This window comes from Phoenix dactylifera, unplaced genomic scaffold, assembly GCF_009389715.1.
Source record: "Phoenix dactylifera cultivar Barhee BC4 unplaced genomic scaffold, palm_55x_up_171113_PBpolish2nd_filt_p 000346F, whole genome shotgun sequence".
Taxonomy (NCBI): Eukaryota; Viridiplantae; Streptophyta; class Magnoliopsida; order Arecales; family Arecaceae; genus Phoenix; species Phoenix dactylifera.
The window spans coordinates 117,687-261,865 of record NW_024067805.1 but is presented as its reverse complement, the minus strand read 5'-3'; the positions used below and the strand labels follow the sequence as shown (position 1 = coordinate 261,865).

At 40.3% G+C, this 144,179-nt stretch overlaps 2 protein-coding genes and 1 long non-coding RNA gene across 5 annotated transcripts; 2 read left to right on the top strand and 1 right to left on the bottom strand.

Moving 5' to 3' along the window:
* Nucleotides 1-29,837: 29,837 nt before the first annotated feature.
* LOC103715404 (midasin) lies at nt 29,838-107,046 on the top strand. Its single transcript, XM_039118420.1, is given in 87 exon segments — nt 29,838-30,072; nt 30,173-30,477; nt 34,115-34,199; nt 35,962-36,224; nt 36,315-36,521; nt 36,632-36,795; nt 38,603-38,712; nt 38,797-38,916; nt 49,666-49,747; nt 53,364-53,486; nt 53,566-53,665; nt 53,737-53,833; nt 53,942-54,067; nt 54,145-54,201; nt 54,288-54,464; nt 54,554-54,679; nt 54,796-56,571; nt 57,411-57,478; nt 57,567-57,762; nt 57,922-58,026; nt 58,126-58,431; nt 62,680-62,873; nt 63,228-63,282; nt 63,869-64,019; nt 65,888-65,961; nt 67,766-67,916; nt 72,844-72,942; nt 73,052-73,152; nt 73,230-73,319; nt 73,409-73,474; nt 73,568-73,621; nt 73,623-73,733; nt 73,880-73,943; nt 73,946-74,023; nt 74,026-74,085; nt 74,244-74,352; nt 74,354-74,432; nt 74,434-74,703; nt 74,705-75,065; nt 75,068-75,138; nt 75,277-75,414; nt 75,416-75,576; nt 75,578-76,780; nt 76,896-77,083; nt 77,171-77,236; nt 81,317-81,399; nt 81,486-81,746; nt 85,724-85,859; nt 85,961-86,046; nt 86,131-86,207; nt 87,855-87,996; nt 88,076-88,165; nt 88,640-88,763; nt 88,943-89,097; nt 91,242-91,355; nt 92,696-92,848; nt 92,969-93,148; nt 93,479-93,667; nt 93,814-93,915; nt 94,006-94,233; nt 94,319-94,441; nt 96,390-96,471; nt 96,563-96,693; nt 96,772-96,936; nt 97,050-97,125; nt 97,196-97,308; nt 97,393-97,472; nt 97,555-97,668; nt 98,771-98,839; nt 98,941-99,097; nt 99,800-99,957; nt 100,045-100,142; nt 100,274-100,506; nt 100,954-101,211; nt 101,302-101,428; nt 101,507-101,574; nt 101,698-101,856; nt 101,929-102,150; nt 102,649-102,957; nt 103,093-103,239; nt 103,325-103,528; nt 103,615-105,312; nt 105,465-105,746; nt 105,837-106,016; nt 106,116-106,214; nt 106,318-106,443; nt 106,687-107,046. Coding segments are annotated over 87 exon segments (16,323 nt in total). The 5' UTR covers nt 29,838-29,967; the 3' UTR covers nt 106,720-107,046.
* An 8,140-nt stretch (nt 107,047-115,186) lies between these two features.
* Nucleotides 115,187-116,718, top strand: LOC103715383. Of its 2 annotated transcripts, none has more exons than XM_039118419.1 (2): nt 115,187-115,600; nt 115,689-116,718. In XM_039118419.1, exons 1-2 carry the CDS (start codon nt 115,496-115,498, stop codon nt 116,418-116,420), a joined length of 837 nt encoding a protein of 278 aa, XP_038974347.1. In that variant the 5' UTR covers nt 115,187-115,495; the 3' UTR covers nt 116,421-116,718. The 2 variants fall into 2 exon arrangements, with proteins under 2 accessions (XP_038974347.1, XP_008801215.2); XM_008802993.4 differs by having other exon boundaries at nt 115,197-115,600; nt 115,683-116,718.
* An 8,343-nt stretch (nt 116,719-125,061) lies between these two features.
* On the bottom strand, nt 125,062-128,870 carry LOC103715384. Of its 2 annotated transcripts, none has more exons than XR_003387215.2 (2): nt 126,701-128,870; nt 125,062-125,696 (listed from the first exon to the last, which is right to left on the bottom strand). It is a non-coding gene; the product is annotated as an uncharacterized LOC103715384 (long non-coding RNA). The 2 variants fall into 2 exon arrangements; XR_003387216.2 differs by having other exon boundaries at nt 125,062-125,670.
* Between the last annotated feature and the right edge of the window lie 15,309 nt (nt 128,871-144,179).

The window sequence follows — 144,179 nt, the reverse complement described above, 5'->3', positions numbered from 1 at the left end:
ATATAATTGTTAAATAAATTGGTAACTACCTTAGGGACCTTGAAGAAGTTCAAGGGGCATCGTTTTCGCTGTCAAGTTGGTTTTTACTTTTAAGAGAGAGTCTATTTGGAAGAAGAAGAAGCCTGCGAGGAAGCAGAAGACTAAGAAAACACCAAGTAAGGAAGTTCCAAGAAAAAGGCCAATTGCAAGAAAAAGTGTTTCCATTGCATCATGGACGGCCATTGGAAGAGGAACTGTCCTACATACATGGGAAGCATAAAGAACATGAAGGGTGACAGACCTTCAGAAGGTTTGTCAGATATGCTCAGGATACTTAAGGACTGTTACCTATTGCTAGCAGAAATTTGATTTCTGTATTTTATTTAGCATAGAAAGATTTTTATTTATTTGAAAATTAAATTGATTCAACATGGTTTTATGATTGACAGTCTCTATCACATACATATGGATGTATCTGTGAATATATCTGAGCAAATAGTGAATATCATAGGATCTAATAGATCCAAAAATGAGATAAATCTAAAGTATTTATGGCACCTCAGGCTTGGCCATATAGGAGAAGAATAAACAAATTGGAGAAACATGAGCTTTTGGGCTCATTGACTTTCGAGTCATATTTGATTTGTGAATTCTGCTTTCAAGAAAAGATGGCCAAATTATCCTTTGTAGGACACAGGGAGGTCCACTGAAATACTTATCCTAGTACACACTGATGTGTGTGGCCCATTCGATGTGCAAGCTAGGAGTTGTAATTTTTACTTCATTTTACCGATGATTACTCACGGTATGGATATGTGTATGAGACACAAATATGAAACTTTTTGAAAGGTTCAAAAAGCTTAGATATGAAGTAGAAAAATAAGCACAAAAACTCATTAAGGTTCTTCGATCAGATCGAGGAAGTGAATACCTTAATGGAGACTTCCGTGATTATCTCAAGGAGAATGGTATAGTTTCATAATGGACTCCTCCTGGTACACCTCAGCTCAATGGAGTGTCAGAGAGGAGGAATCAGACTCTATTGATATGGTCCAGTCCATGATGAGCTTCACTGATTTACCCTTATTTCTCTAGATAGATGCCCTATTTTCAGCTATTTACTTGTTGAATAGAGTTCCCTCTAAAGTCCATTCCTACCGCACCATATGAGATATGACATGGTAAGAAACCAAGTCTTGGTCATCTCAAGATTTGGGGATGTCCGGCCCACGTCAAGAGACTACAGGCAGACAAGTTAGAGGCTAGGACCATAAGTGCTCGTTTTATATGATATCCTAAAGAGTCATTAGGATACAATTTTTACGTCTCAGAGGATCACAATGTGTTTGTGAGCCATCACGCCATCTTTTTGGAAAAACAGTTTATCCTTGATAGAGACAGTGGGAGGAAAATTGAGCTTGAAGAGAAAGTCTCTGAAAAGCAACGAGTTATGGATCCTATCGAACCCATTCATACAGAGCCAGTACACGATGTCCCTCAACCACCTTGCAGATCTAGTAGGGTCTCCCATCCTCCCGATAGATACTTAGGTATACTAGAAAAGGATACCGAGGAAATGTTCCTAGTGGGAGATAGGGATCACACGCAGGATCCCAAAACCTACGACGAGGTGATATCTGATATCGATTCCTAGAAATGATTGGAAGCTATGAAATCAGAGTTAGACTCCATGCATTCCAACCAAGTCTGGACCTTAGTAGATCCATCAGAAAGTATTGTACCTATTGGATGCAAATGGACCTACAAAAGGAAGATAGGTTCGGATGGAGAGGTAGAGACCTATAAGGCAAGGCTTGTGGCGAAAGGGTATAGTCAGCGCGAAGGCATTGACTATCAGGAGACCTTTTCACCTGTAGCCATGCTGAAATCCATCCGAATTTTGCTTGCCATTGCAGCATTTCATGATTATGAAATCTGGCAGATGGATGTGAAAACAGCTTTTCCGAATGGATATCTTGATGAAGACATCTATATGGAACAGCCTTTGGGTTTCACTTCCAGTGATGGAGATCACAAGGTCTGCAAGCTGCAAAGGTTCATCTATGGACTAAAGCAAGCATCTCGGAGTTGGAACACTCGTTTCGATGACGCAATCAAAACGTTTGATTTCATCAAAAACGAAGAGGAACCATGTGTTTACAAAAAGGGTTAGTGGGAGTGCTGTTGTATTTCTCGTACTGTACGACATCCTTCTGATAGGGAATGATATTCCCATGCTAACCTCGGTCAAGGTCAGGTTGTCAAAAGGGTTCTCCATGAAAGACCTTAGGGAAGCATCCTATATTTTGGGAATAAAGGTCTATAGAGATAGATCTAAAAGGATGCTTGGCCTATCACAAAAGATGTACATAGAGGAAGTGCTGAAAAGGTTCAGCATGGAAAACTCTAAAAGGGGTCTCTTACCCCTAAGGCATGAAATTAATCTCTCCAAGAAAATGTGCCCCAACACATCTGAAGAGATTCAACACATGAGCAAGATCTCCTATGCATCAGCAATAGGGAGCCTCATGTATGCCATGCTATGTACATGACTTGATATAGTACATGCTGTGAATGTCACGAGCATATGTCAATCAGATCCAGGCAAGAAGCACTGGATAGCTGTGAAGAACAGTCTTAAGTACTTGAGAAGAACTAAGGACATGTTCTTAGTCTTTGGAAGAAGATCAGAGTTGAAGGTAGAAGGATGCACACATATTGATGATAGAAAGACTATATCTGAATATGTGCAATGGTGGTTCAGTAAATTGGAAGAGTTCCAAACAACCGATCATTATAGATTCTACCTTAGAAGCTGAATGTTAAGCCATATCTAAGGGTGCAGTGGAAACCTTCTGGTTAAAAGTCAATTGCAGAGTTAGGTGTAATGTCATTAGATGCCATAACACTTTACTGCGATAACATTGGCACCATAGCACTAGCTATAGAGCTAAGGTCTCATCAGAAGTCCAAGCACATAGAGCAGCGCTTCCACCTCATACGCGACTATGTTGAGAAGAAATATGTAGAGGTGCAGAGAGTAGACTCCGCGGATAACGTGGCAGACCCGTTCACTAGGCAACTAAGTCGGCAAAAGACTGAAGCCCACCTTGAGAAGATGGGGCTTAGATATATGACTGATTGGCTTTAGTGCAAGTGGGAGATTGTTAGATGTATGCCCTAGAAGCCAATCTGGCTGACACATTGTTAATTCTAGGGACATAATTTTGTACTTGACTATTTATTATTGAATAAATAAAAAGCATCTTTTCATTCATATTATTTATGTGTCTATGAATCGTTCAAGAAATTAATAAGATGATGATGCATATTCTCAAGAGTTGAGAATTTGAGCCATGTATCATTGGTGATTAATTTCTAAATGCTTCTGATCAATGGATCATCACGAGGACGGTGATCGATCCGATCAGTGCACAGATCACTTACCTTCTGGATGGACGAGACTTGAGTCCACAATGTAGGGACACTGAAGTGATAGTGCAGGTGCTTGTTAGAGAACAAGGGTACTGAGCGTGACCAAGACAAGAAGTCACTTGGATGTCTATCCATTCGTCAGTGACTTGCTTGATGTTGCTGTAGTATGACTGGTCCTTTGACCTGCGGTGCTTCAGCTACTCACAGTGAGGTTATTGTAGTTTGACTACACGTATACATGGTCTCTAGTCATATGGGTCCTTGTAGTGTAGATTGGCTGCAGTAAGTTCACTATAGGAGTAGGGTATGCACTCACATGGAATCTATCGACCTTGATAGAAGAGGAGTGATCCTATGTGATTTGTTAGACTGAGTTCTAAGACCTTGGCCAGGGCAGTAAATATAAAGTGGAGAAAGAGTTTTCCACTAACGAACTCGAGTCGAATAAATCTTGACATATGACAGACGAAGGGGTTTGACGAGTTATCCATGACCTCCGTCCAGTAGGAATCCACGATAGTAGGACTGTATCACACGATAACTGCACCTAGAGGTTCATCATTCTATTCTACTGGGTAGCCACTACATGCTACTAGGTGTCACTGGTGGATAGTGGGACTCACAGAGATTATCTCGATGATCGATAAACCCTAATGAGTAGAGTTGGAATCGTTCCAATCCATTGAAAGGAGTTTTCAATGATATTGTGATAGAGATCATAATATATATCTCACTACCAGTCAGAATAGAACCTATGGGGTCACACACACTAGAACTATTGACCGATCCGATGGTTGAATCGTGATTAGGAATCACAAGTAATCAATTCGATTGATATTCAGTTGAAGAAGGAACAAAGGGAATTAATTAATTGAACTTAAACACAAATCCTACTTCGAGTAGGATTCCTAGAGTCCTAATTGGATTAGGACTGGAAATTCTAGTTGGAGTAGGACTGGAATTCCTACTTGGAATAGGATTCCTACAATCCTAATTAGATTAGGAGTTTTGAATTAAAATTGGATTCCTACTTGGAGTAGGATTCCTAGAGTCCTAATTGGATTAGGACTTCGAATTCAAATTAGAGTCCTAATTGGATTAGGACTAAAATTAAATAAGTCCTAATTTGATTAGGGTTTCTTAAGTCCTAATTAATTATTAATCTAATGAATCAACATGACTCCTAATTGGGTTAGGATTGAAGAGTTCAATTGAGTCATGGTTCACTCAAGTTCTAATTGGATTAGGACTAGAATAGATTGAACCCAATTGATTCATAATTTGGTTAATCCTAATTAGATTAGGACTAAACCATGAGAGGGGCACCTAATCCTCTTTGGAAGAGGATTAGGTTAACCAAGTAAGAGGGGCATCAGCCCCTCTCCACTTGGTTAGGGCGACATGAAGAGAGGGGGCCGGCGCCCCCTCTTGGAAATAACTCAAGGGCTCCTAATTGTTAGGAGCCCTTCATACTTATTAAAAAGGGGAGCTAGGGCCGGCGCCCTAGTAAGAGCTTTTCCTCTTCCCCTGGAGCCGTGGCCACCCTCTCCCTCCCTTGGTTCAGCCGCCAGCAAGAAGAAGAAAACAAGAAGCCATGGCGCCCTCCTCTTCCTCCTTTCCTCCTTCCAATGCAGGAAAAAGAAAGTAGGCTGCAGGGGCTTTGCTTCTTCCTCTTCTTCATCCTTCTTCTTTCTCCTCTCAAGTACATTCAAGAGTTGAAAGAAAGAGAGGAGATCAGCCATCAAAAGTTATCTCTGCAAGGGAGCTAGCACCCCGGTGAGATAGAGAGCTTGGATCGGTTCCTGCTTCGTGTGGATACCCGTAGAGGCCGGGCACTTGAACAGCTTCAAGCGAACCTTCATCCTAAATCACGAACTTCAGTTTGCGGTGATCATCTACCCGCACAAGGTGAAGATCTGATCTTCTAATGTTTTAAAAAAGTTTTTAATCCTTATCTATCTATGAACGGTTTTTGAACAACATTCATACGATGAACGGTTGATCCCGCGCATGCCTCTTCCGCTGCATCTGAATTTTTTTAAATTTCAGCGGCATGATCGGGGTTTTCTAACACAAAGTTGCTGGTAAACTGTCTGCCGAGCTGCTCGAAGGAGGAAACGGTGCTTGGCTTCAGCCCGGTAAACCAAAGCCGGGCTGGTCCTCGGAGTGTTGCCGGGAAGGCTTTGCACAGCATAGCCTCCGAGGCTCCCTGCAGGGCCATTAGGGCCCGATAGCTTTCCAAGTGGTCAAGAGGGTCGGTCCTGCCGTTGTAAGGCTCCACCTGGGGCATCTTGAATCTTGGCGGGACCGGCTCATCTTCAATCTGTTGGGAGAAGGGGGACCTCGTGGTGAACTCGAAGTCACCATCGCATCCCGACCTCCTTCTATGGAGTGCCTCAATCTGGCGCTCCAGCTTCTCGACTTTCTTGTCGAGCTCATCATTCTGGGGGATCGCCGCGGCGGTCCGCTCCGGCACAGGTTGCCCTGGGACTGACTCGGCTTCTGATGGTTGTGGCCAGCCACCAGGACCCCTCACCGGGTGCTCTCTCCAGAGGGAGGCCTGAACTTGGGAGTCTTGGCCTCGGAGGGGGAATCCGCTTGCAGGAGGCACCGGCTGAACTGGGGCTGGAGGGAGCGGTGCCGTTGGGATGCCCCTGGGTTGCAAGCTTTGGACAACAGTGGCCAAGGCCTGAACCTGTTGTACCAGAGCATCAAACTGCTCCGGCCGAATTTGGGGAGTTGATTCGGCCGGAGGTGGCGAGTTCTGGACAGAGTGTCCAGGACTGGGTGGAGGACGTCGAGAGGCATTAGAAGCTCCCTTGCTTCTCAGTTTCATGGCCGCGACTCGGGCCCTTCCTCTAGCGCCAACTGTTGCTGGAAATTGGACCCGGGAGCGACCGTCGGCTGAGAGGGGAGGAGCTCCGCTACTGGAACGGTAGGTGGCGGTGCGTCAGCTGGTGGCATCCTCCTGGAGAGTCCTGCAAGAAGCCGGTGGTCGGGATCTCCGGCGCCGGCCCTCCGATGCTTAAGTCAGAGGGGGATCGTATATGAGTGGAGTAAAAGAGGAGAATGTTTTTTCTTGTCCCCCTTCTCTTTTTCCCCAGGTTCCCTTTTATAGAAGGATATTATATTACCTGGGAGGTGACAGGGGAAATTGTCTTCTTCGTGATAATTGGGCACGATCATGCTCATTAATGGCGTTGTGGAGGATGAGACCGGATCAGACCGGAGTCAGCGAATTGTCATGGTTGATCGGACCTGGTGGAGTGGTTCAACCGCCGGCCGTGGTGGGCCTGGGGTTCGTAGATAGTAAGTGCATTAATTGCTGAGTGAACCGGTGATCAGGGAGAGCCATACGTTTTGATGGTCCAGTTATTCGGAGATCATCTCGAGCCGTGTTCATTAATGGTTGAGTGCACTGGAGGCCTGCAGAGACCATACGCATTAATGATCGGGTGTGCCGGATGCCTGCGAAGGTCACGTGCCTTAATGGCTTGACGACGGTAGTAGAGTACGATGGAGCTGGATATCTAGTTGTCAGATTCTCTCTAAGGAATCAGGCTGGGTCGAATATTTGGACAAGGCATTTTAGGGCTCGGCACCTGGCCGGGTGCCGAGCCGAGCCAGTTGCTCAGTGGGGCGCCTCTAATTCGAGCGTCGCGAGGTCGGCGCGTTCTAGTCGGCATTTCCTGGTCGGGCGCTTTTTGGTCGGGCACTTTCCTGGTCGGCGCTCCCTGGTCGGGCGCCTCCGTTCCAGGACGACTTGGGTTTTCCCCCAACACTCCCAAATCTTCCAACACCCTTCTAAGCCAAACAACCTGACAACCTGCAGCCGTTGAAGCAACATATTCTGCTTCGGTGCTGGACAAAGAAATAGTGGCCTATTTCTTTGAACTCCATGATATCATCCCTGATCCAAGTGTCATACAATACCCTGTAGTGCTCTTTCGATCATCCACAGAGTCAGCCCAACTACTATCACAGTAACCTTTTAAATTGAAATCATCTACCCTGCTGCATCTGATACCCAAATCTGTTGTTCCAGCAATGTACCTTAAAATCCTTTTAGCAACTCCAAAGTGTTGGTTGGTAGGATTATGCATAAATCAAGAGGCATAACTCACAGCGAACATGATATCTGGCTGAGTGTGATTTAGATATATCAAGCCACCTATTAAGCTTCTGAATTTCTTCTCATCTGCCTTCCCTGAACCATCATCCTTCTACATTTTTTCATTGAAATTCATTGGGGTTACAGCAAGGTTACACTTCTCCATCTGAAACTTCTTCAAAAGGTCTTTGGCATACTTCTCCTGGCTTAGAAAAAATTTTGATGAGTTTTGTAATACTTTCATTCCAAAAAAATACTTCATCTTCCCCAAATCTGTCATTTCAAATTCAGCCATCATGTCCTTCTTAAAGTTCTTCAATAAGGACTCTGAATTACCAGTAAAAATTAAATCATCCACATAAATGCAAACTAAGATCACATTTGATTCTTCTTGACATTTTTTGAAGAGTGTAGGTTCACTCTTGCTAGCCTCAAAACCTCTTCCACTAAAATATTTGCAGATTCTGCTGTACCAGGCCCTTATAAGACCTTCTTCAATTTGTAAACCTTTCCTTCATGTCCACAAACTTCAAATCCCACAGGCTGCTCCACATAAATTTCTTCTTCTAACTCCCCATTCAAGAAAGCAGATTTTACATCCAACTGAAACACACTCCACTATTTTTGAGCAGCCACTGCTAGGATAGTTCGGATGGTTTCAGTTCTTGCCACAGGTGAGAATGTTTCAAAATAATCTACACCTGACATTTGGGCATATCCCTTCACAACTAACCTTGCTTTATGTTTTTGCAAGGTTCCATCTGCATTATACTTGTTTTTGTAGATCCATTTTAAACCAATCTTCTTCTTATCAGCCGGCAGATCTACTAGTTCCCATGTTTCATCTTTTACAATCATTTCAATTTCATCCTCCATTGCTTTTCTCCATTCTTGATGCTTAGAAGCCTCTTCAAAGCTTATAGGCTCAGCCTTAAAACATACTAACTGACAAGTCTCATAAATTTCAGAAATGCTTCTAAATTTTTTGGATTACACTTCATTTGGCATGCCACTGAAACTTGAGTCTGAAACTCTTCCCCCTTCTGAAACTCTATCTCCACTGATACTAGGAAGATTGATCTCTTCCTTCTCATGCACATTCAGTGGTTTAGACACCAGATTCTCAGTCCAATTCCAAAAAGTCTTTTCATTAAACGCAACATCCCTGCTGATTTCTAATTTTCTGGTTATGGGATCAAGCAGCCTATAACCGTTGGTTTCATTGGAATATCCAATGAAAGTAAATTTTTTTTGCTTTGTTATCAAGCTTTCTTCTCTTTTGTGCAGGTATATGTGCATAGGCTATGCTTCCAAAAAAATTAAAATGAGAAACATCAAGTCTGAAACCATACCATGCCTGAAATGGAGTCTTCCCAATGGAGTCTTCCCATTGACTGATTTTGTGGGGGACATATTTAACAAATACACTGAAGTGGCTACTGCTTTTGCCCATAAAAACTGAGGAAGGCCACTTGCCTTCAACAAGCATCTAGCTCTTTCAACAATAACACGATTTTTTCTTTCTGAAACTCCATTTTGTTGTGGAGTATAGGCTGCTGTAAGTTGCCTGTGAATGCCATGATTCTTGCAAAACTGACTGAATTGATTAGAGGTGAACTCCCCACCTCTATCAGTCCTTAAAATCTTCAATGAGAAGCCGGATTGCTTCTCTACAAAGGCTTTAAATTGGAGAAACATGCCAAAAGCATCTGATTTTTTTTAGAAAATAGACCCAGGTCATCCGGATTGCATCATCAACAAATATCAAAAAATATAAACTCTTCCCAAGTGAAGGCACACTCATTGGTCCACAAAGATCAGCATGGACCAATTGCAATGGAGACTCAGCTCTCCATGCCTTGTTCTTTCCAAATGGAAGTCTACTTTGTTTTCCAAAAATACACTCCTCACAGAATTCATGATCTGCACATAAATCTTCTGGCAAACCTGAAACGAGTTTGTTTTTCCCCAAATACATTAAACTTTTCATGTTCAGGTGTCCAAACCTCTTATGCCAAAAGGAGGAATCAGTGGAACATTCAGCCCTTAAAGCTTTAGTTCCCAGGTCTGACATGAACAAGGAAAACAAGTTATTCTTAGTCCGGTTGCTGGTAGCAACTAGTTGCTGATTTCCATTCTTGTAAATCAGGCAGCTATTATCATTAAATACAACATAATAATCCTTATCAATTAACTGACCAAGACTAATTAAATTTTGAGCCAAACCTGGTACAAACATCACATCTCTAATTAGTTTTGTTTCTGTTTTCAGATTCACTGAAACTGTCCCCTTACCAAACACTTTAACTTGCCTATTATCTCCCATTCTAACTTCTAATTTCACAGATTCATCTAAATTCACAAATAGGGTCTTGTTTCCGGTCATGTGATTGCTACAACCACTATCCAGAAACCAGATTTCATTACTTTGATCAATGGATGAAGAACAAGTCATAAATACAGATTCCTGCTTGTCCCTTCACGCTTCTCAGATTTATTTTCAGAATAATTAGCCTGATTGTTGATTTTATTCCAGCAAAAGGCTTTTAAATGACCATACTTGCCACAGTTATGACGCTTAAAGGGGTTTTGATAGTTGTTACCAGAATTTTGTTGAAAATTCTGACCGGATTGCTTGCTGAATCCTCTCCCAAAAAATCTGCCACGGCCTCTTCCACCTCTAAATCTTTCTCTAGTGTTATAGCCACGGCCAGAACCTCTTCCAGGTTTGAATGGTCTTCCATCTGACACTCCTTTGCTGCCTTCTTTCTCACTTAAATTCATTTGAAATACTTGTTCAGTGACTACTTCCACTCTTGTGTTCAGTCGTTGCTCGTGTGCTTTAAGGGAACCAATCAAACAATTGAAGGAAAGCTGTGACAAATCCTTTGACTCTTCAATTGCAGCCACCACATGATCAAATTTAGGAGGTAAGCTTCTCAACACCTTCTCCACAACCATCTGATCTGACATATTTTCACCCAAAGATCTAGCCTGATTGATGATCAGACTCACCCGGGTAGAAAATTCTTGGACTGATTCAGTGTTCTTCATCAAAAAAGATTCAAACTCCCTTCGAAGAGTTTGAAGCCTCACTATGATCATCTTGTCTGAACCCTTGAACTCATCCTTCAAAATATCCCATGCATTCTTTGATCTCGTTGCCCCCATGATTTTGGGAAAAATTTCTTCATCCACAGCAGTTTGAATGAAGAACAAAGCCTTGCTATCCTTTTTTCTGTTTTCTCTCAATTCCGTCCTTTGAGCAGTAGTCAACCTTTCTTCATCTTCACTGAATCCACTCTCCACCAAGGTCCAAAATTCATTTGACGTGAAAAATGTCTTCATTTTCAAACTCCAAGATTCATAGTTCTCAGTTTTGAGAACTGGTAGCATTTGGGAAGAAATGCTGATTGACCCCGTGTTCACTGCCATCTTCAAACAATCACCAGTTTTGATGATAAACAAGCACTGAACTCCTTTCTCCTTGCTTCAAAACCTCGCTCTGATGCCAATTTGAAGGGATCTAAACCAAAATGAATCCAACAGCAAGAGGAAGGAACACACAAAAAATTCCGAAAAACAAAACGGCTTGATGAGAGTGATTCAATAACTTCTCATCCTTGAAAACTTACAACACAAATATATGACGGCTCATTCACACAGTTTAAAAAAAAAAACTTACTGATAAGAAAGAAACTGAACCAAAAACAGAAACTGATTCCTAACCGCTATAACCCATTACACGAAACCAACTTCAGTGTTCTCTTTGACACGATTTAAACATCCGAAAAATCTAGAACACCTGAAACTTGAGTTTGAATCATTCTTCCAACAGCCTATTCCCTTAGACACGATAGTCTTTCTTTACATCATTGCACAAAAATAGAGAGAGAGAGAGAGAGAGTTGCTGCCAGGAGGGGCTTCTGCTCGAACATTTTCCGACGAAGTCGATGGCAGAAATGGCTGAGTTAGGCAAGAAGCCTTGAAGGCAGCAATAGTGGTTGATTTGAGACCATCACGGTCGGAGTGTTAGGAGAGCTATATGCGAGCTGTATAAATATAGTGTTAGGAGAGAATTATATGAGCTATGGGAGCTTGCTCAAGAGTAGCAGCCATGAGGGATGTAATGGCTGGGACCTAGTTCTAGATGGTAGAGGCGAAAGTTGGGGAGGTGTTGTCCAGTCCTAGCAGGTGGAATCCCTAGTTTGCAGTTATACCATGTACCATGGAGAATGATGGTACTTAACTTAGACACATAGATGAAACTTTTAATGTTAAGAGAGACAATTATGAGTGAGAGTTGGATTCTGATCTCTCCCACAAAGTGTAGGTAGAAAGAATTGAATGAGAAAGGCGAGGGTCAAAGGTGGTTAGTCCTTTCTCCAAAGAAAAATACATGCATTGCGTATAAAAATACATACATGTAAGCTAGGATGTGTGAAGAAATATGGCTGGGGAAGAGGATTAGAGAGATTAATTTTCGAGGAAGTAGGCAAAGGGGACGAGGAGGAGGAGGGCGTTGATGTTGAAGTAGACGGAAAAGATGACCTTGCTGATGCCCATGTTGAGGGCAGCATGGAAGACGACATGAAAGCTATCATAGCCAAACTGGAGGACGAGCATGGCCACATGGAGCTGCACCTTCTCTGCCACCCCACATACTCTCTTGGTTGTGACATCTGCCATCCGGCTATGGGGGCCAATAAAAAACAATGGTAGGAAGAGGGTGGGGAGATGGATATGGGATGAAGTGAGGAATTTTGGAGGTGAGAGGCTTTTAAATATAGAGGGGAGGGAAGGAGTGGTCGGCAGTTAGCATGCAGCATCTTGGTCACCCTCCAAAGGTCAGCTGTTTTGGTCTCTCACATACCCTCTTCCTTGACATATTGCAAAGAACACAAAATATATGTGATCATGTCATGGATGCATGCACCCAAACAAACACACGTCTGCATATTCATAAATGTGTCTCCTCTTTAGGTGCCCAAGGATCATGGGAGGAGATACAGCTAGCACTCTCACAATGTGGTTGCCATCCTCACATCCTCATCACTGGAGAACCTAGTCCTTCTACCGACTCCCACTATCCTATCTCTTTATCTTTCACATCTCACTTGATAACTATCTCCAAATGCATTCGTTATCACTTCCTATACTACTTTCATTTGTATTTTACCTTCCTTTATTCAATGAGATCATGAGAATCACAATGGAAGAGGTCACCTCTTTCTTCCCAAGATCTGTAGTACAATTAGGGTTGGTTAGAGATTTGTTTAATGCTTCTTTTTTTTGGTAAAAGCAACAATTTATATAGCTCTAACGTGAGTACATCCTGCCAAGTCACGAGAAAGTAAAGAGTACAAAGGAGAGGGAATGTCTCCTATAAAAGTCCAAAGAAAATCTCCGGAATGCCGGGCAACGAAGGAGGCGACCCAGTTTACTGCCTTGTTCGCCTTCCGAAACACATGTGTAGCCTGCAAGCCACCTATATCCTGAGCCAGCCTACGGGTCTCTCTGATGAGAGGATGGCCATCACCATATCTATCTACACCTCGGATTCAGTCAATCACCACAGAAGAGTTCCCCTTGAGATACACCCTCTCGGCTCCAAGGAACCTCCTCGCATATGACAGCCCCTCCTATGCAGCCCAAAGCTCTGCCCCTACTATAGTAAGCCCATGAGTGCGCCGACCCCCGGCTGCTACCAGCGTGCCAAAGGAGTCTCAGATCACAAATCCGACACTTCCAGATACACCATCCACCGACATACTACCATTGAAGTTCACTTTGAGATGACCAAGGGGTGGGGGCACTCAAGAAACAAGGGCAAACCTGGACACTGCAACAGCAAAAAGAGTGCTCCAGATGTTCCTGGACATACTATCACCACCAAGTAGATACCTTAATTATCAAAAAGCCTGAAGGGTTGCTACTAGCTCTTGCAAAAGTGTCTTAAGTTGTGGCAGAACTGCTTTGCTTCATGTTTATGAGGCACCAACATTCCACTAAGTGAGATGCTGTATGCTACAAAAAGCAATGTAAAATATTTTCAAATCATACAATAAGATAAAAAATATAAAATAATATAATTAATAATATATATTTAAAGTATAATATATGTACCGATCTTGTTCTGCCGCTCGGCGGTCCACCTCTGCCTTCTTCTTAAAAATTATTTTCTTCGCTACTCTAAAATTAGCGAAGTGTTTCTTCATCAGCTATCGAACCTCCCATGGGCATTTTCGGCACATAGATATATCGAAAAACCACCAGCTAAGTGCCGCTTTAACTTGGTTATCTCTCCTCTCTTAAACTCTATATTGCACCATTTGCATTTCCAATGATGCCAACTCGAGAGCATTTGTCCATGATCCCAACCAATGTCACACTTTCACTCCTTTTTTTCTTGATAGTTTCATTCTTGCAGGTTTATCAAGTATGCCAGTTTATCAATTATTTAAAAATAATAAAATTTCGTTATGATAAAGATAATTTTTTTACCTCAAAAAATACATCTAATTTATTTAATAGATAATACTAATATTTCATATTTATTTATTTATAATAATTTTTAAATTTAAAAATATATTTAAATATCATAAATTCAAAAAAATATTTTCTATTTCAGAAATTGCTTCTAAATTATATAATATGTACTACTAATTTTTCATAATTTTTGGTGTTAATTATATATTTTTATTTTTTTAAAATTTAAAAATAATTTTTAAATATAAGTATTTCAAAATTTCTCTCTTGTTCAATGGCACAAAATTAAATCCATGTCAAAACATCAACCTCCTGTCGAAGTGCTCGGCACCTTTAGATACTGTAGCAGTGAAGATTAACTGAATATAACTAAACTTGCCTGTGAACTTTTTTGGTCATGCATTCCCTTATTTTGATCAGTCAGAACCAATATATTTGTAGATGATTTAATTATTTGTTGTAATACTTTTTGCTTGCTTATAGTAGTTATGGCTCGTTTATCTGTTTCTAAAAAGAAAAAGATGGCAATTACCATTTTGATAATATACACAGAGATGAGGTTGATGATAATGTCAATGATGGCCAAGATTCTTGAAACCTTGGCACGAGTAATGTTGGGAATTGTATCCTAAATGTAAATCGTCAGCATGTTGATGATTGAGTTTTATAAATGAATTAACAAATTAAATAAAGTGTTATTTGGCGTTATTCATCATTTTACATATTCAAATGAACTCTTATATGATGAAGTTCTTAGGACTTATTAATGATAAAGGAGGATTTATCTTTGAGTCCTCAAACCAGCTCGCGACCAAATGATATGTTGTAACTAGGACGACAGCATTATCGAGATCAGGTCGTTGTATGACATATACGTTGGTTATCCTCTTAACCAAGGAGTGTGGAGATACTGGTATGCCACACAGGTGAAGTGTAGGAGTACATTTCACTGAATGTGACCAATTCCGGAATGCTCTACTGTCAAGAGATGTTCCGAGTGGATATGGGTATAAGTTTGGCCCTCTGACCTGAGACCGCAACCTGTGACTAGCAAACAACTCACTGTACTTTGGTACCGGACTACCTGAATTTCTAATTCAATGACGGAAGGTCACTGGGTGCAGTCAAGTACTTGCGCAGTCAGTTGTGAGTCGAGATGAAATTGACCCCTTCTAGAAATAGGAGATAATGTCTTGTGATTAATTTAGCAAAACCTTGGCCAGGATGATCCCATTGAGGAGTCATGGGATATTTAAAGTTAATCACATAATGGATGTACTAATTATAGGGTTGACAGTGAGCTCTAAGTCATCCTAAAATTAGGAGTCAAAGGGATTGAATTATACAGTAACCATAATCCAGGATTTTAGAACATTTGCTTCGTATATATTCGGCCTATACGGACATCGAGTACCATTGCTAGATGGTCACATTGATTAGTGTAGGAAGTCGTTCCTATACCACCAGTTTAGGTTCGAATCTATGAGGTCATACGCATAGAAGATTCCTAATTGATCAAGAAGGCTGATGAATGATTAAGAATCATTCAGGGATAATTTGGTCAACATGATGAATGGTTTAGATTAGATCAAACTTCATCATGGCGCATGAACTTGAATTTTGAATTCAAAATTCAAAATCCCACAAAATCCTTTCGAAATATTGGAAGGTTGGCGTGTAAAGAGGAGTGGAGTTAGAGTATAAGAGGGTGTTATCAGATGGTGGTCGAATTCAAGGGAAAAAGAGAGAAAAAGGTATTAATCTAGCAATAATCTTTCATTATGGTGTCAAAATCTAGGTCCAATTTTCCAAGGTTTTATCCTCTTTTGGGGCTCCTCACGGAGATATCTCCAGAATCCATTCGAAGGATATTCGAAGATTAATTGGAATAGAGTTCTTAACTTTCAGATTTGATAGTTAATCATGCATGAAAGTTTTAGTATAATTGTTTAAACGATTCCGGCATAATCCTATGTGTTCTTAGGGTGCTGATTTCTAGATTTGATCTTGTAAGCATGCATGAATTAAATTGTTTGATTCGATTTTTTTGCTGTATTTTTGAAACTTAAAAAGAACTACGTATGGCTTGATCCTCCTTATGAAGGGGTACGTAGGCAACCCGATCAGATTCAGTCATGATTTTCAAAAAAAAAAAATCAGCATGCCAAAACACCAAAGAACCTAGGATTCACTTTCAGTGGTATCAGAGCCAAGTTCATGTTTAAACTTTTATGTTTTAATGCTTGAAATTAAATCTGAAATTATTAACATATTTAGATTAGATCTAAAGTGCTTTTTATGATTGATTTAATTACTGATTATGTATGATTAAGTAGATCTGAAATTTTGGATGCATATGATGCATGTTTGTGTTAGGATTAGTAACATAAATAAATCTGAAATTATAATATTATTTGGATAAGATCTAAATGAAGTTTATGATTCATATGATCTCTGATTTTAATAAACAAATCAAATCTGAAAATAAAAGTGAAAAAACAAATACATAAGATGTATGTTGTTTGTATTAATTCATGTTGTTATGTATATGTGATGCATGAACATAAAATATAATGACTTAAACATGAATTAAATCTGATTACATATGATTAATTATAAAAATTCAGATCTGAAAATATGTTTTAAGAACTGAAAGATTGTAATTAATATGTAATTAAAAAGAAATATACAATGATCAAAACTTTCATAAGTTTAAACTTAATTGAGAATTAAGTGTTATGAAATAGAATTGTAACTCAATTAATTGACATTGCATAATTATTTGGGCATATGGGTTAGCTTGAATCAAGTTCCTAGGATTGGGTTAGACATAAGGTTAGAATCATACATGGACAAATAGAATTAATTGATCAAATCTAATTAAGTAGTAACTAGATTAGGTCAAGGAAATTCTAGGTTAATTTACAATAGTTGTAGATGGATCAAGTTCATGTCTTTGATTAGACCAAGATGGAACTTGATTTAGGCTCAGAGGTGTAGCCCGAGTCATTTGAGTAATCAAATTGAAATTGATTAACTAGTCGGGGTCTAAGGTAAGTTTGGCAGTTTTGACCGATGGTTTTTAATTGGAAGCTACTCGCACTGATTCATTTTTATCGAGTTAATGGCATATCCGTTCCACCGATCTCACTTACCTAGCCGGCATGGTCAATCACATTTTGATTGGATCACTTAATGATTCGAGTTAGCCCATGCCTATAAGGAAAATCAATTTGACTGATTTAGATGCCTCCTTAACCGGTTTGAGTCTAATCTGATTTGGTAAAGTCAGTGGAAGAAATTAGACTAACCGAATCTTCTCATCTATCCTAATTATGAAATCCTCTAAAATTATTAGGTCTTTAAAATGAAATGGTTATGGGGATAACTAGGCATAGCCTCCCATTAAGTTAGGTGATAATGGGTCTAATGTTTTGATAATTATTGGAGGCGCGACACGCCTGGTACTTATCAAGCATTGAAATTGTCATTCAATATATGATGAGTTAAGTGTACCTTCAATAGATGGTCAGGTGAGCCGAGCCATACTCGGGCTTGGTCGTCTATTAGTTGATTAGACCTAACCCTATCATTTAATGGTTGGACCTGACTAGGGTATTCGGTGGAGGCGCCACACGCCTGCCGAAGAACCTAGGATAAAATTATCACTAGAAGTTGCATTGTGAAGCAATTGGTTAAGAAACTACCAATAGGAGCATATGGGTTGACTGAGCCACACTCGGGCCTATATGCGATCTATTGGGTTCTAGTGCCCACTAAAGAATTAAGAGTAATTTTTCGAATTGGAGGTAGAGGCTACCAATTTGTATAAAATAGTAGGAGTATCTTTAGACTAAAGTCCAAGTCCACTGTGTTTAGTCAATTCATATACTAATAGCCAAATTTTCTTTTATGTAGAAATGGCCACAAGTTTGTCACTTCTCTCATTATTGGATAATGACAAGTTGACTGGTCCCAACTTCAATAATTGGTATAGAAAGCTGAAAACTCAGCATAGTCAGACAAAAAAGATTAAGAATAACCAAAGTCAGGCAGAATACTTCTATTGTAAGAAGCAAGAGCATTGGAAGAGGAATTGTCCTCAATACCTTACCTCACTTGACCCGAACAGGCCAAGCAAGAGAAAATGGCAATCAGTTGCTGATCAAGGTATTTATATGATAACACCTTGTAATTTTTCTATATGTGATAATTCGACCTAGGTATTAGATACTGGAAATCCGATTAATATATGCAATTCGTTGCAAGAACTTCAAGTCAATGAGAGAATTGAAAACAGCGAAAGATTCCTGAATGTTGGAGATGGAAGATCTGTTCCACTTCTAGCTTTAGAAAATCTCAAACTTGTTTTCAATTCTCATGTAGTTGTCTTGAGTGATTGTCACATTGTCCTAGTTCTTATTGAATGTAATTTCCGTAGGCCTTTTGGCCATGAACGGTTATGAAATTTCAATAAAGAAATGTTCTTGTGATATTATTATGAATGGTGTTACTGTAATGAATGGACGATTGAGCAATGACATCTACTTGTTATCACAACCTGTTAATGTAATATACACGTCAAGTAAGCGCCCTAGAATAGATAATGTTACGGATGTCTACCTTTGGCATCATAGGCTAGGTCATATTAATAAGAACAGGATGAACAAGTTAAGTAAAGAGGGAATACTCAATGTTAATGATTATGAATCATTGACAACCTATGAGTCATGTCTTCTTGGTAAGATGACCAAATCACCTTTTACCGAAAAAGGTGTAAGAGCCAGTGACTTATTGACCCTTGTACATTCTGATGTATGTGGGCCAATAAGCATAGATGCTAGAGGTGGGTATTCATATTTCATTACGTTTACAAACGATCTTTCTAGGTATGGTTATGTCTATTTAATGAGATATAAATTTGAATCATTTGAAATGTTCAAATTATATCGTAATGAAGTAGAAAAACAAATTGGAAAGAGTATTAAAACTCTTCGATCAGATCGAGAAGGTGAATACCTCTCCAGTGAGTTTTTGACATATCTAGGAGAGAATGAGATTCTCTCCCAATGAATTCCTCCTGGTACACCACAGTATAACGGTGTATCAGAAACGAGAAATCGAATTCTGTTAGACATGGTTCGATCCATAATGAAGTTTGCGAGTCTGCCCATATCCTTTTGGGGATATGCACTTAAGTCAGCCTGCGACATTCTAAATAAGATTCTAAGTAAGTTCGTAAATAAAATGCCACATAAGATGTGGACTGGACGTAAGCCGATGCTCTCTCACCTTAGGGTTTGGGGGTGTCCGCGTATATCAAACATTTGAAAACAGACAAACTTGAACCCAAGTCTGATAGATGTTTCTTTGTTGGTTATCCTAAAAAAACTAAAGGATATTATTTCTACTTTGCTGAAGAATAAAAGTTGTTCGTAAGCAATAGAGCTGTATTCTTAGAGAAGGAATTCCTTGGAGAAGAAAGTAGAAGCTCTAATGTTGAGCTTAGGGAAGTTCAACATGTAGAAGATCCGTCACCATCCACTGAGCCAATTGAAACGGATTTGATTAGATCAGATCCAGAACCCATCTTAGATGCCCCATTAAGACGATCAGGAAGAGTAGCACGTCAGCCGGACAGATACTACGGTTTCTTAGTCCGGAACGGAAATCTTGTCGAACTTGATGAAAATGATGAGGATCCGATCACCTATATGGATGCTATGCAGAGGCATGACTCTGATGCATGGCTTGGAGCCATGAATCCGAAATGGAATCCATTAAGGTCAATGATGTATGGACATTAGTTGACCCACCCGAAGGGATTAAACCCATAGGGTGTAAGTGGATATTCAAAGAAAACAGGGCGCAGACGGAAATGTGGAGACCTATAAAGCCCGTTTGGTTGCAAAAGAATATCGTCAACATTATGGTATTGACTATGATGAGACGTTTTCTTCTGTGGCAATGCTCAAATCCATTCGGATTATGCTTGCGATAGCAGCACACTTAGATTATGAGATCTGTTAGATGGATGTTAAAACCACTTTTCTAAATAGGAATTTAGAAGAGGTGTATATGATGCAACCTGAAGGTTTTATATCTGCAGATGAGTCTAAAGTGTGCAAGCTTCAAAAATCCATTTATGGATTAAAGCAAGCTTCACGGAGTTAGAATATACGTTTTGATAAGGTAATCAAAACATATGCTTCATTAAGAATGAAGAGAAAACTTGCATTTATAAATGGGCAAATGGTTCAGTTATTATATTCCTTATTTTGTATGTGGATGACATTCTTTTAATCGAAAATGACATTCCTGCATTACAAGAAATAAAGGTTTGGCTATCATCTCAATTTGCCATGATGGATTTGGGAGAAGCATCTTACATCCTAGGGATGAAGATCTATAGAGATAGATCTAGAAGATTGCTTGGATTATCCCAATCCACATACATTGATACTATATTGAAGAGGTTCAGTATGATTAATTCCAAGAAAGGCTATCTTCGATGGGCCATGGAATTAACCTCTCTAAAGGGATTGTCCGACAACCCCTCAAGAAAGAGAGAGTATAGATAGAATTTCATATGCTTCGGCAGTGAGATCTATAATGTATGCCATGACATGTATTAGACCAAACGTGCCATACTCACTAGGAGTAGTGAGCAGATACCAGTCTGATCCAGGCAGCAACCACTGGAAGGTAGTAAAAACCATCCTTAAGTATTTGAGAATTACTAAAGACCAGTGGCTTGTCTATGGTAATTCTGACTTAAAACTTGAGGGATATACCGATTTAAGTTTTCAGTCAGATCAAGATGATAGCAAGAGCGTGTCGGAATATATTTTTACTCTTAAGTGTGGGACCATCTGCTGGAAGAGTTTCAAGCAGCATACAGTGGCAGATCTACATGTGAAGCAGAATACATCGCATCATCTCATGCTGCCAAGAAAGCTGTATGGTTGTGAAAGTTCATCATCGAGCTTGGAGTGACACCCTCCATTGATGGTCCAGTGCCTATATTTTGTGACAATACTGGAGCCATAGCTCAAGCAACAGAACCCAAAGCACATCAGCGGACCAAGCATATTCTACATCGCTACTACTTGGTTCGAGAGATCGTCGAACGAGGTGATATTGATATTCAGAAGATCGACACAAAAGAAAATCTGGCTGATCCATTTATCAAAGTCCTCGGCATCAAATAGTTCAACGAACATAAGTCGAAGATGGGTATTAGATACTGTGCCGATTGGCTTTAGGCTAAGTGAGAGTTGTTGTAAATTGTATCCTAAATGTCAACGTCGGTATGTTGATGATTGAGTTTTATAAATGAATTGACAAATTAAATAAAGTGTTATTTGGCATTATTCATCATTTTACATCTTCAAATGAACTCTTATATGATGAAGTCCTTAGGACTTATTAATGATAAATAAGGATTTATCTTCGAGTCCTCAAACCAGTTCGCGACCAAATGATATGTTGTAACTAGGACGACAGCATTATCGAGATTAGGCCGTTGTGTGACATATATGTTGGTTGTCCTCTTAACCAAGGAGTGTGGAGATACTGATATGCCACACAGGTGAAGTGTAGGAGTACATTTCACTGAACATGACCAATTTCGGAATGCTCTACTGTCAAGAGATGTTTCGAGTGGATATGGGTATAAGTTTGGCCCTCTGACCTGAGACCGCAACCTGTGACTAGCAAGCAACTCACTGTACTTTGGTACCGAACTACCTGAATTTCTAATTCAATGATGGAAGGTCACTGGGTGCAGTCAAGTACTTGCGCAGTCAGTTGTGAGTCGAGATGGAATTGACCCCTTCTGGAAACAGGAGATAATGTATTGTGATTAATTTAGCAAAACCTTGGCCAGGATGATCCCATTGAGGAGTCACGGGATATTTAAAGTTAATCACATAATGGATGTACTAATTATAGGGTTGACAGTGAGCTCTAAGTCATCCTGGCATAAGGAGTCAAAGGGATTGAATTATACAGTAACCATAGTCTAGGGTTTTAGAATATTTGCTTCGCATATATTCGGCCTATCCGGACGTCGGGTACCATTCCTAGATGGTTACATCGATTAGTGTAGGAAGTCGTTCCTATACCACCGGCTTAGGTTCGAATCTATGAGGTCACATGCATAGAATATTCCTAATTGATCAAGAAGGCTGATGAATGATTAAGAATCATTTAGGGATAATTTGGTCAATTCGATTGGCAAATTATCTTATAAAATAATTAAAGTAATTATCGGAGGATTAATTAGTAATTAGATTGCTAATGAACTCAATTGGATTGAGTAATTAGACTAAGGATGAGCCAAATTGAATTAGATTCAATTCTAGGCTCAATTAGGATTTTTGACCTGATTGGATTAGGTCTGAATCAAGAGGACTTAGGTTGACCAAATTAAATTAGATTAAATTTGTGCTTAATTAGGAATTGACCTAATTGGATTAGGTTCAACCCAAGGTAATTGGACAATCCTAATTGTTAGGATTTAATTAAATTAAAATGGGTTTGATCTGAAACTGTTCGGATCTTGAAATCCACTTGTCACATATCCATGCATGGCACCATAAATTAATTTTTAATATGATTAAAAATTAATCTAATTTATTTAATGGTGCCATGAAACACTTGGCAACATCAGAGACCTCTTTCATCATCAGATGGGGTGATATAGAGAGATAAATTCATGAAAAGAATTGGATAAGATCAAATTCTCTCTCTTCATGGCATATGTCATCCTTATCTTTATCTCACTTCTAATTAAGCTTGAATTTTGAATTTAATCACCATAAAATCACCATGTGACCCTCTAATCTGATTGGGGGCATGGGAATTTCAAAATTGATAGAGGAAAGTGGCAACATGATGAATGGTTTAAATTAGATCAAGCTTCATTATTAAATGGCGCATGAACTTGAATTTTGAATTCAAAATTCAAAACCCCACAAAATCCTTCCAAAATATTGGAAGGTTGGCGTGTAAAGAGTAGTGGAGTTAGAGTATAAGAGGGTGTTATCAGATGGTGGTCGAATTCAAGGAAAAAAGAGAGAAAAAGAAGAAAAAAAGGAGAAAGAAAAGAGAGGAACCCTAGTTCATGCATGGAAAAATTCTGCATTCAATCTAGCCGACTTCTTCCTCCTCTAAGTCCATCACGCCATTAGGTTTAGGGATCCCTGATAAGAGTCTTTAGATCAAATCTAAGTCCTCTTCAATCCCTCTAAACCTTTTCTCCAAGTTCTTCCAAGAAGGCGGATCAAAAGTTGATAGCGTTGGGAAGATCAAATTTCAGCCTCAAGAAATTCTGCGCAAGCTAGCACTTCCACAGGATTGGATCTCTCCAGAAACTTCGCATGTACTTCTCGTAGAGGCCATTCGTATGCGTGGCTGCAAAGTCAAGGATCAGATCCACAAGTTTCATCCATCATAAAAGGTATTAATCTAGCAATAATCTTTCATTATGATGTTAAGATTTAGGTCCGATTCCCCAAGGTTTTATCATCTTTTAGGGCTCCTCATGGAGATATCTCCAGAATCCATTCAATGGATATTCGAAGATTAATTGGAATAGAGTTCTTAAGTTTCAGATCTGATAGTTAATCATGCATGAAAGTTTTAGCATAATTGTTTAAACGTTTCCGGCATAATCCTATGTGTTCTTAAGGTGTTGATTTCTAGATTTGATCTTGTAAGCATGCATGAATTAAATTATTTGATTCGATTTTTTCGCTGCGTTTTTGAAACTTAAAAAGAACTACGTATGGCTTGATCCCCCTTATGAAGGGATACGTTGGCAACCCGATCAGGTTCAGCCATGGTTTTCAAAAAAAAAAAAAATTTCAGCATGCCTAACACCGAAAAACCTAGGATTCACTTTCAAGTAAATGTTAGGATTCCTAAGAAAATGGTGTATGTTTTTGATAGAACACTTGATAATAAGGTGATGAATAGAATAGCTAATCTTAGGCTTATGATAATAGAGAGTGATCAAATTTGTATTGATCAACTTAGAATGGATAGGAGGGCATTTTGGAAGCTTTGTGAAATTCTTAAATCGATTGGCAAATTGGAGGAGAATAGAAATGTTCAAGTGGAAGAGATGGTTGCAATATCCCTTCACACCCTAGGCCATTACTCAAAAAATAAAGTTATGCAATTATACTTTCGTAGATCGGGTGAGACAGTAAGTAGGCATTTTAATGCTGTCTTGAATGCTATCTTGAGGCTTCATAGACACTTGCTAAAGAATCCTGAGCCTGTCATAGAAAGATCAACATATGAGAAATGGATGTGGTTTTCGATGAGTTAATATTGCATTTTACATTTTTAAAGGCAATATTTTGGCCTATTAAATTGTTAAAAGTATTGATTATTATATTCATACTTGCATTGTAGAATTGCTTAGGTGCATTGGATGGTACCCATATTAGAGTGCGGGTCTCGGAAAAGGACAAACCTAGATATCAGTCAAGAAAGAATGAGATTTTTACAAATGTACTTGGTGTCTGCTCACAAGATATGCAGTTTATTTACATGCTACCTAGATGGGAGGGGTCAGCACATGATAATAGAGTCTTTGGGGATGCCATTTCACGTAAAAATGGATTAAAAGTCCCGCAAGGTAATTTTAAGTCTAATATTGCAGTTATTTTTTACTTGCATGAGTAGGATAGATAATTTTTTCTGATTTCACTTTTTTTGCATGTTTTTGAATGAGTAGGCTATTACTACCTGTGCGATGCTGAGTACACAAATGCTGAAGATTTCTTAACTCTATTTAGAGGTCAAAGATATCACCTCAATGAGTGGAGACATGGTCATCAACCCACTACACTAGAGGAATTTTATTACATGAGGCACTCAAAAGCTAGCAATGTAATTAAGAGATGTTTTGGCCTATTAAAGATGTGATGGGCAATCCTTAGGAGCAATACTTGGTATCCTATTAAGACAATGTGTAGGATCATTTCTGTATGTTGTTTGCTGCACAACTATATTAGAAAAGAGATGTTTGTAGATCCTATTAAAGCTTTGTACAATGAGGAGGAGTGCTCTCATGGCAGTTTTCTGCATGAGCAGGGCGCACATATTGAGTATATTAAGTCATCTGCATATTGGAATGTATTCAGGGCTAATATTGCTGCCCAAATGTTTGAAGAGTGGCAGCATAATAGAATTTGAGGAAAAATTGTGATCTTTGTTGTGTTTAATATTTGGGGCTCATAACATTTGTATAAACATTATGTGTTATGTTATAATCCTTATTTAATATTTTCTTTGCTATGTTATAATCTTGTGTTATATCAAATTCTTACTTAATAGTTTCCTTGTATCCATTCATTTAGATAATGCAAATGTAAGATCATGTTGTGAGGTTGTGAATGTATAATTATAATATATAAGATTGTGAATGTATATCTATAATATATGAGATTGTGAATGTAGATATGAGCACCGCAATAGTTGGAGAAGCATCAACAAGAAACAAAAAAACAAAGTACAACAGAAAATGCGGTTATGTGGAGGATGCAAAGCATGTTGAGTCATTGGTTGAGTTGGTAATTCGAGGAGGTTGGAGGGGCGATAATGAAACTTTTAGGAGTGGGTATTTGCAGTAATTGGAGAGACTAATGGAAGAGAAGCTTCCTAGGTGTAGACTGAAAGCAACACCACATATCGAGTCTCGGGTCAAGCTCTCGAAGAAGCAATACATTGCTATTGCAGGGATGTTGGGACCTAACTGCAGTGGATTTGGGTTGGATGATATCAACAAGTGTGTGACTTGTAAGGAGGATACCTTCAAAGAATGCATTAAGGTAAATTGGCATTATAAATTTGTTTATTTTTTCTTTGAATACTTTTCATACATGTTGTGTTACTTTTTTTTGTTTTTTTTAATGCAGAGTCACCCAAATGCTCAAGGTATGAGGAACAAGCCTTTCCCTCACTTTGAGAACTTGACTAATATCTTTGGAAGGGATCGTGCTACCGGGATGGGAGCTGAAGCACCTCCAGATGCTGTTGAAGAAATAGAGATGGAGGAGCTACAGTATCCGTACACACCACCAGCTATCAATGAGAGCCAAAAAGTGAATAGCAATTTTGTTGGTCAGAATATCAACATGAATACTCCCCAGACAGCTACTAATACTGAAGTTGCAGGTCCAAGTAGGCCAACCAGAACTAAGAAAGCTAGACATGAGGCTCATGAGGTTGTGCGAGATCTTACATCTGAGATGACTAAGCTAGTAGGCATGATGGCAGCTGCTAGGGATCATATTGAAAAATTAGCTCAATATTTTAAGCATGAGTCTGAGACTGCAGATAGAAGAGTGGCAGTGGTGTTTGAGGTGATGAAGGTGCAGGATCTTTCCCAATCTAAGATTCTTAAGGTGGGCAGAAAAATTACAATGGACCCACTGGAGACTAATTACTTTTTCAGTCTTCCAGAGGACTATAGAAGGGCATATGTTTTAACCCTTTGCTTAGAGTTTCGAAGTGGGATGTAGCTAAGTTGGGTAGGATTTGTGTATCTTTTTAGGATATTATGTATTGGGTAGCTTTTTTGTGTGGGCCTTATTGATAAATATGGATGCAAACAATGCTTTTGGATTAACTACAAGTTTATGTTTTGCACAGAAATTATTGTTTCTTATTTCGTATGTTGCTAGGTGCTTACTTGTATGACTTTGGATGGTTACTTTTATGGATAACAATGGTTATTAATATCATTGTCGTCATAAATTATTATTGGTCACTATCATCATGATTTGGGTGGTTACTTTTCTTGCCCGCTAATTAAATTGATAGATGATATTTATATGATGATAGGGTTTTTGATACATGCTGTGCTTTTCTTTGGATGCCTGGTCTAGAAGTTCTTACAGAACAATCTAATTTACAAAAGTGGATTGATTTCATGCAGCTTGCCGACCTTACATGGGTAATAAACACTGTGACCCAATCAGCTCAAGATGTTTGAAGAACAAGGTCTCACCTGTGGGTAGCTCAAGATCCTGGGGTCAAACACTATCCTATTTGAAATTTACTAGTGAAGCATGTGATTTTTTTTATGATGTTGATTAGGGATCTTGTGGTTGAACAAGAATTATCAAAGGAAAAAAAGAAAGAAAAAGAGAAGAAGCCTTCTTGATCTTATATAGGAGGGGCGGGTTTGTGAATCTAAGCATCAAATCAAGGATCCTTATTTGATCCAAAGCATTAAAGACCTAATTTTTATTAAGGATGTAATAGGAATTACACAACTTTTTTAGAAAAGTGGATGGTTAACCAAACATAAGCACTCTGAAAATTTGTCACTTTTCCGTGATCAACAAAATATGCCAAAAGTACTTTTTCAGGCATTTTTTTTTCAGAAATTTGCTTCTCAGAAATCATATTCTTATGAGAAAAAATACTTCTCGTGAACCAAATGAGCCATATACGTTTTGGCTCAAAGCCGAACCAATTTGTAATAGTTCAAATAACTGGGTACTCCGTTGACTGTTCTATCCCTCCTCCTTTCTTTTATAGACTATCAGATGCAACTCCCATAACCAACCCTAATGAAGATGCAAAAAGAATATCATATAATTGATTGCCTGCAAAAAATAAATTGAAAATTCCATATTACAGCAAAGGTCTTTTGAAAAAAATTGTATACAATTTCTTTATTTCATATGCGTTGATGTGGAATAAGCAATAGGACCCAATTAGATCTCTCTCCCCCCCTCGCTCTTCCTCCCTCCCTCCCTCTCTCTTCCTCCTTTTCTCTCTTCATCTCTCTTTTTGGGCCCTCCCATGACTGGTCGCCTCTCCCTTTCTCTCTCCCTCTAGCCATTCTATTCGACAGCACAGTGGCAAGGGTATAACAACAACAGTAATAATGGTAATCATAGTAATAACGATAATAATGATGACGGTAAAGAAGAATTTACATATAAAATATCTCAACTTTTTAATACTAAATTGGAGAATTAAAAATCAATGTAAGATATGATCTTACCCATAAAGTGCAAGGAGGAAGAATTGAATGAGCAAGGGGAGTGTGATAGGTGGGTTTTCATTCCTGTAAAAATTACATAACTACAAATGTACACAATATGAAAATTTAAGGGTTTTTCATTTTTTAGGAGAGGGAGAATGATTACTTCTCAAGGAAGTAGGCAAAGAGAGTTAGGAGGGACGAAGCCAATAATATTGTGGTAAGTGGAGAAGATTTTGTTGATACCCATGTTGAGAGCAGCGCAAGAGATGATTTGGAAACTGGCATAGACCAAGTATCTACAACCTTTTCGGCACATTAAATGCTCTTTGGATTATATTGATTCTCATTCACCTTTGTGGCCAATAGAAAAGAAAGTGATAAGGAGGAGAGAAGATGGAAGTAGAATTGAAGTTAGAAGGAATGTGAATACTAGATAGTCTTAAATTAATAGAATGGGTGACTCAAGGATGGACTAAAAGAGATGGTAAACATGTATCTCACCTAGGCACCCTCCAAAAGATATTGGGTCAACTTTGCTTGATTTTTATATATTGTCATTCTCAAGTCTTAACATGTAATAAAAAATATAAAATATAAAATATAATATTACTTGTAATATGCATGTTTACGAACTACATGTACAAGCAAATATATTTATTCCCATCCTTTTTCATGTTGTTTAGGCAATGTTGGAAAGTTGTATAACTTACTGTCCTCATTCATGCAGGTTAGGTAATATTAGAAAGTTGTATTACTTTATATACTATGGCTTAGGATGGACTAAGATACGGTAAAGATGTATCTCACTCGAGCACCCTCCAAAGGAAATTATGCCAACTTTGCTTATTTTTTATACATTATCATGTTGAAGTCTCAACATCTAATAAAGAATACAAAATATAACATTACTTGTAATATGCATGTTTACGAAGTACAATATGTACAAGCAAACATATTTATGCTTGTTCTTTTTCATGTGTCTTAGATAATGTTGGAAAACGACATTACTTGCACACTTTGGTTTATTGGAGATGGGAGTCTCACTTTAGGTCTCAATGATTCAAATTCATTTAAGAACATGCAAAATAGTAGAAATTTGTTGAGTGCCAGATTAATATAGATAATCGGGCCCTCAATAGATTTTTTGTGCTAAACTCTTGAACAAATTATGGTAAGAATTTGATTTTTTTTGTTTGGGTACAGATGGTCAGAATTTTTTTGCTGGACTCTTCGTGTTAAATTTGAATTCTTCTTTATAGAATCATATTGGACCTACTGCTTATCTTCATCAAATCATGGCCTTAATGCCCTCTATATTATTTGTCATACCTTGCCATATGATTTTCAATGCAAGACATGCCCTCTATATTATGGGGTTCTTGTTTATCTTTGTCGGAAAAGAAGAGCACTTTTTCCATTTTTTTTGAGAAATATCACCATGATGCCAATACTGAGGTTTGCAATTCGTTTTTAAAAAAAATGCTTTAGCACTTCAAAAATGGAACTCAAAGAATCACTCCTCTCATTGCTCCTTTGCATTTGCATTGTGAATTGGAGACTTTTTTAAGTGATTTTTCTCAGTCAACGTAGCTTTACGATTTATTTTTTATTTTATTCCCATAGCTCTTGCGGACGGCATATTCCCAAAGTCGGATCGCCTCAACCGAGTCATGTCCGATTCCGGTCGAGTCGAACCGCGGTGGAGCCCCTTATGCGTTCCAACCATCCAGCGACCGACTCGAGGGAAGGGCTCTCCCTTTCACACGAAATAAAAGAGACGTTGCGGCCTAAAACCCTAAAACCCCAACGCCTCTCCGATTGCCTATAAAACCCCCCAACCCACCGCCTCTCCGCCCACTCTCCCGTTCCGTTTCACGGGAACGCCCTCCTCTCTTCCCATCCCGCGTTCCCCTTCGATCATTTAGGGTTCCGCTCCATGTCCTTTGACGGGAGCTTCGTCTGCGAGGCCGCTCTCCAGCGGTTCCTCGCCCGCTGCCCCAATCTCCGCTTGAATCCCAGGCTCGTCGCCCTTTCGCAAAAGGTGCACCATTTCTTCTCCTCCTCGCGATTCCTCTCGCTCGAATTCCGTTTCTTGGTCTGTTTTGTTAGATTCTTGTGATCAATTCTTGTGGTTTGATCAGGGCGGGGCGCTGACGGCGGACGATGTGGTGGCTGTTATCGCCGACCCATTTCTTCACCCGAGTTATACGATTCCGATCATAGGATGCTTCCCCCCGCTTTGTCGGAAAATTGTCGAGAGGGTTGTGGCGAAGCTCAGCAGCGTCCCGAGCTTGGAATCGGAATCTAATGAGGTTTTCGAGGAGATTGGGGAGGATGATTTGCACGTTATAGATTTCTATGTTGGGAGAGGGAGAGGTTTGAGGCTTCAGGAGCTGGCTTCGTTGGCCTTCTGCCGCGCTCTAGACTTGGCACCTTTCTTGTTGGGGTGATTATACTCTTTGCTCCTTTGAGCTCTTTTTGTTATTCAATCTGTTGTTCCTTTATGCTGGATTTGTTGTTCACTCTGTTAGTGTTAGTTATGATGATATGGAGAACATTGCAAGACATAATTAAAGAATTAAGTGTAGAAGTACAAAGAATTATAATTATATAAGTGACATACATCCCTCAAAAAAAAATGACATACTAGATTTGCACCGAGCATATTGGTTTTGTATGTGGAATAACCCATAATTATTTAAAGAAAAGTTCTAATATTGTTTTTTGATTTCCACTAAAATTGATTTTTTTCTCCAAAAATCTGAACATATGTCATATGCAACAAATGCTTTCTCCAACTCTGAATTCAATTAGATATATCACTAAAAAAAGTAACCATATAGGAACTAGTGACCAATCTAAATACTATACTAAGGCTGAAAGGCACTTTTTGACAATATGGTGTATTGCGCCCTTCTTATTATCAAGTTTCGATTTGATGGTACTAACCCCTATTTTGATCTTTTAGAAAATATTGTGTTGAATGATATATATCGAGCATACTGCCCAACCTATGTATGGGGTACCAACTTTAATCATTTCCTTGTTTGTAGCAGTACTATCAATGAAATCCATCCTTCTTTCAGGTCAACAATGCTGCAACAGCATGAGGGCTGTGGCTTTTTGTACTTAAAGTCCATAATTCCATATTAATCATTTCCACTTATTACCTCAACTTAAGACTAGTGAGTGTGGCAAATTTGTTAACATGGCATCTGGCACAAGATCATTGGCATGCTTTACATATGCCATATTGGTTGCTGCCCAGAAGACAATTTCTTATGGAGCAATCCAGTTAGATAGTTTTAGCATACTTTAGATCTCTACAAAGAGTGGGTCATTTTTGCCTTCTATTGGCTCTATGTATCTGCAAGCTAAAGTGCACACAGTTCCTATGATTTTCTCCCCTCCATGTTTGTGGCATAAGCAGCCTATCTAGAAGCATAAACTTTGTTTTCTATGCTCTGGTTTCACTTTCTATTCCAGAAAATGTGGGGAATGAAAAAAATCATACTACATTGGAGTAACTAATGTCTTCATAATAGAATGGGACACATCAATCAGACTGGTATCAAACAAATATGAAAATTTCACATTTGTTACCATCATGGAACCATTTTTACTACTTTTGGAATTGTTCATTTGCCATCTGATCAATTGCGAGATCAGATTGTATCCTTGATAAGTAAAAATACTGACCAGCAACACATTCTTGTGCTTCCAATCTCTGTTTGTAAATGAACTGGGCCCTTGATATTTGTTTTAGTCTTGCCTTATTAATATGCTCATTAAACTGAGAAATGAGTTATGTCTATATATGGGCTTGAGAGCTCAATCTCTGGATGAGATTGCACTTCTCGCTGAAGATGAACAAGCCCCGGCAGCCTCTTGCTTGGTTCACTTGCAGCACTATTACTAATCTTCATGATTTACCACAATAGCTTCATATAAGGTACGCTGTCTCAATACTGGGCCTTGTACCGGTGCCAACTTGTCACTGTGTCAGTACGCCTAGTACGGGGGCCGGTTCGGCGTATCGAGCGTCGGCATATCCTCTGTATATTTATAGGTACCAAATCGGTACAGTATGGTATGCTCTGTACCGTTCGGTGCGGTATGGTATGGTGTACCATGGTTTCATATGACCACCAAAACCACCAAAACCTTGTATGGGTTAGTAGAAGAATCTACTTGTTGTCTTGCTTATCACAACAATATTTGTTTTTCTCATGCTTTATCAAGTTAATTATCAGTGTTGGACAATAGAAAATCACGACTCATTTTCATGTGAAAAAATAGGAATTGTTGGATTTGAAGAAAAAGGAATAAAGAATATAGAAATAAATTGTAAATTTAAATTTTGAATTAAATAAAGAACAAATACAACTAAACAAGGCTTAGAAGAGTTGTTGCAAGCACATCCATACTAGTAGTTGTTACCCTTTCTTCCCTTTCATTCAATATTAGTTTCTCATGCCTATGGCTCTTGGTTGTCATTCTTTTTGATTCGTGCACAATACTGTTTCTTTGCTAGTTTGCCATTCGTTGTCCATTGATCTGCTTAAGCTAGCTCGTACTAAGCTCAAGTCAAGTTTGATTTATATCAAACTGTCTCTAGCCAAGCTTGAAGATAGCCAAGCTCATTCTAGATTGGTTTGACAGTGCTTGAAATTGTTGATATGTTATGGTATTATCAATGTACTATATATTAATTAGCGTATAGTTGATTGTTGGATCTAATCCAATAACTTACATTCAGTTCATTGGGCACATAATCAACCGTCAGATCCAACTTTAACTAAGCTAAATTCGAGCTTGATTCAAGCTTGATATAAGCTCGATTCAAGCTTGAATCATTCTCAACTTGATCAACGTTATCAAGTTGCTCAAAATAGGCTTGACTTCTTCAACTTGGTTTGAATTAGGCTCAAGCAAACGACAAACAAATCAAGCTTGATTTAAATGCTCGATTTTAGTTTTCAAGCTTGAAATTATTCCCACCAAGCTTGGCTTAATTATAACCCTAGTACCAATGGAGCATCACATGCAGTTGCACTTGCTACATGTAACTGACCATGCATAGCATATTGGTTGAAAATTTATTTTAAGTTAGTCTTACTATATACTGTAGATTGTAATTCACAAGATAGTTTGTTGCTTTCTACTAGTTAGACTAGTTCAAAATTTGTCAAAGATAACACAGAACAAGGTTTAATATACTGTTACTGAGCCATATATCAGTTTTGTCTAGGGTCGGGATAGTACCAGGATGTTGTTGTCTTGACTCACGAGATGGTTTGGCAACATAGAATGAATTTTGGTTTGTTCCTTTTAATTTTGTCTTTTTTAATTTCTTTTGTATTTTTTGCTGAATTAGTGGTGGAAAAGGGGGGACACAGTAGAGGGGGAGAGGGAGAACAGGAGAGAGGAAGAGAGAGAAAGGGGAAAGTGGGAGGGAGGCTGACGGAGGGCCAGCAGAGGCCGACGGAGGGTCGGCCAGCCGCGTGGAGGAGGTAGAGGGTCGACGAGCCGTGTGGAGGAGGGGCTTCACAATGAAACAGAAGGCCCATTTTATTTTTGCGATTTTTAAGTGAAAGTCGGCAAACCCCTTGCCTGAACATACATGATATAACATATATGATATAACATGTGCAATTTGTTCAAGGTATTGCCACAGTGTCTCATATTATATCATATGTGGTGTGATTTGCACCGTGTCATGGCATCACTTCATTCTTCAAGATGGCATCTTGGTTGCCTATTATCATGCAGCTTCATTACTTATCATATGTCTGGGACACATCATTTCACGACAATACTCACTACTCAGTAAATCAAATTGGTGCAGTTGAGATTTTTTAGGTTAGATCTAGATCTTCTAGCATCTAAGCAGGTTCATGATGTACGCAAAGTTGCACCCAACTTATTTTAAAAGTGAACTTCTTTTGGTTGGTGTTATTGCATGTTATAGGTATTAGGTGCAGTAGATTATCACTGCCAGTGCTGCTAGTTGTCTTCTTTCAACAAAATGTGTATGCTCCATTTATTTTCAGTATATAATGCATTCTTTTCTCTTCTTGCAGGTGTGTGTTGAGTTATTTTAAGTTTTCTCCACCTCCTTTCAAACGTCTTTTATTATTGGGGCCTGCTTCAAAGTTCACAGAGAAGGTGCTTGTTTAAAGCTTCATGGGTTTGTAGTTTGTTTGCTGAAGTAAATTTTAATGGAGTTACATCTGTCATTTGATTTGCTGTTGTGAATATATATCATAAATCAAAATTAAATATGTAGCCTCTTCTGTGACATTTGTATATATGTAGAGAAAGATCGTTCGATCGGTATTCCGTTTTTCATTTTTTTAATATTTTCAATTTTGGTACGTATTGTTGGTATGGGTACTGTACCAATACTTGTACCGCTCCAATGGAAAAATGGCACAGGGTTTGCTATTGATATTAAAAAACCTTGTTTATTAACTTGATATCAATTTTCCACCATCGTACATCAACTTGAGCATTATAATCGCAATTCTTCTGTAACATATATATAACAGATCTAACAATTTTGTGAGTTTCTATCTTTCATAGTTCTTTTGAATCAGCAATATTTCAATATCAAGGGAAGGGAGGTGTGATTGAACAGTAGAAAATTTGTCTAGTACTTTTGGAATATCAATATGCTCTCATTATAGTTGAACTCCAACATCTCAATTGTATTATTACAAACCTATATCAAAGTTTTCAACAACATATTTTTCTCTTTTTTTTTTTTTTTGCCTTTGACAGTTCTTATGTTTCTTATGTGGTTTCATTTCTGCTTTATATAGAGTTTATGTGCAAGCTTGTTTTCTTTTTCTTTTAATTTATGTTCAATTTCTACCTCATTAATAGAAACTAACCTTAGTGTTTTAATAATATTTCTTACATCTGTGAAATAGTGCATTTGCAAATTAATCGTAGTTATACTATTTCTGATAATTGTTTTAATGCTTGTTAGGTTACATCTCGCTCTTTCCTTGAATGCTATTTATTTTACCATCACATATTGGTGTATTTATTCAGTGAGACTGATAATTCACGTGTTGTGGTAATTTACCATATATGGCCTATCGGCGCTTTTGAGTTGTAAGCTAATGTGGGTGACACTGTATTCTACACATTTAGTTGGATGAACTGCTTTGTTTGTTGATATTCGATAGTAGTACTCTCTCTCTCTCTCAGTGCATGTGTGTGCAAGGTCTGCAGAACTGTCCCGAATCGCTCAATTCGGGGCGTCTTGGGCTGTACCGGCGATGGACCAGGACGGTTCTACCATTGAAACGGAGAAGACTCGTTGGAGGAGAAGAAGGAGAAGAGGAAAAGAGAGAGAGAGAGAGAGCAGGGGAGGGAGGGAGAGGGAGAGGAGGGAAGGGAGAGGTTGGGGCCGGCTGGTGGAGGCCGGGGACCCTCCGTGCGGAGGAGGCCGAGGTTGGCAGGGGCCCAGAGGTGGAGCCCCCGTCTCCGCGTCTCCCCAGCCTCCACCTCCTCCGCTTGGAGGTTCCTTGGCCTCCGCCGGTCGGCCCCGACCTCTCCCCCTCTCCCTCTCTCTCCCTCCCCCTCTCTCTCTCTTTTCCTCTCTCGTTCTCCCTCTCCTCCGCCGTAGAAGATGTGTTAGTACGGGCCGGCACGGCACGGCGCAGGCCCGTACCGACTCGTCCCGCCGGACAACCGATATGGTGCTTGTACCGGTTTCGCCGTCCTTGTGTGTGTGTATTTGCATGTGCTGGAGTTTAATTTCTTAGGGCCATTTTGGCAGACCCTTGGATGTTAAATTTCATAGAAATCACTTGATATGTGGTCTGTTTATTGGAGTTTATGAATTGTTTTTATTTTCTAGGCCATTTGATGGAATTGTCTGCTTGTTAACATTGTCTAACTGCTTCTGTAATCTCAGGATGTAAAACAGTTGGTTGATCCAGTTCGTGTGTCCTATCGTTTTCTGGTCATGGAACCAAAAGTGTTCTCTGAATTATGGGATTGGTCCTGTTTCCTAGACCTGCCCCAGCAGGCTTGCAATATTGGTAAAACATCACCGAGTAATACACTGGACATAGTATGGTGTGGTGTACAGATATTATCAGTTGTTCTTAGGATAAGTGATAGAGCTACTGAAAATTTTGGTCTAACACCAGAAGAAGCTTTTATGTGCTTACTCCGGTTAGTTTTATTACATTGTTCAGAAAATTTTCCATGCACATATACAAGATAGTCTTTATGTTCTAATAATTTGTATTTTGTATACTGCAGGTGGGAGGAGTTTTGTAAGGACACTTCGTTGGAAAAGGCTGGCTGGTATCTTCAACCAGTTGAAATGGAAAATGGAAGCTGTCTTATTGGAACTACTAAATTTACTTCTTATCTAGAATCTTTTGACGATGTTTCTTTCATTAATTCATCATTAGATTCTCGAGATCTGGAATCTGGAAGGAGAAATTGCAGGAATAAGGTCTCATGGTATGTGACGTAATCAATATATATATAATTTTAGATAGATGCAGCTATTATTTAAATCGTTTGAATTTTTTATCTATAATATTAACTTCCCCTTTGACATTTGCCTTTAGTGATGTATCGGGAAGCCCTTATGTCTTGATTCCGACGGTAAAAAAGAGTTTTGAGATGGTTTTAATGGCACTGAATCAAAAATGGCCGGTACTTCTCCATGGCCCTGCAGGTGCTGGAAAGACTGCACTGATCAATAAATTGGCACAGCTAAGTGGAAATCGAGGTATGCCTAGTTATTTTATTGTAGAATGTATATGAGTTGAGTTGGTAACCTGCATAGTAGATGGGTTCGTAGGATTAACACACAAACGATCTAATAAGTTATTGTTTTATGAATAAGTAGAATTGACATCAAGGTTTTAAATGCCAGTGGGATGGCAGGTTGTCTTGAGTGTTGGGACCGGGCACCATCCCAAGTGTTGGTGATAGATATAAGTATTTTTGTTTTATTGTAGAATGGTTACATGGTCAGCAATAGCATAATTACCTTGTTCAATGTCTAGACCATTCTTCTAATTCTCAAGAAAATTCAAAGGAAAAAAATGGCAAATCTTCAGATTTTCTCGAACAGGAAAATGTTTGTTTTTAGAATGTGAACATGAATTTAAAATGGTAAAGCATGTTTCAGCCTGTATTGTTGTTTATCGTACTGTGTCATGCTTATTGTAGCTATGTATACTGATACAGTCCAATGCAGAGTGTATGCAATGCTGTATTAATTGTTGGAACATAACCTATCACACTGGTGGTGTGCCAATACACAGTGTATGGTGCTCCTTGGCAAGCCGAGTGATCCTAGTTTTGTTTAAATGTGCATCTTTTAGACTTCGAATGCATCATGTTGCTGTTATTTGTTTAATATTTGGTTGTGAAATCTTGGTTCAAACCCCTAAATTTATATAATCTTGCCATATATCTGAAAATTTTTGTACTGAATTTTTCACATGTTCTTTTGTCATTCTGAGTGTTCAAAAATCATGGTAAAAAGTCATGGTAATGTGAATGGTTGAACTTACAGACTGAGTAAAGGTGGTTTTCTTTTTCATTTTTTCTTCTTTTTTGTTTTTTTTCCTTTTGGAAATACAAAGTATAGGATGCTTTTCCTCATTTCCATGTTCCTATGTTCCCCTGTTTTCTTCCCCTTGTTTTGTGACAATTTCAGAGTGCTTTTTAAATGTTAGTGGGATGCAGATGCATATCTGCTTGTGTTGCTTGTGGCTATGGATCGACCAATCTTGTCACGAGGGAGCCGGGGGGGGGGGGGGGGGGTTGGGGTTGTGTTGTGTTGGTGGTCGAGTAGTATGCATATGTGTACAGTGTGTAATAGGACTACAGTTTCAATTTTTATTCTATCTGTCTTCTGTAATGGCTGCTAGTAGTTGCTCCACAATTAATTTTCATGCTCCCTCCTTCCCCTTTATTCTTCCCATTGTTTAATTTCCAATTGCTTTTTAGTTTGCTAGTGCACTGCAGGCACACAACTGTGAGTGTCATCAGTGGCTGGGAGACAGCCAGGGACCAGGGTTGTGAAATATTTTTTTTTCTTTTTAGTTTTTGGGTTTTTTTTTTTTTTTTTTGGGGGGGGGGATGGAGAGTTAATACTGCTGGTGGTTGAGTAGCATACATTTGCATATACAGTAGGGATACAGCCAAGGTCCGCTGTACCGACCATACCGACGTACCGGTGGGCATCGGTACCGGTACGGTACCGGTACCATACTGAACCGAACCGGTACTGTACCGGTTCGGTTGGTTCGAGCCAAAAGACAAAAAAAAAATTGAGGTCGGTACGAGCCGGTTGGTACGGGCCGGTACCGGCCGGTCGGTACGGATTGCGAATAGTCGGAACCGAAAAATATAGCTGTACTGTACCGGTTCCGTTCGGTACCGGTACGTACCGGCTCGTACCGATCCGTATCGATCGGTATGGTAGACCATATACAGCTTTATTTTTTTGTTTCATCTGTTTATTACAATGACTGCTAGAAGTTACTGCTCCAATTAATTCCTTGAAATTTTCACATTTTCAGTTCTGTTCATTCACATGGATGAACAAATGGACAGCAAAACATTGGTAGGAAGTTACATCTGCTCGGAACAACCTGGGGAATTCAGATGGCAGCCTGGTTCGCTATCTCAGGTCTGTATTATTTTTTATGTTTGGTGCATTCAATTCTGATATGAATGTTTGCTAATAATTTTTCTTTGTAAATTATTGTGACAGGCTATTCTGAAAGGATTTTGGGTTGTGTTTGAAGATATAGATAAAGCACCTAATGAAATACAATCAATCATCTTACCATTATTGGAAGGTTCAAGTTCATTTGTAACGGGTCATGGGGAGGTAATCACTACTATTTTTTCCTTTATTGTCTCCAGATCATATGGTGGTAGATGCTACTAATATCTCTCCATTTCAGAATTGTTAGAAATCAAGGGATGCTAACATCTTTAGATTGATTCTTATGTTTTTAAATGTTTTCCTTAGGCTAAAAAACTCACGGCAAATCATGATAGTATTATAGATTTTATACTAGCATGGTTAATACTATTAGTGATCTACTATTTAGTACTTGACTTTTGAGTCTAATATTGTTGCAAGCATGAATTGAAGAACCATACTGTACTGGTCCGTACTCGCTCTACTGCACTATAATGATAAGGCGCTGATACCGATATGCCCCTCGGTATTGTACTCTATTGGTATATGGTATCACTTCCCACTTCTGCTATGGTAGCCTCAAGCTTGAATAGACATGCTATGTGTCACTGCAGTACTGCATTGTGTTGGTCTATACCATAATAGTAGGCTACTGGTTTGGATGCCGTACCAAGGCTTTTGGGCTTGATTATAACTAAGTTGTCCAGTTCCTTAAGCTATTAATGTTGTTATTTATCCAGCTATGTCTTATTTTTCTTTTTATGGTTCGATCTATTTGATCCTTAGCCAAATTTTCTTGTGAGGTAGCAAAATATTTAAATAACAATGTAGCTATGGTGGGCATCAATATCATCTGATTGTAGCAAAAAATTGGTGATTATGGTGTATAGTATGGTTGAATCTTCATGCCAGAAGCAAATCCACAATATTTTCCATATAAGGCCACATAAGCTCTATAGTGTTCTCATTAATGATTGATTACTACCTCCTATTTAGCACTTAATACTCGATAGCGATTAATGTAACATTTTTAACAATACTTGCATTCAGCCATAACATAACCAACATGTAGGCAGAACCAATTGAAGCTAGGTTGCTTGCATGGGATTGCATAATAGTTAGTTGCATATGCGACTGCATAATGTTGAGAGGCAAGGAATGCGAAACTATCCCGAACCGCTCAGTTCGGGCCGTACCGAGCCGTGCCAGTGGCGGACCGGGACTGTTCCAGCATTCAAAATGGTAAATTGGTTGGTGGGGGGAAGGGAGAAGGAAAGAGAGGAAGAGAGAGAGAGGGGCTCCGAAAGGCCGGAGCCGGGGCTTCGCTCTTCGGACCTCTCTTTCGGGGCTTCGCCCCTTACACCTTTGTTTCGAATGAAATAGGGGTCTGGAGGGTAGAGCCCTTGCTTCGAACCTTCGAGGCCCCTCTGGCACCCTGATGGGGGATCACGGTCCCAAGCCCTCACCAAGCCTGCTGCCTTGCGCTCCTTGGTGTCTGCCTTGGGGATTTGCGGATTGTTGGACCGATTTGTAGGTAATGTTGGTTGAATCACACAATCTCAAAGATTAACAATAAAGCAAACTAAATGGATTCAACTCTCAATTTGAACAACAAACTACAAAGAAGAAAAACAGAAAATAAATCTAGCAAAGGATCAGAAGGGCCCTCTATTAGCCCAATCTATTGAGAGATTGATTTATCCCTCAATAGCCGAAGTCTAAGCCCTAAGACTCTAGATCGAAAATAGGCAAAAGCCTTCCAAGCTGTGCGGTCGAAACTCTCAACAATGAGAACAATGATCAACTCCAATGATGCCTCACAAAAGGCCCTAACAACTTTTTAAATAGACCTAAGGCTCCTAAGAAAGTAAGAAACTCAATACATCACGTGATAAACTTCCAAACATATCTAACTACTAAGTTTGATCCATGCTTTCCAAGGATGGCTATGTGTCACGCACGCATGGGCTTGATTTGGCGCGCCTTCAAGACTCCAGTTTGGTGGGACTTGGACGGATCAAGTGGCGCCTCTATAGAACTCCTTGGCGGGCTGGGACTCCACCATGTCACTGCTGCTCATTGGCGCCTTCCTACATGGCATCCATGTGTACACTCCTCGATTGGCTAGTTACTTGTGGAAGGAGCCTAACTGAATCTAGACTTCGCTGATTGTGCGCACATGGAGGAGTCTAGATGGGACTGGGCCACTACAATGCTTTGCCGCATGCTATGTGGCGCGCGGGCCTTGGCCGCGCGCTGGGGAAGTCCCAGTCCACCTGGGACTTCGATGGCAGGCTGACCGCCAGCTGCCTGTGCGTGTGGACTTGTGCGCGGGCGCATGGGCGCGCCTGCTGTTATGCGGCCCCGTTGGCTGGGGCCCTTTGCTTGCGCGCGGTCGTGCATGCTGTTCTTTGCTGCATGCAGCCGTGGTAGGCCAAGGCTTGCTGCGCGCGACCAAGTTGGGCTAGGTCCGCAGGCGTGCGGGCGCTGGCCACTTGGACTGGTGCTTGCGAGCGCGCTCGCGCGGGTGGGCGGGTGCGTTGGTGCTGCGCCCGCTGGTGCTGTGGCCGCGACCTGTTGCTACTGCGGCCGTGCTGGGCGCATGTGCCTGCGGGTGTTGTTGCGTGCGTGCGGATGAATCCGCGCGGGGTGGTGCCCGCTGGTCTGACGGGGCGAGGTTTGGTGCGCGGGTTGGTCCTGCGCGCTGTTGCTAGTGTCGAGGCCGTGCACGGGCGTTGGGCATGGCCTGTGCGCGTGCCTGTCCATTGCTGCTCCACTTGGCCGGCCAAGGGTCGGCCGGCATCAAGGCTCATCAAATGCGCTGACTGGTCCTCGGGTGTCGCACGAACCTTGCTTGGCTTGGCGCCACGGCACACCGCGGCGCAAGCTCGATCTACCACGGCGTTGCCCGTTCGGCTCGCATCCGTACATCTTGAAGCATCCGCTAGGAGCTAAGGGGCAAGACTTGGTGTGGCGACTTAGGGCTGAGAGCCGCCCTCCAACAATGGTGCTTTCATTGAGAGATTTTCGAGGGAAGATCTTTCCAAAGAGGTAACACCTTTGAACCCAAGAAACTTTAGATTCGGGTTGGGATTAAGAAGCACTACATTCTTGCATGCTTAGAAGTGAGCTTTAAATTCCTACTACTTCTTGCACTTAGAATTTTTATTGTGAGTGTGGAGGGTAGACTAGAAGTTACGTTACTTGCAAGTAGTACTTAAATTTCAGCACTTTAAATTTCTTACTTGCAAAAGAGAGTGAGAGCATTCTTTTTTTTGTAAAGAGGACGGATTGTTTTCTATTTTGCTCATCATAGGGATGGTGCCAACGGGGAGGCTACTGGTAGTATCCGGCACTATTTGACCCAACTATTCGGTGTTAGGGTATATGAGGGACGGCACAAGAGGGAGGCTACTGGTAGTACCTCGTGCCCTCTTAACTACACCGGGTAGGGAGCAAGTAGAGCAACAATACGCTTCTCTTGAGTTGTGAGGCTTGCTTGTATAAACTCTTGTTGTAATCGGAGGCGATGGAGTGGTGTATCTCTTGCCTTGTATAAAGAAGGGCCGGATCATCCCTTGGGTGACGGCCAACGGGGAATTAGAGTGGCAATTGGAGATAAAGAAACAATGGAGTCCCGTGCATACACTAGCCAGCAAGGAGTTGATCTCATGAAGGAGAGTGAGGCATGTTTGAAGAGGGCAAATGAGACCCTATCTAAAATTAGAAAGGATCTAAGGGATAGGGAAGAAAAGAAGAGGAAAGATGAGTTCATGAGGATGAGAGAGGCAAGAAGAGAAGAAGAGAGAAGAAGGGAGAAAGAAGTGAGGAAAAGAGATGAAAAAAGAAGAGAAGAAAAGATAAGGAGTTGGGAGTATAGGAGTACTCATGGAGCAAGTAGCTATGCTAGCCACCATGGGGAGCGTGGCAATGGGAAAAGTAGGTGGAGAGAGGGCCAATTGATGATAAGAAGAAGGGAGTTAGAGAAGGCCCGAGAGCATGGTCTGCCGTACCGATCCGGCCTGGGACCGGTACCGGATCAGCGTGGAAGCCGGTACCGATGGTTTATTGTTGGAGAACCGGTACGGGACCGATCTGGGATCGGTCCGGGCCGCCACCGATACGCCGACCGGTACCGGTACGTCGGACCTTGCCTGGGAGTGTATGAAGCTTGGGGCAAGCCATTAGCATGATAAAACACCCAATGGAGCATCCAGGCAGCAAGAGGCTGACCAAGCACTCTTGGAGGATGTTGGTGACAAGAATGAGGAAGGGGTGCCCAAGAAAGTAGAACATATGGTGACCGAAATTACTGCACCAACAACTTCAATAGTTGCAGAAATTTCTGCAACAAATTCTGCAGCATGCCGGAAAGATGAGGACACTAGAGCTGAAAAGTCAGGAAGAATGCAAGGAGATGGAGCATGATGAGAAGGCCGGACATAGTGCTAAGGAGGAGGCCAAATTCACTTTGCATGCCTTATCGGGAGTTCAAAAATCATCCATCCTACAACCCGCTTCGAATGAGGTACTTAGGCTTTACTTGAGGTAGTTCATTTTAGTTTCCTTTGATAATACTTGGGTCCATTTCGGGTCCATTGAGAAGCACATGGAGCACTTGGAGGTTGGGGAGAATCTCCACTTCTACATTGAGCCTTTTAAGTGTGCGTTTGAGTTGGAGTATGTGGGCCACATTTTCGGAGGAGTAAATTTTGGTCCACGAAAGGTTGAGGCCTTTGTGGATATCTCGGCCCTAAGGGGGAACTTGGGATCAACCGGCTACTATCGGCACTTCTTGAATGATTATGGGTTGTTGGCTAAGAAGAGAGAGTTTGAAGGGACCCGAAGTCAAGAGAAACATGGGCCAACTTGAAGAGAACCATGACCCAACTATGGCAAGTAATGTTTCAATGGGGAGGAATGCCAAGAGAATAGGTTACTTGGGAAGACCATGACGAGATGATCCGATGGTATCCACTCATTATCCTTGAGGGCAAGGATATTTTTCAAGAGAGGGGGAATGTTGAGGATCCCCGCAAGCGCCGCCAACCAAGAGGGCATCGGGCCATGAAGAGGCCAACGGAGGGTCAAGCCAAGGCCAACAACTTTGCATGGAAAGCCTTGGCCAAGACCTTCATTCGGCCAAGCACATCCATGGTTGGCTCATGCCAAGCATGCCATGCCTTGGCTGAGCACGCCCAACCTCGGCGGAGCCCACTGCGTGGAGCTCCGAGCCATGCCACGGCCAAATCCGACCGCAAACCATGCTGCGGGCGAGGTTCAGGCCTAAGAACCTCGCCAGCTACAGTGTGCCAGGCGAGGTTCTGGACGCTGAACCTCGCCAGCTATAGTGCCGGGCGTGCCCAGGCCAGCAGACAGGCCTGGCGAGGTTCAGGACAAAGAACCTCGCCAGCTACAGTGCCGCGCGCCCGTCAGCTTGTCAGCACGCCCGTACGCGCCCACCCGCGCGCCTGCCTGACCGTGCGCGCCCACGCCCAGCGCCCCGGGCGAGGTTTGGCCCAGCAAACCTCGCCATAGCCCGCGCCTGCCCGCGCCCGTGCGCTCGCCTGCGCACCCGCCCGCCCAGGCGCACACCCGGCGAGATTCGGGACAGCGAACCTCGCCGTAGACCGTGCCGCCTACGCTCGCCCACGCGCGCTCGACAGCCCCTGCGCGCGCCCCAGCGCCCCTGCCGCGCCTTGCCGCGCCCAGGAACTCTGCCGGCGCCCTGCCACAGCGCCCAGCGCCCTGCCAGGCTCCCTGCCGACCAGCCCCTGCAGCCAGTCGCGCCCAGGTCCTGCCAATGGCCTGCCTGCCCCCTGCAAAGGCCCCAGTCGGGCCAGCAGCCTATGCCCAAGGCTTGGCCATGCCTTGGCCAAGCCTTTGGCCTTACATGTGCCATGAAGACCCCTATGCCTTAGCCACTCTTGAGCCACTTGGAGAGCACTATAAATAGGAGGGAATGAGGGTCTTTTGAGGAATCTGAGATCTTTGAACATTGTAGTCTCTTGTATTTCGGTCTTTGGCTTGGGAGGGCTTTGCCCTATTGTATTCGGTCCTTGAGCTTGCTCTTGGACTTGGGCTAGGGGAGACCAATCATAGTTTTCTCTAGATTTATGCTTGTAGCTTCATTTGGGAATAGAAACCACCTCAAGCTTTCCTCTAAATTTACTTGTGTTCTTGAGTTGTTTTCATTCAAGTCAAGGGTCGGGTCAAGCTGCAGCCAGTAGACCCTCCCCTTGCCTTGGTTCCTATGGTCACCTAAAGAGCTTGGCACACCGCGGCACAAGCTCGATCCACCACGGCGTTACCCGTTCGGCCCGCATCCGTACATCTTGAAGCATCCGCAAGGAGCTAAGGGGCAAGACTTGGTGTGGCGACTTAGGGCCGAGAGCCGCCCTCCAACAGGGCGGGCGCATTGGTGCTGCGCCCGCTGGCGCTCTGGCTGCTTGGCCGCGACCTGTTGCTACTGCGGCCGTGTTGGGCGCGTGTGCCTGCGGGCACTGTTGCGTGCGCGCGGATGAATCCGCGCGGGGTGGCGCCCGCTGGTCTGACGGGGCGAGGTCTGGTGCGCGGGCTGGTCCTGCGTGCTGCTGCTAGTGTCGAGGCCACGCACAGGCGTTGGGCATGGCCTGTGCGCGCGCCTGTCCGTTGCTGCTCCACTTGGCCGGCCAAGGGTCGGCCGACATCAAGGCTCATCAAATGCTCTGTCTAGTCCTCAGGTGTCGCACGAACCTTGCTTGGCTTGGCGCCATGGCGGTGCCGCTTGCAGGGGTCCTCAACACACCCTTCGGAGGCCTTCGACGACCCTCCATCCCTCTCCCTTCCTTCCCCTACTCTCTCTTTTCCTCTCTTTTCTTCTCCCTCTCCTGCTCCCTCGCCTCTCTGTTGTGTCCATATGGGCCCTGCACAGAACGACACCGAACCATGTCGTCGGCCGACCGGTATGGAATCCGGTAACGGCATGGCAGGCCTTGCTAAGAGGGCTGCATGTGCAGCCACATCATGCTAAGATTGTAGCTTATTTGGTGAAGCTTGGCTGCACAAAATAACTTCATGTTCGGGTTTGATGTAGTCAAGGGATCATGTCCACGTTGTGGCTGCATGGTCGGCCTCATATTCTGCTTTTGAAATTGATTCTAAGTTGCATCCAAATCACCATATAAATTAGTGATCCAGTGCCACATGGTTTCTAGTTTGCTTGCAGTAATATGAAATGGTCAAATTTCACTAATTGGCCGACCCTTTGTATTTAAAACTTCATCTGTATGACCATTGTTCTTCAAAGTCAGCCTAGTCAGCCACATGAATTTTTCACCATAATAGGTGTTGCATCTTTTGGTAGATCTGTATGGATTGTCCCTCTTAATGGGTCAATAGAACAAGTCAAAAGGAAATGATTCTAGATACTCCTATGCCATCTCATGTATAAGCAATTTGAAAATGTCCAATATTGAGTGGATATGCAAAGAGGAAACCAATTCTCAAATTTGCTCCATATTCAGAGGTCCTTTGGTTTTATGCAGCATTTTTCAATTGAGCCAAACCAGAACAAGACAATGGGGTTGTAATATTGATGACAGCAACAAACAAATTAAGATCTATTGTCAGGAAGCTTTAGGTAAAACTTGTCTTTCAGAACAATAATTGACAGGCCATTACCCAAGACAAAAGAGAGCCCTTCCAAAAGGGCTGAAGGGATTAATGGATTCTTTTGCAAATGGGAGATGCATCTTGGATGTACTTGGACTCTGAGAGTCTAGGTTTCTTCCTGTGTAATCTGATTTGATCTATCTTCCTTGAATGGATACTTCTCTGGTGCAACTAGTGCCAGTGCCATTCACCTAGTAGGGCTTTGATTTGCACACTATCTTCCAATTGACTAATCACTTAAGTGGATGCACACTATAATAAGAGGGCAAAGTAGAAAGTATATTGTTCACCATAACTTGCCTTTGTCCTGAGGAGAGAAACCTGCATTGCCTATTAGCCAGCCTTTCCAGTCAGCAATTGGCAGTTTCATTTCTTGATAGATTTATCACTCAGCAGGATGCCTAGATATTTCAGAGGAATAGAGTCAAACTTACAATTGATGATCTTTTGCACATCTTTTTCCTAACACAGGATTGCCAACCAGGTAAATAATGAAACTCTGGCGAACGTTAAACTTCAAAGCTGAAATAATTTTGAAGCAATGGATATTGATCTTCAGCAAGGAAACTTGTTCAGCATCAGCTGTACGTAAGAGTAGTATTATAAAGGCTCAGTCTGTCACCCAAATCTTTCACTATCCCCTCCTCTCCATCCATCATAATTCAAATAAGATAATCAAAGAACAAAAAGCATAAGGGAGATAAAGTTCCTTTTCTTCTTTGTTCACCTTTAATCCAATTGCATATACACACACTAATGATGGTGTTGCTATATGCGATGGTTTGAGTGATCTACAAACCCTTATTTCTTATTGAATCTCTTGTTCCCTTTAGTTTTATTAATGAAATCTAAGATTGCAAATGGGTCGGATTGACCTGTAACCGACTCGATCCGTTTTGGAGGACCCGTGGGGTCGGATCGAGTCCTACAATTGGACTTGTTCCATTTTTTTGGGTCGAGTTTGGGTTTACTGAATTCAGACTGGACCCAACCCAATCTGATCTATTTGAAGTTTGGGTAATTTTGGAATTTCAATTCTACGACCCGATCCGACTCGATCCGAATCTGTAAAATTATTTGAGCCCACGGGGGTGCAAACAAGTTTTGAAGCCATGGATGGGTTAACCCAAACTGGACCCGATCCGGACTTGATCCGGACCTGAATGACCCGTTGGGTTAAAAATTGTAGCGGTGGAACCGACCCGACCCAACCCGATCTTCTATTGGGTCAGGTCTGGGTCCAAAATTAGGACCCGAATAAGAAACCGGGTGGGGTCGGGGTCACTCATGACCCGACCCGACCTGAATTATTTGCACCCCTAATGAAATCCCATTTTAAACGATTATAAGTTCTCTCAGAACCTAGTTTATGTAGGATACTCTCAGAACCTGAATTATTTGCACCCCTAACTCATACTCGATATCGGGTAGTGTATTATTTTCTCATCAGTTTGGTACTGTACAGTATCGTATTAAAAAATAGCTTTCTAACAATTTCTCAATTTTTATCTCGGTACGCTACGATACAGGTCGGTACGCCTCGGTACAGACTGGTATGCACCTCAGTACGCCTCGATATTGGGCGGCATATTTCGGTACGACCAATACGGGGCTTGTGCCGACTTGAAAGTAAGTTTCGTACCGGTTTTCACCTAGTACGGTATGGTACACCCCACATTGAGCGGTATGGGGCGGTACGACAGACCATGGTTAAGAGAGCTTTTAAATGAGCTCTTCCTCGGGGATTAGAGACCATCTTGGTTAGATGCTTTCTCCCTAATTGCTTCTTTCATCTCTTTCTCGGAGAGAAGTGATTCTTGTTATTTTTAACAAGATCTAGAACTTTGGATCTGATTGACCAAATAGTTGTGTGACAAAGCACCTTAGATCCTATTAATGTCGGACTTCTCATGGTCAGCAACATTGAGTTGAGAAACTAATTGCATTTTCTAGCATTGGCAACGTGAGGAAAGCTAAGGTTTTGTTCCTCTTTTTAGTCATTTTCAGCCTTGATCTCGTCTCCAGTAAATCTACTTCTTTTTCTTAAAAAATGTTGTTTTTGCTTTTACCTTGCATTCTTTGGAATTCTTTCAAATTCTGAAGGATTCCAGCTCTCTCCCTATTTGGCTAAGTTTTGGACTCTCTAAGCATCCTTCTGATTAGCTATTGAAATCTATTTTGACATCTTTGAGCTTGGAAACTATGATTGTGGCATCATTAGGTCCATGGTCCCTATATGTTCAGTCACTATTGATAATTTTCCCTGCCTTCTTTTCCTCCAAGCACACTTCCTCACATAGCACTTTTTGGTATTGCTTGGTACCAACCCAATGCATATCATGAATGTCTCAATTTCATGGATGCATATAGAATTCTGTAGAAAGCAGGTGCATTTCACCAAGGGTGTCCTAAAGTTCTTTGCCAAACTGCAGCATAGAATCATCAACAAAGATTTCGGTCAGGGCAGGCATATGCCAAACATGAATACCCCCTGACGGGCATAACTCCTAGCATAGAGACCTAATATTGAGTAAAAAAGATGCCATGACTTCTGTCTTTTTCAATAAAGTCTCATGACTGCCTGCTCTAGTTTGCTTTCGAAAATTTCGTTGTTGGGTCAGCCATACATGTTTCTAATGATTCGCATGGCATCAACAAACGATACAAGTGTTGGATAAGAATATACAACCCACTGGAATGCCCTTGTTGATGATTCTTTAGTCTGACAGCATCTAGGGTTCCTCAAACAATGTGATATCTCATCCTGGAAAATCCTTAACTTTTCCTTCTCTTACTAATACTGCAGAATGTTATTGTAAATTATGACCAATACTAGGTATATAGTACAACATGGTATGCATGTTGGCACGACACATGTACCATCCTATCAGTGCTTGAATCATTGAATAAGGCTACTATTTTTTTATTCAACTTAGTTGATCATTCTTCTAAAAAGAGATATAAGATAAGAAGAGTTTCAGTATCTATGTGTAGATCAACGGTCAGCTAGCAATTCTTTTCTGGTCTTGAACACCGACATATTTATTCAACTATACCTAGAAACACATACTTCTCAAGCACTTTTCACATTCCACAGATTGTCAACTGTTCACATGTTATGCTATTCTTGACTTGACATTGGTGATTCTTCTATATAAATTGATTGTATTTGTAGTACAAAACTGCAAATGGTTGCTTTCATTATCTTGTATAATACTACCTTACTGATCATTTTTTGATATCTGTTATTTAACTCCTGAATACATGTCACTTATGCAGGCAATAAGTGTGGCTGAGAGTTTCCGCTTGTTTGCTACTGTGTCAACTTCAAAGCATCATGAAGTTTCTTATGCTATAGAAGGTATGAGTATGACCATGTTTTTATTCTTCATTTTGGAATAAAAATATTTTTTAATCATCGACCTTTTTAATTGGTATTTTAGAATATTATATATTGCAATAATGTCTTCTATTTTTGATTGTAGCAGTCTGCTGTCAGCCTACAAACTTGTGGTCGTGTTTAATTCTTATTAGTAAATTGTGTTCTATTATAGAAATCACAACCAAATATTCTTTCTTGAATATCATATATGTGCATGTCATCTACTAATATTTTTGTTTTCTTTATACATTTTTGAGCATAATTTTCCTTCATTGTCTAATATTTATGCACAACCTCCTCATGACTTAAAGTCATGGTGAAAAAGTAAATTCTTTTTAATATTTTAAATGAATTTATATTTCTGAATTTAAAACCTTATATAATTTCTTCTACACATGGACCAACTGATTCTATGGTTTGTATAGTTGATCCCTGTTGTTTTCTTTTTTATTGTACTTTGATCTATGCCACTGATTGATTATTAGTTTCGTGAAGTACTTTAGCCCTTTTCTCCCTTTGTAAAAGAGTTCTCTTTGGGTGGTACAAGTACTACAGTTTTGAATGACAAGCCTACTCAATTGCTCCCCTGCGTGCACCTTCCCCTGCCCCCGACAGGAAGGGGTTAAAACAGTTGAAAGTTAATTCCAGCAAAGATCTGATTTAATTTCTGCGGAAAATCAGTTTGCAGTGCCAAAAAGTTCAGTAAGGAAGAAGAATAGCAATCAAAATACGAGAGAATAGTAGGAGGGAAGAAATAAAGTGAAGGAATAAGAAAAAAAGAAGAAAAACAAATAGATGGGGATAGAAAGAAAGATAAGGAAGGCCAGGCCAAACCTGCACTAAAGAAATCCTCTCATTCATTCAAAACACATCACATGCAATACTCTGTCATTCAATCTTAGTAGACCCTTTTATAGGCTTTCATTGACTTGCTTCAAGTAAACTAGGACTCTTGATAGACAACTAACTAGTCCCTAAAATATCTCTTAACAGTAAAATTCGGAATAGAACATAACCCTATATGTAAAGGCATCTAAAACAACCAAAGATCAAATATTAATGATTTCATGACTTATCCGGGAACTAATTCTAAAATAGGACACTAGAACTAATTCTAAAAAATACCTAGAAGTTCCAAGAAATACAAAAAATTGAAGTAAACTTTATTGATCCATCTTCATTCACGTTTGTTGTGCAAATCTAGACTTTGTGATTTTCATGATGTGACTTATAAGCTTGATCAACCATTGAATCTCTAGGGTTTGATGATGTATGCCCTCATAAAATTTTCTTGTAATCATGTCATCCATTGGTTGGTCTGATGTCTATTGCTTGACAATCAACAATCCTTTGATTGTACTTCTGGTTCGGGTTTTCCGGGCTGGGCTTCGCAATAGGAAAGGCCAAATGTGACCTAAGGAAACTCTTTCATACAAATAATGTTCCATGCTTTTCATTCAACCCTAGTCGATCCTTTTGTAGACATTCTATGACATGTTTCCCAAGCTGGCTAGGACTTTTGATAGCCAAGTAACTAATCCCCAAAATATTTTGTAAAAAACTTCAGAAGAGCATATAACTCTATATAAAAAGAAACCTAAAACAAGCAATAATCAATTTTAATGATTTCCTCTTCCTACCTCCGAGTGGTGAGTGGTTACTGTCTGGAAGTTTTTTTTAATAAATTACTTGTTCAAACCAACATATTCCTAGTATAACAGATTTGTTATACCAACTTCACTTGAAATAGGACTCTAAAACCAATTCTAAAAATTACCAAGATTAATGATATTGTAGTAAATAAAAAAGTTGGAGATGAAAAAGGGAATTCTCAAAAACCCTTGGCCATCAGTTGATTTCTCAAAGCGAAGTGGAATGGATTATTTTGGACAGTTCTGCATGGAATGTTAATACTTAGCCTTCTAGTCGCAATCTTTTGGTTGATGACGAGGCCTTAATAACTGCTGATTCTTCATCATCAACACTTGAGGAGGCTGAGGTCCTTTATTTGTTTGAAATCATTTTTGTATGTTTGATTAATTGTCCCATCAGGCAGCATTTTGTAAGATTACAAACGCTTGTTTTTTGATGCAAGAAAATGAACACGTGAGATGGGTATCTTGTTTCATTAAGTTTGTTTCTTGAATTGCAAAGTAATACTGTACTTTGCTGAGTTATGCCCGTGGATTCAAAAATTGTTGAAATGGGAAGGTACTGTTGATAATTGGTATCTTACCATTCCAACATGAAACCGGCACTGCTGCAGGTGCTTGACGTCGATACAGGTACATGTGTACCGGTATTGGGCTGTACCGCTGCGAACTGATAGTTTTGTATCGAGTGTACCGGTTGATATTGATGATTTTTTATTCTTTTTGATGATGTCAGTTTCTGTATGTATTAGTTGATACAGGTACCATCCTAAACCACACCATTTTGATGGAAAAGAGTTTGGGGTTCAGTATTGGTATTTTAAACCTTTGCTATGCCTTTCAAATAGTGTCTTTTCTGGTGATCAGGGAGGTTGGTGCTTTTAGAATAGACAACTCCAATTATTGGAGTATTGTATATCATGCTTGCGTCTCATGGTTGGCATTGATGTGCTATTCATGTTTTATGTCAACTCTTGGTGTCATTGGTGTTAAATGATATATCAATAAAAAGTTTGTTGACAGGAAAAAGACAATGACCTGCTATTAAAATTTTTTTAGAAGTTTTTAAATATGTACCAATTTTGGTAGCTTTGCAATAGTTTGTAAGACATGCTTCAAAGAAACTGACTCAGTTCTTAACTAGTTTATTGAAGTAGGTTGATAAAATTCTGAGGTATTTGTGTTTATTACTTTTATTATGCTCGTTAAATAGTTTAAATTTATTTTTTTTATAAAACCACCATTAAAAATCTATGCTCATGCAATTAACAGCTGAATCTGAAAAAACTATGATGAGAATTGCAGCATTATTTGCAACTAAATTTGTTCAATAATAAAATATTATGGTTGTATGTGTAAACCAACATTGTTGAATGCTCATATACCGAAAATATTGTGAGATGCTTGTATACTATGGGCCAAGGGTTGAGGTACTGATACATTACTCGTACAATACTTACCGATATGGTATGGTACCACACCAACACATGTATTCCTCTTATTGTTATATACACAGGAGGATTTACTTTCTGTCACATTCACAGGATCACTAAGAGTTGCATGTAGCTTGTTTGGACTTGTGTTATGGATGGAAAGTTATTTTGGATGACACTTTGAATTTATGTTCATCCATTGCATGAGTTTGCTTTGCTGACAAGTTTGAAAGCATGCACTTGCTGGTTATCTGTTTCCTTTATGTAGAAACTAGAAAGGTGAAATAGCCGTCGGCTGATCCGTGATATATTTTTTGCTTTTGGCTGTTAGCATTTTCTTTAGCCGATAAAATTCTAAGAAAAAATGTAATGCCTTATGTTTGGTGATGTTTTTTATTTTCACATTTCAATAATTGCTACTACTTCCATATTCTCGTCGAAGGAAAGGGGGAAAAAATAATTTCTTCTCATGTGGATTCTCTTAAACACTGAGTTGATTCTTTTTTACAGGAAGCCTGCCCTTTGGCTTCTTATGGAGAAAAGTGGTGGTTGCGATGGCAAGCAGTGGAGATATGCTAGATATACTAAATGCATGGTATCCCAGTTTAGAATGTATTTGTTCAAAGCTAATCGGTAGGTTGTCTTCCTATGTTACACTTGTTTGTTCCTGCATCTCAATGCATGTAACCGAGGCATTTGGTGTGTCTTACAGAAACTTTTGAAAAAGTAAGCTCCTTGGCTTCATACCGACTGGGAGGAATCCAGGATGTTGGGGTTGCATCAGCTGGTGCTTTTAGTAGGTTCTCATTAAGGTATGCACTCTATTTTTCTCGACTTGGTTGCGAATGTCATTATTCATTTGCTGAGAAGTTGGCATTTGTAGGCATCTTCTGAAGTGGTGCAGGAGAATTGCTGGTCTAGATCTCAACTTTTCTGGCGTTGGTTTGCCAGCTAGTGATCGTCAGATTATATATCAAGAGGTGTGTATTTTGCTTCCTTTTTGTTGATGAGTTTAGTCTAAGAAACCAACTTTCTTAATAAATGCTTTCTTACTTATTGTAAGTTGTAACATTTCTTATATTGTTCAGGCTGTTGATATATTTGCGGCTTCCTTATCCTCCTCTGAGAACCGCTTATTGATGATGAGAGAAATTGCCAGGATTTGGGGAATTGCAGAAAATGTGTATCCTCATCCTAACAAGCCTGTGTTTCAGGTTTATCTTGCTTTCTGATGGTGATGGTTATTCTGTTTCATTGTTGCTTGTTGTGCTTAATTCATCCTTTATTGCAGACTCGACGATCAGATTTACAAGTTGGAAGAGTTGTTCTACAATGCTCTCAGCCTGCAGTATGTTTATGGTCTTCACAATTATCTTGAGTTTCTGTTGTAACTTCTGTTATATGTGATGTTGATCTGTTTTTTTTTTTTTGCAGGTTGTTCAGCCGAAGAGACCTTTTGTTGGTATTCGCAGTGCCTTACATGTTCTTGAGAGGATTGCTTGTTCTGTGAAGTACAATGAACCTGTACTTCTGGTGGGTGAAACTGGTACTGGGAAGACTACACTTGTGCAGAATCTGGCCATGAGGCTTGGCCAGCCACTAACTGTGATGGTACAGGCCAAAGGATAATATTGCCATTATTATCAATTCTTTTGTAAATGCTAATTTTCTAACATTGCATGGATATATTTCTATTGCAGAACTTAAGCCAGCAGAGTGATGTTGCTGATCTTTTGGGTGGATTCAAGCCTACAGATGCGCGTTCAATTTGCATACCTCTTTATCATGAGTTTAGGGAATTGTTCTGTAAAACATTTTCTGGAAAGGTATATCATTAAAAATATGTGCCCGGCTAGTCTTTCTATTGCTAAAATTTGTTAACTTGTTCTTAACACGAAAAAAGTGTTTACTTTTTTGATGAATGCTTACCTGCTGCAAATAGGATAATGAAGCGTTGCTTCGTCATTATGAGATATATGCAATAGAAAAGAACTGGAAAAAGCTACTACATGCCTTTGAAAAATCAGTTGTGTTTGTTCATAAACGTGTTTGTAAAAGGGTTGATTCTGGCTGTGGCTCAAAGAGAAAGAGGCCTTTGTCTGAAGATGTACTTCAAGATTGGGTGTCCTTTTCTTTGAGACTTAACACTGCTCTTAAGCAAGTTGGTGCTGCTGCAGGCATGTCATTCACATTTGTGGAGGGAGCTTTTATAACTGCTTTAAGAAGTGGCCACTGGATCTTACTTGATGAGATAAATCTGGCTCCACCAGAAACATTACAGAGAATAAGTGGTGTTTTAGATGGAGATAAGGGTACACTTTGTTTGACTGAAAGGGGGGATATTGATTACATAGATCGCCATCCTTCCTTCCGCTTATTTGCTTGCATGAATCCTGCAACAGATGCTGGAAAGCGAGAACTGCCATATTCTTTCAGGAGCAGGTTTACTGAATCTTTTGTTGATGATGTATTGGATGATGAGGATCTGACTCTTTTTGTTAATCAATATATGGATGAGATAAACACTAGGGGAGATATGTCTAGCAGGATTGTACGGTTTTACAAAGCTGCCAAAAGTGAATCTGAGGAGAGGCTGCAGGATGGGGCTAACCAGAAGCCACAGTTCAGTTTGCGATCCCTTGCTCGTGCACTGGAATATACTAAAAGGGCAGAGAGGAACTTTGGCTTCCAAAGAGCCCTTTATGATGGCTTTTGCATGTTCTTTCTTACTTCATTGGATGGCCCCAGTGCAAAAATTATGAACAATATGATAGTGTCATACTTGTTAAGTGGGACGGTGCCTCCCAGTATTCCTTTTGATGCTTATTTTTCTGAAAAATCAAAATGTGTAAATGTTTCAGACTCTGCTACTTTCATCGAGAATTATGTTCTTACTAGAAGTGTTAGGGAGCATCTCAAGAACCTTGCACGTGCAGTCTATATTAAACGATACCCAGTTCTTCTACAGGGTCCCACATCTAGCGGCAAGACTAGCCTTGTTCAGTATCTTGCTTCAGTTACTGGTCATGAATTTGTCCGCATCAACAATCACGAGCACACTGATTTGCAGGAGTATTTTGGCTCTTATATTACCGATTCTTTTGGGACACTTCAGTTTCAAGAGGGTGTATTAGTAAAGGCTGTACGCAAGGGACACTGGATTGTTTTAGATGAGTTAAATCTTGCTCCTTCGGATGTGTTGGAAGCTTTAAATCGGCTATTAGATGATAACAGGGAACTCTTTGTACCTGAACTTCAAGAAACTGTGTCTGCGCACCCTAATTTTATGCTTTTTGCCACCCAAAACCCACCTACATTATATGGCGGGCGCAAAATGTTGTCTAGAGCTTTTCGCAATCGTTTTTTGGAGATACATGTTGATGAAATTCCAGAAGATGAATTGACCATCATTTTAGAAAATAGATGCAAGATACCTGCAAGTTATGCTACAAAAATGGTTGAAGTTATGAAGGCTTTGCAGTTGCATAGGCAAAATAGTAAAGTCTTTGCTGGAAAACATGGTTTCATCACCCCACGAGACTTGTTTCGATGGGCCAATCGTTTCAGGTTGTTTGGGAAATCCTATGAAGATTTGGCAAGAGATGGATATCTTCTTCTTGCTGAAAGGTTGAGAGATGAAAATGAGAAGAATGTTGTCCGAGAAACTGTGGAGCGGTGCCTTCATGTGAAACTGATAATGGATGACTTGTACAAAGCGGTGCGTCATTTGTTCCTACTCTGTTTTTGGAAAAATGTTCTCTGATTTTATGAACTGCTACTTTTTTCTCTATTGCATTCTAATGTAAATCTAATTTGTTGGCCAAACATGCTTCATATTAGTTCATTTCATTCCAACTAATTATTAAATTGTTTTTTCATTGGTATAATTTTGGAGGTTTAAGGGTATGAGATACTGCTCATCATTACATAGAAACTGATTGATCTGCTTTTTGGTTGATAACAGTAATACTATGTAATAATCCTGTTGAACTAAGCAAATGAGCATATCCATCATGCAATTTTTATTCTGCATATATAGCCAACTTGTATTGGCAGTTCTTTAGCTTGTGGTGGAATAGTGTCATCTTGTTCAATGAGGTGGTTTGCTTTGATGTTTTGGGTGTTACCGTTCCTTCTTTGCTCTATGTTGAGAAATTTGTTCACTCTCTTTTTTGATTTTAGTAATTTGTTCGCTTATCTTGCAACATTGCTTTTTGAGAGGGTTATCCGTTTCATGGTTTAAGTTTTTTTTTTCCTTATCGCTTTAGTTATTTTCGCTGATGGTTATTGCCCATCTATTCCATTTAAGCATATGTCTCAATGAGTTAGTATTCATGCAAAATGATTTCTATATAAATCCCATCTATTCCATTTAAGCATGTGTCTCAATGAGTTAGTATTCATGCAAAATGATTTCTATATATTTCTGGTCTAGGATTGTTGTTGTTGCTGTTGTTTGTTAGCAATGATTATGTTCGCTGCATGTTCCTTGTTTGATGACTTAATGCTCTAAGTTGATAAATATCATTGTTATATTATATTTCTTTTTGAATGCAGGAAAGAGGCCAGGGTGATGCTGCTTTTGAGTTCTCTAGGATTCCAGGAGTACAAGAGAACGTTGGAAAGTGAGTTTGATTTTCTAATTTCATACTTGGTGCATTTGTTCTTTCTGCTGTTTTAAATTTCATCATCATATCTTGTTAATCTTTGTAGTATTACATGGACCAAAAGTATGTGGAGGTTATATTTTCTTGTTGAGCGGTGCTACAAGTTACGTGAACCTGTCCTTCTTGTTGGTGAAACTGGTGGTGGGAAGACCACTGTTTGCCAGCTGTTGAGCATTGTTTTGAGGGCAAGATTGCACACTTTGAATTGCCATCAGTACACTGAGACCTCAGACTTTATTGGGGTGTGTTTATATTTTATTCACAGTTTCACATTTTCTATATTTTCTTTATATTCTTTTAAGTTTCGTTTCTGTTGATGTCTGGGCCACTAGTCTGATGAAGCTCAAATGCTTGCTTGTATGACATCTCCTACTATCTGAACATGTTCTATCTTTTACCAGGGGTTTTATCCAGTGCGAGATAGATCAAGATTAGTTATGGAATTCAAACATGGCATTGTGAGGGTGAAGCAATCCAAAGTTTTCCTTCACTTTGCAGGAAATGTTGTATGTGTTCTCTTAATTTTTTCTGGTATCTTTGAAAGATTACAGCAATTAAACCTTCCAGGATATTGCTTCTTTACATGTACATCTCATGTCATGCAGGCTTTATCTTCTGACATATCACAAGGCTCCATGACTATAAGTCAGCTAAATGAAATTCTTAATAATTACAATCAACATGCGCCGTTGCATCCTGATGTCACTCAACAAGATGTTGAGGCATTTGAGCAAATAAAACTGGATCTGTTGCAGCTGCAGCAGAAGTGGCAAACCATATTCCTTTGGCAGGATGGACCACTTGTGCAAGCGATGAAGGACGGAGATCTTTTTCTTGTGGATGAAATTTCCTTGGCTGATGATAGTGTACTTGAACGGCTGAACAGTGTTCTAGAACCTGAAAGGAAATTGGTGGGTTTTTCCTCTATTTGGAAATAAATTTACTTCTAACAGATATAGGAGGGAGACAGAAGTCGTCTTGTTATGATTCTGTCTACTAACAATATGATATTGATAGGACAAGAGTTAGTATGATTCATTACCAACAAAAGAATTCTTTTCTTATTCTACTGATTTAACTTGACAAATTACTGCCCTTAAGCAGAGAAATTGACTAAGCCTGTTTGTACTTGTTTTCAGAATCAAAATTCTATAAAAGACTGATCTCTATTCCTGGAAATCTGGATTCTGTGTCCAAGTAAATGAAATCTAAGTTATGAGTGAGCTTAGATAAGATTAACTGGTATTTGTGAAGTTCTCATTTGTTCGTTGTGTGAATACCAGTTAATGTGGTTCACCTTGATAATTCCCTGATTATTTATGCACTATTTTGATAAAACAAATATTAATATTAGTATGATAAGACCATATTTTGTTATGTTCTATCTAGTTTTCAGTATGTGAAGAAGACCTGCTTTTATTTAAATGTAACTTGTAAAACTATAAGTTGTGCTTGGAAACATAATCTTCACATAAGTATATTTTGGTGTGTTTTATAATTTCTAATTATTTATGGATTTGCTAAATTTACAAATGAGAAGGTATTGCTTAACAGAATATTTTGGAAGTAGATACTGTTTAGTCTTTGCTTTTTATTATTGCTTGATTTTTCATGTTAATCTTTTCATATTTAAGTACATGAAAGTTACTATTATTAACTTTCATATAAAGAGAGGATGTTTCCTTGGCTTCATTTGAATTTTTTGGTCATAAAACATCAGATGTTTTTGTCTTTGGAACTTTTGTATTACTATATAACTGTTAAGTCTTGTCTAAATTTAGGTTAGCCAAATCGGTACTGGGGCCCATGCCGATCAGCTATCGGTACGGTAGCGGTTTAGCTAGTTTATCCTTGTTCGACAAACTATCGTTTAAGCCATTTGAGATATTGAAGGAGGGTGGGTGTCTGGGGGGTGGGGGGGTAGGGGGGGCGAACCGGTTCAAATCGTTTTTCTTTAGAGCGGTTCATGCTATTTTTTGAAAAGTAGTACCGATTCGGTACGAGGTGAACCTGGCGGTTTGGATTAGGTTTCTTGTATCCTTGCATGCCATTGAGTTGTGTTCCAATCTTATTATGAGTTTTACAATTTTTTTTTTCATAGTTTCTGCATTAGCTTGGGCTTCTCCCTTGCCTTTTCGGCTGTCTTAAGTTTTAATACCAAATCTTTCTAGGTCTTGCACATCCTTTTCAACCCCTACTCATGTCTAAGTATTTTAATCAATTCTCCATCTTAAGGTTTGCCATCTCAATACCGGATCCCTTACTGCTACCATCCTACTACAGTGCTGGTACATGGTACGGTACGAGACGAGGAGGCTACTAAGTGCCAGAATGGTACAAGACTGTGTACGGTGTACCTGTTTGGTATCGGTCTGGTATGTTATGGTACATTCAGTACAATGCGGTATGATATGCCCAGTACATTATGGTATGGGCAAATTTGGCTCCGTCATTTTGCCCTCAATTGAGCCAGCTCGTATAATCTCTTTTCCTTTGTGTATATTTTCTCTCATTTTATGATTAATTTACTTAATCAGCACCATCCACACAATTCAATTCCTCCTCCCCAGCACTGCCACCAGTGCAACATTCATCATGTTTACTTAAGCACTTGCTTGCTCAAATATTTTTGAACCATATAGCATTGTGGGCTTTCTTGCTGTTTTACAAAATTATCATTTGGATCACCAAGCATACATCTGTCGCATCATCTCTAGAAGCACCTTTTTAGCCTCATGGCTGGATATAGTTCTTTTGCAAATCAATTATTATAACCAAAGTAGGTCTTGTTCGTAAATGCTGACCTTCATTTTTTTTTGTTTTTTGTAGGGAGGGGTGGTGGTGATATCCATGTATGCCATTCCTATCCTTTTGTTTTCATTCTAGTGAATTAAAGGGCTGAGGTTTTCCTCTACAATCTAGAATTAGCATTTAGCCATTTACTTATTTAGCATTCAAGGGTATATTATAGGTACACAGTACACTATTGTTAGAGCGGGAAAGTGACTGCGTCCCGATCAGAGGTATTGTCCGCTTTGGGGAGGTGCGTATGTATCGCGCGACGCGTGTTGTGTGCAGCTCTTAATGGGCAATATTTTCCTCACGGCTTTGTCCTTCTTAAAAGGATCCTCTCCATTTTGAGAGGTGCTGGAGCAGCTCAGCAGTAGAGGTATTTTCCTCTTTAGGGTGCGTCGGGCCTTTTCGGCTCTTTGCGCTGCCCTCAAGGTTTTATCCCAAAGGGGGCCCTCTGGAAAGGAAAGGGGTGGCCCCTCCTTATAAGGCACAATCCTTTCCGCTACTCTTCCAATGTGGGACTAAAGTTCCAGGTCCCCCATCCGCCCCCCAACAACTATAATGCTTCTTCACTTGTGTTAGCAATCAGTTTATCTATGATTACTGAAGAAGTATAGGCTTAGTGCCGACCTTTTAACTTACTGCAACTTAAATTTAAGTTGTTGAGCAACAACTTTACTTAGATTTTCGTTACTTGCTATCTATGTTTGCTGTGGTTTGGGCACCTTTCTCATTGCCCATTAAATTACATCTTGTAAACTTCACAGCAAAGAAATTGTCTCCGTAGTTGACCTTCCTAGTATATCTCAAATCCGTTCTTTGAGATTGTTGTCATTTTCTTTGCTTTGGTCAATCACTCTTTCAGTTACATCATGATGTACCTCAAAAATTCAATGCTAATGATTGTTTGTTCCAAGGTTCGCCGTACCGGTACCAGTCGGCGTATCGATGGCGGTTCGGATCGGTACGTACCGGTCGATTTTTCAATAAAAAGCTCCCGGTACCAGATCCCACGCTATTCTGGTACCGGTCCTTGCCCGGACCAGTTTGTACCGGCCCGTACCGGGCCGGTACGGCATACCCTAGTTTGTTTTGTTTTGTACGCCAATACTTTTTCTTATATAGGTGCGCTGTGAGGTCTCATTGAAACAGTTGGCAGCTCCCTAGATCCTAATTCTTACCTGTTGATATTAATATATGGTAGAATCCAGACTAAAAATTCCAATGTCTAACATATATTATCAAGGTCTCATGTTTGTTAATCTTTCGCTGAATCATATTATCGCTGCTTGAAATGCATTTTTGCCCATTTCTCTCCCACATTGTAGTTTGTCTGTTATTTATTAGATAGAACTTTGTATTGAAGTATTATAAATAAGAAAAAATTGAAACTTAAACGAAAGTGAGAGCAAGCCAAGCAGTAGTGTACAAAGACATACGAATATATTCCACTCTGGTTTTGATGATAACAAGCCTTTTCCCTGGGTTTTTTAAGTATTTATTTACAATTCTTCATTATCCAATGCTTTGCGTTAATTTGTAAATCTTTCTCATCACTTAATTGAGGTTTATTTAGTGGCCGTTCCTTTCTCTTTTTCCCTGTCTGCTTCCACCAATTTTAGCCTTAATGTTGTGTGATTCAAGATCATATTTTGTCCATTGTTCTGCTGTTTCAATTATTTTAAGAGAGTTTCTTTAGCTGATTTGATTGTTGACTGATCTTGGAAAGTGCTGAGACTCTAAAGTTGAGATTACTCTCCCTTAAAAGAATAGTTATTTTCCTTACTGTCAGCACTTATGAGATTGTCCTTTGTTATACATGCTTTATTTTCACTGGATTATCATTTTTCAATTAGAATTCCTCATCTTTACTGCACTCTTCTTCAAGTTCACATGCATTGATTTCAAGCGACTGTATTGTATTTTTTACCACTGTTTGTTCCATCTGACAGTGATGACATTCTGAAAGGTGTATCTTCAACTTTCATAAGTGCATGTAAAGTTGTAAACCATAAAAGCCACATGCTTTCTGGAAAGTCATGATTAGTTTGTGCATAACATGTGTATCGACATAAGGGCATAAGCTCACACCATTTTGGGCCCCTATTGAATTCACGTGATTCAAATTCTTATCCATAATAGTGCTTCTGGATGCTTAATTTGTTATCTTGGATGATTGGTAAGGTGGCTAATTGCTATACTTATATTACAACTGTTATGGCTTAATCAACATCACATGTTTTTGACTGTATGCTTTTGGGATTTTTCGAAGATTTTAAAGTGTACCAAACTTCTTCCTTTGAAGTTGTTCCTTGATTGGTTGCCGATTTCCTGACTTTCTTCTAATCAAGCTACTATTTTTGTAGTCATTAGCTGAGAAAGGGGGCTCTGTTCTTGAGAGGATAACTGCTCATCCTAATTTCTTCATTCTTGCAACAATGAATCCGGGAGGTGATTATGGGAAGAAGGAGCTTTCTCCAGCATTGAGAAATCGATTTACTGAGATATGGGTACCTCCTGTTAATGATTTTAATGAACTTAAGAGCATTTCCATTGAGAGGTATGTGCATCCTTTCTGTGCAAAGTTTTGAAGAGTCTGAACCTACAAACATTTGTGGATGAGAAGCGCCAATAGGCAGCAAGACCATGCCCTTCCCCACTTTATATATGTATCCTGCATGAAGTGGATATAGGGTCTGCATCGATATGGAGGTTGTGTAGTTTATGCTGTGTGTTAGTGGTTTTCACCTATATGTGTTTGTAGGTCTAGCACTTCTCTTCCTCATATTTCTTATGATGAATTGGATCCTGTTGAATTGGTCCTTCTTATTCTTGTTTCTTTTCTTTTTCCCTTTTCTCTTTATTTGAATGGAAGAGTGAGATGAATTTGTTTGTTCCTTGATTCATGATACAGGTTCATTAAATCAGAACTCTCGTTCTTAGCACATTGTATGTTAAATTTCTGTCAGGTATGTAACATTTTGTTTGTTTGTTATGTCACTTCAATTTCTAATTTCAGGTCAACATTGCATATTAGTTGTTCATATGATCAGCATAATGTCATGTTTGTCCAAATGACTTCTTAAATGCCATATATTCCTGGATCTTGCTATGAGAGTTGGAGATGACTGTTCTGTAATACTTATCTGCTGCATTTTTTAATGTGTATGTGTTCTTTCATGAATACTGGAAGATTTACTTACGATCAAGCTTTCATTTATTATCTAGTATTGTTTTACTGCACTTATTGCAAGTATGGTCAATAAAAATGTAAAATTTACTGGATAGAAGGATTTACTTGAGGCCTAAGTCCTAATCAGCAGGCTGCAAGTTGGAGAGAACATTCGCTTCCTTAGTATAACTGCATGTTAGGGAAACTTTTTCTTGGTTTATTATTATGTTATCTTGTTGTTTGTTTAATATAAGTGCTTTTAGTCATGTAGTCTCACTGTACCTGCCTCCAGAAAAGATACCTTATGGCCTCATTGTTTATTCTTTTCTCCTTATTCTCATATGATCCAACAATCAGCTTTCTTCTATCTGTTTCTGTAACAGTGGTTCAATCAATTGCAAACTGGGAGGCAACTCACAGTGAGAGATTTGCTGTCCTGGATTTCATTTATAAATGTGACTGAGGGAAGTCTTGGATCTGAATATGCATTCATACACGGGGTGTTCCTCGTTTTACTAGATGGCCTAAGTTTGGGTATTTTCTTAACCACTGACTTTTTAATTCTTGTTTTTATCGTAAACAATCATATAGTTCTTAGATATTTTCTTCGCCACTGCCATTGTAGTTCTTGTTTTGTGCCCTAAAAAGCTTGCTATTCTTGTATAATGTATAGGATTTGTTCTTTATTTGTGAATTACTCTTGATTGTGCATCTAGGTGAGATCTTTTCTTCTCTTTTTTGTTTTTCTTTTTTTCTTTTTGGTTGGGGGGGGGGTTAATTATCTAGAAAAATAATGTATCTCTTTGATAACAATATTTTCACTTTGATATACAAATATTTAACGCACTTTTGTCATGTGTTATACTTCATAGTGAGAAGTAGGTAGAGACAGGAAAAGCGAGGATTTGTTTTATGAGTATATGGTTCATGGGTACTCAGCTAGCTCGACTCGGATTTATAATAGGGTAGAATTATTCTATAATTTATAGTATATGTAAATAATGAAGATTCATCTGCTATTTTTTTATGATCATAGTTTTATAATGGTTCATCCAAATGGTTTCGGCAGACCCTTGCCTGTTCAATAAGGCAAAATCTCTTTGGTGAAAAAAATATCGAACACGTCTCTACAGGAGTCTTTCTTTCAACTGTTTTTATCTGCTAGCACTACCCTATATCAGCTTGTTTAGCTTGAAAACATATGTATTTCAACAATCAGTCAATCTAATCTATGTCTTAGAGTACAGGTTAATATTTGGAAAACTTGATTTTCAAATTGTTGATTGTTTGGACCAAGGTCAGTTGAACCAATACCGGGACTCATACCAGCTGGCGATCAATTCAATACGATATGGGTCTGTACCTTGCCATTCTAGGGTGTATCATAATAGGAAGAGGGAGGGGGAAAGTGAGAGGGAGGGAGAGAGGCCGAGGAGCTTCGAGCCATGAGGGAGCTTCGAGAGCTTCGGATCTAGCGATGGGGACGAGAGGGGGGGAGAGGGAGGGAGAGAGAGAGGCTCACTTGGTTGGGGACATTGTCATAGATCGTTGTTGTCGACTCGATAGGAATAGAGGGCTTCGGCGATTAGGGCTTTGAAACTGAGCGAAGGGAGTTGCAAATGGGGGAGGGCTTTGCCCTTTATATATCCAACGGACTGGCTGAACCGTGCTGGTGACCGATCAGTTTGGTTTGGTACGCTCTGAACCGGTTGGTTCGGGTAACCTTGGTTTGGATGAAGTTAAAGGAACATTCTAGGCTGCATTTGGTTGCGGAATAAGTTGTCTAGGAGTAAATATGTTGATATAACTATAATCCTCTTTACTTTGGAGCAAAATACTCCATCATAAGGGTAGAGTAGTTTACTCTGAGATAGGCGGAAAATTTTTCTTTGCAAAAGGTATGGTGTCCAACAGTCGCTGAATCCTCTTATCATGCTTATCTCTTATTGGCATGGGATGTTTGGTGGATAATATATGGCGCTTGCTCCATGCTAATCACATAAAACTATTTGTACTTGGAAAAAAAGTGAACCTATTTGGTGTGTCCGGTTATCCTATTTTGGGCACATGTAGGATGCTTTTGCTTAATGCTGTTTTTGGTGATCTGATTTACAAAGATATGTAATCATGGGGAAATTATTCCTGGGGAAGTATATGTGGCACTCATTCGGTGACTCCTGTCATTATTATTATTATTATTATTATTATTTTATGGTGAACTGTGTGGCTTGTACATATACTTGTGGTATCCATCTCTTTCAATTTCTATTATCGTGTACTTCTGTCTAGTAATTACTGTTTCTTGTTTGTCTATCATTGTTGATTTGTTGTAATTTTGTTGTAGATCATATTTTAAACTTCTATTCTTTGCTGTTGATGTTGCAATCTTAATTACTCTGCAGGGACAAGTATTTCCAAAAATGATGCTAAATTGTTAAGAGAGCGTTCTTTGTCTTTTCTTCTGAAAGAACTAAAGGTATTGATTATGTTATGAGTTCCCCCTGGTCTAATTTCTGTTCATACAAGATAGGCTACCCAATTACGAAGAATGTCTACATACAAGATAACACTAATACAGTAGATATTGAAGGTTGAGATAAGATGAATTATGATGATGACTAGATGGATTTTTTTTTTTAAATTAACATGTGAAAAATCATCAATTAAGCATATTGGGTTATCTCAATAACATAACTCATATTCCATAAAATAATATCAGCATCTAAAGACTTAGTCAAATAAGTTATCTTCCAATACATTGAATGTAAACAATCACATCAATGTTACATAGGATAGAATTACCATTATTATGCCCGTTATCGAGATGGGAACAGCCATTATTAGACCACCACCCCCTGCCACCCATATAATTCCCCAGTTGTATCTGGAAGCCTCCTAGATGTATTCTGGAAGTAACTGGTGCATTTTTGTTAATTTTGAACATAGGAGAGTTAAATAGGTATTAGACAGTAACCATATCAAATGCATATATTTAGTGGATATAAGCACAGCTTGCATTTTGAAGTATACATGTGCTAATAGCTACTCATGTTGTTTGGTGCAAAGGATTCATGGAAATATAAGCTTTTTTAGCAACTTTTAGATCTTTATATTAATTTTTGCTCTAGTTGTCCATCCTAATCCATTCAGTTCTATCAAGGGTAAATTTCTAGTCAGTGGAGGCATCATAACAATGATTCAAATCCTGTGGGACAGGGCCATTCTGGTTTTTCCTTGAAACAGGACATGTCGCCATGCTGGCCCGTCCTGACATAATGTCTCTGGATGTGCGGAGTGGGATACTGTGATGATGGTTGGACAATCTGACGCAGCATTTGGGATAGTGCTTCGTTCCAACGTTCCGTAGGACATCCCACCGGGACTTGAATTCTTGTTCATAACTTCTATCATGGCTTGCTTGGTCCAACTACTTCTGTTCCAGTTGATTCCAATCTGGTGCCCTCTTTCTTATCCAGCCTTCCTGTTATCCTAACAACAAAGGATATACCATTAAAAGTTTTCAACAATCTTTTAGTACTCCATACATTTATTTTTTTATCCCTCTTTTAGCAAACTTTCACTTTAAATTTCCCATCTGTTTACTACATTCTTTTCTTGGTTTATTTATATTATTTTGCCTTTGCTCGTTTTGTTTCCCATTGATAAGTTTGGCAACACTATTGCTTTCTTTTATATAACTTTACTAACTCATAGTTATCACCTTTTTTTGTGCATATGCCTTACATCCACCCTATTCAAATTTGACTATGGATTTCATCATGATATGCTTTCTTTTGTATCGTCCTAATTAGTCAAAGTAATTGAAGCGTCTAATTCCACTTTATCCCACTAAAATATCTGTTGGCTTTATCCTACATGACTGACTGATTTTATCCCAATCTACTCCCTTATTCTTGCCTGGTCATCCATAACATATCCTGAAGGTTGCTTGGAGCCTTGGGCCATGGGATCACTGCAAGCATCAGATTATTTGTATGGACTTGAACTAATTCTTCATGTAGGCCCACCATGATCAATAGCTCCTGTATTTCCCCACAATTTCTGCACTTGTTATATTCTTTTTTGGAGTTTCAATTGCTAAGAAGCCAAATTCCTAAAATCTATATGTTTAGGGGCATTTCTTTCTGTGCTAATCCTTAATTATTTTTTATGGTTTAGGTTGTTTATCTGAAACAAATAATGGATTTGGTCTTCCCTCCTTTGTTTTGTAGTTTACACAGTTTAAATAGGTGGTATGATAATCATTTTTTTTGATACAGCAGGTGTCTGATTGTAGTTTAGTTGACTCACGGCTGTCTAAAATTGAAAATTATGGATGGGGGGATGTTCTAAAGCTCACAGATAACTTATTCTGCAATGACTTGCATTCAGAAGATCTCTTTGGTATCGAGCCATTCTACATTGCTAAAGGTAATTGGCTTATATGCGGAAGTAGATATGCCGTTTGTGTAATAGCAATGCTTTCATGGTGCGGTGGGCAGCTTGATTCAGTTTTTTTGGCTGATTTGTTGTTTTAGTTTGGATATCAGTGAAAGCTTCCTGACCTATAATGTTTACAATTACTTGCAGCTTGGTTCTTTTGTAAACTTCTGTGCTCTATATAGTGTTACTATAGCTTTTGCTTTCGGAACTATCCGTGCAATTTGAAATGACTTTAAAGCATGCTCTAGAGAGATGTTGAAATTTTATTTTATCGATGGTTATAACTTGGACTGAAATTGCAAACTGGCACATAATCCGACATTAAGGACATTTTGATATCAAATGTTTTTGAATTAAGGACTGAAGCTGGTGCATAATCTTAGAAGGATATCTTTTGGCAATTTGCATACCGTAATACTTAAGATACATCAAGTTGATTAATCAAAACCAAGACACTCATAATCAAAGCATGCAGAAGAAAGTAATGTAGTAGTTCCAGATTCATGTAGGGAGGTCCGGACATGCTATACAATATAACTGCCATAGATGATAAAAAAATTACTACTGGTTATTCGCTTGCATTTGGAGTTTACCCGATTACTAGTGTCATTTTTCTTTCCAAAAATTTGCTAAAGGAAACATTATATATATATGTATCATGTATGCATATGCTTATACCATACTAGCCAAAAGCCCATATAATGCATGTTAAATAAAATAGATTAAGCCAAATTGTTGATGAATTGTGTTGGTTAATTTGAAATGGCTAAGTTGCACACTTAGATCTCAAGTCAGGGAGAGTAAACATTTGCAGATGAAAATGTCCTCCAATAGAAGAGCCCAATAATTTATATTAACAAACCCAATTAGATGTAGTTGTTCTAGATTGATGAATTTAGATTAACAAATTTTTGAATGAATCGTACCGACCAAGGTATTAGTATAATCAAAGAGACATCTAATATAAGGAAATAAAAGAATGATTTGAGTTAAATGATCCTAAAAAATGTCTAACACATTACTGATTTGCTGTTATTGACTATCATAAAAATTGTGTCATATTAGAAAATTTCATAGGGGAACATATTTCGGCTATCTTTTATTGAAGTACAAATTATGCCTAATACTCCACCACGAAGGGGCAAAAATAATAGAGAAGATACTATCATGTTATATTTTATAGAAAGCATACGAGAAAGGTATTTGCTGTTCAAATATGGAAAAGAAAATGAATATAATAAGCAAGGTGTTAAGTCTTGGCGGGATGGGGGACATCTCTGCCGTCTCGCCTTGTTCCTGTGAGAAACGGGATTGGGATAGGGTCAGGACACCGAAATCCATCCACGTGGGCAAAGAAGAAGATAGAGGAATGAAGGAGGAAAGATGAAGAAAAGGAAAAAATGAGGAAAGAAGAAGAAGAAAAAGGAAAGAAAGGAAGGGGGAAGAAAAGGAAAGAAAGGAAGGAAAAAAAAAAGGAAGAGAGGAAAGAGAAAGAAGTAGAAAAAGGGAAAAGTAATAAAGGAAAGGGTAAGAAAATGAAAGAAAAAGGAAAGGAAAGAGAGGAAGGTAGAAGAAAAAAAGGAAGGATGGAAAGAATGAAGAAAAAGAAAGAAAGGAAGGAAAGAAGAACGAGAGAGAGATGGAGGATATTTACTGGGATGCATGATTGGGATCGCCGTTAGGATGGGGCGGGATAGTGGGGCGTCCCGATCCATGAATAAACTGAGATTAGCTAATATCTAGGGAAAAATAGTTATCTATAGGCAGTAAAAATATTGTAGACAAATATTTATAAATCTAACACTCTTGAAAGTTGAAATCAAATGCTTTGAAGGCATTGCTCATAAATCATAATCAACTTTCATATCAAACCAAAACCAATATGAATATCAAATATAATAGAAAATACGAAATTTTATTTGCAACAAGGTATGTCGAATGGGGCCGAATTGCTCGGTTCACCCTGTACTGAACCGAATTGGATCGGTTCGGCCTTAAATTTTGAAATCTCTCCTAAACCATCTTGAACTGGATGGTTCGGAGCGGAATCGGTACGAACCACTCGGGGCTCGCACCAGATTGAATTAGTTCGGAGCCCTCCACCTCTTTAAAAGGCTTGAATCATGGTCTATTGAACCGGGGTGAACAGCGTTCACCTTGTACCGAACTGAGAGCCAACCGGCATGGGTTTCTGGTACTAGTTTGGCTAACCTTGATTAGTAGTTAGACCTTCATAGCTTTCCTCGTTGACCATCCACCGATAGTAACTTTTCCTTGTCAGAAAATAGAGATAACATTGTCTTGGAAGGGGGATATGAGACGGAGACGCACAAGGGAGAGATTTGGATCGGAGAACGATATATCAAGAGGGAATGCTGGTGAGTGAGATGTAGACTTAGGGATATCTTGGGTGGAGGTATCAAATCTAATTTAGTACAAAAATGTGATACATTTCTATGCTTGTGATTAGGGTATAGCCTTCAAGCCTACGAGGGATTTAAGATGACTATTGGCTTAAGAGGACTCATACTTAGTATGGGTTCGGATGGAGTTGATGGAATTGAAATTTTGGGGCGCATGAAAATCTTAAAGGACGGCATCTCTAAGCCAAAACCAAGTGGGATGGTAATTTGTTGGGCTCACGAGAGCTTTAGTATCAAAACATCTGGTTCTTTGGGAAAGAATTCTGCTGTTGGTGGAACCATGGAACATCTTGGACTTATGGTCAGATGTACGACACTAATGAGAATCATATTAATGGGGACCGGAAATAAGCTCAACTTTTCACCTTGTTGGTGGACAAAACTAAAACCTGGCATGGTTTTGCGTATGCTTTTCTTCAAATCTTCATGAATTCTTGTAATTTACTGGGCAAAAAATTCCTTAGTTTTAACGTATACAGACAAATATATGCACACTATGCAAAGAGAGGATCTCAAACTTGCTATAAACTTTAATTATTTGAGTTACAAAATGAAAATATAAATTGTTGGATGAGATGTACAGAGTCTATAATGACCATGTACAAAATATTATATGTATTGGAAACCTCTTGCATGTGCATCCGATTTTCCCAAATATTTGTTTTACAAGGACATGAGACACTATTAGTTGTGGGCCTGGGCTCTCCAAATCATACAATTTTTTATACACAGATGTTTGAGGTTTTCTGTACATCACTTCAAATAGGTTATATTTTCATTTTGCAACTTAGATTATTTAATTTTCTAGTGAATGTAACATCCTCTCTTTTCAACCTATCTATATTATCACAACAGCATATATAATTATATTATGTACCAGGAAATAGAGTTGATGGAAGAGGTATGTAGACACCACCCATTTAATCCAAAGACTATTTGCATTTATTCCCCTTAGATATACGAGTAGAGGTGGTGCTGTAAAAGGTTTTAAATTCTGTGGATGGACGGACCTGGTTTTTCTGTGGAATAGGATGTGCCGTCATCCCTCCATGTCTCGACACTTAGAATGGGGGATGTCCTAGGACTCAGCATTCGAAACAACTAGGACAATGACGTGATGGTCCTGTTTTGACACTTATAAGTTTATAACAGTCCTGTCTCGACGCTTGTGATGGCACCCAATCTCGACATCATGCTTGGGATCTGAATCCATGAGGGCATCATTAGGTACATCAGAAAAAGTCAATTGCATTGGCTGATGGGGGCTCTTCTAATACTTGATTAATTCAAACGAATACCTTAATATAACATGGAAATATGGGAAGAGTATTTAGGTGTTTGGAGTGATATGTGCTAACCTCTACCCTGATCATATTATGGCATACTCTATATGTGTTTGCATGGAGTTTGTGTACCATAGGCTTTTTTTGGGTAATTATATAATTGACTTATTTCTTCCTACTATATTTGTGAAAGATATTTATTAAAATTTTTAGGAATTTGAAGCCAAGCATTTTTTAGTAGATTATTTATAATACTATATGATGAATTTTGAAATTATATGAAATCTTATCAAATTTTATGCTCTCTGTATTTAAAATTTTAAATCCTTTTGATAAATAATACAATAATTACTCCATAATGAATTCTATGGTGGGTGATTGAAGCCAGTAATATCCATCCATAGGTTTTGCTTACTGGGAGATACTTAATGACATCTGAATGTTATGCATTGGTGTGGTTGTTGAGTAATACATAATGTATATTTGCAAATCATGCCAATAATGTCTTGATACCTTTCAGTATAAAATTGTTTGCTTTGAAGTTTGAACCATATCCTGTGCATGATTAGTAAAGCCTGCCTCCGGTAGTTTTAACTGTTCTTTGTTTACATGATCTCATTACTTCATTGTTTTTTAGTTGCCTCTGTTCATTTCCTCATACTGTCGATGCCTGCACCAGCTGTCTTGGCATGATACTGCTGATGTGGGAAGTTGAGACTTTTGGGCTGTGTTTTTGTTTGGTAGTAAGAAAAAGTGGGATAAAATAGTATTATTCCTTTTGAACTAGTTACCCTCAAGTTATTTGACTTTCCTTTAATTTGGCTAAATTTTTGGAATAACTCTAGGTGAGGGTATTTTTGCCCATAAGAAAAGGAAGAAGGAACATGTGGCATTTATGCCCAGAATGATGTACCCTAGCCTTCCCTTGTGATAGGTATTTCCTCGCATAAGCGGATTTGACTGGATAACTATTTTTTTTTTATTCCTGTTGGAGCATGAGGTTTATTCGAAGTTTTATGCCTGCCTTATCCCTAGGCCAAATGCTGCCTTGGTTTTTAACGCACTGCCTTTCTGTATGACTTGATTTTTGCATTTCAAAATGATGAGCTATAACATGTCTTGGCTATGTTATTGAGAAATTTCAGTTTTATTGGATATAATTATTGCTGTGAACTTTTTGTGTGCATTATGTTATACTCCTTTATTTAGGTAGCAAGGAGTGTAAGCATGAGGGATTCGAATTTCTGGCACCTACTACTAGCAGGAATGTTTTGCGGGTATTGCGTGCAATGCAGCTTTCCAAGCCTGGTCTGTAAGGATTGCTTCTATAATTTTATAGTTAGCAATGGACATTTATATTACTTTTTCTCTTTATCTCTTATCACCTGTCAATTGCTTACGTCACAAGTTGCTACAGTTTTGTTGGAAGGTAGTCCAGGTGTTGGAAAAACGAGTTTAATTGTTGCATTGGCAGAATACTCTGGTCATACTGTTGTGCGGATCAATCTCTCTGAGCAGGTTCAAGATCTTTAATTCTTTTTTTCTTGTAGTTGACCTTGGATAAGTGATTTAACCTTTCATTGCTCATTCACCAGACAGACATGATGGATCTTTTGGGATCGGACTTGCCTGTTCAGGGAGAGACTGGAATGGAATTTTCTTGGTCTGATGGCATCCTTCTCCAGGTTGAGTGCATAATCTCTTTCCACAATTTAACATCCCATTGTTCTGCATTACTATTAATGATTTATTCTGGATCCATTAATTTCTGCAGGCTCTAAAGAATGGCAGCTGGGTTTTGTTAGATGAACTTAATCTTGCTCCTCAATCTGTCCTCGAGGCATTGTCACTGCACTAAGTTGAATTGTTTTTTTTCATCCTGCAATATTATTTTCTTTATATATTATAGTAAAGGAAAGATTTCAAATTTCAGGGTTTGAATGCTATTTTAGACCACCGTGCCGAGGTCTTCATACCAGAGCTGGGTTTTAACATTTAAGTGCCCTCCTTCATTCCGAATTTTTGCATGTCAGAACCCTTCTTGTCAGGGTGGTGGCAGGAAAGGTCTCCCAAAATCATTTCTCAATCGCTTTATTAAGGTTGGCCAAGTAAATTAAGCAGTAGAGCTATTGTAGAAAATTAATTGGACTGATGATGCTAGTGCCAATTTTTCACTTGCACTATGCTTTCTTTTTAAATAATGAATTTTGATTTCATTAGCATTATTTTCTGCAATTATTTTCAGGTTTATGTGGATGAGTTAGCTGCTGATGATTATCTTTTCATCTGTCAATCACGCTTTCCATCAATCCACAAACACTACTTTCAAAGCTCATATCCTTTAACAACTGTCTTTATGAGGATACGATGATTTATCGAAAATATGGTCAAGAGGTTCTCCCTGGGAGTTCAATCTACGTGATGTCATTAGATCATGCCAAATTATAGAAGGTACAAGTTAGAGACAAGTTTTTAGAATTCTTTGTTTTCAATATTCTTTCTGTTGATAAAATGAGTTTAACCCACGTTTTGCTGGCTGCATTATGGACTATAATCCTATTTTTGTTGGTTAAAAATAGCCTACTGATAATGTGAGTTCTGATTTGAAGGTGCACCTGAGAATGCCAAGGTTGACAGCTTCTTAAATATAGTATACCTTCAAAGAATGCGTACTGCAGCTGACCGAAAAGAAGTTCTGAAGCTTTATGAAACTTATTTGGGTTGAAACCCATTTATAACTCCAAACACCAAGACTCCAAGTCAATCCAAAGTATCTGATCATGGGGAATGCATGTGTTGAACAGAAATCATTTTCAACCTACGAAAATAATAAAAAGCCAGCTCAATGTGCTGCCAGGGATTTGTCATAGCCTGGAAGCTGCTCTTCACTGTATACAGCAGCGATGGCTATGCATTTTAGTCGGCCCAAGTTCAGCCGGGAAAACATCACTTGTTCGGTTACTTGCCCAGCTCACTGGAAATGAATTGACTGAACTAAACCTTTCTTCTGGGACAGATGTTTCTGAGTTACTTGGATCCTTTGAGCAGTATAATTCCTATCGGCAGTTGTAAGGCAGTCATATCCCAGGTCGAACGCTATGTCGATGAGTACTTCAGTCTACGGTTGGAGGTTAACTGGATGGATTTAATAAATAGTAGAAAAGATCTATTTGCAAAGTGGTTTTCATTTTTGGCAGCTAAGAAAAACTTTTCTTGTATGTCAGCCTCTGCATCTGCAGAATCAATGAAAACCCAATCCTGGAGTTTACTTAGTCCATTAATTGAGATTATTGAAGAACTAAAGCATGATTTGGAAATGTTTCACTTGCCTGTGTCATGGTCATGCAAAGACCTGGAAAAATCCCTAAAGACCGTCCTTGAATTGCATAGGAAAAAGTTGATGCAGCAATCAGCAAATTTTGAATGGGTTGCAGGGACTTGATCAGGGCCATTGAGTGTGGTGAATGGATTGTTCTAGACAACGCAAATCTTTGCAATCCGACGGTTTGTTGACAATCCATGCCCTTTATAGATTTTAGTGATTTTATGTTTTTCATTCTCCTATGTTTTTTTGGACTCACTGTTTCCTGTGCATGTATACTACTGCTTTGTATGATGTCTATCCTTTGTCTTTGAATTCAGGTTCTTGATAGGATCAACTCTTTGGTGGAGCCAGATGGGTCAATCATTGTAAACGAATGTGGTCTTGTTGATGGAAAGCCTGTAGTACTTCATGCCCATCCCAAATTTCGAATGTTCCTTACTGTAGACCCAAAGCATGGGTGAAGTTTCTAGAGCCATGCGAAACAGAGGATTGGAAATTTTCTTGATGCAGCCAAGTTGGCTGCTTGATGGAGAAGGAGGTGATGACTGTGTGGGTGGTGAGATAACCGATGTAAAGAGACTCTTAACTTTCTCTGGTATACCTATTAGTAAGTTGATTTGGCAATGAGCAAGCACATATGTATGCTAAAGCTGCAGGATTACGTCTTGGTGTACGAATTACTCTTCTTGAGCTTACGCGTTGGATTCAGCTATTCCAGCAGCTTCTCATGAATGGCAACCAGCTCACATGGAGTCTCCAACTAAGTTGGGAGCATACTTACCTGTCAGCATTGGGTGAAGCTGAGGAACAGACACTATTATGCAAGCAGAAGTTTTCCTACTTATCAGATACTGAATGGTATAAATTAGATTCACTGTCAGGTTGTTCCCTATCATTGCCAGGAGGATGGCCATTGCCTCACACATCGAGAAATTTTTTGTGGTACTCAAAAGAATCTTGTGTAAAGCAAAACTGCATATATTTGGAGTTCTTGGGTGCACAATGTGCTTCATATAAATTCAGTTTTAGCAGTAATGCAACTTTTCCATTTGACAACATCAGTGAATTTCAGCCATTTGTGATATCGGCAAATATGCTACAAGTTCTTTTATTTCCAAATGCTCTTGGCAAGCAGAATGTTAAGTCTAATATCATGCCTGCGGACTTTGATTTGGCACTGGTCAATCAGATGCTTTTCATTGCTGCAAACTGGACTATTGAACAAGCAACAGAAAATGATCTTGCATTGTATATTTTATGGTTCAAGTGGTACAGTTCCATGTTAGAACCGTATTGTCAATTTTTTAAATCATTTTTGACTATACTTGAACGAGAAAGGGACCACCCCATTTGGAATTGCATTTTAGATTGCAGGAAGGAGGTCGTTTCTTATCATAAAATAAATATTGATGAGCGACCTCTTCCTTTGCTTTCTAAGAAATTGGTCGAGTTGGGAAGTTCAGATGGAAACATTAAGAATGCCCAGAAACGTCTTGATAATGCAATCCGGTGTGTGAACTTGTTGCGGCTTACTTATAAACAATGGAATGCTGAAACAGATTATTCTGATGGCGAAAAGTCTTTGTATTATTTATCACCAGTATTGAATTCTTTGAGATGCTTGGAAAGGGAGGTGCTTAAAATAATAGCAGAGTCCCAGAAACTGTTGCAAATATACTCTAATATTCTCGAGTATCATATGTCGTTTTGGAAGAGTATTACCTTATCTCACTTTGAATACTTGTTGGTAATTTGGAGCTGTCTAAGAAAGGAAGTGATAAAATTGCAGCCTAGATTCCCAGAAGCAGTGGGTGCTTTATTGTATGTTTGTTCTTATTTCTTATTTTTCTTTTAAAAGATGGATTTGACCAGTTGTGAAGTTCTTATGTACTTGTTTCTTATTAAGGCATTAATTGTTAACAAAATTCTTGTTACAGTCGGTGGGTTTGAACCTTAACAATATCTCAACTTGGAGTTTGCACACAGAAAAGCCCACCTTATGGATTTATGGGGGTCATCCTATTTTACCATCCTCTGCTGATGTTTTTTACAAACTCCAGCAGCTATTGAGCTTTTGTAATGCAGTTTGGCCAACAAAAAAGTTATTTAAGCAAAATTTTAGTGGTATGACTTTGTGAAATTTCTATTATCTATTATATAACTTTCAAAGTAATTGTTCAGTAATGTGTGAAACTGTGAATATTTTTACAGGTAGTCATTTAGTAATGGAGGTTGTTCTATCAACTAATATTGAACTTCGGCACCTCGCGATGCAAGGTATGTTCAATGCTTGTCTTACTTTTTCTTTAATGGAATTTTTTTCATACTGAATTTCGTTTGGCCTATCTTTAGGATCTGTCATTAGTTCTTGTAACTCCAATTGGAATACCTTCTTTTTCATATATGTCAGATAAACTGTTCTTTTGAAGATGAGTCTAACTTACAAGACTGTAAATATGAGTAGGCATGGATTATGAAACTATCATCAGAGTTCTGTTTTGGCACACAAAACAGAAGGGTCACAACTCACAACTTTGTTTTTGGATTTAGCACATTTCTCTTCTACTCTATTATGCACCATGTCCTGTCAAGATAATGAAAGACTGTCACCAAGGATTGAGAAGACTTGCTAGCCCTCTTTGCTATTTAGAAGTCAGCTTAGGCATTTAATCAGCTGTTTTGATCAGCGGGACCTTTGAATCAATGGTCCAGCAATATAATCATGAACTCAACTGCTAATCTGTTAATTAAAATAGAAAGGATATCATAACATCATACATCACGGAATATCCAAGTGAAAGAGCTATAAGTTAGATTGTAAATTTTTTTATCTTGCATTGCTGAGGAACTGTTGCATAAACTCTTTTATTGATACTACTACTACTACTACTACTATTCCTAATACATCATTGTTGTCTGCCTTTTTTGTTTTACCAACTTATATTTTTGTTTTTCATTGTTGACTTGTATGTTTGATGTTAACCCGTCTTATATGGATTAAAAATAACTTTTAGTAGGACAAATCATTCTTTAATAGCTTATTAGCTGTAAAAATTATGGAAAAATAGTTTTTTTATGAAACTAAATATTACAATTCTAACCCCATGATTTTGTAATTTGTCATAATTTTGTAACATATAATATACCTCTTAAATACAATATTAAGACATCTAGATATCCAACAGTAAGAGGCTGAATAATTGTTCTGCAGTTTTGATTCCAGCCTTAACAATTTCAGAGTAGTGCTATGATAGAAATTTGATCTCTTTCTCATTCTCTTAGTAGCAAGGTCCGCCAAACTGGTACCGAAATCCATACTGGTCCGCGGACAGGTCGGTACGGTACCGTACCGACACACAGTACGCTTGAGCATGCTGGTTAAGTATTGACATGTGTTTTTTTTTGAGTTTTTCAGTTCGATTAATTGGTAATCAATTATTTGAACGTTTTCAATGATTTTAAGTCTAATTTAATTTTTTTTGATATTTTTTTGATGTTTTTTGATGTTTCTATGATCCCAGTTTAACCTAAATAATACATCTTATTGTTTTAAAATGATATAAAACATAAAATGATTAGTGAGATGTTGCATGCTACAAGAAGCAACATGAAATATCCTCAAATCAAGTAGTCAGAAAACAGATATAAAATAATACAATCAATTATATATATTTAAAATATAACATAGATACCGATATCTAAAATTTCGTTGAGTGGCGATGCCTCTCATAGATATCTGGATTATTAGCATAGTCAGGAGGTACATCAGACCACTCCTCTAACCAAGCAGTGTTGTAGTCTTATGTTCATCCCATAAGGAATGCGCTTCGGGTTATAAGCACTCTTGGATTTTTCATCGAAGTTCTGGCTCTGAGAGGTGTCCTATGGCTGATAAATTAGATCATAAAACGATTGTGAAATGGCCCATCCGAATAACCTGACAACAATTTGATAGAGTTGGTAGAGACGTGCCCAACTAGCCGATTCGAAGCATACCCATTCTGTTTGGTCGATTGTTGGTATGTTTCAAAGATTCGATTTGAGACATCCACAAATCCCCCCAATTTGATGCGGGAGAGGATGACGAGGCTTCGGAATCGGAAGATAAGGGCTTTGATAGCTTCTCTCCGACCCTCGAAGGAGAAATCAGAAGATGAGGGCTCAAAATCGGCTTGAAAATGGCTATGATACCATTGCTTCAGGCATAGACGATGGCAGATTGGCTTGGAATTTGCTCCGACTTCTCTCTCCTCCTCCAGATCCAACCTTTCTTCAGCCTCTCCTGCTTGTCACGAAGCTATTGAAAGTCATCCAATCCCGTCGAAGCTTGTTGATACTGGTGAATCCAAGCAAAAGGGGGAGAGGGCTCAGAAAGGGGGATAGAGGGCTTATCAGTCCCCTTGTTTTGTTTCAAAATAGGGGATCCCTTGTTGCATTTTGAAGCAGGGGGTCCCCCGTTTCGTTTCGAAGTAGGGGATCAATGGAGTTGGCAAATCATTTGCCGACCTCAGTTCAAAAAGTTCAAAAAAATAGTTTACTGTGGAATGGTACAGTACGAACCACCGGATTGCGTAGGTCGCCGACTGTTTCGGGTCTCGATATTGGTTCCACAAACCTTGAAATAGGTAAACCCCAAAAAATGAATTTTGAAACCCAGTTTTTCTGAAAAATAAAAAATTGAAACTAGGTGAAGGAAGAGAACCAGTGAAGAACACTTGCATATTATAACAATAATAAACATAATGAGATAAAATGGAAATAAAAAATTAAAAGCTAAAAAAATGTAAATGGAGAATAAAAAGTCTACATACGTCTTCTTATAATAATTTACTCTATATAAGAAGATCTTGATATCATGTTCCTTTTCCATATTGTTCTTTGATATTATTAAGATATGGGTTCATTCTTTGCTAGAGAGAAGTCTTTCGTAGTCTTATGTTTCTTTAGGACTTCATGGAGGCATGGAGTCAAGGTCTGCATTCTCGATACCCGGTATTGCATTGCTACATTACCGGTTTGGTACAGTGCGGTATGTTACACACCCTGTACTAAAATAGCTCGAGTCCTTTTTCTCATTTTTTATCATGGTAACGCTTGAAACATGGTAGTAAGGGTCATTACAAATCTAAACAATATGGTATGCAACTTGATTCACCGTGGTATGGGTCAGTGTGGGTGGGTATTGGGCCTATACTAACCGACATATTGTTTTCGTGATAGTTTCAACCCGATATTGTGCGGTACCAAGTCAGGGCAGTATGGCAAACATTATTATAGTGGTTGAGAAGGAAGTCTTAAATTTTTTTTAATAAGTTTAAACATCTTTCCAGCTATGAATGGCTAAGTTTAACTGAAGAAATTTCACTCATCTTTTTTTTAAGAAATATTAATCCACACATCTAGCATATGGATTAAATCCTCCAATATAGAGATCCCTGAATTTTCAAAGACCGACAAATATTGGTAGGTAGGTGTTTTTTGTATTATCTCTACAAAAAAGCTGTATTCTATGTGTGACAGAGTTAGCATGGGGTCCATGAGACAGAGCCCTTGCATTCTCTCTTTCCCCCAGCTAAACCATATGTTATTTTGAGACACATCCCAGAACCAGATATCTAATTTACATTTCATGGTGTTTTTCCATGTCTCTCTCTCTTTTTGTGTGTTAGGACTTGTTTCTGGTTTTACCTGTTGTTTGTAAAGGCACTTAATTTGCTTGTCCATTTTGATTACTTGGTTATGACATTTTTCTACTAATGGCCAAGAGTTTTTTATTTGCGTATCCTATCAAATTGCATCGCTTCTGGTTCAACTGCAGCATGTTAATTGTTGAATTTTTATTGGTTTAAATCAAGGTCTGCCGTACCAGTACCGTCGGCGTACCGGTGGCGATCCGAACTGGTACGTACCGGTCCCGTATCGGTCTATACTGGTTCTGTATCGGTCTCGTATCGGTACGACAGTCGTACCGGCCGGTTTTTTTCAATGAAAAGCTTCCGGTACCGGATTCCACGCTGATCCGGTACCGGTTCCTGCCTGGACCGGTTACCGGCCCATATTGGCCAGTACGGCATACCCTGGTTTAAATCAAGGTCCGCCGTACCGATATTGATCGGCGTACCGGTAGCGGCTCGGACTAGTACGTACCGGTTCCGTAATGGTACGGCAGTCGTACCGGCCGGTTTTTCAATGAAAACTTTTCGGTATCAAATCCCACGCTGATCCGGTTCCAGTCCCAGCCCGGACCGGCCCGTACCGGCCGGTACGGGATGGTACGGCATACCCTTATTTAAATTTTATTTTTTTAACTCACACTCTTTGTTTTTTTATATGGTTTCATTCGTGTTTATGTTACAGGTGTTTGTATGTCTTCATATATTACAATTAAGGGAGATCAAGAAACTGCCAACACTCTGGTCCAATTGGAGGAGTTGCATCAGGTTTGCTGTTGCTGGAGGCATGTGGTTCTGATTATATTTTTATACAAGATTTATTATTATTGTTATTATTGTTTTTATTTGTGCAGACGCTTTTGAAAAGGTTTGAGCACGAAAGGAGAAATATCAAATTGGTTTTTGGATCTACAGATAGAACAAAAGCTTCCACAATGGGTTGTTCAACTACTACTTGCTGTTCTTTCTCTTCTGATATTTTATGTAGACAATCTGGTTTCAGTAGTTGGCTGGTGATTGTTCCTCTATTTGACATAAAGAGCTTTTCACTGGATATCAAGTTACTTCAAGAATTTTCGAAGTGTATCTCAGCAAATGCTTGCGAAGTTCATCAGGTAAGCCTCTTAATTGATTCTTGATGCCTTCTGTCATTACATATGTTGTTTCTGCTGCAGAATCATTTTGTGTTGTAGCTTAATGTTAACCTTCAAGAATCTTTGTGTAGTACGATACAAGTCCTTTCAAGGATGGTACTTAGTCAAGCACATATTTGGACAATTGATAGCGCATGATCATGAACAACCTTATGGTTTTACACTTCTAGACAAACCTTGAGATATTACATGATTATATATTCTGATGTACAGAAGATAGTTTTTTTAGGTCTACACATTGAAATTTGTTTTTGTTGAAATTGCATTCACTGATGGATCTTCCTATTTACTAGATTCATTTTATATCCTGTAGCACATGATGAGTAATTGTAATAGAGTGGAATATCCAAGTGAAAGAGCTATAACACTGATCTTCATGAAAATATGGCATTCACCTGAGAGGCAAACCTTTGTTTCTCATCGTTTCACTAAACCTGCTGGATTTTGTACATGGCTCTTGCATTTGAAGTCTTACATAGAGGCATGCATAGGATATTGCATGTTTTTGTTGATGGAACTGCCAAATGTCCTTTTGTTTTCGCAGCCTCCCCCTCCTGGGAGAAAAAGAAATATAAATAGAAAAAAGAAATGAGAGGAAGGAAATATGGCAAAGACTATGAAGCGACTAATGAGCTTATTGTAGAATGTCCATCAAGTGCTGAGGGGAAGTCCAGTAGTGCCTTAGTCTTCTTTGGGAAAGATGGGCAGTGGCTTTATTTAAGGAGGTAGATTACAAATAACTTCAGTAGTAAGCAAACTTTAAGTGATCAACTTTTTGTGCCAAGTGTATGCTTGATAAACAATATACATATGCGAGGATTTAAAGAGTATGTATTCATCTGCTATAGTGAATAGGATCCTCTAATGCATCCAAGTTGGCCAATAAGTAGATCGAAAAATTATTCCTCTAGATGGAGTTTCGAAGACCACAACTTGAGGTCATTGTCTTAATCTGTTAGATATTTTTCGAGGGTCCTTATTGAAACAAATGGGAATTTTTATACTACTTTCCCTCCAAAGACAACTGCCCAACAGAATGATTTATCCTTGTAGTGATGGGTGAATTTTTTTAGGACTATTTGGGTAGCTGCAAAGGACAGCCCTGTAAGTCATAAACCTACAGGTGACTTGAGGTGAATCATGTGCATTATTTGTTTCTTTACCTGTGAGCCCCCCAACTTGCAGCATATATAGTTGAAACTTGAAACATGAGGCCATCTATTGCAATTAGACTTGCAGTCTTGTAGGCCTTTCCTTGCAGGGCATGTGGGAACTTGCTTGAATCACACCTGCCACCCAGTTGGTCCTGTCACATCCACCCTTCTCGAGCTTTGACACTATCCTCCGTAAAGCTTTACGTGATCTCTTTGTCCTGAAGTCTTAGTCTGCAATTGCAACTGCAAGCAGACAAAACCAAAGAATTTCAAGTTGGAATTCTGCTTTTCGAGTTGTATTGGTACTTCAATTTTTATCAAATAGAATTGCATGCAACCAAATAACCTTCAATTTCTGTTGATATTCCATGCCATGTAAATAGCTCAGTAACTATCCTATCCAACTTTGTTTGATCCACTGGCAAATCTTTCAAGAAAATTATTGATTTTAGGGCTGCATTAAATGTCAACATGCTCTTGCGCATTAAAAAATATACTTACACTGGAATCCAAGGTCCGCCGTACCGGTACCGGTCGGCATACCGGTGGCGGCCCGGACCGGTACCGTACCGGTCTCGTCACGTACCGGTTCGGGTCCCGTACCAGTCCAGACCAGTCCGTACCGGTTCTCCAACAATAAACCATCGGTACCGGATTCCACGCTGATCCGGTACCGGTCCCAGGCCGGACCGGCCCGTACCGGCCGGTACGGCAGATCATGCTAGAAACAATCATTACATAGTCACTCACTAGAGCACGGAATTTAACTTCCATAAAATTCAGTCTCGATCATTGTTTTCTTGCCATGCTCTTCCATGATGAATTCTACCAAGGACCATTGGTGCATCATCCCAACTTATATCCAGCTAGTTAGACATGTTTGTTGCAGCAGCTTGTGCACATTTGTTGCACCTTGCAAGTACGACCAGTGGACATGTTTCCTACGAAATGAGCACCGCAAGTAGCCAAGGCTCAGAGTTTTTATCAAGGTCCACTGAACTGGTACCGAGATCCATACCAGTTGGCGGATGGGTCGGTACGATACCAGTTCGGTACCGTACCGACATACGGTATGCTTGGGCGTGCCGATTCCATCCATTTTTTTGAGTTTTTCTAGTTCAATTAATTGGTATTCATCTAGTACCGTATCGACACGGTATGCTTGGGCGTGGCGGTTCCGTTCATTTTTTTTTGAATTTTTCTAGTTCAATTAATTGGTAATCAATTTTTTTGAGCTTTTTCAATAATTTTAAGTCTAATTTGATATTTGTTTGATATTTTTTGATGTTTTTATGATCTCGATTTAACCTAAATGATGTATCTTATCAGTTTAAAATGATACAAAATGTAAAATGAATGGTGAGATATTGCATGCTACAAGAAGCAACATGAAATATTTAGTGAAGTGAAAAATATAAAATAATACAATCAAATATATATATTTAAAGTACAACATACATACCGATATCTAAAATCTCATCAAGTGGCGATGCCTTCCGATCCGGATGGTTTGGGGTTGGAATTGATTTTAATGAGCAAAGCAACTTAGTTTTCCATCAGGTTGGCTCAATACGGGCCGAACCGGGTGGTTTGGTTTGGTTCAGCCTACCTTGGTTTTTATAGTCTGTAAATTACTCTCCACCTATTTTTAGTAGTACTTGCATGAATACTCAGTTGAGATTCTTTCTTTTGAAAGGCAAAAGAATTTAAGAAGTGTAACTTTATAATGCTGCTATTATAACTTTTCCCATCATAATATCATAATGTAAAGTATTTCTCAAATCTTAGGAAGATTATGGATACATGGGAATAAGGGTCAGTAATCCTAGACAAATCAAGAGAATAGTCTTTTGCAATAAAATGAGCAGCCTTGCTCCTTTTAATCATTTGTCAGGCAGAGATCTTGCAATCAGATATGCCCGAGAAGGGCTTCAGTATCCTATGAAGGTTTCACGTACTCAGTTATCCATTCAAAATCTGCAACATCCATCTATAGACAAACAGTAACATATTGTTGATGATATGTTAAGCATGCTCGAGCTCTTCGAGATCTCCCCCATAAGCTATAGTAGAGGACTCCTGACAATTTTCTTACTGGAACTGGACTCTTATTGAAGCAGAGGTTATTCTCTTCTTGATGTAAAAAATTGGTTGGACTGGTGGAGATTGGGAGTAGACTTTGTGATTCTGTCTTTTTGATGTCATAGAGAGTTTGAAACTGATATGTGGTCAATATAAGGTCTTTTAGGTGCTATAGTATTGGAAACTGCATGCTACAAGTTCATTGAGCTATAATTTTTCTTGTAAAATTTTCTCATTTACTCTTGTTCATTTGTTTCTTTTCTCCTAGTACATTGCTCATAGCCTTCTTAAATGTTAATAAATATTTCTCCTGTTTGATAGGGAATAGAGTTTGTGAATCTCTCTTTTTGATGTCGTAGAGAGTTTGAAACCGATATGTGGTCAAATTAGGTCTTTTATGTGCTATAGTATTGGAAACTACACTGCAGCATATAATTTTTCTTGTGAATTGCTCTCTCATTTGCTCTCGTCCATTTGTTTCTTTTCTCCTGGTACACTGCTCTTCAATGTTAATAAATATTTGTCCTGTTTTTTAAAAGAATGGATGCCATAAGTATCAAAATGGGTTTGTATGGATCCCTTTATGTCTCTGCCTCTTTCCATCTGTTTCTAGGACTTGTTTTTCTGACATGTTTGATCTCTGTTTCTCTCTACCTCTCTCTCTATCTATCCATCTCCCCCCTCCCACTCTCTGAATGCTAGGTTTTGTCCAAACAATCCAATCTACTGCAGCATGCATTGAAATACTCATTGGATTTCACATCAAGGTCGCCTATGGATTTCACACCGCACCAGATGATTTTGTGGATTCTAGATGCTTGGGATTCACTGGATTCAGGTCGGTACACTTACAAGGAGTTTGTCTGTCCTTGATTTGTTATATATATATATATATATCTAAGGATCACTCTTTGCTAACACTGATTTATGTTTTGGCAGTGAAAACAAAATTTGCTAATTTTCTTCTTGAAATGTGGTTCAAATATCATTCTTCCTTATGGAATCACTGCTCCGGACCACTCGAGGTATGTTATTTTGTTTTTATTATGCCATTTTGTTAGTATGATTTTGTTTCTCCCTCCACAAAATAACTCTAATATCTAATGCAGATGAGCTCCGGAAGTGGTTATGATGAATCCTGTCACTTAGTTTATCCGACAAGAACAGCAACTATAGACATGATTATGTAAGATCATCAATTATTATGTCTAAATTGCTACCATTCTTCTTGTTTTGATGGTGCCTACATCCTGCTCTTCTGCAGCTTCATTTTTGCATCTTCAGTTGCATTCAGTTAGTATATTATGTGTGGTGGGGGAGTGCTGGGCAACGTTGTATAAGCAACAATAAAATCTGCAATAAGGCCTACAATACTTTATGGCTTAGAGTGCTTGGTAATGAAGAGAGTTCACAAAAACAAGTTAAGTATGGTATAAATGAGAATGTTAAGATGGATGTGTGGTAAAACTAGAAACGATAGATTGAGAAATTATAGGAGTTGCACAAATTAGGGGCAAAATGAAGGAAAATCAATTAAGATGGTTTGGACGTTTACAACAAAGATTCAAGAAGGTTCCGATAAGGATGTAAGATACTTTAGTTCATGTAGAAGGTTTCTAAGAAAAAGAGGGGAAGATCTAGGTGGAGTTGTGAGGAAAGATTTGAAGAAGCTTGGAATAACATCTAAGGTGGCCCTAGATAAGAATACTTTGGAGACTGGTGATCCATAAAGCTGACCTCAAATAGTTGGAGAAAGGCTAGATGGTTATGGTTATAGTTATCTCATGTCTAAGTTAAAGTTTCTTAACTTAAACTTAACCTTGTTTCATGAAGTTTACACACTTCATCCTATCAACTCAAAAATCTCAAATCAAGATCCGCCGAACTGGTCGGCGGCCGGTAAGGTTCGGTATCGTACTATGTCGATACGGGAAACGACACGCCCATTTTTTTTGGGGAGTATTTTTAGTTGATTTAATTGGTAATCATTTTTTTTTGAAGTTTTCCAATAATTTTAAGTCTAATTTGACATTTTTGATTTTTTTGATGTTTTTATGATCCTGGTTTAACCTAAATGATACACTTCTTATTTTAAAATAATACAAATCATAAAATGATTAGTGAAGTATTGCATGCTACAAGGAGCTTCTAATTTTATATATTTTTTAATTTTTATATTTTTCTCATTTTTAATCCAAAAATATATTTTAAAGTTTTAAAAATTATATATAATCCGAAAATTAAAAAATTTTATGTCATCGGGTAGATCGTCTATAGATCTATAACATACAATAAAATTAAGCCCAAATCAAAATTTTGGCATGATCTCTCCTTATTTTGCTATTTTCGAGCTATTTTTTTTAAGCCCAAAAAAAGAGAAAATGAGATAGGAGGGAGGAAGCACACGTTATTTAGGCTTGGATCTTTCTTCTGAATTGCTGAATCGGTGTGATCTTTGACCTGGTGGGAAGAGAGAGGCAGAATAAGGTCCGCTGCTTACTAATGTTGTTGGGAGGGCCTTCTAGGGCCCTCCCAATAACATTATAACAACACAGAGAGAAAGGGAGGGGCCCTGTTCAGAACCGGATTGACTCGGTGCGAATCGGCTGGTTCGCATCGAGTTCGAATGGAACTGGCTGGTTCCGGCCAGTTTCCGGTTGGTTTGCACTGGTAAGGTCCGGTTTGAACCTTTTCTGGCCGATTCCAGGCTGGTTCGCATCGGTAAGGTCCGCTCTAATATTTTATAATGCCATATGGTGGTCAATCATCATGGCCTTCATTTTGTATTATTGGAGATTTTTTCCTTACAAGCACGACGTTATCTATTTTGCAGTCAGTGTACCTCTTGTATAAAGGATTATGATGTGAACTGCTTGAAGCTTAGAGTTGCCTCCAGATGTCTTTGGCAAGATACTCCATTACAAGGAGATTTAATTGGTGTTCTTCACTCTTGTGCTGATTCTCTCTTCAAACAGGTGCTTTGCTAGGTAACCATGTGTTTTTCTATACATGAGCATCTCTAACTTTATCTTCTTTTTGTTTTACCCGTTACAGGTCCTACTCTTACATGAGAAATCTTTTGATAAAGATGCATTCAACAAGATAAATTCAATTCTTTGTTCACTATTGGATAATGGTATAACGGTAAGCATTCTTCCATGAATTGTATTTCTGAAGAAATTTCATGATTACTGTTCTTTCATGGATTAATTCATTACGGAAATGGCCTTTGGTCTTTTTTTTTTTTTTGCTGTTACTAATTATAATTCTGGTGCATTGCTGTTGCTTAGTACTTGCAGAAAGTACTCTTAGGTCATCTGATAGTTTTTTTAAATAATTTCTAAGGTGTTATGAGTTTTTGGATGTTAAATTACATAGTGAAATTAGGTGTTTCCAAAATACATAGTAAAACTAGGTGTTTCCAAGATTACTAGACAAGCATTTATTTGAAATTTGTTTCTTTACCTGCTTTCAAGCAAAGCACCTGGCAAGGACTTCTATTGTTGTTATGAAGTTCTTGATGGTATTCTTCAGAATTTTGATCTCCATGTCGTGTTGTTTAACCTCAACAAGATTTCCATTTTCCCATTGTAACTTACATGTATGCCTTTACTGCAGCTAGAAGAGCTTCAAGTTTTAAGGTCACTCATTTCTTCATCAAATCATGGTGTACTGACTTCTTTGCTGGATTCGCTTATAGAACCTTTGCTTAAGGAACTATACTTCAAATGCCCGTCCCATGGTATGTGTCAGTAGTAATAACGATAAAGTGGTTTATCGACTAGTAGATTTAATAAATTAGTTTTGTAACTATACTGTCGGTTGAAGAGCTACTCTCTTTCTGGATATTTAAGATCTGCTTATTTTGACAACAAATATCATTTGGCACATAGATTACTTTTTCTTTTTTTATTCGTACAGATTCTTTGTACAATCTTGGCTGTGCATGGTTACACATTGGGGCATTGCGCTTCCATCTGTTGTTAAATTCAGATGGTCCTGATCCTGCAATGAAGTATGCCTTCAAGCATTCACAGATACTAGAAAAGATTGCTCTACTGGAGCTTGAAATTAAGGTATTCACAAATTGATTCTGCTTTCTTCTGTATGATTCTTGATATCAGCTTGCCTGCAAATGATGATACTTGCTTGCACATTCAGAACAGTTATAGCATATTATAGCTTGTGAAAACTAAGCAAATAATGTGCTTTTGAAAGTTAATGTGCATATCAATAATGTCAATCACTCCCTGACGGTGGAATGGTTTTTGTCATAAGCTTGACCATAGCAACCCATGTACTGGGATTAGGGACATTGCATAGATGCATAACAAGTAACCCTATGTATAAAAAATAATGAAATATGTGATGAGTGAAAAATTATGTGCTTTGCATGGTTTAGTTACATTTTTGCAGCAGATCCATTGCATTTATGAACAAATATTGGATATCTTTCACTCGATTTAACTCTTCTTTATCATGTGTACACTAGGATAAAGGAGTCTATAGGATTTATATTTTATAATGCATACCACATGAGCACTTGAGTAAACCTTCTAAGATGCTTCTTAGTCAGGAAAGTGCATATATAGAAAGCTAAAAGATTGCAGATCCACTTCGGACCGATAAAAAATCGGGTTTATGATTGTTATTATTGAAATCATGGTTTGCTGTGCCGGTATCAGGCTTCGGACTGATTGCCCAGCAGCATGGGTCGGTACGGGCCTGCACCGTGTCATGCCGAGCTTGTACTGACGCAGTAAAGGAGGCAGGAAAAAGGGCAAATGGGAGAGATAAGGGGGAGAGAGGGTGGCGGAGGGCTGTCGGAGGCCGATGACCCGGGCAGGATGTGGAGAAAGGCTCCGAGGTCGGGAAATAGGCCGGGTCTTCTGTTTCGTTCGAAACAGGAGTTTGACCTCTTTTTTTATTTTGCAATTTTTAAGTGAAGTCACCAAATCGCGAAATAAAAAAAAGGGGGCGAATGAAATAGAGGACCTAGCTGTTTTTCGGCCGTGGAGCTCCAACGAGCATCCTCCGTGCAGTTTGCTGGCCTTCGCCGGCTGGCCTCCACCTCCCTCTCTCTTCCTTCCTCTCCCTCTCCCTCTCCCTCCCTTCTCCATTCGCTCTATTTTCTTCTCTTTCCTTCTCCTTCTCCTCCTTTGGCAATGAGTTTCATTTTCGTTGTCGGAACCATCTCGGTCCGCCGCTGGGATGGCTCGGTATGATCGGAACCGCCCGATTCTGGACGGTTCTGCCGACCTTGAATGAAATGCTTGATAAATTGAGCGTTATCGGCTATTTATGGGCGGAAAAATTGGCCTATCTCTTTTGAACTTAGAAAGTGGAATAATTCGTTCCCGTTTTATGAAACAAACTGGATAACTAAGTTTTGTCTAATTTATCTGTTACGCTTCTACTTAAGAAGTGGATATAGGTTCTGATATAAACATGATCACATTTTTAGAGGTAATGATACTTTTGATTAGTAAAGAGATAAAAAATGTTTAGTGAATTTGCATAGGACAATATTTTGGGTTTCATGTAGTTCATTTAAAGTGAGAATAATTTTATTATTCCATTTATTGTTAAACTATTGTAGTTTTATTTATGAGGGTCTAAGAAAAGTGAGAAGAGATTGCCATCAAAATAAAGGAGCACCTGCATAAATATGTTATCCTGCAATAGTTTAATAGATAGAGAGTGCGAGCTCATTTGAACATCAGAAAACATGATTTTGTAAGTAAACCTCCACAGAGCAGTAAAATTATTCACCTGTGGTGGGAAAATAGAATAATTTCCACCATCTTGCCTAAGAAACTAACAGATATGTTCTCCTCATTGTTTCAAAAAAGAACAAACTTTTCACAAAATCGCTCATTTTCATGTAGATACACTATGCCACCTGCAAACTGGGTTCAACCATTATTATGGCTTAACATCCTTTGATTGATTCAATAAGATGTAGGGAGTTTCTATTAGTCAAAGTACTTGCAATTATATATTCTAGATGTTTTTCCACTTAGCACCCTGGACAAGGTTGGAAAATATGCTTTCTGGAATAGGTGAGAGCTCTACAAACTGTTGAGTTATGTTGTTGCGTATACGATTTTCTTCTTCTCTTTTACATACTTGGCTTGCATATTTTTCAGTCTGATATTTTCCTTGGAATTGCCCTGTCTATTTGAAAAGAAAAGCTTCATCACTGATTGGCTATATGTAGGTGCGCCAAGAATGTGAGCATCTGGCAGGAAGGATCTCAACAAGGGATGATGAAAAAGAGAGTGTATCTTCATTACAAAATCTGGAGGACGAACGGAATCGACTACAAGCGAAGGTCATGCTGTTCACTTTCCTATCTAAAATCCTTTTCTTAATTTCTTCTTTGTTGATTACTTAAATTTCATGGTATATAAAATTCAGCTGAATTTTTTTGTATGAATGACCTCCTTTCCATCTGTATATTCCAAGGACTGTTGTGCTGGTATCGGGCCCCGGACCAATTGCCTGGCGGCACTATCGACATAGTAGAAGAGGGATGGAGAGGGAGAATGGGGGAGAGAAAAAGGGAGAGAAGGGGGAGGCTGAGGGAGGTTGGCAGAGAGCCAGCGGAGGGTCGGGGAGTCGCCGCGTGAAGGAGGCAGAGGCCGAGGCAATGGGTTTGCTGGCTTTCACTTAAAAATCTCAAAAATAAAATGGGAGCCCTCTAGGCCCTTATTTCGAGTAAACTAAGGGACCAGAGGCGGAGCCTCTCTTCTGCCTCTTTCGCAGCGACTCCTTGGCCTCCACCTCCTACGCACGATGGCTCCCCGGCCTCCACCTTCCTCTCTCTTCCTCTCCCTTCCTCCCCTGTTCTCTCTTTTCCTCTTTTTCCTTCTCCTCTTGCCCCTCAGTCGTCGGTTCTCGTTTTCGTTGTCAGAGCTATCTCGGTCCGCCGCTGGTACGGCTCGGGACGCCCCGAACCGGACGGCTCAGGACGGTTCCACCGACCATAGTATATTCTATTAATATATAATGTTCGTGGGGGTAATGGAAAGTTGCTAAAATTTTAATTTCAGTTCCATTAAATTCATAAATATGAAGTTTTACTCAAGGAAATCATGGTATAGTATCATCCAAGGTTCACTATATCGGTGCATACCGCCCCGTACTGAGTGTACACCCTACCAGTACCAAACCGAGACTTGGTTAGAGGTGTATCGAGTGTTTATACGCTGAACCGACCGCGGACTAGGTGTATTGACTCCTTGCTAGCATGGTACCGGTATAGGTCAAGTATGGAGATGGCAAACCTTGGGACTGTCACCCTTTCTTTTTTATATTTGCCAATTATGATCTTGGCAATCTGAGGTCTTGAGAGGGTCGAACTATCACTGCATGTCAGTAGATGTACAAAATTTATCTTAATAACTTAATATGTGGCCATATTACTCTTAATATTGATTAGTTGGTTGTATTAATGGGATATGCATCTATTAGTTGGAGTGTGTTTAGTCCAACGTCGGTTACCGACTCTATGCTAGCATGGTACTAGAACAGGGTCGGGTTTGGAGATGTAACCTTGGGACTGTCACCTTTTTTTTGGAGATCATTTATACATTTTCTTGGTTGAGATGGATGTAAGATAGTTGATGTAATTCATTTGATAACAGCTTTTTGACAGTCTACTATTCACAGGTTGTGTTTCGTCCTGAGCCTCAGAAATATAAGAGCTTGAGATCAGTATGTGCTGACTTCCGGGAGCTTGCATCATCCTGCATGGAACTTATTAAGAATCTGAAATGCAACGCTGATCTCTCACTGATGATTAACGTTGCTTGCAATTGGCAGGTACAATATGCTTATTAGTAAACTTACAAGTTCTTTATTTTGCGTCGATATACATCTTCCTGCACTACCATGTATTTTGTTTTTCAATTTGTTGCTACATTTGATCATTTGAATATTCAGGTCACTTCTGCTTCCTTTATTAAAAGGCTATCAGAAGAATTTGCTGAGTATATTGACTTGATTCAACCAGTTCAAGTTGCTGTATATGAAATGAAATTGGGTTTATCTCTGGTCGTATCAAGTGCTCTGGAAGGGGAGTATTTAAAGAAGGTTGAAGAAGACAATTTTGAAAGAATTTTGGTAAGCATATGATTCTAAGTGTTATTTTTTTCCTGAAAAGACATTGTTTTGAAATAAGTGGTACATTCTTATTCAAGTTTACAATGTGAAACATCTAATACTAGTTTAAAAGTTTTGTTTTTCCTTGCTCCATAACTTGTGACTAGTTTTGTAAATTGGTACTTGAATATACCCAGATATACAGTGTTTTTCTCCATTCTTGTTTTAGACGGTAATGTGCTGTTCTAATCTTATTGTTCCCTTAACTTTTCTTTCTATTTTGCAAATTTATGATGTTTTTGTACTAGCCGATTGTTGTGATTGACAGTGTGAAGGACTTCGATGCTGCAGGCCACAATTTATTCTTATATGCAGTTTCCCAGAGGTTTGCCAGTTGGTGGATACCCTGTTGAGCTGATTGATAGAGGACCTGAAAACATAGCTTGTGACATGAATGCATCTGAAAGCATCCTGGCTGTTGATTTCAATTTATTGAAGAAGTTGGTTATCGTATCAAGTGAGATCAATCCTGACAAATCAGTGAGTACATATAAGTTTTTGCTTGTCATTATTATATGCTGATCTTAAAATTTTATCCATATTAGTGATGCTTCATTATTTTGTTTATGAGTCATTTTTGACGATTTATCATATAATGCCTATGAAATGTGCTGCATGGTTTACAGGTCTCACTTGTACAGCTACAAACTACAATTCATCACAGTATGCTCATTTGTGCAGCACATCATGTTTGTTGTTCTCTTGTAATGGACAATGCTTTTTTCCTAGTAAGTCCTCATGCTGAGATTATTTTAATATCTCGGACATATATACCACACAGATAGGTTAACAAATTCTGTTATGCTCTGTTTTGCTAGCTCTTGGATGATATATTTGGTCACTTTACAAGCCTATGGATGAATATGAAATCACAAAAGAAAGCCAAAGAAGATGGCGATGCTCAACTCTACAAGTTTAGGCCTCGTTTGATCAAGATAGAAGACATTTTGGTAGGGGATATGTCTCAGCTCAGTGATTTGAATTCGGATGGGCCTTTGACATTTGAGAATGAAGAGATCTTGATGCAACAAGAATTTACTGAAATGGTACAGTATAAATCTCTTTTTTATCGGCTGCACCTCCATTTTTTGATTTTTCATATGCTTCTTATTGAAACTATTTATTTTCCAGACGAAATCTGCTAAAGCAGATGAAGCTAAAGAAGAAGAATGGGACCTCATTTTCGACAATATTTTGAAGAGTATGGTGCTTGTCCACAATGAATTATTTGGTTCAAGTGATCTTGTTGAACAAGTAAGTTTCATTTATTTTTTTGCTATGAGGTTTTGTGGTATTAACATAGTCTGTCATGCCACCTAAAGACTGTCCAATCATTTTAGAATGACTTTTACATTAATTTTCAACAACTAGCAGGTATACTTAATAATAAAGATGTTCATCTTATTTATAGTAGTCAGGTGACAGTTTGCTGCCCTAATGTTTTATAATTCCGTATCCGTGGTCTAATCTTTCTCTCGAACCTTGTGGAGCATTTCCTTTGATCCTGGTAGCTGCAGTGACACCATTTTGCATGTAATGTTACTGGCTATTAAAACAACAAGGACATTCCTAGATGAGCTCTAATCATTTTACTTTTAACAAGAAAATGATCTTTAATTTCTCACCAATGACAAAGCCACAAAAATGGGTCCACAGTAACTACTATCCAATAGTACACCTTTCTTGATGGGAGGTGCAATGAAAATATTCACTTGGGAAAGTGCTGATCCAAAGACTCTAGGGAACACCTGTTGCTGTTAGTTGACTTTCTTATTGTCATTTATTGTCCGCATTGTAAAAATAATTTTTGCTGTATTGCCCCTGCATTATAGTCAGGCTATATCCCTTCTGGACATCACCTAAGGTTTGCTAAAAATGTTTTTGGGTTAGGTGTGAAGATTGACAGCATGCTTGTTCAATGCACCCAACATGACTGTCCACCAACCTTGTCTGATAAACAACTGCGAGGAGCGAGACTCAATTGTTTAAACTTTAGCTAGTTATTCAGTATCGGTGTTGTCAGATGGGCCTGCTTAAGTGGTTAAGTGGCCACTTGAACAGCTAACTATGCCCAATTGCTTGAGTGGTAATTTGGCATTCATTTGGACTGCCTTATTTAAAATGTGACCTACAAACTTATCTGAAAAACTACTGTTCCTCATGTTTAATCATTTAATTATAGATCTGATTATTTATAGAAAATATCTAATATTCCTGTTAGCATTCTAGTTCTTGCTTTTGTCTCAAGGCATTGTCTATCATTGATGCTGCTTGGTAGAATGTCTGCTTTTGCCTGAGAATACAAACAAGTGGCATTTTACCCTGCTTGTGTTCATCCTTACCTCTTTTCACAATTAGGCAATATATTCTGTTAGCCCTAGTGGTTAAGAAAGCCCCACACTCCCCAACTTTGTTTGCTAAATTTGATCAATAGTGCAGTATTTTCATTATATTTTTCTATTCTTAAATTCTAACCATAATTAAGCCCCGACATTCCCCATTTCATTTGCTATACTTGACCATTGCTCAGTTTGTTCATTGTGTTTTTCCTATAGTAAATTATCCTACCAAAGCTTCTCTCTCTGCCTTCTTTCTTATCATCACTTTTTTTTTCCTCAAAATCTGTACCTGTTCATATTTAGAATTCTATTTTTATACTCTTAAGGGTTCTTATAATGTTATGCCCCATGTCAAGTAAGAAATGGCTTCCCTTGAGTCAATTCTGTGTGTCTAACAGTCCATTATTTCTGATCATTATTATATGTTGGAAAGCTTAGTGTTAAGATATATTTTTCTATCAACTGCTTAAACACTTGCAAATTCTAAGTGCATTTTTCAACTCCCTGATAATTTTACAATGCACTAGACTTTTCAAGTGAATGCCGTATGCATGGAACACATCAAGCATTATAAGCACTTTGCCAAGTGTATACAAGCTCATATAACTTTAATATTGTACAAGAGTTAGTTATATTCAGAATTATAACCTTACTGTGCAAGGAAAAGATCTGGATTCTGCAATATTTTTGTATGAGATAGTATGAAACTTTAAATATGATTTGGGAGCAAATTTTTGTCAGTTTTTTTTTTCTTTGTTATGATTATGAGTTGATTTATGCAATGCCTGTGTTAACTTTTGTCAGATTCATGATCTCTCTCTCTCTATCATGGTTGACTTAATTTTTTTGGGCATGCATTTCAGCCGGGCATTGGTCACATTACTGATGAACAAAGACTGCATTTCTTTACGGAATCCTACAGATTAGGGACCAGAATAATAAAAGGTGATCTCTACTGGGTTATACAATTAGCTGGTCCTCAATCATATAGCCTTCTTGGACAATGAACTCATGATAGCCTCTTTTTTCTTTTCAGATCTCCGGGCATTACGTTCTTCCATCTTGGATGACAACCTAATGCCAGAACATTTACTTCACATATGCTTGGAGTATGAGCAAACTCTGGGTGTATCTTGTCAACCAACTCATGTCTACAATATCTACAAGGTCATGCATAAGAGATCTTTTCTTATGTCAATTCATGTATGTCTTTTGCACAAATCTCAAATTTTTTTGATGTTCCAGGATTCAAATGCTTCGGTTATGCATAAAATGGTAAAACCACTGACAGTAATTCAGGAACAAATTAAATCTTTTCTGAATGAGTGGCCGGACCATCCAGGTCTCCAGAAAATATTGGACACTACAGACACTCTTTTAGCAATTCCACTGAATACACCTTTGTCGAAGGTATGAGAGTGGTACTGCATGCCATTATTTAAAACTACTCTGATTGGATTGTTAAATGACTACCTAATATTAAGCAGCCACTGTTCTCTTAATGTAAAATTTGTATTATGAAGGCTTTGTTAGGGTTGCAGCTTCTGGTTGGTCGAGCCCAATCGTTGCAGGAAAATGCTTCTAGATTTTCTCTTAAAAGTAAGATTTTGATCTTGGTTGAACATTTTTCTTTAATTGTTTAGTTTTTCTATCTAATAATCTTCTACAGATGAGCTCCAACCAATATATGGCCTGGTGTCCTCATGGCAAAAGCTTGAATTAGATTGTTGGCCTGCTTTACTTGATGATGTTCAGAAACGGTATGAGATTAATGCTGGAAAGGTAGGTGCTTGCTGTAAATTTATTCATTTGTATACTAAAGATGGCGAGCAATTGCATTTTTGAACATTCTGCTTGTTTCTGCAGTTATGGTTTCCCTTGCATGCAGTTCTTCATCGTAAATTATTTGGTGATGCTGAAGCAGATAATTTGTTTACAATTCAGAGGCATGTGCCAGTACTTTTCATCGTTAATTGTCCATTTTATGTAATAACATGTAGAATTATGTCTAACAAAGTTAACATGCAGTATCGAGGAGTTTATTCAAACCTCTAGTGTTGGAGAGTTTAAGAAACGACTTCATCTCCTTTTCTCCTTCCATGGCCAGCTTAAATATGGTATCAATCTGAAAGCATATTCTAGGTAAGAGATATTCTCATTACGATTTGATTTTGATGTTGTACATCACTTCATGCCCAGCATGTGTCAGTACTTAAAACCGTGATCCAAATCATACTGACATGATGCGGGAATGATTCAGTTTGTGTCAATAATCTACCGTGGCCAAAATTGGAAATGAAAATTTGGGCAAATTGAAAAGAATGAAGGGCCAATTTGAAACATCAAGAGTTAACAGATTGCCACCCCTTTTTAATAATAGTAGGAGGGAAATAGTCGATTCTAATGTTGTGAAATTTAATGGGTTTTGGTTAAACCCTAATGGTTTTAGTAAAACATTTAATGATCTTTCCATTTTATAAAATCTTATTTTGTGAACATTATGAGTGTAAGTATGATAGTATAAAATGTGAAGCACTCCGTGGATTGTTGATGGTAATTAAATTTGAAGAACAGATAAAATGATGTGTATATAATTACTAACATATGCTTTATTAGTGGGCATAAAATTCTTTATAATTGTGTTTACTTTGGGCATTGTTCGTCTTGTTGTGCCCTTCTTATTTGTAATGAATCCAGGTTGGGCTTTAATTCTTCTCTCAAAAAAAGAACAGTCTTTGTAGTTGATTTTTCTACTTATTATTATACAACAAACTCAGTTAAAGATTTATGTGGGCAAACTAAACTCATCTTACAATTTTAAATATGATTTGATTTTAGCACTTGGGTCCATTGGTCAGCACCCATCACCTAAAAGCTTGCTCTGGAGAGAGGTCCACGGTTCAAGGGTGGTGATGGCAGTTGCACCATAATTCCCTAAATGAAGTATGATCTGTTTTTTAGAGCACTTTAGACTTGACTGGCTGAAGTGACTGCCCAGCTGTCAAATACAAGCAGGCATGAGGATGTTTTTGTTTGTGTTGCTGTAAATATTATTTGTTTTTATCTTCAAATCAATTTGATGGTCCAATACTGGGATACTCTCGTTCTTCACTCTGTCCTCTACTATTTCTGCATCAATTTTGTTGGATAAAATTAATCATGGTGCATGATATATTTTTTCTTCTTTCTTTTTCCTTTTATGTCTTGATTATCATGAACTAACTCTAAAATTGACTTGTGACAGTCCTAATATGAGAAAAAATCTGAACATCCTGTACAACGCATTTGGATATTATGTGCAATTCATGCCCTTGTAAGTATTGAGCTAACTTTTTAATCTTCATTATCTTCTGATATCTTCTCTTCCTTTTTTATCCTATTTAATATTTAATTCATAACTGGGTTTGCTGTCAGAGTTTTGGAGCACATTGAAGCTGGCAGAAGATGTATAGAGAAAGATTTGAAAGAATATCTCAAACTCTTCCACTGGGAGCACCCTTACAATTTCTCTTCCATCGATAATTTTAGGAGGACGCGACACAAGATCTGGAAACTAATTCAGAAATTCAATGTACATTGTTCTTGATCTTAATTCATGATCCTGATTTTTTTTCGTTTTTGTCTAAAGATTTTTTTTGATCTATATCATCTTTAAAATTATAGAAAATATGATGATTGCTTGGTTGTTTTTGCTTTGATTTGACTTCCTCTTATGCACTAGAATATACACTTTGCTTAATTCTGTAAATTTTCTTTTGCTTTGCAGACTAATAATATGGTAGTATCCATTTAATTCAACTCCGAAAAAAGAAAGAAAAAAAAAAGGAAAAGGGGAAAAAGAAATGTGCATAGCTTACAGAATAATGATATGTTGGATACAGGTAGGATCCATGCCAGACTTTGTTCCAAACACTATACAAAAATCCGAAACCATACCTCAAAGATTATCTAATTATTTTCCAAAGTCTTTTCATGTATCCTCCAAGGGTTCTTAACCTATGACTTTATTGTGGGATGCATTTATATTTGCATGCCAGTATCAGGCATGTTAGTTACTAATTTGATTATTAATGTTACTTTTTCTGCATCATTGCATATTTTGGTATGCTCGTGTTCTGCCTAATAGATAGTGGCTTTGTTCTGATTCTTGACAGAAATTTCTGTCAGCTAATGGGAAGATAGTATCATCTTTTAGTAGTATATCTGGATGTGTGGTTAGTGGTATTTCGAAATATTTACTACGTCTAACTGCAAATACCTTTTTTATGAGTAGGATGTTCTACAACAACCTGTGATGATTATCCTTAACCAAGAAGCGGCACTAGTGAGAGATAAAGTTCCATCTTGGCTTGAACATAGGATCTGTGATGAAATGAACATAGAGGTGCTGCAGTTTCCTGTAGATCTTGTGAAGCTGAGAAATACAGAAAGGTTCTCTGACATTCTGTCAGATATAATTTCACTTCCATTTTTTGGATGGAATTCATTCTCAGAGTCATCTCTCTTTTTTTGGTTTAGGTTTGTATGGTATGACGAATGGAGAAACAAGGCTGAATCAGCACTGCAAGGCATGTGCTGCGATAGTATTCCTGGTGTTGATTTCTTGCAGAGTGAAGGTCTCGCATATTTTGTCTTCTGCTTTCTCTTACGTGGATTAAATATATAATGAACTTAGTTGATGTGGTTATGGTGATAACTGGGAATGAAAAATGAGGTCTTAATGCAATATATGATGCTGCTACTGCAGGGCTTGTAGATGTCATCAGGCAATCCCTGTTCTCTGAATCTACGCGGGGGCACTTCAAGAAAGCATGGGAGGGTGGCTGGACTTCACTTGAAAATATTTGCAACTGTGCAGCTGAATTCGCTCATATCTGGAAACACGAAACCAAAAATCTCAAAAAGAGGAGGGCACTGAGGGATTTGTTGAAGGTTTTGGAAGGATGTGGATTATCTAGGCATAGACCCATAAGAACTGAGGTACCTGTGTAATTTGTATTGTCCATTTTTTTTATTTCTTAAAGTTTTATAATGAATTCTTGTTAAAACTGAATGCATAAGAACAAAAACTGTGACTGGATAATTAGAAAGGTGAGAGATCTGTTAAATCTTCTGTGAATTCCTTCTTAGTTTTGTTATTGGTCTTCTAAGTCTGATACCTGTGTAATTTGTATTGTCCATTTTTCTTATTTGTTAAAGTTTTATAATGAATTCTTGTTAAAACTGAATGCATAAGAACAAAAACTGTGACTGGATAATTAGAAAGCTGAGAGATCTGTTAGATCTTCTGTGAATTCCTTCTTAGTTTTATTATTGGTCTTCTAAGTCTGATAACCAGTTTTGATCAATAGTGAGTTTGCATTTCACAACATTATTGAGTTTGTTATGATCATCTGATTATGATACCTCTTTGGTGGTGTCGTATAGCTTGAAGTTCAATCAGGCCAGCCAAGTAGCTCATTTCTTCAGCCATCATATAATGTGCTGCATTTGCTTCTGAAAGAGTGCCGTCCATCTTCTAAAGACATCAATATTGGTGTTCCTAGCCATATTGAAAAGCCTGCAGGTGTTAATGGTGCTTTGGAATGGAAGGATGCAAATCAGTACTACTTTAAAAGCCTGGCTATGATGCAGCAAGTTAGACACATTTGCCTCAATTTCAATAAAGATCTCAGCCTAGAGCAGGCAAGCTTCACTACTTATCTTCTCAACTATGACATGTCCTAGTGGAGGTACAAGATGTAAGCATACAATCACATTTTGTTTGTTATACAGGTTAATCAAGCAGCCTCTTTCCTAGATCATCTAATTATCCTACAACGTGAGCAGCGATATGTCGCTTATGGTGTATCCGAGCAGCTGAAAAATCTAAGACAGCTATTTCATTTGTTACATAGCACAGGTACTCAATATCATTAATAACATCGTTGTGACTACATTTGTGCCCCGTATTTATGCTTCATTATAAACTCTTTTGTAGGATTTGGTGGCAATATTTCTGTAAGTCCAAACCAAAATGCTGTGCTCAAGTGCATGTGGCTGCAAAAAGTAAGTTTTGCATAGGTGATTTGGCCAGCTGATATGAAGAATCTCTTTTTGATAAAAAGCTGATACAGAGAATCTCATTTGTAAGTAGGAGGTGATTTGATCTTCTTTTTTTTTTTTTTGCAGCAACTAATTGATAGCCTACTTGCTATGTCAAGAGATGTGAACTTGTTGCTTGGAAGAGTTAAGAATAGTCATATGAATACTTGCACCATTGTCAGCGTTGAAGCCGACGTGTTATCTGCTCTCATTGATAAGTTTATCCCAAGCATTTTGAAGTCTAAGGTAATTCTTGGATTTTTTGAATAATGACTTCTTAGCCTCAAATCCTTAACTCTTTAGTATTCACTGCTGTAGGAATCATTGGATAAATATCTTATCGGCAGTGGCAGATTCATCACTACATCGGCTGCACACATGCGCTTTGTTGTTACTGAAGAGATGGAACAATTAGTAATGATCAATTTTCAAATTTTTGACAACATTAAAGAGGATATCCAGACTTTGGGCTTGGAAACTGTTTGTATGAGATCTTTGAAGGGAATTTTGCTTGATCGTTTGAAGGAGTTAATCAACAAGGTATATGTTTTTTTGGTTTTTCATTTTTCTTATACTAGGGTGTAATCTTCCACCAATTTTGGTAGGATCTTAAATCTCAATCATCATTATCAGTAGGAATACCTGTCCTGTAAGTGAAGTTTGATGAGGATCGAAGTTGGCTTATCTGTATGGCAATTCTCTTTCTCATCATTATCTATGATGTAGATCACTGCTATTAAACAGAAGCCAATATATCATGAGTTCTATGTGAATGTATTAGACCAAATAATGCTTGCAAATCCAATTATATTAGATCTATCATATTTTTCATTAATACAACTTTTCTTGTGTAGGTGAGGATATGAATATATACATCAAAATTTTGCACAATTCTGATGCTCATGTACCTTCTGCAATGATATTTATATCTGAAGCAAAATGTTGTATTGGATAAAGCTTATGCTTAAATTGTACATCTGCTTCCTCTTTTATATCAGTCAAGTCTTTTGGAAATAAAGGGACATCTGATTTTTGCAGGGAAACATGTTGATGGAGGATTTCAATTCTGAGATCGAGGCGAGTAGCCAGTCGGCTAGTGAGGAGAATTCCATTTTCATGGAAACCTTCAGTAAGCATGGAGCTGTATATGCTGATTCTCTTGCAGAAACAAATAAACTGATGAAGGATGTGTTTGAAAAGCTAGATGTGCTTCATGAAGGCCATACTCTTGTTCAAGAATTATCAGCTGACAATATTTCTTTGTGGAAAGATCTTTTCGAATCATATATGATGAATCTACATCTGGACCTTATGTATAATGCACTCAGTAAAACAATTGCTGCAGCAGTATATTCCTATCCTTGATCTCCATACTAGTTTCTCACACATTAAATCTAGTGCTGTATTTTATAATTTTTGTTCTTTATCTGAATGCATCTTTGTTTCTGCTTTGATCCTTATCTTAATGAATGGTTTTTACAGGGTGTACTGGTAAACTGTGCTGCACATAGAAAACCAGAAGTGTGCACTCAGGTTCAGACACATTTAAAGCATCTTCATGTATTTCTGAGCCTTATTGTAACTTTTGCTGAGGGCATCCTATTTGAGTTTTTAGATGCGCACGAAACTGTAAGTATGTCCGTCCTTATTCATCAGCCTTCCTCTATTAGTTTCTTTTCTAATATCTGATGAACATACTCTTCCTCTTGTGCAGATAGCTGAAATGACTCATGTGCTTGCCCATATTTTTGCTTTACTATTTTCTAAAGGATTTGGTTCTGTAGAAGAACCAACAGAAGATACTGCTTGTGATGGAACACAAGATGCTAGTGGAACTGGTATGGGAGAGGGTGAAGGTATAAATGATGTGAGCGACGAGATAGACAATGAAGCTCAGCTCCTTGGATCTTCTGAAAAGGTAATAGTTGGCAACAAAACACGTTTCTGTCTTTTTCACTAGAAACTCTGGCTCAAAACTTCCTTGTTATCTATTATGTTTTTCAGCAAGATGGACTGGAGAACTCAGATAAAGTACCAAGTGACAAGGATAGAGGAATCGAGATGGATGATGATTTTGATGCTGATACATTCAATGTCAGTGAGGACTCAGAAGATGATGATGTTGAAGATGAGGAGGAAATGAACTTGGACTCTAAGATGGGAGAGACTGGAGATGGCAGTCAGGCTGTTGATGAGAAGCTCTGGGATAAAGGTGAAGATGGTAAACCTGACAATTCTGTTGATAAATATGAATCAGGTCGATCTGTCAAAGAAACAGATTCTGGTTGTAGGGAACTCAGAGCTAAAGATGATAGTGCTCTAGAAGTGGAAGAATCTGGAGAGATGGACAGTGATGTGTCTGATGGACATAGCGAGGAAGACAAGGAACCTAGTATTTCTGATGATGATGTGAATGCTGATGACATGAATCTGGACAAAAGTAATGCATTCGAAGATCCAACAGGAATTCAGCTTCCTGAAGAGGAGAAAAATTTGGAAGATGTAAGCATGGATGAACCTCAAGGTTCTGATATGATGGATGGAACTAATTCAGATCCTACTCGGTCTGATGAGGAAATGAAGGATGAAGATGAAAATTCCAGTCCTATTGATCGCATTCATGATGAGAACTCTTTGGAAGTAGATGAAAATATTGAGACTAAAGGAGAGGAGGATGCTGAGAATGCAAATATGGACTTGGATGCAAGTAAAGAAACTTTGCAGTCAGACAAGATTGAGTCAGTCGAGTATCCTGCAGAACAAGCTGGTTCAACCGAGCCACTAGGTGATCCTCACAATGTGGACTCAAATGCGGACACGGAGATGCACTGGGCAAATAGCAGTGACATGAATACTGGCATTGCTCCTTCAAGGAATTTACCGTGTAATGAGGTTCCCAAAATGGAGTTATCCTTGCCTGACTCGAGTGATGGTTCTAGGTTATCCTATGATCAGCCAAAACCTCAGACTTTGCAGGTTGATACATCACCTATGCAAAGAACTCAGACAAATCCTTACAGAAGTATAGGAGATGCGATGGAGGAATGGAAAGAAAGGGCTAAGGTATCAGTTGATCCCCAGGAGCATCAACCTGTAGCTCCTGATGATATTGTTGATGAGAATGCAGATGAATATAGATATGTTTCTGAAGCAGAAAAGAGCACTACTCAAGCACTTGGAGCTGCAACATCTGATCAGCTTAAAAACAGCGCTGAAGGAAACAAGTCCACTACAGAGGAAGGTCATATCAGGAAAAAAGATGTTGATAGAGATGATGTTCTAGGGGAGAACTCTGAAACACACCATCTGAAGGCTAACCAAGCTTCGATTCCCAGACAGAAAGTTGATGAGGAATTGCTCAATGCAGTAGTGGATGTTGATGCATCAATGGAAGAAATGGAGGAAACTAATTTGGAGAGCCTGTCAGAAGACATGGTTTCATTCAAAAGCTCATACATGGATGAGAAAATTTTGCCTCTTGATAACTTCATGAATGATAAAGCATTGTCGAAGTCCATGGATATTGAAGAAATATCCGACCAGACAATGCATAAAGCATTTTTAGACTGGAAAAGGTATGAACTGGTCACAACGAGGTTGTCTCAGGAACTGGCTGAGCAGTTGCGCTTGGTCATGGAACCAACTTTGGCAAGCAAGCTTCAAGGAGATTATAGAACTGGAAAGCGAATAAATATGAAAAAGGTAAGATGAAAGTATATTCATGATTCACCATACGCTCCCAGTTGCCTTCTATAAGTGACAGGTTCTTGATTTATGTGTACCATATGCAACCCCATATGATTATTCACTCTTTTTCCAAATTTTGTGAATACTGTTTGGCTTGTCACTATTAGGTTATTCCGTACATCGCAAGCCATTTCCGGAAAGATAAGATCTGGTTGAGGCGAACCAGGCCCAACAAGAGGGATTATCAAGTGGTGGTTGCAATTGATGATTCACGTAGTATGTCTGAAAGCCTTTGTGGGAATGTTGCCATCGAAGCTCTGGTAACAGTGTGCCGAGCGATGTCACAACTGGAAGTGGGGCAGTTCGCTGTTGCAAGTTTTGGTGAAAAGGGAAACATAAAGATGCTTCATGACTTTGATCAGCCATTTACTGGAGAAGCTGGAGTCAAGGTGAGTCATGGTACTAATTTTTTATGCTGTTTTTTTTTTTTGAATTTCTGAGGTCTTGTTTTGCTGATGTATTTGACCAAAATGGAACAGATGATTTCAAGTTTATCATTCAAGCAAGATAATACTATAGCTGATGAACCAATGGTTGATCTGTTAAAGTATTTGAACAACATGCTTGACACTGCAGTAGCAAAAGCACGCACACCCTCAGGCCAGAACCCGCTCCACCAACTCATTTTAATCATAGCTGATGGCAGGTTTCATGAAAAGGTATCAAAGTTACTTTCTTTCCCCCCTCTCGAAAAGGCCAACTGTCTCGGTATCTAAATGCGGGCTTTTGTAATATTCCCTGAACTTGTGTAAATGCAGGAAAACCTGAAACGTTGTGTCAGGAATGTTCTGAATAGAAAGCGGATGATTGCATTTATACTTCTAGATAGCCCTCAAGAATCTATCATGGACCTAATGGTATGGCCCTTTTGCACTCCGCCATTGGAGTGGTGCTATTTAGTTTCAGATTCTTTCTTCCATTGTCGGGTGGAGTTGATACAGAAATATATATTTCTTGCAGGAAGCATCTTTTGAAGGCGAAAAACTTTCTTTTACAAAATATTTAAATTCATTTCCATTCCCATATTATATTGTGTTGAAGAATCTTGAAGCGCTTCCTCGTACTCTAGCTGACTTACTGAGACAGGTAATGCTTCCTTTCTGCATAGTCCTGTTCCTTTTTTTGGCTCAACGTTCAGAATTTGGCAAAATTGACACGTCCACTCAGTTGTAATTTACTTCTTGATGAAACTAGTACTGTCCAACTCTACATGCCTAGAAGGGCCTTTCCATATTAAACTTGCCACTTCACAACACTTTTCATAAGACACTGAGCTGCGAGTTTGAACTTTCTGATTACAATGTTGTGTTGTCTGTTTTTCATTTGCAGTGGTTTGAGCTTATGCAGAGCATTAGTGAGTAAATTACTTCTGCTATATGCGGAATCTGACAATGATGGACGTGATTTCATGGTAGAGTCCAGGATCCAAGATGAAGTGTACATAGCATTTACGAGATCTTGTTTCATATCAATTTTGTCAATTTTGTCTAAACCAATAACAGTAGGGTAAAATTAATGACCCTGATGGAAGCAACTTCATGGTACAGTCTAGAATCCAATATGAAGAGTGTACATATCGCACATAAGAAACTTTGTTCTGTATATCAATTTTGTCTGCGTATTGTCTGAACTTGTAAGAGGGGAAAATTATATTTTATTTATATGCAAGTTATTTTAATGACTCTGTAATTGCAAGTGCATTCTATGCCATTTAGGCCCTCCAAATATGGCCTGTCCAAATGAAAGGGTGCTTGAGAAAATGTATGCGCAATTCCCTAGGCATGTTTTTTTATATGCAAATTATTGCAATGACTGTAATTTACAATTTATGCCATTTAGGCCATGGCCAAGCTATTATCTAAATGTAATGACGCTTGAGAAAAATGTGCTCAACTCTCTAAGGCATTGTATTTGTGCAAATTATTGCAGTCGTTGTAATTGCCGAGTACATTTTGTGCCAAAACGAAATGGTGGCTAAGAGGTGCTCATTGGGTTGCCCATGGTGGGAGTACGTATAGCGGCAGGTGTTGGCTAATCATCTATGCTACTTGGCGTGCTGTTCAAGTTAAAACATTCCAACACTATAATTTCTCAACTTTCAAACCATATGAGCTTTATGGTAGAGGGACTTGGGAAGTACTCCTAACAAAAGCACTCTCCTTATGCATGATATTGATCACAATAAATTTTTCATATCCTCCGGAATTAAAATTCCTAATCAATTCTTAAGCAAATATTTGTGCATAGCTTTTTGGTAAGACAACCATATTTAAACGCAATCCGTGGCTCTCAACCTCTCGGATGTCTGCCAGGGCATGGAGTGGATTTAGGCCCACCCAAATAAGCGTACATCCAAGTTAGTAATCACTCTGAGATCTTCGTTTTGGTTCAAATCAACTCAACCCAGGTGCGGCCCAAATGTTGGTTAGGTTCTTACATTCAATTTCATGCTGATGTTTGTCCGAGTGACTCCTGCTAAAGCGGAAGATGCCCAATGATTCGGATGGAGCCCACTGGAATGGTTGTTGGGGAGCAGCGAACCAAGAAAACCGCACGCTGCGGTGTGCATTTAAAACCGCGGTTGCCATGCCCAAAGAAGAAGATAAGGGGGACATGGCCAAGTTTGCATGGTAAGTTTAGGTATTCCTTTCTAGGTCATAAGTGAAAAAAAAAACTCTAGCATATTCATATCCATATTTATCTTATTTAGCTAATATATATTGGATATGGATGTTCGTTGGATGCAAAAATTTATATTCATAACTATTTTAAATGGATACACATATAAATTGGATACTAAAAATATAGATATTAATATGAATATAAATTAGATAATTAAATTTTATGACCACGGAGTCAAAGATATTACTAAGAAGATAATAGCATGTTAATGTGGTTATTTATTTTTATTAAAAGTTTATAAGTACTATATAAAATTAAATAAGATTATAAATGAAATCAGATATTTGGATACGGATCGAATAGTTATCTATTTATATTCATATCTATTTTTTTTAACGGATATGGATATTAGTCGGATGCTCAAATTTCTATTTAGGATAGATTTGGATATAAAAATAGATCCGAACAGATATTATCCGATCTATTTTTACTCGTAGTCTTATACAATATAACAGTTAAACAAGTGCTGTTTGGGTGCTTAGTACTTGCTTGTGTTATGTTTCTATGCCCATAATATGAGTAAGAAGCATTGATATAATTCTCATACCTATATTTTGTATTACTTTGTACGATACCTTTTTTTTATAGTTATATTTTTTTATACTGAATGTGCAACGTGCATGCATGCAATCCAGTTATTTGAAAAGGTGGTTAATTAACTTAAAACACATGCATCATGATTGCATGTAACTGAAACCATCTAGGGTGAACTTGAAAATTGACTTATTGAATGAGTAAAGGATTGAATCAGATTCGGTTGGATGGTGCCAACTAAATAAACTACTGTCAACTTGCTATTGGATATTTATTTTTGATTTGACAGGACATTATTCCAAAAAAAAACGACAATAGGTCATTGCCCGGCCTGGTTGGGATTATATTGTTTGCCTGCCTTACTTTGACTTCCTGCTGGTCTCATTATCACTCATGCTAGAGCCGATTCAAACTTGTGTTCACCGTAAAGAGCGGTAGTAGATTAGTCAATTAGGAGTCTGGTTGCCGCTTTCATGCTTTTGCCCATTTAGAGCGGAGATTGCCTGAAGGTATGCTTCTGATCCTTGATTCGATGAGTTTGATCTTTTCCTTGAGAGTTGAGGACAAAAGAAGAATAGAAGAAATCAAATCTAAACACCATGGATAGTTGAAAATGAGCAGGAGAGGCTACCCATCCTCTTCTATTTTCTTTCTTTCTTCATGTTAAATGGTGAACTTGTGCCCTGTAGGGGACGGCAATAAGAACTAAACCCCACAATTAAGAACCTAGTCCAATCTGGTCCAGCTCGTCACACATTTCTCTTATATATAGTAATATTAAACTATAGGAAAAACAAAATTATTATGGATATCCAACAAAAAGAATTAAACCATTTTTACAGTACATTACGTTATCCTTTTCAGTTTTCATATGGTCAAACTAGCTTATGGATATCTGACGAGAGAGCTTGCTTTATGTCTTTGCATCCATCATGTAGTCAGAGTGAGTTACCCGGTTTCACAAAAACATTATAGAAGTACTGTAAATAGCGTTCCTGGGTACTCATACCAATGTTTTGCTAAAAATATTAATCCTTAATAATTGTCTTCTGTATCACGTAAATGGTCTACGTATGAGATGTGATGTGGAGCAAAGTTACTGGACCTCCGGACTTTTTTACTGGGCAAAGGGACTGAGTCACCAGATTACTATAGTTCTTAAGCGCGAGAGAGAGAGAGAGAGAAGGTGGGTCCCTGAACAGTGGAAGAGAGTTGAGAGAGAGAGAGAGAGAGGGGGGGTAGGCGACCGACGTTGATATTGTTAGAGTTTTAATTAAAAAAATATTTTTTTATCCTCTAAATTTTATTTGTTTTAAATATTTTTAAAAAAAATTATTTGAAAAGATATGGTGTTTCTAAAATATATCGTATTCGAAGCCTTCGCGTTTTTTCAGTCTTCCGAATAGAGGATCCTCCGGAATTAATTCAAAAACCATCCAGTTTCTCTCACTAGTATTTTATCTTTCGAGAGTTTTTTTTATAGGCAAAAAGTTCTTTTACTTTTCAACTTTCTCCTTTCTTATCTTTTTCTTTTTTGAACAATTAAAGGAGTCGGTCGAGTTAAGCCTTCCAGCGATTGTGCTTACTAGAGAAAGATCGAGTTGAGCCGGATTGTTGTACCTCGAGAACAAAATTATTGCAAACCTGCATGTAGGGTGTGAATCATGTTATTAGAACAGTATATATCACATGCCTCGATTCAGATAAGCTTTTTTTTAATTTTTTATTTTTTTTTCTAATAAATTATTTTTTAATAATACTTCTATAAAATAAAAATATAATAATTTTTTGGCAAACAAGTTTTCAACTTATATGAAGCATAGGAATGGCACGGATGAGCATTAAGGAGACCTCTGCTGCTTCTCTCCCATAAGAATGAGAAGAGGCTTTCAAATATTAAATTTTAAATAAGAAAATTGAGAATAAAAAAAGATATTCTTTACTTTCACTAACATCCACGCCAATTTCCAATCCTTAGAAGTACTGGAGGCAGCTTCCTAAATTTGCTCATTTTTTCGCTAAGTTTTTCTTCTTGGTTATTTCTTAAAATATAAACAACGCATCGAAACCTCAAAACTCACCTATACTCTCTTTCTTAATTAAGAGTTGGAGTCGCACCAATTCCCTTTCTTTACTGTTTAAAGATATTACTGAAGCACAAGAGGCAACTTCATACATGGCTTTCGCTTCTTTCTCGAAACATAAACAAAAGAAGCATTGATAAATACAAGCAATGAAGAATCCATGAAACCACGTGCACCAATAAAAAACAATCCATGAAACCTTAAAACTCATCTACACTCTCTTCTTTAATTAAGAGTTGGAATCCTCTCGAGTTTCTCCCTATATAATTCAGACTTTAATTATTCAAGTTATCTAATCACAACCATCCATGACTTGTCCACTTGCTAAATTTGGATGAACTCCATGCAGTACATGGAGTAGCCTATTTCATGAAACTGTGTGCATCTCATGAAACTGCATGGCATCTAATCCAATCCACACAACCCTCACAAGAACAACCATGGTACTTCAGGGAGAGAAAGATCGGAAGTCCATTACATAGTCACTATGGAGGGTTCTTTCCGATTAGATTAGGAACAAGTAGTATATAAAACAATAAATCTTCAACAGTATCATCAGTTTACACAGGTTTAAGAGCCCTAAAATGAGAGAGTTAGGATGCAGCGTATATAGCCATCACGTACATGTTCGCGAAGGAAGAAAAGAGAGAACTACGGGTTGGCAGACCCAAGGTATCGTACGAATCCTCTTTCCCTTCCGGTGGGTTCCCTTCTCTGCCGTTCCACTGTGTTCCTTCCGGGCCTGCCGCGCCGTCCTCTCGCCAACCCTTCGAATTACTCATTAAATAAAGGGAGGCGCCATCACACGGTCACCGGTAACCTTAACTCCTAAACCTCCTGATTGCAAATACCTCCCAGTCCAAGCCAGGGTCCTCCTATGTTGCCTGTGGCCCCTGCAGGTTTCTCCATTAAAAGACCAACAGGCAGGATGGCGGTTGTGGTAGCTCCAGGGGTTTTTTATTTGACTATATATGTAATATTTTATTAAAAGACCAACGGCCCCGAAGCGGTGGAACTATATGGCAGTGAAACTAGATATGGAGAGGACTTATGACAAAGTCCGTTGGAGTTTCTTCAAGCGTGCCATGAAGAGCTTTGGCTTCTACAAGACTTGAATTGCTTGGGTGCTGGGCCGTGTGCAGAGACTGTCCTCCATTCTAGTCAATGGGACGCCATCGACTTTCTTTCGGTCCATCATCGGGCTTCGAAAGGATTGTCCCTTATTTCCATACATGTTTATCATATATGCTGATGTGCTTTCTCGTGCTCTGTGAGCTGCTTGTCAGGAGTGGAAATTAGAGGCTTATGTTCCAGCCTCCAGTGCCTGACCGATTGCTCACCTTCTTTCTGCAAATGATTGCCTTCTCCTGGTCAGGGCAAGGATGAGAAACATGTTGGCTCTCAGAGGGGTTCTGGAAGATTACTACGAAGCATCAGGTCATAGGGTGAATCTCCACAAGTCTACCATTTGTTTTAGCCCGAAGACGGAGCTGCGGTTGAGGCAGGAGATTAGGGGGATCCTGGATATGAGGGAGCAGGATGGGCCTTGGTGCTACTTAGGTGTCCCCGTCATAGGGAGGAAGCTACGAGTGTTGGAGTGCTTTAGCTTGGTACATCGGGTACAGGAGCGGTTGTAGGTTGTCTCATTTTCCATGATGAGTAGGCTGACACTGAGCATCATGCCCGTCTAACTCATGTCCAACACTGTGGTGCCGAAGACTGTGCTGCGAAGGATTGAGCGGCTGCTCTGGAGGTCTCTATGGGGATCACATGGGGGAGGTCATGGAGGGCACCTGCTGGATTTGGAGCGATCTGCCAGCCAACCTATGAGGGAGGCCTGGGGGTGCAGTCTCTTCTGGTGAGGAGGGAGGCGCTAATTGCCCAGCACGCAGTGAGGCTGGCCCTTGAGCCCGGCAAAGACTAGTGTCAGGTGATGACAACCCGATACAGCCCAACAAAGACTGGTGACATACCTCAAAGTAGCTGAAAATGCTCATATCTTTGGTGGAAGATTTGCAGATATGTGCCCACAGCCTTGGTTAACTCCAGGTGGCAGATAGGTGATGGGCGGAGTGTGGATGTGGTGGAGGACGCTTGGGTGGACTCCCTTCTGGTGAGGCTCTAGCCAACTATGGTCAATGTTGAAGCCGTAGACGGACTTCGAGTTTGTGATCTCCTTTACCCGAATGGGGCTGGGTGGGATGCCAGCCTGATTAATTAGTTATTTGGGGAGCACCTTGTAGAGAGAGTCTAATCATTCCTGGTCCCGGTGTATGCTAGTCCGGATATGAGGGTGTAGAGTTCGTCCTGCAGACCCAGAGTCAAAGTGGGAGATATCTATAGCTTTATCCAGGATGAGCAGTGGCCAGAACTAGACTGTGCCTGGATTTGGAGAGTCAGCCTCCACCCACGAGTTGCTTTGTTCTTCTAAAAGGTGGCCTGGGGCCGGCTGCCTACGAGGTTGATGCTGTGCGAGCGGGGACTGGAACATCCTACCACAGTGCCTCGAGTGCCAGGTGGATGAGACTATGGATCATATACTGTTTTAGTGTGAGCAAGCCAGGAGGGTATGGAGGCTTGTTGAGATCTCACCGGATGTTTGGAGCCACTCGAGCTCCTTCCTACTGGCGCTCAGGCGATGGGCCGGCGCCCCCCAAACTCAGCGGGTGGCCATTGACACGATGTATGCTACCCATCAGATCTGGCTGGCCAGAAATGCTTAGATTTTTTGTGAGAGTAACCCTTCACTGAGGTTCGTGGTTGAGCAGGCCCAGGACATGCTGCAAAGATTATCCATGCAGCTCCATCGGATGGGTCCTCGATAGTTTAGGGCACCTGGGGCTTTACTGCTCGTGAAGTGTCCCGGACGATGTTTTTCACCTGAAAGACCCCACCCCCGAGTTTTCTTAAGGTCAATTTTAATGGATGTGTGCTAGAGGGCGGTAGGAGGGGAAGCACTGGCTTTATCATCAGAGGCTCGGACTCTAGAATGGTTATTATTGGGGGTGTCAGATTTTTGACACCTTGGTGCCGGAGGCTTAGTTGAGGATGGCATGGGTCAGGTTGGGCCATGCTCGGCAGGTGCTGCGGGCTATAGTAGTTATTGGCCACGATCATTGGCTGGATCCAAGGAGGCACCGGCGGTGAGTATGGGTGTCACTATCTGCTTCGAGATATCTGGACTATGGTTAGTGGTGGCGTGGCGTTTCAGGCCAAGCATATATACAGAGAGACCAATGGGGCCACGCCTGGGTAGTCTCGTATATGGCCAATCACTTCGGAGGTATACTGTGGGTTGGAAAAAGAGACTTGCTTAGACTGCTTCGAGATGTTTGTTTTTTGGTCTTTTTGGATATGTTCGTACTAGAATTATATGATCATCCGCCTTAGCACAAAAAAAAAAGCACTATAAACCAACCAACTATTAGAGTGCTTACAATTTTTCAATCACCGCTATAATGAAAAATAGCAAGCAATAAGAAAAATAATGACAATACTTGCGTAAATAACATTTTATCGACTAAAAAAAACTTTTTGGTTGATAAAATTTGAATTTAAGATGCTTAATTCTGTTTGACGGTTAGTATAAATGTTAAATAACAGCCATCATCTTTGTTATGTAAGTTGAATCATAACCATTAACAATATCCTTCCTACCAATGCGCGTGGCATATAATACCTCCTTTGGAAGATTGAAACCACAAAAAATGGTCATCATTATGTAGTTAATTTTATCTATTCTCTCTCTATATAACTCCCACAATATATTCATGCATCTATTGGTGAGGCCGTTTCTAATAGATTCAAACTATATCCTCCTATCCCTGTATGTTTCGCCTCTCATATTTCTGTGTGAACATATATGCATATAAGATAACTAACATTAAGGTGCTCAACTCTTCTACTTATATTTATTATTTTATTTTCTTAAAAGAAAACACATCTAACACACATAGCACGTTCTAGTAAGTTATAAATAATAAAAATTTATTTTGGATAGTATTAATACCTTTTCTTGTCATAAGGGGTTGGGATTTGAATTTGAATGGCATGGTCCCTCCCTTTCGATGAGTATTAGACTTAATCTGCCTAGCAATAGCAATCAAAATAGGTCAGGTCAAAAATTCATCAGACTAGCCAATCTATTTATTAAACGGGCCAAAAATTCAAATCTGAATCCATTTGTTTATCAAACAGTTACTCTAATCGGACCCATATAATTATTTATTAAATAGATCAAGTCAGGCTAAACGGGTTACATGAATTTTTAGCAGATCAAATAGATTTAAAAAGATTAAATAGGTTCAGCAGATCTAGTTAAAATAGGACAAAGTTAAATTTGGTAAATTTTAAGCAGATCATATTATAATAATCCGACTTAAATATTAAACAGATCAAATGTCTAAATTTGAATATAATTAATTTAATAAATAGGTTTAGATGGAATGAAGGGTTCATATTTCAAGCTCAATTTTTACCTAACTTAAATCTGGACAAAGAAAGCGGATCGGATTGATGAGTCGGATATCTGCTTGGAACATGGGCAGGGGATAAGTGTTCCCTAACGTCAAGGTAAAGAAAGTAAAGAAATCTTGTTTCACGAATACCGGGTGGTGATCAGATTCAAAGTAGGAAAGGAAGCAAGTGGGGATTATAACCTATAAAGAGAGACAGCAGCCTCCCGTCCTTCCGTCCCCGGTGAGTTGGTCTCCCCCACCATCTCTGTTCTCTCTGACAAAAGAAAGCAAGAAGCGTGTGTGTCTGTGCGCAAGAGAAAGAGCGTCCTCTTTTTACCATAACTGAGACTGCAACGAAGGCAAGAAAAAAAAAAAAGACGCATGGACGACCTCCGCCACCACCACCAGCAACCTGCTCCTCCTCCGCCTCTCGCCGCCTCCACCTCCGCCGCCGCCCCGTGGGCCTTCCTCTGGGAACCGTCGCAGGTAACTTTCCTCCTCTTCTCCATCTCCAATTCTAATTATTTCTCCCCAAATTCGCCGAATTTAAGACGAAAGGAACCGACAGACGCAGGAGGCGAGCGGGATCACGGCGGAGGAGCTGAAGCAGGCGCTTCTCCGCACGACGCTGGAGCTTGAATCCACTCGGATCGCCGCCCAGGAGGAGCTCCGGCGAATGGAGGCCCAGGCCCTTCATCTAACCCACCTCCTCGAGATCGCCACACGAGAGCGCGACGAGGCCCGCCACCAGTGCCACGCCCTTCTCCTGCTCCTTATGGATCACAATCACCACCTTGCATCAAACCCTAACCCCAACCCTAACCCGGCGGCCCAGATGGACGAGGGGAGCAACGTGGCGGCGGGGGCGGGGGGCTTGTCGTCCTCGTCTGAGGGGGGAGGGGAGGAGGAGAGGAGCAATGGGACGTCGCCGGGGGGGATGGCGGCGGTGGAGGCGGAGATAGAGGCGGTGGCGCGGCGGCGGGGACTGCCGGAGAAGGGGCGGCTGCTGGAGGCGGTGATGGCGGCGGGACCGCTGCTCCAGACGCTGCTGCTGGCCGGCCCGCTGCCGCAGTGGCGCCACCCCCCGCCGGCGCTCCAGACCTTCGAGATCCCGCCCGTTTCCATCAGCCTGCTCAGCACCAACAACGCCAATACCGGAGACATGACGACGGTGGCGTTCGGCGGGGGGCGGTCTCCGCCGCCATCGCCGCCGTCGCTGCCTAATTCTTGGTCGTCGTCGCCGGAAACCGAAAGCAACAGCAGTGGAGTTTCCAAGTTCCAGAGGATCCGCTCTTTCCGCCTCTGACCGTTCTTTTTAGTTTCATCACCGCCGAATTCTTGGTCGTCGCCGCCGGAAACCGAAAGCAACAGCAGCGGAGTTTCCAAGTTCCAGAGGATCCGCTCTTTCCACCTGACTCCTTTCTTGTTCTTTTTACTACCTCCACTTTTATGTCGTTGTTTGGGTTAACGTGGATAATTTTTTTTGTTTGTTTGTTTGTTAGCAGTATATTATCATAATATTGAGAGAAAATTCTGATAAGAAAACGGACTTCAGTATGTAAATTTAGAGTATGAGTAAAGTTGGCATGGCAACGTTGGGTAAAGTTCGTAACGCGGCTTCGTACTTTGGTTATTGGATTGAGGTGCCAACCATGTGGGTCCCAACTCAGCACTCGACTTGGCTATGATCTCATTGAATTCTTGGAGGTATTTGGCAGCCAGAGAGAGAGAGAGAGAGAGAGAGAGAGAGAGAGAGGAGAAATTTGAATAACCATTTCTTGGAGATATCTTGAACAATGAATTCTTGGAGATATTTTGGAGCCCCAGAGGAAGGGGAGGGAGAGAGAGAGAGAAGAGAAATTTGAATAATAAATTTTTGAAGTTATTTTGAACAATGAATTTTGAAAGATATTTTACAGCCTCAGAAGAGAGAAAGGAGAAATTATATCTGTATACCAAGTCGGTGGTGAACAATCCAAGATAGAAGAGAAGAGATGAAGTGAGGAAAGCGATAATGTAATGAACTGCATGACGAATGAAGTCCATAGAAATAAAAAATTTGATTCGACCAACTCTAAACAAATTATCTAACCTAAAATTGATTTAACCAATTATTGGCTAAAATCGTTTCTTTTACTTGCTAAGTAAAAGAATTGAATTTATGAGATCCAAATCATGCTAGATTTGCTCGACCTATTCTAGCTCATAGACCATGGATGGACTCCTAAAATTGTACTTCAAATAAAAAATTTGAGCGAGCATTTCTTTTTATGGGGGCATGCACTTCTCATTATGATGCCCTTATCAACTAGTACAAAATGATATAAACCGAGAAACAAACCAATGCAATATTTATTTAATAGCGAACTTCTTTTAATTTCTTGATTATTGTCCTAAATAGTTGCCGAGCGATTAGATCAATGCCTAGATTGGCATTTTTTTCATATTGTTTTCATTATATAAGCTGATATTCAATTTCTTGATAAAAAATTTGAGCGAGCATTTCTTTTTACGGGGGCATGCACTTTTCATTATGATGCCCTAATCAACTAGTACAAAATGATATGAACCGAGAAACAAACCAATGCAATATTTATTTAATAGCGAACTTCTTTTAATTTCTTGATTATTGTCCTAAATAGTTGCCGAGCGATTAGATCAATGCCTAGATTGGCATTTTTTTCATATTGTTTTCATTATATAAGCTGATATTCAATTTCTTGATTGCTACACATCAACCAACATCACTGGGTATTATGGTTCTTGCTGAATTGGTAGCTGAGATTCCGGCCTTTAAACGCCTGGAGTTGAACAGAATTTTGGTTTTGATAGGACCACCTGAGGTCACCCAAACAATGCCTTGCTCTATGTCTTGGGTGCATGGATGGTGGTCAACAACCAGAGGCCTCTCGTTTGCATTCGAACCAAGCAATTAATTGGGAGAGAATCACCACTGCCACCACCTAATGGGTCATAAGATATGCTTTTCTAAAGAAGAGAGGGAGGATCTTGCAACCATAGAGTAGCTTATTAGCTTGGGCACTAGACTCCTCTTTCTGCCCCCACCTTTAATGACTACATGTCTCCAATCCAACTGCACCTTTAGCTTGTTCCCAGTAAAATAATGGAGGACCATGGAAAGCAAGATGAGATATGGCCATGGTGTGAGGCTGAAGGAGTGGATCAAGGGTTTTAACATCATTGTTATTGTAATATGTACTAACTCAAGGAATAGGGTCAAGAAAAAAAGATCATGTAAGAAGTAGCTTGGTCTGATACTATAATTACAAGCTAAGCTAACCCGTGATCGGCTACCATAACAAAGCGAAATCATGGAGGCCGAAGTTTGATGTTCAGCTTTAATTAGAGATAAAGATCATAGGGATGCTTCCCTAAGTTCGGACGGAAAGTTGTCCCACATTGCAGTCTCTCACTCAAAAGATGCTAAACCAATTTGATGACTTCATAGGTAGGAGATTAGGTCTTTTTATCGAGTAAAAATTGCGACATGAATTAGGCTAATCGGAGATGCTTCACAGTTGGCAAACTGGGCTTAGCTCATTGTTTGCACCCCTCCTCCTCGAGATGGGAGAAAGTTTTAGATGCAAATGTTGATGGTGTTGTTTTCCAAGTATTTGACCTATATTGTATGGATGATGTTATGTTCTTACTGTCATGCACAATATTAAGCAAACTGGGGAGTGAGAAATTGCAGCCTTTGATGGTGATATGGTTCGTAGCCCCTATACGCTACGAGGCTCATGGACGAGGTTGCTGTTGATGGAAATGTGTGGTGGAGCCCTATAATGCTAATCACGGCGACCAACATGCCGAAATTTGTGTGCTAATGTATATATGCAAGCATGATTTAGAGAACAGGGTGCAGCTGGTGAGGCAAATGTAGGCATGGTACTTGACTTCAAGCTTGATATGGTTCAAACTTGAGCCAGCTCAAAGAAAAACATTTGATTGGCATTGTGAGCATGATTGGCCTTGCATTAGTGGACACAAGCTAAAATGTTATTGGCCAAGTGATAAAATTAACTTATCATTAAGTAATGCTCCAAGAGAAAGGAGCAATAGCTAGGTTCCATTTGGAGCAATTAGCTGGTCTTAGATTATGTTACACAAGGTGGAGAGACGACTCGAATCTTCATCAAGACTTTGATAGTATGATCTGATGGCAAAGCCAAGGAACTGCTGTCCTTTGCTAAACTGTAGTCTCAAATAAAGAACAAAAAGGAAAAATAAGGATTTCTTTGGGAGGAAGACATGAAAGACTTGCCCATCCTTGCTTTGATGACAGCTGAAATGCTGCGAAATTAGAATAATTATGAACCTTCTCTTATACTAGTGAGTTCCAACCTACCAAACTGGAGTCAATTTATTCTCCTGATTTGAAAAATGTCTTATTCTATTATAATTTTATAAAGTACAAGTTGAACCTATTATGGCATAAAGATCTAATGTAGCTAAGACCGTCCGTGCAGCGTGATCTTTGTGGGCGATGGAAACGTGATCGGTAAGGCAGGCCCGCCCATGTGCACTCCTCCAGAAACACACACAATAATGATAGGTAAAAGGTCAGTTAGGAGCATACTCAATCAAACGGATGATTTTCGCATCTACTACAGATCTTCAGCAACATAAGCCTAGCCACTTGTCCAGAGGTCCGCTTCGATGCCACAGAAAAAACGAATTTCTAAAAATGAGAGCCATATAAGGAGCATGCCCACTGAAGAGAGCACACCACAAAGCAGAGCATAGAGCGCACGACCAGCGAGCCAGCACTGAGCATACAACCAGTGAGCCAGCACCATAAGTAAAATTTTAAAATCCATCTTGCTTTCTAAATTATCCTCAAATTCATTCTAGATTAGAAGATACAATGAGGCCATATTTTTATTTAATATAGTAAGTTTACTTTGAATAAAAATTCTGAAGCAGCACACAAACTCTAATAATGATCACGTTATGGCTCCAAGGATGAAATCTAGATGATGTTCGAGTGCTACTTGAGCTTGTGCCTAAACCTAATGTGGATTGTGATGCTGTCATGCTCGTCAAGCTTGTCTTGAAGATTCTGACTCCCATAGTAAACTGTTGTAAAAAGAAGATATGTTGAAGGTTGGGTATCTTAAGTCCTGTGCATGAGGTTGGGAGGTATCAGTACCTCAAATCATAGAACATATCCTTATTGAATATTGACACACATAAAATATTTTTTGAATACATATTTGATACTTTTGTCATATATCCTATTTTTAAGAGTTAAAAGAATACTACAGATACTTTCGAAATAGACTTTACATACTTCCCTGCTGCCTTCGAAATGGAGAGGGAGAGTCAATTTTGTAGTCTATATATTAGTATTAAAGTATCAAGTATGGATTATAGTATGTGAATTTGCATGATGACTAATTGATAAGCTTGTAAAAATTGATGCTATAGTAAAATGTATGAACTATACTATTATGATATTGTGCTATAGTCGGCAGACATTTTTCTATACACATATATGCATGTATGTATATGCATATGTGTATGCATGAAATATTATATACATACATGCATACATACATATATATTTTTAATGACATATTCTAACTTAATCATATCATGTTTTTTAGGATTTACCATATCGGTATCTATATCATGTCGTAACCATATCTCATATCCATGCCCATGAGATTGAACCTTATGCTAAAAATTGATTTGGCTAACTCATGCATGGATGAAGTTATTTTCTATTAGGGTGCCAATATGCCTCTTGAGCAAGGATCTAATTTGTATGGTTGGCAACCCCATAAAATAGTTGCAATCCACCGGTTGGGTCGAGCACAAATTAGTAAATATACTTCTACAATTGCTGTGCTTAGGCTCTGGTCATGGCTGTTTGCACATGCCCAGTGTAAGAAAACTACGGGATTAGGCTGGAGAACACCAGAAGGACACCATAGAGAATCTTCACAAGCTTCCAACACTAGTTAGGTAGAATTGACTTGGAACGAGCTCAATCTAGGAAAAATTCTCCTACTTGAGCCAACCGTTTCAAAATGGGCCAACCAAGTGTTTGACGTATAGACATCCATCTTTCATCCTTTCATACCCCATTCTCCTCCATTTCCATGTCCGAATGAGACCTTGCTTCCCGACCACTTGTGCCCCTCCCATCCAATTCCAAGCCCATCTAATAAAACGAAAGAAAGAAGCGACTTGCAACACCCATCGGAGAATTTAGAACCAAGGCTCTTCTTATGACCTTAACAAAGTCTCATACAGATGTAGGATAAATTTAATTGTTGGTTCTTGCACTTGTCTTGATAGATACTGACACAATAACCAATTGCTCAAAAAGCAAATGATTTGGAATTGAGCATGGGGCCTCCAACATTTTAGGTGATAAATCATATTCCCCGTTAGATTTGCTCTAATCATTTAGAGTGGACTCTAAGATCCGACAACACTATTGTGATCATCTGTTATCCTTTGATTGCTAACAAACTAATCGGTGGTGGTCCATACCAAGTACAAGACCGCCCATCAAATTTATACACATAGAAAGAGAATAACTACTATATCTGCTCTAATTTCTGTACACAATGCACATGAACATCGCTTTCAGGACCACCCATCAAAGAGAGGGGACTACTTAGAGAAGAACAAATGTCTCGTGTTAGGCTTAACAGAGCTGTCTGGGTGATTGCCCTCATACTGTGGGCAGACCAAATTGGCACAGCTGTGATGGATATACCAAAGTGATGCATATCTAAATAACAGCAGCGATATTGGTCCCAAATCTATGGATGAAGGCAGAATTTTGCTGGTCTTGGTTGTTGTCCATCTGTGAATGCAAAATTCAGGCGTAATTTAGAATTGGTAACATGCAGCGATGAAATAGATAGAGAGATTAACTCAACTATAAATCTGAGCCAACTCAGTAGCAGATTACACCTAACCTGATCTTGATAGTGCTTTGTACAGTAAACTCTCAAGAGAAGTTGGATCTGAGTAAGATCTATATCAACCAAAAAAGGAGGTGCTGACATGGCAAGACAGCTCATTTGCTTGATAAGAATTTAAAACCTATGAGTGAAAATGAACTATAGTGCGAAGTGTTTTGGAAAGAACGAGAGAATCGATAGTATTTTAGCTCTAAATCCTAGGAATAGGTTTCTATTGATCTTGAGAATGTTTAGCTTTGGAAGTTCTGACTTATGCGTGCATCAACTAAACCTCAAAGGTCTAGAACAAACCGCACAGCTCGAGTAAGCCAAGGGCTTGAGAAAGAAGTTGTGAGGACGCTTCCTCTGATTAGGGGTGGCAATCGGATCGGGTCGGGTCACATGCAGGTCGGGTCAGAAAATCATAAACCTGAACCCGACCTGTTTATTAAACAGGTTAGAAATTACAACCTGAACCTGACCTGTTTATTAAACAGGTTAGAAATTACAACCTGAACCTGACCTGTTTATTAAACAGGTAACCCGACCCGACCCGTTTAACCTGTTTACCCAACCCGACCCAATCTGTTTAACCTGTTTGCCCAACCTGATCCGTTTAACCTGTTTAGACCTGTTTAACATGCCCAACCCAACATGTTTAACCTGCCCAACCCGACTTGTTTAGACCTGTTTAGACCAGTTTAATCTGTTTAGACCTATTTAGACCCGTTTAACCTGTTTAGACCTGTTTAACCTGTGTAACCCGTTTAACCTGTTTAGACCTGTTTAACCTGCCCAACAGTTAAACGGGTTAAACGGTTTAAACGGGTCAGACATCTAAAACCCATATCCGACTCAATTAATAAACAAGTTAAACGGATCGACCTGTTTACGACCCAAACCTGTTTAGGCCAAATCCAAACCTGTTTATGGCGGGTCGAACACGGATCGGGTTGGCGGGTCGGGTCATATTTTGCCACCCATGCTCATATATCGTTTAAATAATAAATTAAAAAAAAAAAATCCAGAGCAACAGCGTAGCAGAGCACCCACACTGTGGAAGTACTGCATCAAACTTGAATACGGCAATTGCAATTATAAATTTCACAAATGCAAGAATCAAGCAGGAGAAGAGTGAAATTGAATGTAGCTGGCCTGATCAACAGGATCGAGTGTAAGGGACTTCAATTGTCTTACTCTAATTTCACTTGAAGCCATGTACTGAAAGGTTTTCAACCCTAGAAGTTAATAACCAGCAAGAGCATCAATTTTCTTTTCAGGAACAAAACATCAAGAGTATCTATCATTCATCTAAAAATTTTAACATAGCCCAGGGAAAGCATTGCCTCAAACTTCCTTGGTTCGATAGTCCAAAGTTGATAAAGTTTCTGACTTCAATATATACGTTGCATGCAAGCATGTTCACATAAATAAAGCAAGACGTGGACTCAATGGGGGACTCTTGAGTCATGCACAAGGTTCCGGCTTTCATTGACCACAGAATAATGCATCGCCCTTCACAAAGAATCGTATCCATGGTAAATCAATGCACTCTTATTATGCCATCTCGCCACCTTATGCGTGCATTTCTCCTCCACCACCTCTAAATTGCCAGATCTTCAATTATTTTCAATGCAATTGCACCTACTATTACTTCATTTCAAGTCAACCTTCGTCTTTTTTCTAGAGTGACAATTTCGTAATTGAGCAGATAGCTCCTTTAAATTTGCTGGCACCAAATAGTTGGGACAACACTTGATGGTCCTGATTAAAGATTGTTGGTTAACCATTAAGAGGTTGTTGGGAAAAATCCAGTAAGATTGGGCTAGATTTCTTACTGGATTATGGGTTACACAGATTATTTAAATAAAGCCCATATAAACCCAACCCCTTTCCAGCCTAAATCTTATGAGAGAGAGAGAGAGAGAGAGAGAGAGAGAGAGAGAGAGGAAAAAAAAAAGAAGACTTCCATAGATTTTTTTTTTTTTTTTTTTTGCATCCTTGAGTTCAACATGCCCATAGATGGAATTTATGCAAGACTAAGATGGGCCTTCACAAAAAAAAACTATACAAAATTCAGCCCAATTCTGCTAGATTTTTCAAACATAGCCTAAGTGGGCAGTTGAAGCCATTTCAGATATCCAAGAAGTGACTTTCAGGCATTTGGTAGTCCCCAAATGATCTGAAGTCACCTTTTGCCCTGAGACGAACTAGACCTAAAAAAAAAGGATTTCGGCTGGTGGGGGATGAAATCATGTCAGAAAAGCGAGTCTCTGCCCAATCAATCATGCCCTGAGGTTCAAAATGACCAATTCCGTGATTAAGGTAGACCGGCAGTGCAAGTGAAAATAAAAGCAAGTGTTAGAATCAGGTTTCCTTATAATCACTTCAAACCTAGTCACCCCCTACAAAAGTTTTCCTTAGCAACATATATCAACATATATAGCTTACCTGCACAGCAAAGTATGCTATACTGCTATACCGAACTAGATGGTACAAAGTATACCGTATGATACCGGTTCGGTACCGATATTGTGGTATGGAAGGCGTATCAACACTCGATATACCGAACCGGCTCCCGTACTAAGCGTATCGACACAGTAACAAAATGACACCGGTATGGGACCCGATATCGAGATGCCGTTGCGCATTATGCTTCTTATCATATACAAGGACAAAAATCTTAATAATCCATGAGGGAGGCAAGAGCCGCAGATAACTTATAAAAGTAAACAGTTTGCCAATAGCTTTACAAATTTATCTGCAGAATAGGATAAAACACTTGTCACCACACACAAAAAAAAAAAGCAATTACTAGTATGAAAATAATTCCTCAGACTTTCTAGTTTGTTGATTACTACTATGCAAATAATGAATCCCAATATAATTATTGGTCGCAGCAAGTTGTGGCATGTCAACACTCAAGTTCAATCCAAAAGGATGGTGTCCAAGCTTAGATTAGAGATGCAGAGAGAAAACCATTTCAGCATGAAGAAAGAAATGGCAAAAGAACCAGCTGTGTAGCATTCGAACTTAACAATAGCGAAGGTTTATAAAAAAAGCAATAAGCAATGGAACAGCACATAGATTATGTAAATTTTACAATGGATTTCTCAAGTAAGAAAGCATCCCCCTAAATGCTGTTGTTATGGCAAAAAAGAATAAAAAACATTCATGTTTTTTGACTGCAGTTGTTTCAGCCTATTGGCTGGGGGTTTAAGGCTGGTTGAACCCATTTGTCCAACCCATAGCAACATTTCTGCACTCTATTCCTCCACTTACAGGCATAAGTTGGCAACAGATAAAAGGATTATAAAAGGAAGGCAAAGGATGCTGTTGAACTTCCTCAAATTTAATCACCATATGCCTTTTCTTCTCCGAACGATTCTAGCCCCGCCGATGTACCTTTTACCAAAGAAGCATCAGTTATTCTTCTGCTTCCACATTTAGATGACTGGCTCTCTGACCCTGCTGAAGAGTTCCTTGGGCCATCTGAAATAGGTGACCTCATTGTTTCTTTCTTGGGCTGCCTGTTGGATGTCATTCTAATTGTTTGAGGGAGGCATTTTGATCATGACAAATCCACAACCTTTTCCTTATCCCTTTTGGCATCTGGTGAAATGCAGCACCCGCATATTCTGGATTTATTAGTATTCAGTGCTACAGTAATATTAAAATCAAGAATGTTTCATTCCACCAAGAGAATCGACAGCAAAATGAATAGCAACTAAGAAGGACAAAACAATCAGTACGAAACACTACTGAAATATAAACACAAAAAAGCAACACAAAAAGAACAAAGGAATGATTACTGATAAACAGTTTTCCTTCTATAAAAAGTAGTCCATATGCCAATTCTTGTTTTATCCTCTCGGCCATCTGACAAGAATGAAAACTCAATAGTGCATTGAGTTCATTAAGATCGAACAGCAGTCTACCAGGCAGCATACACGTAGTTTTTTTTTTTTAATCTTTGCATAGAAGATGGATTATAATATGATCCTGCAAACTTGGTGCTTCTTATTAATTTAAACAAATGGAACTCATTCCAAGTTGTTCTGGTCTAACATGTGTACAGGATATAAGCATAAGGAGAAGGTCAAGCAAGCATCTACCTAAGCTGTCAATGCACTGCAGGCCCCAAACCTTAGAGAGAATATAAATTAGGGTTTTTTGCATTAATACCCTTCTAAAAATTCAAATTTGCGTGAATACCCTCTTAAAATTTATATTTATTTTTGTACCCTCATAAAACACTATTTTTGCACAAATACCCCTAACATAATGGTTCTTCTAACACCATTAATAAAAACTATATTTATTTTAATTAAAAATAAAATAAAATTACTTTTTTGTCCCTCATCGCGATCACTTTATAATTTTTTTTTTTTTTTGCATATTTACTTAGTAAGAATATTTTAGTTGTTTTAATTTGAAACTGTTAATTTTTTAAAGATGTTAGATGACATGGGTACATATGCAAAAACAAGGATAAAAAAGGGATAGAATAGCAAAACAAGTGTTTTATGAGGATATACATGTAAATAGTAATTTGGAAAGGTATTCATGCAAAATTCGATATTTAGGAGGGTATTCATGCAAAAAATCCTATAAATTATCACGTTATTATTCCAAGCATCACCTTTACAGCTTTACCCTTAGTCCAACAAGGTAAAATGGCATCATCAGATCCAAGGAACCCCGAACCACTTCCTGATTCTAGTAAAAATGGCATCCATCTTTCCTCATGATTAGCACCCATATCTGAAAACTAGAAATTCAAAAATTCTGCAAATAAAAAGAACTACTTTGAATTATATATTAGCTTCACATCTGCTATATAGGAGGGAGGGAGGAACTTTTGTGGCGGCACCATGCAGAATCACTGTTGCCAGAGTCTAAATCCAAAAGTAGCACAGTTAGTCAAAGCAATATATGATCATTTGACAGAAAAGCAAATGGTAATTGGTTTTGACAAGCAACACATTTATATATGATTTTTTTCAGGAAAATAGATTTTCAAATATCTAGGTGATTCATCCAAAAGAACAAGCAAAGGCAAATACATAAAACTTTAACAACCAAGAATCTGCTCAGCTATAAAAAGTAATTCCATAAGCAGTATCCAAAGAGAAAATTATAGATATAAGAGTCCTGAACTCTAATAAGAATCTAGCACATTTTATCTTTCAACTAGTCCAAAACAAAAATACCTAGTTCACCCATTACCTAGTATTTGGTACTACCACAGATTCAAATTAACAAAGAATCTTCAGGCAACTGCCTCAAACAGAAAAAAAATGCAGTATATAAAATTAAGTATGAAAGAGAGCACTAAAAGTTCTAGCTTACCAGGTTGCACTGCAGGAAGAAGAGCACTTCAGAATGCAACATTTCTTAGTTTTCTATTTCAATAACCAATTCAAAAAAAAAAAAAAAATCTTTTGCTAGCCTTTTTTTTAATTTCGAAGTACCCAAAGGGATTGACCAAGAGCTCAGAATCCTCGAGGACAAACTCATTCCCGTGAGCTAGGAGCACAAGATCATCCTAGGAGAGGTCATGCCACAAAAATCCATTCTTGTAGCTCCTCTAGTACCATTCCAATGTATCAGATTAACTCACCAATGAAGAAAAGAGAGGTTTTTATTTGTCATTGGAAGCTCTTCATTACCTCTTACAGGACCACGAATTCATGGCGGCCATGCCTTTCCTCTCAGCACGTTGAGACGATTAACGAAATCTACCAAAGAAACCAAGAAAACCGCCAAATCAGAGCAATGTGGCGCAAGATTACTCGTTTCTTCTTATCTTAGCTTTCGTTTAGGTTGTTCTACTGACATCTGAGGTAGAGCCCTATGGTGGCCTTCCATAACCTGGCCCGATCCCGAGAGGAACCTGAAGCTATTTCCCGCGCACACTGGCTTTGGTAGTCACTCGATCAGCGGATGGTGGCTAAGCGCCGACCCTCCGAGTTCAATGGAGGAGGCTGTAGAACGGACCGAGCCGAGGACGAGTCTGGCACTTCGGGGCGAGTTGACACGTTCATCGTCTTCCTCGCCCCCACTTGGGAGCTTGCCCCAGGATCGCGCTTTCTAGTGGCTAGCATCCATGGGCCATATAGGGCTTTCTGATCACGCTCCAATCTGCATTTCTCCTTGAATGCCTTGGCTACCAGATCGATTGGAACCCGGCGCCGTATGATTTTGGCTACAATCGCCGTTGTCTCCCACTTCCGTCGAGCCATCTCCATCTCCTTTTCCGGCAATACCCGGACATCTGGAAAAAGGTTTTGAAGATCCGCAATCTCCTCCTACGTGATTTTGGGGGTTAGCCACTGCGGCTGGCGGCGGCCCTAAACCACCCCCTCCCACGATCGCGTCCTTCCCCCACCGGCATGAGCACTGGACATGGCTTACCAAGGAGAGGGCCTTGAATCCCAGAGGAGCAAGGGAGGTAGTCGCCGGCAGCGGCCACCGATTGGAAGAGCGAAGCGGAGCACCGACTAGGAACGAAACAGAACAGACGCCCAGTAGGTGTTCGACCGAAATGTTTCAGCGAGCACGCGACAATTAAAGCAAAGAAGACACCAGGCTCACGAAGCGGCTTTCCCGTGGCTTCCGGGTGACCTGTCGAAAGATCTCCCATTGTCTTTTGTCAAGAAAACCATTCATTGATGGGTTTTGTTGGGGGTACTCTAAGGGGCATTATTGTCTTTTCACTATTGCTCTATTCAGCATTAGCCATTAGATTTGTCCAGCGGCAACCGGTTCTAGTTTACCGTGGGCGTAGCGGTGCGGTAAATATCTCAAACTTAAGGATTGCTTTCGTACTGAAAAGGTGATATATTTGGTAATTATATCGAACTACAGGGACTCTTTTTGAGCGCCCTTCTCCCTCAGCTAGAGATGGGCACTGGGCCGGGCCGCCCACGGCCCGGCCCGGCACGGCACGAAGCGGGCCGTGCCCTTCTCCCTCAGCTAGAGATGGGCACTGGGCCGGGCCGCCCACGGCCCGGCCCGGCACGGCACGAAGCGGGCCGTGCCAGGCACGGCCCGCCAGCTACAGTGCCGGGCCGTGCCTGGCACGGCCCCTTTGATAGGGCCGTGCTGGGCTAGAGGTTCCTGGCCAGCGGGCCGTGCCGGGCACGGCCCGCTTCGGGCCTGGGCCGTGCCGGGCACGGCCCGCTTCGGGCCTGGGCCGGCACGGCCCGGTCTAGGCCCGCGGGCCAAGCACGGCACGGCCCGCGGGCCAGCACGGCACGGCCCATAAGGGCCTGGGCCGGGCTGGCACGCGAGCCTGGCACGGTCCGGGTCTGGGCCCGGCTCGGCCCGATAAAATTTTTTTAATAAATTAATAAATATTGAACACTAAGAAATCTTGATTTATGAATATAAAGCCACCTTAATGGTGGGGGGTTTGGCATAGACCCCTACCAGTTTATTAATTTAAATCAAAATGGTACATGAAGGGAGGTTTGGACCTTGGTCTGACCTCTAGATTCTAGAATACAATAAGAAACTAAGAAAGGGCCGAGGTTTGGACCTTGGTCTGACCTCCAGAATACAATAAAAATGTACAATTATAAAAAATTAAGAAATCTTACTAATCATCAGTGATTCAGTGAATCAGTATTCAGTCTTCAGTCTTCAGTCTTCAGTCTTCAGTCTTCAGTAGTGTTTGTATCATCATCATCAGAGGATGTTGTATTATGTCCACCTTTATCTTGAAGTCTTGCCTCAGCATCCAGCCAATTCTTGAAACAGAGAAGCATCTCCACCGTTTCGCCCGTCATCCTACTTCTCTTTTCGTCAAGAACACGCCGACCTGCACTAAAAGCGGATTCCGATGCTACCGTGGACATCGGCACAGCTAAAATATCGCGTGCAATTGCAGACATAACAGGATATTGATTTCTAACACTCTTCCACCAAGATAATACATCTAGATTCTCTATTTGATTTTCATCATATGCAGACTGAAGATCATTTCGTAAATAAAATTCTAGTTCACTACTTAAAGATGAAGAAGATGAAGAGGAACTTGAAGCATGTGTGTGTCTTCTCTGTGCAATGAATGAAAAAATAGATGACGAACGAGAACTACTAGAAGGAGGAATAGAGGTTTGTATTTGTGTTCTAGATCCACGAATTTTTTCATCATATATAGCATAAATATCATAAAGAAGTTGTCTTACCTCATCTTTAGCAGATTCAGCATCTTGATTCATATTTTCAGCATATGCATCAAGTAAAATTAGCACGCCATTTAATTTAACTCTAGGATCAAATACAGCAGCTAAGTTATGCATAGGACATATCCTGTCCCAATACTCATTCCATTTAGATTCCATTAGGTGAATAATAGGCATTAAAACATCATCATATCTATGTTCTGCAAATTTTTGACTAATTATATATGCTTGTTGTAAAAATGAACATGAAGTAGGGTAATAAATACCAGAAAGAACATTGGTAGCATTATAAAAACTAAGCAAAAAATCTTCCAAAATTTTTTCTTTATTCCAATCAGTTTCAGTCAATGTAAATCCTAATCCACGATCATTAATATATGCACTTAATAAATTTTTATATGGGTATGCATCATGTATCATGCTATATGTGGAGTTCCAACGAGTAATTACATCAAGTTTAAATTTTTTAAAACGTTTACCATGATTTATGCATAATTCCTTAAATTCTTGAAGTCTTGATCTAGAAGCATGAATAAAAGAAACTGCATTTCTAATTTTTGAAATCACATCTTGAATCATGCCCATGCCAGCTTGAACAGAAAGATTTAAGATATGACATGCACATCTAATATGCAGTAAATTTCCATCTAATATGGGATGCAATGAGTCTTTTAATAATACAACAGCAGAATTATTATTAGATGCATTATCAAAAGTAATAGACATAATTTTATCATTAATATTATATGAACATGCAGTTTGATAAATTATATTTGAAATTTGTTGCCCAGAATGTGGAAAATCAAAAGCACGAAAAGCAAGAATACGTTTATTTAATTGCCAATCATTATCAATATAATGAGCAGTAATGGCAATAAAACAATTACTACCTACAGATGCTGACCAAATATCAGAAGTTAATGAAATTTTTACATTTAAAGTAGAAAGTGTTTCAATTAAATTTTGTTTCATTGCTAAAAAATTGGTCATAGCTACTCTTCTAAATGTACGCCTACTAGTTCTTTTGTAAGCAGGTTGTAGGTTTAATTGAACATATTCTTCAAAATTAAAAGATTCACATAAACTAAAAGGTAATTCATCCTTAACTATCCATTTTACAAGTGCTTTTCTTTGATTTTCATGATTATATGCAAAATTACCTACAAGTAATCCCCCTTGTATATTAAGGCTACTTTGAGTTTGAGCATGAGAATCATGCATCCTATGACTCTCTTGATGTCTTTTTAAATGCCCTGTTCCCCCACTACTACTACAACTATAAAGTTTGGCACATTTTTTACATTTAGCTTTCCAGACTCCCTCAACCATAACTCTATCAAATTCATTCCATACAGTACTAGTCCTCTTACGAGAAGAGGTTTGACCTTCACTCGGTTCACCAATTCTAGAGGAACTAGGAACAGGGGGTTGGGGATTAGTTTCTTCTCCCTCAGAAACAGGAATGCCAAACTGACTTTCCTCAAAAGATGACATATCTATGATTAATTCAAAAAATAAAAACTAACCGCAAGGAGGAATTGAGTAGAGGGTCGGAGGGCAGAGGCAGAGCCGAGATTCCGAGCTTCCTCTTGTGCTCTCAACAGAAGCGACCTTCTCTTCTCAACAGGAACCTCCTCTTGTGTAGCACTTGAACAAACTAAAAATTAAATTGCTAGAAGAGCACTTTAGAGGAGAGAAATAATAGCAGTAGAGAAGGAGAGAATGAGAGGTTTGGTGTGGTGAGAATGAGGGAGGAATGGGCTATTTATAGAAGCCCAAAATTTTTTTTCCCAAAATACCCCTCCATTCAGCCGTTATTGGACTGTTGGGAGGGGTAAAATCGACTTTTTCCCAAAAATAGCCGTTGGAAACGGCTATTTTCCCTCCCCCTCTCCAGACGGGCCGTGTACGGGCCGTGCCAGGCACGGCCCGTTTAGAGACGTTGCGGGCCGTGCCTGGCACGGCCCGTTTGCGTCCGTTACGGGCCGTGCCTGGCACGGCCCGTGCCGTGCCTGGCACGGCCCGTGCCGTGCCGTGCCCGGCCCGGCCCACCAATAGAGGGGCCGGGGGCCGGGCCGGGCTGGCCTTCCATGCCTCACGGGCCATGCCAGGCACGGCCCGCTTAGAATTTGGGCCCGGGGGCCTGGGCCGGGCCGGCCCGGCACGGCCCGTTGCCCAACTCTACCCTCAGCCTTGAGCCTTGATGCCCGGTACCTGGTGGGCGATGGTGAGGACAGGATCTAACCCCGAAGAAAGCGGCTGGAGGATGGAGGCTCGAATGAGGAGAAGAGAGGAGGAGGGGGAGGAGGAGGAGGACCGGGGAAGAGGCTAAGGCCTTAGGGCATGGAAGGGAAGGCAGGGGATGCCGAGATCGCTAGTGATGGCGTCGCATGATGGCGTCTAGGGACTAGATCATCGCCGATCGAGGAGGAGGGGTAGGGAGCAAGCAAGAAGCTCAACATCAATAGGGGCGGAGTTGGAGCAAAGGAGGAACCGAATGGACCTATCAGAGGCAAGGAGGAGAGACTTGCGGGCGGCGGCGGCAGCAACACCAGAGAGGGAGAGGAGGAGGGGAGGAGAGAGCCGTTGTGGCAGCTCCACCGCCTGGCCTCACTCACGGTGGTGCCCTTAGGATTTGAGGACTAGCCTAGCTAATTTGTAGGATGGTAATATACTCTGCTCGTTTGCATACCCGATCCAGTCTAACCCTAATGGAGCAGGTTTTACCTATCCCAAAGTGAATCCGAGGCAAGTATGCGTAATGGTAAAATCCATCCTGAAGTTGATCTCTTTATAAATCCCTTTTTGAGATTAAAAAAAAAAAAATGTATGTTAAAAAGATTTTGGTAGCTTTATCCAACCATGATTTATTAGCATCCATGATGCTTCTCTTGATAAAAAGCCTTTCTAGTCGAATGACTTCAAGCATTTGGGAGATTAGTATCATAAGCCTTTTTCACTTGTTTTGATATGTTACTATAATGCTTGTAAAGGATCTCTTAGAAGTATTGTGCATCTCTTTGACTTATGCATGCGTTCTTCTTCAGATAAATGCAATCCGTGAATCTCCAGACTAACCTAGGGAAAAGAGAAACAGAAGAAGCACATGAATTGGAACGGAATCTTCACCCCGTGATCGTTATTTTCAGAGTCATTCACTGAATATTCCCTTTAAAGTAAAACACAAATGCTTTAAATAATAGTTTGAAGTGACAATCAATAATTTCTTCTCTTCTTTCTTCTGTAAGTGTAATGGTGAAAGCAAAAAATAATCTCGATCAAATACCTGGAAAACAATTCTGCCAAGTTTGCAATCCATAAACTTTCCCTCACACGTAGGGATGCGATGCCTTGGCAGCAGTCCAGTTCACGATTCTCCGTGCAGTTTTTTTCTTTTTTCCTTTTGCTGAAGGCTCTTCGCTGGCAGCTAAAACTTAAAAGTGACTCTTTTTCCTGGAAGCAAACGCAGCAGCTCTCACAAACTAAATTTAATGGGATAATTGATACGTTATATCCGGATCGACGGTGGTTTGTCGGCCACTTCCTATTCAAATATCCACCACCCGTTATTTCTCAACCCGCAATACCCGGATCCCGGTTAAAGGATAAAATATAGATACAGCATAACCTTCTCATTCTGGAACACGAGATGGAAGGACTAAGAAAAAGATAATAAAAAGGGAAATAAAATTGGGCATGCTTTACAAATTCTACTCTTGAGCAATTTTAGTTTTGGATAATATTGACATTAATAATATAACTATAACAAGGTCTTAATATGTGTGTGTGTGTGTAGAGAGAGAGAGAGAGAGAGAGAGAGAGAGAGAGAGTTAAGTTGGCTGTACTAGAGTCGATCTCCATACAAATCTCATAAGGTCTAGATTGGATGGTGAGGGTCTTACATGGATAATTCGAGCCATTGAAAGTGATCTTATATCTCCAAAATGCTTATACATAAAAAAAAATTATATTATTTCGAGACCTCCAGTCTATACATCAAGTGATCAAAAAATTAGATAGTTTAAACAATATATATTATGTTAACAACTTGATATATGGATTAGAGATTTCCAAATCACATGATTTTGATATGTAAGTATTTAAAAATAATAAATCATATCTGTTACGGGGGAACTTAGCCACCATGCCCCACGTGACCGGCACGCGCGCCCAGGAAGACTACGGCTGCCCCTTGGTCCAGCAATCCGACCTCGGGTCGGATATCTTCGGCTCCGCAGCCCGACCCCGAGTCGGCTGCCCCTTGATCCAGCAATCCGACCTCGGGTCGGATATCTTCGGCTCCGCAGTCCGACCCCGAGTCGGTTGCCCCTTGATCCAACAATCCGACCTCGGGTCGGCAATCTCTTGACAACAACAGACTGTTCCCCTGAGGCACGCCGCGGCCCCCTGCTCCACTACTCCCTGCAACGACCGAATCCGGCGCTGCCCCACGATCCCCTGTAACAGCCGTACAAAGCGGAGCTCCACTACGCCCTGCCATGGCCGTACCCAGCGCTGCCCCACGACGCCCTGTAACGGCCACGTCAGTGGCAACCCCATCGTGCCACACGATGACCAATCCCCAGAAAAATCCCCCAGCCTGATATATATGGGGCTGGGGGGGAAGGGGGGGAGGAAGAAAGATTTTCCAGAGTATCATCTTACCTGCTACCTCTCCTTCTCCTTCTCCTTCGATCTCCCCTGACTTGATCGTCGGAGGGCCCCCACTACCCTGGTGGTGGTGCGAGGCTTGCTTGCAGGTTTTCCGGCGGAGGGCGGAGCGCAACCAAAGCAATTCAAAGGGAACCCCGTTCACACCGCTGTGCCAATCGTTCTCGGTTTGGACCCCCAGCAACAGTTGGCTCTAGAGGAAGGGAACCGGATCTCAGAGCGATCGTAATGGCACGGCGAGGTGGTCGTGGAGCTTCCAATGCTTCCGATCGCGGGGCCTCTCGCGCCTCTGGCCGGGAGGCCGCTGCATCTCCAACACACTCTCAGCAACACTCCACCGCCCCACCGCCCATTCAGACGGTCGAAGCCGCCCAGTTCGACCAGCTAGCCCAGTAGGTTCGCACCCTCGCGGAGGCGGTGCAGAATCTGCAGGGTGCGATGTCCCGGGCGCCGCAGCGGGCTCAGGAGCCGCTGCTGCCTGAGCGTTCGCCTGTCCTCCTCAACCCGCGCTCCTTCCTCTCCCATGGAGAGGAGCGCCGGCGCGAGGAGGATTCTCGAGCACGCTCCATTCTGCCGGGACCTTCCCACCGGAGCTGCGCGGGGTACGAGAGGCGGGCCCGGGCGCGTTCCCAGACCCCCCAGTCCTCGAGGAACCCGCGCACCAGTCGGTCCCCCTCTCGCCGCTCCTTGTCTCCCACACACCGGTCGCGCTCCCTGGACCGGCGGGTGGACGATCTCCACCGACAACTCCAGGTCCTGAAGGGCCATTCCAAAGATCCCTTCGTCGACTTAGAGATCTCCTCCCAGCCGGCGCTTGCCTCGAGGATCCTGCGGACCCCGAATCCGCCGGGGTTCAAAATGCCGGCGATCGAGCCCTATGACGGGGCGGCGGACCCGCGGGATCACGTCGAGAGTTTCAGGACCCTTATGCTCCTCCACGGAGCATCAGATCCCCTTCTCTGCAAGGCTTTTCCGGCAACCCTCCGTGGCCCGGCGAGGGCGTGGTTCGCCGGGCTGGAGGCTGACTCAATCCGGTCCTTCGACCAGTTCACTCGCCTCTTCATCACTCATTTCGCCGTCAGTAGCCGGCGGCGACTGGTCTCCGACTCCCTCTTTGATGTCCGGCAAAACGAGGGAGAAAGCCTGCGGGATTATCTTACCCGCTTCAACAGGGCTACGCTGGAGGTCCGGAACCTGAGTCAGGAGGTAGCTCTTTCAGCCCTGAAACGTGGCTTCCGGAAGGGCAGACTCACCTTCTCCCTGGACAAACGCCTGCCGCGGAGCTTCCCAGAGCTGTTGTCCCGGGCGAACCAGTATGCGGACGCCGAGGAGGCGGCCGCCCACCGGAGCAAGGAGGCCGCCGAGATCCCTCAAAAGCTTGGGAAGAAAAGGCGGAAAGAGGCACGCCAGAGGAGGAGCCCGACGCCTCAGCGTCGGCGCAGAAGCCCGTCGCCGGCGAAGAACCACGGCGCCCCACGCCCTCGTTCTCCGCCCCGACGTTTCAACCGGTACACCCCTCTCCTGACTCCCCGGGCCCAGATCCTTATGGAGATCAAGGGGCGGGAGGACCTCCCGGCCCCGAGACAGATGCGGAGGATCCCTGGGAAGAGGCCCTCCCGGGCGTACTGTGAGTACCACCGAGACCATGGCCACGACACGGAGGACTGCTTCCAGCTTCGGGACGAGATCGAGGCTCTCATCCGCCGGGGGCGTCTCGGTCGATATGTGAGCGACCGACGTCCCCCCGCAGACCCGCGTCCGGCCGACCCGGCCCCTCCGGAGCCTCGGGAGCAGAATCGACCCGTTGCGGGCGTGATCCACACTATCACTGGGGGCTGCCCCCGGCCCGTGAGGAACGCAGGGGGCTCGACGGAAGCGTCAGGGGCGGCCGTCGCAAAGCGGCAGAGGGTCGGCAATGTAATCACCTTTTGTGATGAGGATGTAAAGGGGGTTCAGACCCCCCACGATGACGCCATGGTGATCTCCCTCACTATGGCAAACTATGATGTGAGGCGTGTTCTTGTGGATAGTGGAAGCTCAGCTGATATCTTGTTTTACGAGGCCTTCCAAAAGATGGGCTTGTCCAGACAATTGTTGCACAAAATATCAACCCCCCTCATAGGATTCACCGGTGACGCTGTCCCGGCGGAAGGTGTCGTTGAGCTGCCTGTGACTGCGGGCGTCGCACCCGCAGAAGCCACGGTGCGACTCGGGTTCTTGGTCGTCCGTGTTCCCTCAGCCTACAACGCTATCCTCGGACGACCCGGGCTGAACGCCCTTCGCGCGGTGGTCTCCACGTACCACTTGCTCATGCGGTTCCCCACGGCGGTCGGGATCGGAGAGGTCCGAGGCGACCAACCGACCGCACGGCAATGTTTCCTAGCGACCCTCAAAGGGAAGAAGCCACGCACCGGAGAGGAGGTCCACGATCCATGGCAACCTGAACAGCTCCGGCTTGGCAGGCTCCACCGCACCTGCACTTATATTTATAGCCAAACTGTGGCCCCCCGGTCGTTCCGATGCGGGTGGCTCCAATAAAAGCGGGCGCATCGAATCCGGAGCCGTTCCGGCTCTCGAGGCGTATCCTCCCACGACCTCCTAAGCATCGTTCTCCTTAATTGCATTCTTCATGCAGGACACTCCGGGCGGTGTGTATCCCACGGCCCACGTATCTCCGCACGCGCCCAGGCCGCATCCGCCTCGAAGAACGCGCGTATCGCGGCCGCTTAACTGGCACTCCTCGCAAGCAGCAACTGGCCGATCCGATTTCCCAGGTAACGCCTCAATTAGCATTTAATAGCCTTCTGGTGTTCCCCAGGCGACGCTTCGGGAGGAGGAGAAATACGATCGCAGCTGGCCACGGAGAAACCCCGTCGAGCGGCAAGTGATAGGCGCGCGACCAACGAGTGGAATTCCCCGAGGCTCGGCCCTCGGATGCCAGGCTAACCCGATGATCATCCCGGGAGCAGACTAGCCTGAAGCCCCGACCGGTCGCCTCGGCTTGCGCCAGCCTAGGCCGACCAACGAGCGAAATTCTCCGAGGCTCGGCCCTCGGATGCCAGGCTAACCCGATGATCATCCCGGGAACAGACTAGCCTGAAGCCCCGACCGGTCGCCTCGGCTTGCGCCAGCCTTGGCCGACCAACGAGCGGAATTCCCCGAGGCTCAGCCCTCGGATGCCAGGCTAACCCGATGATCATCCCGGGAGCAGACTAGCCTGATGCCCCGACCGGTCGCCTCGGCTTGCGCCAGCCTTGGCCGACCAACGAGCGGAATTCTCCGAGGCTCAGCCCTCGGATGCCAGGCTAACCCAATAATCATCCCGGGAGCAGACTAGCCTGAAGCCCCGACCGGTCGCCTCGGCTTGCGCCAGCCTTGGCCGACCAACGAGCGAAATTCCCCGAGGCTCGGCCTCGGATGCCAGGCTAACCCGATGATCATCCCGGGAGCAGACTAGCCTGAAGCCCCGACCGGTCGCCTCGGCTTGCGCCAGCCTTGGCCGACCAACGAGCGGAATTTCCCGAGGCTCAGCCCTCGGATGCCAGGCTAACCCGATGATCATCCCGGGAGCAGACTAGCCTGAAGCCCCAACCGGTCGCCTCGGCTTGCGCCAGCCTTGGCCGACCAACGAGCGAAATTCTCCGAGGCTCAGTCCTCGGATGCCAGGCTAACCCGATGATCATCCCGGGAGCAGACTAGCCTGAAGCCCCGACCGGTCGCCTCGGCTTGCGCCAGCCTTGGCCGACCAACGAGCGGAATTCCCCGAGGCTCAGTCCTCGGATGCCAGGCTAACCCGATGATCATCCCGGGAGCAGACTAGCCTGAAGCCCCGACCGGTCGTCTCGGCTTGCGCCAGTCTTGGCCGACCAACGAGCGGAATTTCCCGAGGCTCAGCCCTCGGATGCCAGGCTAACCCGATGATCATTCCGGGAGCAGACTAGCCTGAAGCCCCGACCGGTCGCCTCGGCTTGCGCCAGCCTTGGTCGACCAACGAGCGGAATTCCCCGAGGCTCGGCCCTCGGATGCCAGGCTAACCCGATGATCATCCCGGGAGCAGACTAGCCTGAAGCCCCGACCGGTCGCCTCGGCTTGCGCCAGCCTTGGCCGACCAATGAGCGGAATTCCCCGAGGCTCAGCCCTCGGATGCCAGGCTAACCCGATGATCATCCCGGGAGCAGACTAGCCGGAAGCCCCAACCGGTCGCCTCGGCTTGCGCCAGCCTTGGCCGACCAACGAGCGGAATTTCCCGAGGCTCAGTCCTCAGATGCCAAGCTAACCCGATGATCATCCCGGGAGCAGACTAGCCTGAAGCCCCGACCGGTCGCCTCGGCTTGCGCCAGCCTTGGCCGACCAACGAGCGGAATTCTCCGAGGCTCAGTCCTCGGATGCCATGCTAACCCGATGATCATTCCGAGAGCAGACTAGCCTGAAGCCCCGACCGGTCGCCTCGGCTTGCGCCAGCCTTGGCCGACCAACGAGCGGAATTCCCCGAGGCTCGGCCCTCGGATGCCAGGCTAACCCGATGATCATCCCGGGAGCAGACTAGCCTGAAGCCCCGACCGGTCGCCTCGGCTTGCGCCAGCCTTGGCCGACCAACGAGCGGAATTCCCCGAGGCTCAGTCCTCGGATGCCAGGCTAACCCGATGATCATCCCGGGAGCAGACTAGCCTGAAGCCCCGACCGGTCGCCTCGGCTTGCGCCAGCCTTGGCCGACCAATGAGCGGAATTTTCTGAGGCCTAACCCTCGGATGCCTGGCCTAGCGCCGGAAGAATTTCCTGAGGCCTAACCCTCGGATGCCTGGCCTAGCGCCGGAAGAATTTCCTGAGGCCTAACCCTCGGATGCCTGGCCTAGTGCCGGAGGAACTTCAAGAGTCAGGAGTCGGCGAGACGCTACCAAGAGTTAAAAAGAGGAGCGAACGAACAGTCTGACAGCAACGGCAGCAGCACAAGGGAGAAACTCGAGGATGCCTGTGGAGAGAAAGGCGGACGGGGAGGGCCCCCGGTTAAATAGGCGGAAAGGCGGGTGACGCCTCGGTGACGCCAGAGGACGCCTGGCTGCCGAAGGATCGTTCGCGCCCCAAAGGCGAATCGACGCCATTAAGGAAGGATGTCCGCCGAAATCCGCAGACTGCCAGATCAGCGACAACCGCCATACGCCATAAAGAAGGCGGGGAGCTCGGAGCGCGCGCGCCTTTCCGAGGGATGGCGGCAATCTCGAAGCGTCACTCCCTTCACCCGTTCCCCTCCTGGTTCCAGGCTCGGAAGTGGGGGGCTACTGTTACGGGGGAACTTAGCCACCATGCCCCACGTGACCGGCACGCGCGCCCAGGAAGACTACGGCTGCCCCTTGGTCCAGCAATCCGACCTCGGGTCGGATATCTTCGGCTCCGCAGCCCGACCCCGAGTCGGCTGCCCCTTGATCCAGCAATCCGACCTCGGGTCGGATATCTTCGGCTCCGCAGTCCGACCCCGAGTCGGTTGCCCCTTGATCCAGCAATCCGACCTCGGGTCGGCAATCTCTTGACAACAACAGACTGTTCCCCTGAGGCACGCCGCGGCCCCCTGCTCCACTACTCCCTGCAACGGCCGAATCCGGCGCTGCCCCACGATCCCCTGTAACAGCCGTACAAAGCGGAGCTCCACTACGCCCTGCCATGGCCGTACCCAGCGCTGCCCCACGACGCCCTGTAACGGCCACGTCAGTGGCAACCCCATCGTGCCACACGATGACCAATCCCCAGAAAAACCCCCCAGCCTGATATATATGGGGCTGGGGGGGAAGGGGGAGAGGAAGAAAGATTTTTCAGAGTATCATCTTACCTGCTACCTCTCCTTCTCCTTCTCCTTCGATCTCCCCTGACTTGATCGTCGGAGGGCCCCCACTACCCTGGTGGTGGTGCGAGGCTTGCTTGCAGGTTTCCCGACGGAGGGCGGAGCGCAACCAAAGCAATTCAAAGGGAACCCCGTTCACACTGCTGTGCCAATCGTTCTCGGTTTGGACCCCCAGCAACAATATCCAATACCTCAAATCATCGATTTGAGATCCCCATCATCCGATTTAGACCTAACTAGCTTTGAATAAAATTTTACTCTCTCTCTATATATGTGTGTATGTACATATATGTGTGTGTCTGATTTATGTGAGACCCGACCCAATTAAACCAATTTTGGACTGAAGTTGGCAGGCCCAGCCGGCTTCTATCTATAATTCGAAAAAAAGGGGGCTGAAGCAGAGAATGCGATTGCGATCCTCTGTTCCCTCCTTCGATAAGGCCACAATAACTATGGCCAGTGGGGACTCCAAGAGTTCGGCATGCAGGAGCTGTTCGACCATTCTGGCCACTACTAATTGCCACTAGATTCGTGGTGCACCATGCTTATCTTTCCATTAAGCCGAGTTCATCTCTTCAAAAGCCCACCTTTATATTTTCTATTTTTCAGTGATTGATCACGGTTGAGCCTCCCTCTTTTCTTCTCCCTAGTCTCCGGTAGTCATCGTGCCGCCGCAATTGACCGCCGCCGCCCGAGATCTCCTCTCTCTAGCTTCTCTAGCTGCCCTGTTCTTCTTTTCTTCCCATGTTTTGAGCATCACCGCCACAAAACCATCGGAACCAGCTGTCTTCGGTCAAGCTCCAATGGCTGCCACCACCCTTGGTAAGCCCCTTGCCTCCTCCATGTGGTTATCCGACGAGCAAATCCGAAACCGAGCCCCATTCCCCCATTTTTAGGCTGAAACGAGACTTTCTTCTCGGTCTTGCTACCTTTGCCGGCCGTTACCACAGTCACCGCTGTCTCCTCTGCCGACTCCACCATGACTAGCCGCTAGATCCCCGCCACCCACCACTGGGTAAGCCCCTTGCCTCCTCCACTCTCTCTTTTTAGGTTCCTTTATTTATTCATATATATATATATATATATATATATATATATATATATATATATATATATATACGGAGTTACCACTTTCACGTAGGAGTGTTATAAGGGACGAGGGATAAGAAACCCGGAGGGTTTCTTTTCCCGAAGCCGAAGATTAGAAACTAAGACTAAACTAAACTATATATATATATATATATATATATTATGTTGTTCTTTCCTAGTTGTTCATTTCTCTTTCTAGCCCATGAGCTAGTTGTAGTGATAATTTATGCCGCTATGACAAACTAAACTAAGACTCATGATTGAACCCAGACTAAAACTTTCTCCTTTCTTCCTCTATCTTTCTCTAAGATAGATCTAGGGATCTTAGTTTAAAGTCCTAACTCTCTTTGCTCAAATCCAAGTTGATCCATTGTAGAGGCCTTGAACAACCTCAATACACGGGCGCTAGGCCAGCCCATTACCTTGGCTCTAGACGATTTTTTTTGAAATTTAGCCAATATTAATCTTCATTAAGTCACCTAAAGCATGTCTGTACTTGACCAGTTAAGATTACCTTACTCGGACCCACCCGAGCAGTCGGGCACTACCACCTGATCAACCTTGCTTTTCTTTCATCCAAATTTATGTATGAGGTTGTATCCCCAATAGTATTTTAACTTTTGACTTTGCTTGCTTTTTAATATATTGATAAAAATTAATTATATTTTAATGATTTTAAAACAGGCGAATCTGGCTCGTCTAATTGAAGTGGAATTTTGAATTAAAAAGAGATAAGTAACCTAATGCTTCAAAGTATGCTTTTTGAATTTTGGTAAAATAATAATTAGTTTATTAAATATGATTGTTATGTTTGTTTTATACTTAGTCAAATAGGTCAGACATGTCTTTTTTGCAATAGTAATTTTTTAAAAAAATATGTTATATGTTATGTTATGAAATTTAGAAAATATGACTAAGTAAAATTTGTTTCATATGTATGTATTCTCATCATGGTTATGATCTGGCCTCGCCAATAAAGATTATTCATTGGCCCTATCGATTTGTAATCTGAGAAACTGATTTCGACACTGAACCACAGGTGATTAGAATAGTTGTATTCTCAGCATGGTTATGATCTGGCCTCGCCAATAGAGATTATTCATTGGTCCTATCGACTTGTAATCTGAGAAACTAATTTCGATACTGAACCACAGGTGATTAGAATAGTGGTATTTGGACATCAAACTACTGATGATTAAGAATAGTGGTATTTGGCATTTTGGGCATTCTGACCCATACCACTGGGTTATGTGGCCATAGCATGATGTTGGATTTCTAGTATTAGTTTATGAAAATAATAATAAATTTCAAAAGATATATATATTATTTGAAAATTGATTTATTTCTAGTCAGTATTATGCTCTTTAATTCTTTATTTATTTAGTATGCTTAGATCCTACTTTTTGGTGTTATGTTGCTTATTGGGCTAGTGTAGCTCATTATTCTTTCTTTCTCTATTTTTTAGATACTGAATCATGATTGCTCAGAATTTAGAGAAGTGCGCTAGATTTTCTGAAGATATTCGCAATTATTGGAGTTCTAGTATAAACTAGTTTAGTTAAAACAATTTATTTGATTTGAATTAATTAGCATATTTTGACTTATGTCACTTTGGAACAATTGATTATGAGAATAATTTTGTTTAGATCTTGATTAAATCAATTTTCAAGGATCGAAGAATTTTTAGTAGTATTGTTTTGTGATTATTATGACTTAATATGTAGTCTTGCATGTTTGCATGGTCTGCCCTACAAGATGCAGCATCTGTTACGCTTTGGATTTGGGGTGTGCTCCGAGTTTAGGTCATGACAATTTATCTATCTATCTATACATATATATATATACACACACACACACACACACATATGTATATACATATAAGAATTTGCAGTGTCCTATACTTATAAGGATTTATAGAAGGATTTCAGCAAGAAGGTTCTCTAGGATTTCAACAACCAAACTAGGCTCATCCAATCAATTGCTAGCAATGGTCGCCACCAATATACTTTGTGATTTAAGCCACTCCATGGATGCAAAGGGGGGAGAATGCCATATATCAACTTTTTTATCTGTGACGGGCGCCTCCCATCCCGTTAATTAAGAGTGGCTTCTTGCTCGACGACCCGATAAAATAACTCCATAAATAATATAGAAAAAAAAAGTTCTCCTATGGTTCCTACCTTCCAAAATCTCACCTTCCCCTTCTCTTTAGAAGGGGACCAACATCTTGCATATATACTTTCCTCAAGCATGCTATATTTTTCACTGGACTTGATTCTTATAAAATGCTAAAATTTTTAATGTTTGTATGAAATATGTTCATATACAAAAAGCAC

Coding starts and splice junctions, on each gene's coding strand:
- LOC103715383 (XM_008802993.4), top strand. CDS start 115,496: ATGGACGACCTCCGCCACCACCACCAGCAACCTGCTCCTCCTCCGCCT. Junction 115,601..115,682: donor TCCTCTGGGAACCGTCGCAG/GTAACTTTCCTC, acceptor AGGAACCGACAG/ACGCAGGAGGCGAGCGGGAT.